General features: G+C 39.2%; 2 protein-coding genes, 1 long non-coding RNA gene, 1 other non-coding gene and 2 pseudogenes across 5 annotated transcripts; 3 read left to right on the forward strand and 3 right to left on the reverse strand.

Annotated features, from left to right (window-relative positions):
- Positions 1–8,636: 8,636 nt before the first annotated feature.
- LOC144336416 (uncharacterized) lies at positions 8,637–17,010 on the reverse strand. The gene is made up of 4 exons (XR_013408195.1): positions 16,807–17,010; positions 13,035–13,406; positions 11,011–11,100; positions 8,637–8,806 (listed from the first exon to the last, which is right to left on the reverse strand). It is a non-coding gene; the product is annotated as an uncharacterized LOC144336416 (long non-coding RNA).
- A 22,546-nt stretch (positions 17,011–39,556) lies between these two features.
- On the reverse strand, positions 39,557–71,734 carry METTL4 (methyltransferase 4, N6-adenosine). Its single transcript, XM_001087322.5, has 9 exons — positions 71,377–71,734; positions 67,059–67,882; positions 64,295–64,357; positions 57,246–57,615; positions 55,228–55,297; positions 50,305–50,479; positions 47,609–47,715; positions 47,152–47,243; positions 39,557–41,166 (listed from the first exon to the last, which is right to left on the reverse strand). Exons 2-9 carry the CDS (start codon positions 67,452–67,454, stop codon positions 41,021–41,023), a joined length of 1,419 nt encoding a protein of 472 aa, XP_001087322.3. The 5' UTR covers positions 67,455–67,882; positions 71,377–71,734; the 3' UTR covers positions 39,557–41,020.
- LOC114673911 (small nucleolar RNA U109) lies at positions 57,943–58,077 on the forward strand. Its single transcript, XR_003724757.1, has one exon. It is a non-coding gene; the product is annotated as a small nucleolar RNA U109 (small nucleolar RNA).
- On the forward strand, positions 69,040–69,528 carry LOC100430162 (ubiquitin-conjugating enzyme E2 variant 1 pseudogene; annotated as a pseudogene).
- A 30-nt stretch (positions 71,735–71,764) lies between the features above and the next one.
- NDC80 (NDC80 kinetochore complex component) lies at positions 71,765–117,644 on the forward strand. Of its 2 annotated transcripts, XM_077974545.1 has the most exons (18): positions 71,774–71,905; positions 73,190–73,299; positions 73,831–73,890; positions 75,205–75,282; positions 77,946–78,069; positions 78,169–78,341; positions 79,122–79,224; positions 86,109–86,198; positions 88,830–88,923; positions 90,202–90,308; positions 90,990–91,134; positions 96,659–96,864; positions 99,653–99,805; positions 102,033–102,122; positions 107,024–107,116; positions 109,909–110,039; positions 111,964–112,066; positions 117,446–117,644. In XM_077974545.1, exons 6-18 carry the CDS (start codon positions 78,205–78,207, stop codon positions 117,581–117,583), a joined length of 1,590 nt encoding a protein of 529 aa, XP_077830671.1. In that variant the 5' UTR covers positions 71,774–71,905; positions 73,190–73,299; positions 73,831–73,890; positions 75,205–75,282; positions 77,946–78,069; positions 78,169–78,204; the 3' UTR covers positions 117,584–117,644.
- Positions 94,941–96,113, reverse strand: LOC144336596 (KATNB1-like protein 1 pseudogene; annotated as a pseudogene).
- Positions 117,645–143,639: the final 25,995 nt, after the last annotated feature.

A 143,639-nucleotide genomic window follows, 5' to 3' on the forward strand; every position in this document is an offset into this window, starting at 1 on the left:
TTCCAGATTTTATGTGGAAAATACTGAAGAATCTAGGTCTGCCAGCCAGCTGGTGTGGGAATGAGAACTAGTCAACCAACATGCAGTATTACAAGGCCAAAGATTTAATTGCTTTTAACTAAAGAAACCATTTGAACCATATAATAATCATTTTATCTTTGGTCATCAAATAGACTGTTATGTCATTTCCACTTTCTATTTTTTCAAGAAGAGATCCTCAGTAGCTGGCAACAGGCACTAAATGGTAAATTAAAAAACACTTAATTTTCACATAAATGTTTGGGTTTCATCAGGCTTCAATTATATGAATGCATACATGTATATATGTATATAAACACTCAAAGGACATATTAAGGAAAGTTTTAATTACAGATATGTGAAACACAAAAGGGCAGGAATCTTGTCGCTTTTATGCCATTGACACAAATGTGGACTGAAATATGTTTTGCCTGTTAGCAAATGTCTCTCTTTGATGGTATGAAATCAAATCCTTTAGGATTTACCTAGTCTGTTATTTACTAACCACAAGTTTTTCTTGCTTATTTTGATCTTAAAATAGAAAGCAGTTATAGTTTGAGGCAGCTAAATATTGAAAAGGTGTAAAACCAATCAGTATCCATCTTTAAATGATGAGAGTTACATGTAATAACTGCTACATTACTAAAGGCAATCCTCTAACTTCTATCAATACGTGCTTCACATCCTAGAGTATTCACTTCCTCCACCAGCAAGCAACTTCACCATAACCATTCCTTTCTAGGGAGGGAAGAAGGCATCACCTGTGACTTCCGGGCAGTTTGTGATCAGGAAGATCTCACTGCTCAGAAAGGAGGCATCACAGTCACTGCCGGGGTTTTCTTTTTTTTTTTTTTTTTGAGACGGAGTCTTGCTCTGTCGCCCAGGCTGGAGTGCAGTGGCCGGATCTCAGCTCACTGCAAGCTCCGCCTCCCGGGTTCACGCCATTCTCCCGCCTCAGCCTCCCGAGTAGCTGGGACTACAGGCACCCGCCACCTCGCCCGGCTAGTTTTTTGTACTTCTTTTTAGTAGAGACGGGGTTTCACCGTGTTAGCCAGGATGGTCTCGATCTCCTGACCTCGTGATCCGCCTGTCTCGGCCTCCCAAAGTGCTGGGATTACAGGCGTGAGCCACCGCGCCCGGCCGGGGTTTTCATTGCTGGTAAATTACCAGGAAAAACAGACTATGCAGCTGCTATTTTTATTTTTTTTAGCCCTTCCTTCCTATTTAAAAAAGGTCCTTTTCCATACCTTGTTTGACGTTTGTCCAGGAGGATAACAAAGGAGACCAAATAGAAAATAAAAACTTACTGCAGAGAAAATGAGAGAGACGGTTTCAGTAGATTTCAGGCCGGGATAATCACACCCAGGATCATATCTTCTTATCTGTGCCAAGGGTGTGATTGCTTCCAACAAACCTGCCACTCTCTTCCCACCAGGTGTTCAAGGGGTGGCTCTCCAGAGATTTTAGACAGAACTGTGTGCTGCCTGAAGCAGAGCCCTGTCAGCAGTTAAAGGGGCTTTGCGTCCCATTCCAGTGTATTGTCCTTGTTACAGAAATGCTCTTACGTTGCTGATCCAAGCAAAAATACCACGGCATACCCAGCTAGAAAGACCTAATGCAGAATCCACCCTGAAGGAGGCTGTGTACCTGCGCTGCCAACCTTAGGTGAATCGACCCAATTCAGGTTTCTCTCCTGAATAATATCAGGAGGCTTGGGCATACTCATCTGACTGTTGGTTGGTTGGTTAATTGGTTGGCTGGCTTCAATCCTTAAGAATACAACTAAAAACAATGTTGAGAGTGACCGAACACACCTAATGAAGTGTGTAACAAAGAACCTAGGAATAGAGAGAAGGTCATTCATGCAACAGACACAGACCCCATGGCACAAATATAACTACAGAGGCATCCTGGTGTTGCCACCAACTTGTCCCTTTGAAGGCACCGACGAGACCCTTAGCAACAGAGCAGCTGAGGGAAACATGCCTATTCTGGTTCCGTACAGATCCTTTTTTCTTTTATTGTCCAATGTATATTATTTACTAATCCTCTTTTATAACTACACATAACTATATTGTAGCCATACTAGTCACTTCCTTTCTCAAAACAGATGAATTTTCTCTTGTCTAAAATTGCCCACAGTTCAGATTTATAAACTTTTCCACCGTCATAGCCTTTTTTCAACTGCCTGTAACAACATGGCTGTTTATTTCTTCCTCAGCTCTCATTGCAGTTTATCTTAAGGACCACCACACCTTCCACCCCCAGCAAGGAGGAAACAATGTCTTGGCTAAATGCTACCTCAAAGACCTTTCTCATTATTCCAAATAAAAATCGTTCAGGATTTCCTCCTCTATCAGCTCCCCCTCTCACCCTTCACGTTTGTGGTTGAACAATTTCAGGTCCACTAATGTATGCCAGCATTAAAAAATAGAGATATATATCCTACAAAAATCCATGAATTAGGAAAATCTTAGTTATTTTACAAAAGTGTTCATGTGAGATTCACTTAAAGAACGTGTTCTAGCCTCTAGTGAATTTTGAAATTGTTTACATGCCACATTTTAGGATCACACTTACTAAGCAATATTGGCTGCTATTCTTTCTAACACACAGTTTCATTCATTTATAAGCATACTTGCCATATAGAATCATTTCCAAATATGCATTGTCTATAGAGTTCTAGTACATTAAAAGCTAGAACAAAGCAGTGGTGCTCACTACTACAACCGACTCCTCCCACAACCCCTGACAGGGCAGTGAAGTGACTTGTGGGGAAAGAAAAAGAAAAGACTATCTCTAAGACAGACTCAAAAGCTCTAGATGGAGACTCCAAATCTAACAACGTAGCAGACCAGACAACCTGCAAGTCTCTGACGAATGTTAACTTCAATATAATCACACCCACTTAAATGGATTCCTAGAGAGTAAGAAGGTAAGGAAAATAATCTTCCAAGGCTAAGAAAAGAAATAAAAGCAGCTCAAGGGCACTCAAGTTTAAGCTACCATGAAGGAGAGTTGTGAGTATCTGTTTCAATAAATTAAGGTCATAAGGTTGTTTTTGTTTTTGCTTTTGTGAGACGGAGTTTCGTTCTTGTTGTCCGGGCTGAAGTACAATGGTGCGATCTTGGCTTATTGCAACCTCTGCCTTTCAACCGATTCTCCTGCCTCAGCCTCCCAAGTAGCTGGGGTTACCAGCACACGCCACCACAGCCAGCTAATTTTTTTGTATTTTTAGTAGAAACTGGGTTTCACCAACAGGTGCTGGAGAGGATGTGGAGAAATAGGAACACTTTTACACTGTTGGTGGGACTGTAAACTAGTTCAACCGTTGTGGAAAACAGTGTGGCGATTCCTCAAGGATCTAGAACTAGAAATACCATTTGACCCAGCCATCCCATTACTGGGTGTATACCCAAAGGATTATAAATCATGCTGCTATAAAGACACATGCACACGTATGTTTATTGCAGCACTATTCACAATAGCAAAGACTTGGAATCAACCCAAATGTCCATCAGTGACAGACTGGATTAAGAAAATGTGGCACATATACACCATGGGATACTATGCAGCCATAAAAAAGGATGAGTTCATGTCCTTTATAGGGACATAGATGAAGCTGGAAACCATCATTCTCAGTAAACTATCACAAGGACAAAAAAATCAAACACTGCATGTTCACACAGAGCCAGGCCTTGCTAGTTCCTGCCTGGCCATCAGAGCAGGCTCCACACACCTAAGGCACTACTACTATGCTAACAAGTGTGCCCTACCCACCCATGTGGGAGTAGGTGACTTCAGCTGGGCCAAGCACACTACCTGGTCTCCGTGACTGGTCTGAGGGCCTGTGGCCTAAGCAAAAATATTCTCACCTGGAATTTTTTTTTTTTTTCCGATACAGAGTCACCCTGTGGAGACTCTGTCACCCTGGCTGGAGTGCAGTGGTGCAATCTAGGCTCACTGCAACCTCCACCTCCTGGGTTCAAGCAATTCTCCTGCCTCTACCTCCTGAGTAGCTGGGACTACAGGTGGGCGACACCGTGTCTGGCTAATTTTTTTGTATTTTTAGTAGAGACAGGGTGTCACCATGTTGGCCAAGCTGGTCTCGAACTCCTGACTTCAGGTGAGCTTCCCGCCTTGGCCTCCCAAAGTGTTGGGATTACAGGCATGAATCACCGCGCCCGGCTTTTTTTTTTTTTTTTTTTTTTTTTTGGCACAGTTTCACTCTGTTGCCCAGGCTGGAGGGCAGTGGCACAGTCTCAGCCCACTGCAACATCTGCCTTCAGGGTTCAAGCGATCTCCTGCCTCAGCCTCTCGAGTATCTGGGACTACAGGTGCCTGCCACCACGCCCAGCTAATAGAGACGGGGTTTCACCTGGAATTTTCTAGCTGAATCCAGGATACCCTTTCCTCTTGTGAGCTATGATGCTAGAGGATCCAAGCCCAGTGTTGCCTAAGGCTAAGTGCCCTGATAGTGGAAAAAGCCCACATGAAGGAGGAGAAAGTGAAGCAAACAGGTAGAGAGGATCAAAACTCATGGATGGAAAGAGCACTTTGAAAACTTTGATTATCTTGTTCCAGTTGTCCTCGAGAAAGCTCTCCCCTACTCATCTCACTGTTGGTTCCATAAACCAATTCACTCCCCATTTTTGTTCAGGTTTGTTCAAGTTAACTTTCTGAAACTCAGAACAAAAGAGTCTAGACTAATGTTTTCTACTTTTTATGCAAAAAAGCCACAATCTTAAGTTTTTGTGTGTAAGATCATGGACTGATTTAATGCTGTTTTATTGAACTTTGCATTTGAAATGAAAATCTCACTATTTCCTTTTATCATTCTTAGTTGATGGTATATTGTTCTTTGCCTATCTTCTTCTCATCATGAATATATAGTATCACAATTTACTACTGTAATAGACAGAACAAGTGATTTTGGAAATAAAAATGCTCTATCTCTGTGATCTGAGTGGGGCTGAGGAGTGGGGACAGATCTCCATTTTGCCCTGTTCCTCCTGAAGCGGGAGGTGGGGACTGCGTCCTGAAGTCGGCAGCCCAGTGTTTTTATTTTTTATTTTTTAATTTTTTGAGACAGAGTTTCACTCTTGTTGCCCAGGCTGAAGTGCAATGGCTCAATCGTGGCTCACTGCAACCTCCACCTCCCAGGTTCAAGAGATTCTCCTGCCTCAGCCTCCCAAGTAGCTGGGTTACAGGCATGTGCCACCATGCCCGTGGCAGCCCATTGTTTAGGATTGCCCCATAAGGGTGTTCAGATGCACGAATGACTTGCAGTGCCTACGTTTGGATGTAGGGCTGGAGAAAGCTGAACTGATCTGTATGTCAAGGAGACAGGAATTGGGGGCAAAGAGGCAAGAGAACAAAGGAGAAGATGGGAGGAGAAAGGAAGTCACAGGCACACTCTGGGAGATGAGCCACATTGTCCTATAACTGAAGCCACTTTTTCCTGCCAGTGCATTTAACCTCAGGCAACACTGGGCTTGGATCCTTATAACATCTCAGCTCACAAGAGGAAAGATTATCTTCTATCCTGGATTCAGTTAGACAATCCCAGATGATGATAATGGGATCCTGGCTTAGGCCACATGTCCACTCCCTCAGACCAGTCACTGAGGCCAGGTAGTGTGGTTGGCCCATCTTAAGTCACCTGCTCCGCGGGGCTGAGAAGAGCATACTTGCTAGCGTAGTAATGGTGCCACAGGTAGTGTGGAGCCTGCTCTGACAACCATAAAGCTTTTCGAAAACAGGAAAGCCAAATAAATATTCAATTAGATAAGTTACTTCCTGTCTGAAGATGTAATATAACTAGAGCAACCATTTAATTTATGACCCAAACCTGCGCCCTTTAAGAGTAAAAGGCGACACTATTAATAATAATATCACGTATAAACCAGGGCTGTCCCAGGCAAGCCAGGCCTACGGTCCAATCAAGCATTACCTTCTTATTACTTTCTTTTTTTTTTTTTTTTTTTTTGAGACGGAGTCTCGCTCTGTCGCCCAGGCTGGAGTGCAGTGGCGCGATCTCGGCTCACTGCAAGCTCCGCCTCCCGGGTTCGTTCACGCCATTCTCCTGCCTCAGGCTCCTGAGTAGCTGGGACTACAGGCGCCCGCCACCGCGCCCGTCTAATTTTTTGTATTTTTAGTAGAGACGGGGTTTCACCGTGGTCTCGATCTCCTGACCCTGTGATCCGCCCGCCTCAGCCTCCCAAAGTGCTGGGATTACAGGCGTGAGCCACCGCGCCCAGCTACCTTCTTATTACTTTCATATCCAGTGAAGTGGGCCACACACAGATGCCTTGTAAAGTTTTTCAGAGGGAAATTTTTTAAAAAAGAAATGAAAAGAAAAAAGTCTGCTTCAGGTTTTCAATGGTGTGTGCTGGGCAGGAACAACTTTCACATGATTGCGACACTCCAGCCACTGTGTGGCTCCAGCAGGGAGGGGACGGGGTGCAGGTCACAGTGCCTAGGAGAGAGGCTGGGTGGGAACATGCAGCTCTCACCACGCTGGGTTTGGAATCAGCCGATCACCCGAATCTCAGCCAACAAATCGGCTCCACCACGTTCTACTCTTGCTGCACTTAATTGCTCTCCATTCATTAGATAGGAGGTATATGTAGTCTCACCCAGATAACATTGTTTTTTGTTTTTGTTTTTGTTTTTGAGACAGAGTTTCACTCTTGTTGCCCAGGCTGGAGTGCAGTGGCGCGACCTAGGTTCAGTGCAACCTCCACCTCTTGGGTTCAAGCGATTCTCCTGCCTCAGCCTCCTGAGTAGCTGGGATTGTAGGCTCACACCACGACGCCCGGCCAATTTTGGTATTTTTTTTTTAGTAGACACGGGTTTCACCATGTTGGCCAGGCTGGTCTCTAACTCCTGACCTGAAGTGATCTGCCTGCCTCAGCCTCCCAAAATGCCAGGATTACAGGCGTGAGCCACCATGCCTGGCCCCTTTAATTTTAAGATGTACCCTGCCTGTACTCCAGCACTTTGGGATGCCAAGGTGGGAGGATTGCTAGAGCGCAGGAGTTTGAGACCAGCCTGGGCAATGCAGTGAGACACTATCTCTAAAAAATAAAAATAAATTAAAATGTGCCCAGATGCCTTCTTCCCTGTGGCATCTCTGGCTAACTTCTATGGCTTCTCTCTTCACTTATCCAAGAAGGAAGAAGAAAATTTGGTGATGTTGCCAAACCCAGGTCTACCCAGGTGCCCACACAGCGTCCAGTGTGTTAGAATGTGGCGAGAGCATCACTTACGGCTGATGGGGAACATACCTCTAAACTTTAGTCTGTACAGAAGATACAAGGCAGAAAAAAAAAGGGCTCATCCTCACTCTCAAGCATGTGTGACAGAAAGAATCACGAGTTTCCATTCACAGACCCTAGTTTGAATCCTAGCTTCATCATTTACCACCAGCCTTGTAAATTAACCATCACATTAATTACCTTACCTGAATCTGTTTCTTAATCTTTTTTCATTTTTGATTTTTTAGCCACAGAGTCTCGCTCTGTCACCCAGGCTGGAGTGCAGTGGTACCATCATAGCTCACTGCAGCCTTGAACTCCTGGGCTTAAAATGATCCTCTCACCTCAGCCTCCAGAGTAGCTGGGTCTATAGGTGTACACCACCATGCCCAGCAAATTTTTTTAAATTTGTGTACAAGTGAAGTTTCACTATGTTGCCCAGGCTGGTCTCAACCTCCTGGCCTCAAGATATTCTTCCTCCACTCTGTAGCCCAGGCTGGAGTGTAGTGGCATGATCTCCACTCACCACAACCTCCACTTCCTGGGCTCAAGCAATTCTCATGCCTCAGCTTCCACAGTAGCTGGGACTACAGATGCCCACTACATCCAGCTGATTTTTGTATTTTTAGTAGAGACGGGTTTCATCATGTTGGCCAGGCTGGTCTTGAACTCCTGTCCTCAAGTGATCCACCTACCTCGCCCTCCCAAAATGCTGGGATTATAGGTGTGAGCCACTGTACCCAGCCTTATTTCTTCATCTTTTTTTTTTTTCTTGAGACGGAGTCTCGCTCTGTCACCCAGCTGGAGTGTAGCAGCACAGTCTCCACTCACTGCAACCTCCATCTCTCGGGTTCAAGTGATTCTCCTGCCTCAGCCTCTTGAGTAGCTAGGATTACAGGCGTGCACCACCACACGTGGCTAATTTTTCTATTTTTTGTAGAGACGGGGTTTCATCATGTTGCTCAGCCTGGTCTCAAACTGCTGGCCTCAAGTAATCCACCCACCTCAGCCTCCCAAAGTGCTGGGATTACAGGCGTGAGCCACTATGCCCAGACCCATTTCTTCATCTTTAAAATGGGGGTAACAGCACCTAACTCATAGGGATGTTATGAACGTTATATCAGTATATCAAACACCCACTGTGCCTTACCACATTCTCGTGGAACAACTATTTTACTCCAACTACTGTGTAATAACCAACTTCATGCAATATCATCTGACAGCCAGACAGCCAAATAATTTGGAAGGACCAGTGAAAAATAAAAATGCAAAGCCACTTGTTCCAAAAATTATTAAGAATATCAAGCCAACAACATGAGTGCATTAAACCAAACCCAGACCTTGTGCGGTTGTACAGGTTACATTACCTTGGCACAGGTAACATGCCCTTGGCACAGGTGCTGTTGACAGCTCCTCCCCTCTGATGTACCAGTTATCTCTCATTTTCTGCCCCGGTGCTTCTCTGACACCATGGCGTTCATATATGTGCAATCTGGAAGCCTGGACGAATTACGATCCATGAGGCAACACTGGAGCAATAGAGGATGGGGGCCACAAGATAAATACCACCCTCCTGTGACACTCAGGTGGACAATGCTGAGACGCATTCTACATCCTGATGAGGAACCTTGAATCAGCTCCCTCTCTTTCCCTTACCTGCCCACAAGTTCTTGTCTCAGACTCTGCTCTCAGGCTTAGACAAAGGCATACTTTTGATAAAACACTTTGCATAGATCTGTTTTATCAAAGTCTTCCCTTTTTCTATCTGAGGTGCAATAAACAGTGATCAATAAAAGAGATGTGAGGATTAAATCTAATGAAGAAGAAGAAGAGGAGGAGGAGGAAGGAAGGAAGGAAGGAAGGAAGGAAGGAAGGAAGGAAGGAAGGAAGGAAGGAGGGAGGGAGGGAGGGAGGGAGGGAGGGAGGAAGGAAGGAAGGAAGGAGAAGGGGAAGGGGAAGGAGGAGGAGGAGGAGGAGAAAAGAGAAGTTTGTATACATTTTGCTTTTTCATGTCGGTTCACCCTTCTCCTCACCCACCCACCCTTCTCTGCCTCAGCATCATATACTCATATTTTTTAAACCCTATCTGATCACCCCTTGCTATGAGATTCTACAAATTCCATTTATTGAAGTCTTATTTCTTTCTGACATTCATTTGACCTTGATCCTGTAACCGTCTCACTGGAAGACAAAACACGATCATGATTCAGGCTCTGAATGGGGAAGGAGAGGAAAATTCTACCGAAAATACAATAAACTAATTTAAAGGAAGTAAAGTAAAGACCACTTTTAAAGTGGTCTCAAGGCCGGGTGTGGTGGCTCATGCCTGTAATCCCCACACTTTGGGAGTCTGAGGTAGGCAGATCACGAGGTCAGGAAATCGAAACAATCCTGGCCAACATAGTGAAACCCCATATTTTAAAAAAAAATACAAAAAAATAGCCAGGCGTGGTGGCACGCACCTGTAGTCCCAGCTACTCCAGAGGCTGAGGCAGGAGAATCGCTTGAACCCAGGAGGTGGAGGCTGCACTGAGCCGAGATTGTGCCACTGTACTCCAGCCTGGACAACAGAGCAAGACTCTGTCTCCAAAAAAAATAATAAAATAAAATAAAATAATTAAGTGGTCCCAAAATACCACTTTAAAAGAAAAAAATGACAATTCGATTCTTGGCTAGCTAAAAATCACATTCTGATAACTATAAAAAATGTACATATTTCACTTGCTTTATATGTTATGTTACATATTGTACTTTACTCTCTCAAAATATTATCCTTTCTCTTGTCTCTTTTATTCATCAGCACAGTTACTCAGTAACCTCTCTAAGGAACCATATTAGAACAGGAAAACTGTATCGAACAGTACAGTGACCTTGCCTGACCAGCTTGACTCACCCAACAACGAGGGCTCTGCCACCTAACAGATGCTCACCATTTGGCAGATTTCATTAAAAGTTCAATAACCCAACAAGATCCAGACTGATTCTCTATAAGATTATAGGATTTTTCTATACTATTGGGTATTATACTATTAATACCACAAATACCAAAATATATCTCAATTTTCATCATCAATTCTGGAAGATAATATTTTGATATTTTATTACAAAAACATAATACACTGTAAATAGCCAGCACAGCAAAAAAGTATACTCTAGAAACCACTGACTACAATAGACTATCAATACATTAGTAAATCATACCTATAAATTTTACAAACAGTATTGATATTAGTTTGATTTTTTACAATGTACCTGCTAATACATTAGCAAATAATTCATTGCAGGAGATTAGAGTGCATAACATCCTCATTAAAAATATATTGATATAAACTTTTAAAAAACTATTATATCTATAACTTAAGCCATGGTTTCTTTTTTCACCAAAATTGTATCAGAGTATTTAGAGTAACTATAACTTAAATAAGTGTATTCGCACTTTTTTTATTCAACAAATATTTCTTGAAGCCTAGTTTGTACCTGGAGAAAAAATAATACACAAAAGAGAAATGGAGTCTAGCCCTGGGAATTTATAGTCCAGTAAGGCAGAGACAAGCAAGCAGACAGTTAGAATACAATGCAGAGCAGTGAGTGTCATGATGGGGAAGTCTGAGCTGTTCTGGTAGTGCTTAAGGAAGCCCTTAACCCATTCTTGAGAGGTCATGGAAGCTTCCAGAAGGAAGGGACAATTAATCTTGTAAAATTAACAATCTTGTAAAATTGAAGGGGCAATTACCTGTAAAATGAGGAGCAAGGGTTGACACAACAGAAGGAGAATGGCAGAGATGGTGAAGATTTATGGCAGGGAAACTGTACGTTCCAAAGCCTAGAAGTAAGAAACAAGGTACATTCTTTGAGGTCCTGCAATAGGTTTCCTATAGCCATATTATCCAAAGATTTAAAATGCTTTGTAGACTTCTATGTGAATAAAATTTACTTTACATAAATTAACTTAAAACTTCCTCTCATGCTGTGGCTGTTTTACTGATGGGGTGGTTGCACCTTTGATGCATAGATGCAGTGATGCCACAGCTGCACTGATGCATTGATGCCATTGGTGCATGGATACTATTGATGCCTTGATGCATAGATACCATTTGTGCATTGATACATTGCTGCCATTGATGCAGTCCCTCAGGGATCTTCAGCCATTTGTCAGTAAGAGCAACTCTTTCCTTCCCTCTCTAACAACATAATCATAATTGGTTAACTGATGTTATTTAGATAGGTTCTGTGCTTTTGCCTATATAGACTATTTTGTTGTTGTTTTGAGCCAGAGTCTCCCACTGTGGCCAGGCTGGAGTGCAGTGGCATGATCTCAGCTCACTGCAACTTCTGCCTCCTGGGTTCAAGTGATTCTCCTGCCTCAGCCTCCTGAGTAGCTGGGATTACAGGCGCGCGCCTCCACACTCAGCTAATTTTTGTATTTTTAGTAGAGACAGGGTTTCACCCTGTTGGCCAGGATTGTCTCGATCTCCTGATCTCATAATCTGCCCGCCTCGGCCTCCCAAAGTGCTGGGATTACAGGCGTGAGCCACCGCGCCTGGTCACCTATACAGTATTAACTACAGTTAATATGCCCTATTAACTAGAGCCAGATATACTACTTCAGGAACATAAGTCATCAGATTTTAGAATTAGTCCATCCTGGGAAACATGGCAAAACCCAGTCTCTACAAAAAGTACAAAAATTACCCAGGCATGGTGGCATGTGCCAATAGTCCCAGCTACTCAAGAGGCTGAGGTGGGAGGACTGGTTGAGGCTAGGAGGTCGAGGTTGCAGGAAGCCACGACTGTGCCACTGCACTCCAGCCTGGATGACAGGGCAAGACCTGTCTTTAAAAAATGTAAATAAATAAATAAAGTTTTTGAGTTATTTATTCAGTGCCAAATTTATTTACTCCTAGGCATTTTCCCCTTCTTCTTCACTCATATGCTGTGGTATTTGTAGATAATAGTTTGAATAATTTTTTATCAATACCTCTTGGACAATAATGAAAATTGATCTTTTGTCTCAATGTTGTATATTACAGATAACACTGTAATACCAAATTTAATTTCTTCCTCGTATATGCTTTTATTATTTTCCGTTTCTGTGGTCTCATCAGAAACTCTCCCTGCTGCTCTCATTCTGTCAGTTTACTGTGGAAATCCATGACCGCAGAGGACTTGAAGAGGTAAACAGCTAATATTAGGACTCTCTAGATTATTTTCAAATAAGGAAGTATTTTTGCAAAGCCTAAACCACTCAGATCTATACACTACAAAAGGATGCCTTTTCAATTTTTATTTTATTTTATTTATTTATTTTGAGACGGAGTCTCTGTCGCCCGGGCTGGAGTGCAGTGGCCAGATCTCAGCTCACTGCAAGCTCGGCCTCCCGGGTTCACGCCATTCTCCTGCCTCAGCCTCCCATGTAGCTGGGACTAACAGGCGCCCGCCACCACGCCGGGCTAGTTTTTTGTATTTTTTAGTAGAGACGGGGTTTCACCGTGTTAGCCAGGATGGTCTCGATCTCCTGACCTCGTGATCTACCCGTCTCGGCCTCCCAAAGTGCTGGGATTACAGGCTTGAGCCACCGCGCCCAGCCTCAATTTTTATTTTATTTAACCTCTTTAAGCCTAGTCCCGTGGGGAGAGGAATGCCTACCTCACATGCCTAATAAATGAAGACTGCCTAGTGTTAATAAGCGGAAGGTCCCTCTTTGAGTTAGATGGTAAGGATATAACACAGAACAAAGCCGAAACCAAATATGCTCACTTTTACCGAAACAATATAAATTCCCAAAACTAAATGCAAATGTGGGTGTTTAAGAAACTAGCAGTTTCCAGGGGGAAAGGAGTTGATTTTTCCAGGTTGCTGCAGATTTCTTAGCACTTCTGGGTTTCCATTTATTAAAACACAACTGAAGGCTTCTCCTGACATGGATCCACGGCAGCTTGGATCAGAAACGCATCTTACTGTAGTGTGTTGTTAGAAAGACTTCCTTCTGATGATTCCATAACTCCTCAGATGTAGTCAAGGAAGATTCTTCACCTCAACATATGTAAATATTCAAAACTGAGTTGCTACAATCACTCGCAATAGTGAGCAGCATGTCCTAGCCCAGTGCCGAGCACTTAGTGGGAATAGCTGGAAAAAAAAAAAAATGTTAAGTTCATTCATGAAGAATTTCCCAAACACTGATAAAGAAAAGACCAACAAACTAGTAGAAAAATGGCCAAACATATTGACATACAGTTCACAGAAAAGGAAAGACGAAATGGCTCTGGAGCATGTGAAATGATGTTCAAAATTTCTCAACATAAGAGAAGTGCAATTTAAGGCCAGGCGTGATGGCTCACACCTGTAATCCCAGCACTTTGGGAGGCCAAGGCAAGTGGATCACCTGAGATCAGGAGTTCCAGACCAGCCTGGCCAACATAGTGAAACCCCTACAAAATTAGCCAGGCGTGGTGGCGGGGCCTATAGTCCCAGCTACTTGGGAGGCTGAAGCAGGAGAATTGCTTGAACCCAGGAGGCAGAGGTTGCAGTGAGCTGATACTGTGCCACTGCACTCCAGCCTGGGCAACAAGAGCAAAACTCAGTCTCAAAAAAAAAGTGCAACTTAAAACAACACTCAGTCATCATTTTTCAATTTCTGAAAAATGTTGATAGGTAACATTTAATAACACTCTGTTGGTAAGAATATGGGAAAATAAGCAGTATAATTGCTTATGGCAAGAACATAAGTTGATTCAACCTTTCTGAAGTACAGTTTTGCAATATATATCAGATAATCTACTCATAAACACAGAAAATTCCTTTTCTAGAAATTACATAGATATATTCAAACAAGTACAAAACAACACATGTACAAGATATGCACTGCAGCGTTACTTGTTATAGCAAAAGACTAGAAACAACCTATAAGCCTGTCAACAGGTGACTGGCTAAATAAATTATGATATATCCACTCAATGAAATATCCTATGCCGGCAGGGTGCTGGAGCTCATGCCTGTAGTCCCAGCACTTTGGGAGGCCAAGCCGGGCAGGAGTTCGAGACCAGCTTGGCCAACATGGCAAAACCCCGTCTCTACTAAAAAAATACAAAGAATTAGCTGGGCATGGCGGCAGGTACCTGTAATCCCAGCTACTCGGGAGGCTGAGGCAGGAGAATCGCTTGAACCCAGGTGGAGGAGGCTAAAGTGAGCCAAGATCGTGCCATTGCACTCCAGCCTAGGCACCAAAAGTCAAAAAGAAAAAAAGAAAAGAAAAGAAAAAAGAAAAGAAAGAGGAAGGAAAGAAGGGAGGAAGGGAGGAAGGGAGGAAGGGAGGAAGGGAGGAAGGGAGGGAGGAAGGAAGGAAGGAAGGAAGGAAGGAAGGAAGGAAGGAAGGAAGGAAGGAAGGAAGGAAGGGAGGAAGGGAGGAAGGGAGGAAGGGAGGGAGGGAGGGGAAAGAAAGATCCTACAGCCATTAAAATTAATGAGGATGCTTTTTTTGTAACAATATAAAATAATTTCAAATGTTAAGTTAAAAAAACACAAAGTATAAAACCATGTGAAGAGTATGCTACCATTTTTATGAAAAGAGAGGGGGGACTGTCTGCTTACATGTTTGTTGGCATATACATAAAGTAGTTCTGGAAGCATGTTTACAAAACTCATAGCATTGTTTCCTTACAAAGAGAGAAGACTGCTTGGCTGATGAATGGGATGGAAGGGAAATTTATAAGCCTTATTGTAATTTTGAATCGTGACTATATTTCATATGCAAAAAATAAATTTAAAAATTGAAAATAAAAGGACACTTGAACTCTGATCACTGATTCTATCTCAGCCTCTGTGATCTTGAATCACTGCATTTCTCTGTAGCTCATTTTTTCCCTTCAAAAAATAAGAAAGTTAGACTGGCAAATCTGTCCGTTTCCCTCTAATTTTAGAGTTTTAGTTAGGCATATGTAAGAAATCATGGCTTCAGGGAAAAAAATAGAATAATACTTTTACACATTGTATATATAAAGTTTAACGGTGGCTCTGGCCCATGTGATTCTATTTCTTCATAGTCGTGTAGCAAAAGCCTGGATTCAATGCAAGCAGGCCTACCCCTCCTTCTTACAAACACATGACATCAACATGGTCTTTATGAAAATTGGAGGTGTCTATGTAGAGCCTCTGTAACCACATGCCAAGCAAGCAGGTACTTGTAATTCTCCAACTCAGGACTCCTGAAGACAAGTAGTTCTCACTTTTTAACACAGTCCACTTAAGGAAAGTCAAAGACCCCAAGACCTTCTCATCCCACCCATTCTCGCTGTGGTAAGAATCTGCTTCACTCAATACAGAAACATTCTGGTTTATACCTGTGCATACACACAACTTAGTGGTTTAGAAGTTGCCACACACAGCTAAAAATCTACTTTCGATGAAAAGTAGGGCCAAGAATACAGTTGTTGCAAATATGCAACGCTCTACACTGTAACCAAACAACTCCCAACACTAACTTAAAACTACAAAGCAAAAGAGCAGCAACTAAAAATAATACCATACTCAAAAAACCGGAATGATTTAAGGATAAGAATTTCTCTTTGATATTGTAGGAATTGCATTTGTCTAAATGTGAACAAGGGCAATAAGAGTTTTGCAAACTTGTCAAAACTACATGATAGCCAGATGCTTTAGCCAAAAGATACTGAATTAGAATCCCTAGTTACCTGCTAATTTTCATTTATGAAACCAAATTTTAGTCAACTTTAATAACTCATTCAAAAGATTATTGGAACTAATTCTTACTTATAATCTGAAAATGAGAGTCTATGGAACATGTAGTTTGCCTCCATATCCCTCATTTGTAAGAGAATATTTATTCCTACATTTTAAAGATCAAATGATCAAACAAGTTGTAACAATATTTTAAAAACTGCAAAGGGATTGATATATTTCACAAATGTAAATCATTATTAGCATTTGTTATCATTATTAAATCCTGAGGTGGCTCAGGCTATAATAGTCATGCAGCATTGAGCTGCTACGGATAATAACCACTGAGTTGTTAAAGATTTCGAAGGATTCTGGTAAGACTGAGCGATTTTGGCAAATGTTAATTTCTTTTTTTTTTTTTTCACATAATAGAGACCAGGTTTCACCATGTTGGCCAGGCTGGTCTCAAAACTCCTGACCTCAGGTGATCCGCCAGCCTCCACCTCCCAAAGTGCTGGGATTACAGGCATGAGCCACCACACCTGGCTGACAAATGCTAATATTTAATTGAGTTATTGAAATTAAAGTTATTCTAAAACATTGTTTAGAAAGTTGTATATTGGGAATGAACCAATAGATGATTATATAATATGCATATATTTGATTCATATAGACAAATTTCCTAACAAGTATGTTTTGCCAGGGCACCCAATCTTTAGTTTCTAATAAGCAACTGTTGAGGAAGTGAAATGCACCAAATTTTCACATTCTGCATTTGGGAAATATGCCCTGGAGATATTTAATAACACACTCTGCTTTTTTGCAATGATTATGTTAGTATATACAAACTTACCTTCAGGATCTGTTTTAATTACAAATGTGTCATGCATAAAACATGTGGAATCATTTCAATATGTTCATTATCCTTTGCTTCATTCTTCAATTCACAAGGCAACTTTAATTGTAGTATATTCATCAACTCTTCTTTAGTCTTAAGATTTCCACAGATATTAGTTCAGCTTAAATTTATAGAAAATAGTCCTCTGGCAGGTTGCCCCTGATTGGGTTCCACATGAGAGGACAGTATTAATCAATGTACTGGAAAACATGTAAGCGCCAAAGCCATATTAAATCTAGGCTCCATCCCATAGGACCCTGATTATGGAAATAGATTCACATATTTTAGTGTTAATGTTTGCAACCACAATTCTTTCTCAAATGAAACCCGAAGCACTCATGCAGATTAGCACTGGTCTAACATTTTAAAACTTGGCTTTTAATCGAACTTCAGAGAAAATGATTGCAGCCTCACTGCGTACTTATTCTCCCCACTTTGCCAGGGTAACATGAAGCTTAATTAGTCCTCTGTTGAGGCTATTTGCTCCTCTGAAGTTTAAGTTTCTATGAAGGTTGAATCATTAAATAATTGCAGTGGAAACATTTTTTACAATTCTTTCCCCAAATCAAAAGTAATTTGAAAAAGCCCAAGGTACCTAACATTGTAGGGATTGAAATGTAATTAGTTGGTAGATATACTAGAATTTATTTGAGACAGTGGACCAGAAGTTGATGCTCAGAGGAGGAATCAAAATAAAAAGCCACCGTGAACGAAAGCAAAGAGGCAACTATGTAAAGAAAGTCAGAGAATTTCAGGAGGAAAAAAAAAAAAAAAAAACAGCAAGAAGTCATTAAAAGTGGATGGCATCGTTAAACATCAAGGGCAGCTTAGGTGATTTTTTACAAGAGTTAGGTGCCCTGAGGAGAAAGGGCCTAATTGAACCAGCATTCAAGTGGCTGAAAGGAAAGCAATTTTGACCAGCCACCAAAAAGTAGATTTAAACCCAGACAAAAAAAATGGAGGGGAACTTTCTTTCCCAGTAAGTCTATGGAGAGAGAAATACCTCTATCTTTATGCTGGAGCAATTGTTTTGTACCTTTTGCCCACCAAGACACATGTGGCAAATAATGTTTCCATTTAGACACACCCTTACAAGCACAAAAAACCTAGCATATTAGATAGGTGCAACTGTTCACCACATTTCATTTCTTTCTCTTCCACTCTAGAATTGTCACATGTGACTGTCATCTGTGTGGGATAGGCACTGTAATGGGTGGGAAAAGTCAATCATTAATTATTCAGAATGATTGAGACACCTCTAGTTGCTACCACTCCCGAGCAGAGGTAAGATAAACTAGAAAGGGCAACTGGAAATGCCTAGGGAAGGCCAGAGTGTCTGACTACTTGTCAATAAGCTCATGAGAGCCCCCGGGTTAAAATAATTAGCCATTCCCCAAAGGCTTTGTGGATCTCAGCCCTGTCACTCACTAACAACCTTCTAGACCAACAGCCAAGATTTCTCTATGAGCTCGCACAACCTTCTACTGTAACAGAAGAAATAGGGATAAACAAAATTCAATCCAAATTTTTAAAACTATAACCTACATATTTTAAATTTTGGACATCTAGTGAAATAATGTCAGCTCACCCCTCAATATATAACTTTCTAAGCAATGTTCTAAAAAAGGTAGATTGTGAAAACAAAAAGTTGACTAACAAGGGAACTTGCTTCTGATTTGGATCTTGTCAAAAATATGAAACTAAAAACCCACCACAGGGAATTGAAGCCTACAGAGAAAATCCAAAAAGTCTTTCTCATTTCACATCTTTTAGGAAGCTTATTTTGTACACATCTCTTATCTGAGATACTGTACTTATTGTCATTACCATTCAGACTGACATTCAATCACCTACTTCCTGTAAGTTTATTTAATTTTTCTGTTATATCTTCTCATTCCAATTAGATTATAAATTCCAGATGATCAGCATTGTATTCCTCTCAGCCTGAAGGCCATGTGGGGCACAAAGAAGGCGTGCTGGATGTTTGTTTGTGACCAAGTCCCACGCTGTTGCCCAGGCTGGAGTGCAGTGGCGTGATCATAGCTCACTGCAGCCTCGAGCTCCTAGGCTTGAGTGATCCTCCTGCCCAACCTCCTGAGTTGCTGGGACTATAGGCACACACCACAACACCTGGCTAATTTTTAAATTTTTTTGTAGAGAGGGGGCTCTTCCTATGTTGCCCAGGCTAATTTTGACCTTCTGGCCTCAAGCAATCTTCCCACATGGGCCTCCCAAAGTGCTGGGATTACGGGCATGAGCCATTGCACCCTGCCAGCACGCTGTTAAATGCTTGTATGATTAATTAAGTAAATTTAATTAATTTCTACATTTCTCTATTGTTTTCTTTCTAGCCATCATTTTCTGTGGATTTATTTAAACACTATTGCAATTAGAGTAAACAAATATATGTATGTGTATGTGTCTGTGTATATATAATACCTAAAGGCAACTGGTAGCTGTCATAAACTGGGAATTAAGAAAAATGTATCTGCCTTTGGCAGGGTGCAGTGGCTCACGTCTGTAATCCCAGCCCTTTAGGGGACCAAGGCAGTATATCACTTGAGGCAAGAGTTCAAGACCATGGCCAACATGGTGAAACCCCATCTCTACTAAAAATAAAAAAATTAGCTGGGTGTGGTGCTGGGTGCCTGTAATCCCAGCCACTAGGGAGGCTGAGGCACGAGAATCACTTGAGCCTTGGTGGCAGAATGTTGCAGTGAGCCTAGACAGTGCCACTGCACTAGAGCCTGGGTGACAGTGAGACTCCGTTTCAAAAGAAAAAAAAAATATATATATATATATACACACACACACACACATACACACACATATACATATCTGTCTTTAATCAGATACATCATCAAAAACTGAAATGAATATACTTTTAACCTTGGACAGAAACTGCTTTTAATATGGAAATGTTGGTGAACTCTTAGGGAAAATAGACTAAAATGTACATCTGAATCTAAGGAACATTTTTGTCCACAGATTAAACACATAATTACATAAGTTGAGTTTATTTTAGTATCATTCTAATGGTTTTCTTTTGCATCAGTTTTATTCCTGAAAGTTATCTTCTCCTTACTTCTAGTGTCACTTTTTTAAAGAAAGCTGTTACCAAGATAAATCTCAGAAAATACAAATCTAAGCAAGACAATTTAGGGTAACTTAGTTTATAGAGATTTGCATTTATAGCCACATTATTACGTTAAGAAATAAAGGTTGGCGTGCCCCATCATATGTTCCTGGCCAGTTTTGCAGAAAGTAACGTCAACCTAGAAAACAACATGAAAGCCAGCAACTGAGTTTCTAATGTTATGCTCACTATGGGGAACATTACATTGAGCAAAGGAGGCCAACAAATGCCATGTGTGAGCAACCTGAACTCCTCAAAGGAAAGAGGAAAAATGTTATGTTAGATCAGTGGTTCTCAACCCTTGTTGAAAGTAGAAACCTGAGAAGCTTAAAAAAAAAAAAACAACAACAACAACAAAAAACCATTGCTTGTCTCCCATCCCTAGACATTCTATTTACTTTGTCTGGGAGAGTCACAGGCATTGCCGGGACAGTGGTGCACACTTAAAATACCAGCTACTCAGGAGGCTGAAACAGGAGGATCCCTTGAGCCCAAGAGTTGATAGATCAGCCTGGGCAACATATTGGGACATCCCTCTCAAAAAAAAAAAAAAAAAAAAATTATTAGATGCATATAATGTACAGCCAGAGTTGAGAACCATTAGGCTAAATGATATAAAATTACAAATAAGCTTTCTAAAAAGACACATTTTCCCTCTTTATACTTCCAGGGCTAATTCAGGCAAAGTCTGAGCTACTCTTTAGTACAGCCCTCTTTATGTAGACTTAAAAGTTAACACATACATATACACAAGCCTCTAGGTTTCCCATGAAAACCATCTGTCAAAATTATACTAGCTAGAACCAACATGTTAAAAACTACAGTTATAAAGAATGTTAATTCTTTGATTCTATTGAATTTCCACGGACTTTTTTGATCTCAAGTGATAAAAGCTAAATCATTCTAGCTGGAGTGAAAAGTGGAGGAATGGATTTAATCAGCAAATAGCTAGAAAGGACCAGAATAGGTCTCACATGAAGCACAATAGATCTAGGACCCAAATAAAGTCACCAAGACTTGGTTTCTTACTCTCATACTCCCTTGCACTAGTCCTTATCTCTGCTTCCCTCTAGACATGGATGTCATTCTTTCTGTCATGAGTACCCTACTCTGTGAGTTCCTACTCCAAGTGGTAGGAATCCCAGGTTCACATCTTTAAAATATGGCCTTTCCTGCTCCTTCAGGAGAAAAGTCCCAGATAATGCCTCTGCTGGCTCCAAGTTGGATCACAAGCCCATACTGAAAATCTCAAAAATATTACCTGCCTATAATATATCACTCAAAAATTAATTGAGTTTTAAAATGTTAATACGAGGACTGGGCACGGTGGCTCACGCCTGTTATTCCAACACTTTGGGAGGCCAAGGCGGTGGATCACTTGAGGTCAGGAGTTCAGGATCAGCCTAGCCAATATGGCAAAACTCCCTCTCTACCAAAAATACAAAAATTAGCCGGGTGTGGTGGCACATGCCTGTAATCCCAGCAACTCTGGAGGCTGAGGCATGAGAACTGCTTGAACCCGGGAGGCAGAGGTTGCAGTGAGCCGAGATCACACCACTGCACTCCAGACTGGGCAACAGGGCGAGACTCAAAAAAAAAAAACAAAAAACAAAATAAACTATTAATAGGAATAAACATAGAAAAGCAGCAAAGAGCGTAAACCACCACTTTGGAGAATTCTATATTTGTCTGGAACAAAATTCACCTAACAGGAAATACAGTAGTTGAATCATAAAAATAGTCAAAGGTCATATCAAGGTCAGACTTTTATTTAAAGGGATGAATTTTATTTTTATTCTGAGACCAAAGGGGGCCACAAAAGGATTTCAGGAAAAGAATGAGATGATCAGATTTGTTTTAGGAAGATTACTTTGGCATATGGGAATAGATTGAAGAGAATGCATTTTAAAAATAGACACAAGTTAGAAGGATATTACAGTTATCCACATGAAAAGAAATCTAAACTTGTACTAAGGCAATGGTTAAGACAAATAGAGACAAGAAATGGATTCGAGATTTTTAAGGATGTGGTATCTACAGTAACTAGATTGGGTATTAGATGCCCAGAAAGGAAGAGGATTCAGAATGACTCACTGTTTCCTGGCTTGGGAAACTTGGAGGATAGTCACACTGTTAACTAAGAATTCAGGAATAGAGGCAGGTTTGGAATGGATAGATGATAAATTCAGTTTAGTGTTAAAGTTGTCTATAGGATTGAAATGGAGGCCAACTCATACTGTAAAGCCAACTATAAGATCAACTTTAATTATAAAGTCAAATGTTAGATGATTAAGGCATAAATATATTAAAGTCACACTCAGGACAAAGATAGAACCAGAAAGGGGAGCTAGATGACATTTCTAATGAATGTGGAAGAGACAAATTAGTAAATAACCCCAACTACAATGGTATAAAGGACATTCTAGCCAGAGGGCATGAGCCTCCAGAAAGATCTAACATGAGGAGAAAACAAAGGTTTTGAAACAGAAGTAAGGACAAAATGAACGCTGACCTGACCCCTGTCCAGATCTGGTCATGGAGATTGGAGAGCAGCAGCAGTCACTTGGCCAGGATGTGAAGCGGGTGGGAGAACACTGGGTATCAGCAAGGGCAAACAAGCGCACTATGAAGTCTTCTGTTTTGACTCTCCAGCATCCAAACCCCCTTTCTACTGTGGGGGAAATCCCAGAGGAGGTGGGGGCAGGGCACACTTTTGGGAAGCCTTACAAAGAAGGCACTAGCACATGACTTAGGTTCTGCCATCTCCATGTCCCGCCCTGGACCTTGAGACAGTTGTGTAAGGGCACGGTGAACTTGAGAAATTTTTCACAGCACAAGCAGCAGTTCAACTGACGGTCCCATGACTCATTAGGACATGAGGCGTATTGTAACATTAAACATGCCATACCCAATATTGTTCGGTCTTCAGTAGGGCAAAGAAAGGACTTCCAATACTCACTTCCGCCCTAAAAGCACCACTTCCTGTCATGTGATATAGTCTATTGTCTGTTCTCATGTGATAATTTGGGGGAAGTGGGGAGAAGACAATTTGAAAACAGAGGTTAGTAGAATTTTTAATAATACAGTGTCATGGTAATTTTTAACTCTAAAATATTAATTTTTACATACATTTTATTATTAAACTACAGAACACAGATAGCCAAGGGCTCAGTGATGGCAGTGACAGAGGTGGTGACCCAGCAGCAGGCCCCACAACAAACTGACCCTGTGCCGGGCCCGGGCCGTGATTCCAGCTGCAGCTGCACAGCCTCACTTGTCTCCTGCCCATCTTCCGACCCTGATTCTCAAGCCTTCTCATTATTGGGTTTCTTGGCAATCAATTCCTTTTATGTTTAAGTTAACCAAAGTTGGTTTCTGTCATTTTCAACTGAGAACTCTAATAGCTATAGATGAAAAGCACTTCCAGAGGAGGAATGGAGGGTGCCGTATGCTGGAGTCCCTGGCTGTTTTAAGAAACCCAACATTGTAGTATTTGGAGTTTCACAGAGTTTCTGTGGAAGAGAAAAATGATCTGATAAAATGAAAATGTAAGTACGTGTATGTCAGAATGTACCATAACTACCACCCAGCCTGGATGCAGTGGCACGATCTCGGCTCACGGCAGCCTCCACCTCCCAGGTTCAAGCAATTCTCCTGCCTCAGCCTCCCCAGTAGCTGGGACTACAGGCAGGCTACCACACCCTGTTATCTTTTGTATTTTAGTAGAGGCGGGGTTTCACCATGTTGGCAGGCTGGTCTCCAACTCCTGACCTCAGGTGATCCACCCACCTTGGCCTCCCAAAGTGCTGGGATTACAGGTGTGAGCCATCGTGCCCGGTCCAGGAATACCTTCTTTCTCTGGCCACGATTTTGTGTCGGTTGTTTTGCTCCCAATGAAACAGAAATTATATAAGTGATCAAATTTGTCCAAAGACTTTAGTCTTTATATCCTACCAAATGCAGGGCCTAGTAGTTTCGCCTGTGCATTTCCTATACTTCCGCCTGAAAGGTGAGATTCTACAACCACCTACACGTCCCGGATTTGAGAGGCAGCGACACTCCCTCAGCAATGAGTTTCTTGGGTGAGTGATAGAGGGATGGTGCTTGACCTTGACAATTAAGCATCTGTATGTGTGACCAGACGGTCTCATGGAGGTAGGGCAGAGGTGGAAGTAGGGGTAGGAAGAGGAGAGTGTCCCCATCCCTTTAGCTGTTTCACTCAGCCAAGAAGTTAAGATTCCAACTGTAAGTCTACTTGTAATTTTCTCTTACCTTCCATGGGCTACTGAAGGAAACATATATAAAGCAAATAATCATGATTATGAAACGTAAGAGCTTTTAGTAGGAGATGAGTAGACCTTCCACATTTTCTCATGTTCCCACCTCTGGGAAGGGGCACAAAGGACCAAGTTTACATCACGTAAGCACTGCAGGTCATAGTCATCTCTAGGCATCCCATCTGCTTTCCATGAGAAGGAAACATTGTTTCCTGAGTGTCCAGTCCCACGCAGGAGATTTCCTCAAGGTCTATCTCCCTCATCTATATATAATCATTTTGCCTCTGCATCTGGCACTTCACATCTTGGTCTCAGCTTCACTTCCAGCAGCAGTAAACTTACATATGACTAATTATGAGAATTAATACATCGAACTCCAATGAGCTTGGTTTTGAACCTGGGGAATCCTTAGCCAGGATGAGCATCCCTGTTAATCTATAGAATGCATGCCTGTAGGAAGTCCAAAGCACACAGCAGAAGGCCTGGCAAAAATTTTGGACAATGAAGGGGATGGCTTGAGAAGGGGTTGCAGGCCTGAAGCCTTGCTGGAATAGCCTTGCCGGAAAGGACAGAGGCCTACAGAGACTGACACTTCAGGGGTGTGGAAGATGACAGGGCTAAGAGACAAAGTGAGATTATCTAGTCACAGCTGTGGCTGGAACACAGTCCAGGTGACTGTGCTGACACAGAGGAAAGTGTCGAGAGTTGCCCGGAACAGATTAGCCTTTGTCAGTGCAATCCAGTAAGAGCTCTCCAACCCGCAGAGGGCTGTCTGGGCTCTGACGGGAACATTGGCTTAAAGGTTTTATGCTTCAGCAAAATACAGGTGTTAGTGGACTGGGTTGCCAGGGGAGGGTGAGGCCTATATCAGAATGGAAGTAACCAACTTCCAGTGACCTTTTAAGGAGGCAGAGCAAAATGCCACCATGGCCATGCTGTCTGTCCTCACACTCAAACTCACACGACTCCTGTTGCACTTTTATCTTTTACACTTAAGTTTTCTATCATTTTGTTACTATTCTATACTCTGTAATCCAGCAATTATAAATTGTAAACCCAGGAGGCCAAGGACCATGTCTGTCTTGTTCCACACTACATCCCCTTGGACTACGTGCTAAGTAGATATATTTAAAATATTTGCTCAGCTACTGAAGAAACTAGATTGTTGACCCAAGTGCTACATACTTTATCATCATATCTTCCACTCTATCAAGATGCACTAAAAAGCTAAAAACTTCTAAAATATTCTCATGTCATATTTTGGTCCTTTTTCTTGGGTATGTACAAAACAATTATGTCATAGATTAAAAATTTAAAGTGGGCCAGGCGCGGTGGCTCACAGCTGTAATCCCAGCACTTTGGGAGGCCGAGGTAGGTGGATCATGAGGTCAGGAGTTCAAGACCAGCCTGACCAATATGGTGAAACCTCATCTCTATTAAAAATACAAAAATTAGCCAGGCGTGGTGGCACGCACCTGTAGTCCCAGCTACTCAGGAGGCTGAGGCAGGAGAATCGCTTGAACCCAGGAGGCAGAGATTGCAGTGAATCGAGATAGTGCCACTGCACTCCAGCCTGAGTGACAGAGCAAGACCCCAGCTCAAAAAAAAAAAAAAAAAAAAAAATTTAAGTGAACTCCAACATTTGAAATTACAAGTAGAATACTGAGAATATAGTAAAAATAAAGTCTATCAATACGCAAAATCCCCTGGGTCTCAGTAAGGTGGAGACAAGCTTCAGATATGCATCCCTGTGGGCACTACATTTCTATCATGTGAATGCACTCTTCACTGTATTTGTGCAGACATGGGATGGTATATGACTATCAGAACAATAGCAGTTGTATAATTTTTAACAAAATTGTCTTGGTACAGTTCGAGATCAGCCTGGGTAACATGGTGAGACTGATTCTCTACAAAAATACAAAAATTAGCCATGTGTGGTGTGTGGTGCCCTGCACCTGTAGCCCCAGCTACTTGGGAGACTGAGAGGTGGGAGGGTTCCTTAAGCCTGGGAGGTTGAGGCTGCAGTGAGCCATATCACCCCCAATGCACTCCCACTTGGGCAACAGAGCAAGACCCTGTCTCAAAAAAAAAAAAAATCGTCTTGATATTTATAGTAGTAAGTTTTCTAAAACATTTATTTCCACAGGTATTCCATCATTAAACTATGGAACACTGAAAAAAATGACATGAAAAGCCTGAATGATATAAGAAATTCAGTAAAATCCTAATTAAAATAAATGTTGCATAATAGCAATTCTTACCAATATATGTCTTTTATAAAATGCTTATGAATACTTTAGAGAATCAGGGCACAGATTTGTAGTCTTTAAACACTCCAGAAAATAATTATTTCTATGTGCAAAAGAATTGACAATGTTCTCTTAGTATTATAAGTTGTACCACTTTAGCAACTCTAAATTATTTGAAAACCATACATTTACAACTGAGCTAATATTATAGAATAGCTTGTGGAGTTATTAAAATCATTCACTTTCTCTAGTTAATAAATATGGAAGAAAATCATTCTACTTAAGAAAAGATTTCCCCCTATGAAGAAAGCATGAGTGTCTACTCTTTTAGGAACCAGCCTATCTTTAACTGTCTTCCAATCTTCCTTTTTTGTATTTTTTTTATTTTTTGAGATGGAGTCTCGCTCTGTCGCCAGGCTGGAGTGCAGTGGCATGATCTCGGCTCACTGCAACCTCTGCCTCCCGAGTTCAAGTGACTCTCCTGCCTCAGCCTCCCGAGTAGCTGGGACTACAGGCACGCACTACCACATCTGGCTAATTATTGTATTTTTAGTAGAGACAGGGTTTCAGCATGTTGGCCAAGATGGTCTCGATCTCCTGATCTCATGATCCGTCTGCCTTGGCCTCCAAAAGTGCTGGGATTACAGGCGTGAGCCACCGTGCCCGGCCAACTGTCTTCCAATCTTTCTATTCCACTGACATGCCTGTTTCTTAGGAAAGTTATGAACATTATTGCAATATTACATCTTCTTAAATATTTCTTTTTTTTTTTTTTTTTTTTTTTTTGAGACGGAGTCTCGCGCTGTATCACCCAGGCTGGAGTGCAGTGGCGCGATCTCGGCTCACTGCAAGCTCCGCCTCCCAGGTTCACGCCATTCTCCTGCCTCAGCCTCCGAGTAGCTGGGACTACAGGCGCCCGCCACCACGCCCGGCTAGTTTTTTGTATTTTTAGTAGAGACGGGGTTTCACCATGTTAGCCAGGATGGTCTCGATCTCCTGACCTCGTGATCCACCCGCCTCGGCCTCCCAAAGTGCTGGGATTACAAGCTTGAGCCACCGCGCCCGGCCTTCTTAAATATTTCTACAGGTCTGAATCCTCTATTAATCCCCACCTTCTGGAAAACTCTTACTTCCATTTGGGAGAAAGGAGAAGAGGGTTTGAGACCTGTCACTGTGGGTAAAACGGTAGACAAGTCACTTAACCTCTCCGGGCCTCATTTGTAAAAGAGGGATGTATAATAATGTAAATAATGTCTGCCCCACAGAGTTGTGAGGACAAATAAGATACTGCATGTAGCAGTCCTTTGTAAACTGCACAACTTTACAAACACACTAATGCATTATGTCTGGCAACGAAAATTTCCACTCACTCCATCAAAAACCTCCCTTCCCTACATTAACCTTCAACTTTAATACAAACATTTCCAATCCAGCATGAAACACATCTTTCTCAAGCTCCTACCATGCATAAAGCAAGGTGCTAGGAGCTAAAGATCCAAAAGGGAAGAGTCAGGGAGGAGGCTGAAAACTGCATGAGCTCAGCTATCCCATTGTGTGTAACAGAATAGAACAACCTTGAGACATGTTGTGTATAAGCATAATCAAAATGCTTGACTTTGAGAGTTTTTTCTCTATGTTCTTTTACTTAATAACTTTCAGAAATTTCAAGAGAGCAAACATATTTTCTGAAATTAAAAGCTTTTAGAGTACCAAGCTTACAATAGAACATGTGTCCTCAGAGACAATAAACCATCTGTCCTATCAATATGTTTAAAATCCTAGTGTGATATAATGCCAAATATAGTATATTTCTCAGTCTTAACATATGGAAAGGTTGACAGAGTCTCAAGGCCCTGATTCCTCCATGGACTGCCCACCTCCATCATAGGTCCAAGAGTGAGTTTTAGAACCTCATCTGTTGTAAGCTTGGACAGATCAAGTGTAATGCAAAGATCACTTTGTCTAGAGTTAGGCTTGGGCTGGACTGTCCATGTGTCCTCTGGGCCCTGCCATATTGCCTGCTGGGCTTTCCTAGGCACCCTCCCAAGTGAAAGAGGTACCCCTGGGCCCTTCTTTCCAGCCATTGGAGAGAAGAGACAAGAGGGGAACAGAAAGAAAGAGAAGGATAAAGAGAAAGGAAGAGATCCAAAAGTAAATGGTCACCCCCAAAAAGTAACATGTGAAGAAAAGCACTTTTAGCTTCTTCATACTTCCCCCTGAAACTTTCCCCTTTATGCCAGGCTCCACCCCATGGTCTGGATATATGGACCTGAGGATTTCATTCTAGATCAAGCTTCTTTTCTCCAGGAGGGAGGAAGGGGAAAGTATGAGTTCAGCTGGGCTCTTACTCCCGTGCCTTCTGCCATGAGAAAGTCATGTCCTATTCAAGGCTGTTCCTCTGGCCTGAGACACTGAATGAGAAGATGTACATAGTGTCTGAATCTGACCTGTGATCTGAAGCAGAACCATGCCAGCCAACCTGCAACTACAAACAAATAGAGTGAGAAATAAATCATGTTAATGTAAACCACTGAGATTTTGAAGTGGTTTACTGTTACACAGTATAACGCAGCAAACACTACCGAATTAATCTCCCAAAATAAGGCATGCAACAACTGTGTTTGCCCTATTACTCCTCAGCTGACACAATCGAGTCAATAACTTAATTGTAGCCTCTTCTGGCTTTCCATCTCCCAAAATCTTTTTAATGTCCCATAAAGCCGATTTGGACACCATTACTAATAGGTAAAAACCAATTTTACCTATTAGACGTTTACAGAACATTCCAACTAACAGCAGCAGAATACTATTTTTCTAAATACATATGAAATATTCACCAAAATAAACCATATGCTGGGTGATAAAATAAGTCTCAATGAATTTTAAAAGAGATTTAAATTTATGCTTGAAATTTAACCAAAATCTCAACTGTGGCCTTGGGCAGGTCATTTAATTTCTTGTTACCTCTGTAAAGCAGGCTAACAACATTGCTTCACAAATGTTACAAAGATTAAATTATTTCCTGAATAAAAGTTCTTAATCAGTGTGTGACACATGACAGCTGATAGTACTGACTTTGTCATTGTCATTATCCTTAACTTGCGTTAAAGACCTCCCAAACTCAGTCAAGAACTGCTTATCAGTAAATTCCAAAGAAAAGCCCTCACTGGAAGCCATTATCTTCAGCAAACCAGTGCAGGAACAGAAAAACAAACACCACATGTTCTCACTTATAAGTGGGAGCTGAACAATGAAAACACATGGACACAGGGAGGGGAACAACACACACTGGGACCTGCTATGGGAGGGAATGCAGGGGGAGAGAATTAGGGAAAAGAGCTAATGCATGCTGGGCTTCATACCTAGGTGATGGGTTAATAGGTACAGCAAACCACCATGGCACATGTTTACCTATGTGACAAACCTGGACATCCTGCACATGTACCCCAGAACTTAAAAAACTAAAATAAATATAAAAAACTAAAAAAAAAAAAAAAAGAAAGAATAGGCTTCAAATATATAGGCGTATAATCAATAATCCTGGTGATCTTAATCAAGTTGAAGACTGAAACACAGGAATTTTTTTTAATCTATCATCAATATTTTGGCCTCAAGACAATCAATTTCAATTCTCATATCAATGTAAAATTATTAATTTACATGTCATTGCAGATAATGCAAAAGCAAAGCTAATCCACTCAGGTGAATCAGAATCTCATTTTCAGCACTGAAGTTCCCTATGCTCATACGTCTGCTCCAATTTTTCAATTTAAAAGGTTTTCTTCAATTTAGAATATACTGTCTTTAAAGTTTCCATCAATCTAAGGCACTCAAAAAAGGAAAAGGTCATTGAGATGGTATGGCAAATGAGAAAGAACGAAGTGACGACAAAATGCAAGAGCTAAAGGACTCATAGAAAATAAGAAAATGAGGCTGGGCACGGTGGCTCACACCTGTAATCCCAGCACTTTGGGTGGCCAAGGCAGGCAGATCACCTGAGGTCGGGAGTTCGAGACCAGCCTTACCAACATGGAGAAACCTCATCTCTACTAAAAACACAAAATTAGCCAGGCATGGTGGTGCATGCCTGTAATCCAGCTACTCGGGAAGTTGAGGCAGGAGAATCGCTTGAACCTGGGAGGTGGAGGTTGTGGTGAGCTGAGATTGTGCCATTGCACTCCAGCCTGGGCTACAAGAGCGAAACTCCATCTCAAAACAAACAAACAAAAACAAGAAAACCTAGACTTAAACCTCACACCTCATACAAAAAAAATCAAAATTATTATGGACTTAAATACAAAACATGAAACGTTTTTATAAAATAGGAGAAAATATTCATGACCTAGGGATGGGCAAAGAGTTCTTAGACTTAACACCAAAAATATAATCAATAAAAGGAAAAATTTATGAATTGGACTTCATTGAAATTAAAATATTTATTCTGTGAATGGGTCGGGCACGGTGGTTCACGCCTGTGATCCCAGCACTGTGGGAGGCCGAGGCGGGCGGGTCACGACGTTGGGAGATGGAGACCATGCTGGCTAACATGGTGAAATCCCATCTCTACTAAAAATAATAATACAAAAAATTAGCTGGGCGCGGTGGCGAGCGCCTGTAGTCCCAGCTACTCAGGAGTCTGAGGCAGGACAATGGCCTGAACCCGGGAGGCGGAGCTTGCAGTGAGCCGAGATCGCGCCACTGCACTCCAGCCTGGGCGACAGAGCCAGCCTCCGTCCCCCATGTGACTGTACAACCCTTCGCTGACACCTTGGAAAACCAAAGGGTCAGAGTGTTCAGCCACACAGAATATCCTTCCAAGAGATTAAAAGTGTTCCTAATAAATCTGCTCAATCAATACAGAGCACCTATAGGAAATTTAAGAGCACTGGCCCTCAGCCATCTCAGCAGAAGCCCAAAGAACAGAGGGATTATCTTGAAAAGATCTGTGGATTCGGCTCTAGTCTGATTATGTGAATCCCAATGAATTCCAAGCAAGATCCACAAGGTCCTTGAGAATTGCAGAACAGCAGAAAACTTGGCCTAAAAGGGACAGAAAGTACAAGACGAAAAGAAGGCTGTCAGATCCCCAAAACTCTACATACAGGAAGCAGGTTGAAAAAAGAACTCAGATGCAAGCACGTGCTGTCTTTCATAGAAAAGGAAGGATATCTCAGAGGATGGAACCAAACATCCAGAGGGTTGAACCAAGAGTTCAAAAGATAAAGCCAAGAGACCAAAGGGCAGAACTAAGAGTCATGGATTATTGCCAGGCCTTGAAATCTAATCAAGGAATTCTGCCTGGAGTTACCTGGCTGGATTTAAAAATTGCTTCAAACCAGTGAGGCTTTTTTCATCCATTTTCTCTTTTTTAATTGGTATGGCTGTAATTTTTATCCTATGCCTATCCTACTATTGTTATTTTAGGAATGTTGGGGGCAGGTACCACTTGCAAATGGAGAGGAATTTTTCCCAGGAGCTATACTTAATGGATTACACCAGAACCCTCTGTTCTCACCTAACTTAGGTGATTTAGATGATGAGATTTGGGACTTTTGAGCTGATGAGATTCTGAATTTTGAACTGATGCTGTAATGGCAGGAATGATACCCTTGAGAACCTTGGGAAAACTGAATGTATTGCATGTGTGAGATGAACATGGATTACTGGCAGCCAGACATGAGGCAGTGGTAGGTAAAATTCTAAGAATGGCTCCCAGTGTCCTTCATGTTTGTATAATCCTCTCCCTGATAAATGTGTTTGGAACCTGTAAATATGATGAAATATCACTCCTGTGATTATGTTACATTATATTAGAAAAGAGCGATTATTCAGGTGGGCCCAATCTAATCACAAAACTCTAAAAGTAGAGAGTTTTCTCTAGATTGTTACATAAGGGGAAGTCAGAGAAATTCAAAGGATAAGGACTCGAGTAGTGCTATTGAGGCTGTGATGATGGAGAGCACCACGGGCAAGGACTGGAGAGCAGCCTCTAGGAGCTGAGAGTGACTCCCAGTCAACAGCCAGAAGGAACTGGGCACCTCAGTCCTGCGACCACACAGAACTGAATTCTGCTATCAATGTGAATGAGCATGAAAACAGATTCTTCCCCAGAGCCTCCACTTAAGAGCCCAGCCCACCCAATGCCTTACCTTTGGCCTTGTGAGATCCTAAGAAGTAAAACTCAGCCCAGACTGCCCAGGACTTCTGACCTAAAAACTGTGAGCTACTAATGGGTGCTGTTTTAAGCCATTATGATTGTGGTAACTTGTTATATCAGCAGTAGAAGAGTACTACATGAATAGATTAAATGTGACACATCCATACAATTGAATAGTACTCAGCAATAAAGAGGGATGAATTACTGATACATGAAACAGAAGATCTCAAAATAATTATGCTAATTGTAAGTTAGGCCCCAAAAAACAGTGCATGCCATATAATTTCATCTATGTAAAATCCTAGAAAATGCACAAAACTCTAGTACAGAAAGCAGATCAGTAATTTCCTAGAGATGGGATGGGGAAGGGCAATTAGGGAGAGATGGATTATAAAAGATCATCAGAAAATTTTGAGTGGTGATGTTTATTTTGTTTGTGATGGTGGTTTCACAAGGTATACACCTAAGTAAAAACTCATTGAACTGTACATTTTAAATATGTGCAACTTCTTATATATCAATTATACCTCTGTAAAAATAATAAAAAATAAGCCTCCTAGATGACTGTAGAGAAGAAACCCAAATATCAGTTTCATTCAAAAAGTGGAGAATGCAGACAAGCAGGTTAAAAAAAAAATCCTCACTTAATTTCATCCCTAGTTCTGTTATATTGACAAAATAAACTGTATGCATTAATACCTTCTAAATTTCCAGCAAACAATTTTTTTTTTTTGAGTTGGAGTCTCACTCTGTTACCCAGACTGGAGTGCAGTGGCACAGTCTCTGCTCGCTGCAACCTCCGCCTCCCAGATTCAAGCAATCCTCCTGCCTCAGCCCCCCTAGTAGCTGGGATTACAGGCACGCACCACCATGCCCAGCTAATTTTTGTATTTTTTTTAGTAGAGACAGTGTTGGCCGGGCTGGTCTCGAACTCCTGACCTCAGGTGATCCACCCACCTCGGCCTCCCAAAGTGCTGGGATTACAGGCGTGAGCCACCATGCCCAGCCAGGAAACAAATTTTTTACAGAACAAAATTCTTCCTTTGTAACTTTTCTGAACCAGCATATTTTAGCTGCCTACTGTCTAGTAACAACAATATGGCTACTACCTACAGTTAGGAAATAAACGAAAATTTAATCAGGACACAGTTCCCACTCTCCTTTTCTCATACTGCTTAACAATCTCTAAGTGATCTGCTTCTCTCTGTTTCACAACTCTTAGTGTTTGACTGTATTCCATGGCTTGTTACTTGTTTCTTACAGGAACCTTGTATATTCAATTAAATTCTAAGATACTTGAAGGCCAAGAATCAGTTCATTCATTGATTAAATATTGGCAGTTCCAGGTATGTTGGTGTAGGGCAGGAAAATGTAATTTTCCCTCAAACTTTCTAAGTTCTTGGCTGGGACCCCGTAACGAAAGACAAAAAACAAACAGAAGCTTATTAACATGTATATATCATATACATGGGAGATACCCAGGGAATTAGTAATCCTCAAAGAGGTGGCTTAGAACCCTGGCTTATACAGCATCTGTATTAGCCCATTCTCACACTGCTAGGAAGAAATACCTGAGACTGGGAAATTTATAAAGAAAAGAGGTTTAATTGACTCATAGTTCCACATGGCTGGGGAGGCCTCAGTACAATCATGGTGGACAGCACCTCTTCACAGGGCAGCAGGAGAGAGAATGAGTACAAGCAGGGGAAATGCCAGGCTTATAAAACCATCAGATCGCATGAGACTCGCTCATTATCATGAGAACAGCACGGGAGATACCACCCTCATGATTCAATTACCTCCACCTGGTCCCACCCTTGACCTATGGGGATTATGGGGTTTACAATTCAAGGTGAGATTTGGATGAGGACACAGAGCCAAACCATATCAGCATCTTCAACAAAGAATAATACATTTTTAGACAAGTGAAAAGACAAAGGAAAAGGACCTTGAGACTCACAAGGCAGGAAACTTGAAAGGCAAATAAATGGGAAACTAATGGTAAAGGCAGAATGGTTAAATCTAGCTAATTTTACAAAATGCAGTACCTCATATAGTTATCATTTTTATGGCAAAAGGATAAAAATGTACAATGTTATCTGTCAATTTAAAAAAAGAAAATTATAAAAATAACCAGCTAGTTAGTAAAGTTTATCATAGAGATTCCTCTGTGCTGTCTCTGGGCTAAGGGTCTACAGTCTGGTGATTCACATTTGTCCTTCCTTGTAGAGAGGGAAGGGACACCCTTGTCAATTTTTGTCTTGCTTTTAGGCAAATGGGTGGTGGGGGGACAGAGAGATTTTCTTATATCTACTTCTTCTCAATTGCCTTTAGTTCAAAATAATCCTCACACCAAAGTGGCACATTTTGGGGTGCATATTCTGCTACTCTTTGTTGGAATAAAGAAAAAATAATAATTAGTCCTACCTCCAATAATTTATTAAGGGAGGAAAAAGGGAAAAAAGAAAGAAGGGAGGGATGGAGCAAGGGAGGGAGGGAGGGAAGAAGGGGGGAGAGGAGGGAGGAGAGGGAAATGAAGAGAGAGGTATAGATATAGATATCAATGATATAGATACAAATTTGTTCTACGTGTTCTAAAAGAAGCATGCAAAATGCTCACTTCGATAATAATTACCTCTGACTATAAAATAGGAGGTTTCACAGAGGTTACAGAGGTGAAAAATAATTTAGAAACGCTTTGGTACTTTTGCATATTTTCCATAAGCCTAAAACTAGTCCAAAATTTTTTTAAGTGGGTCATGAAATTAGAGGTGTTGCCAGGAAGACTGTAATTTTTTTTCAAATGAGCAAATACAGAATACCTGCTAGGTTATTAGGTCCTATGCTAATCACGTTCAGTTATTTCATTTCATCCTCAAAATAATTCTATAAGGCCCAAAGATTAGCCTTCTTATTCCTTAGAAAAAGGAAGTTCAAGATAATATAGTTTAATTGCTGAAAGTCACTCAGAAGCTAAATACATCAAGACTGAACATGTAGATCTAGCTGATCTTAAAGTCTAGCTAGTTTTTTCCTGGCAGAGAAAGTACCATAAGCAAAAGCAGAAGCCTCAATCAGGTAACAGCATATAGTCCAGTCTGATTAACATTCAGGGTACATGTGGACAGTGTTGGGAGAAGCAATTTAAAAGCAGGTGGGGAACCATGTTTTTCTTTAATGATATTGACTAAAAACAGTTTTAATACTGCAACCACTCTGTTTGCCTAACCCATCGTCCAAAAGTTTCCCATTGTCAGCTACCTGACAACCAGGCCAACATTTCATCTGAGAAAATAAATTAGTTTCCCTGATGCTCTCCACTACTAGGTATCAATGTGTTTGTATATGGCTCCAGGGACTTGGATGGATACTGAAAAATCTAAGAGGTCCCAGTCAAGTTCACAGAAGTCCCAGGAGGTCTAGGTTAACCCCCTAGGAATATTTAGGGGGAAAAAGTTGGTTGTGAAGTTATCATGGTAGTTCTGACTTACTTTCAACCTGGTGCAGACTGGTCAATAGAGCTGTGAGTTTAATCAAGATCCCGTCTGGAGTTATGAGTTGGCCCATATATCCAAACACTGGTATCAGATCACCATAAATTATCTGCACTTGTACTTGCGTTACATATTCCCTTTTCTAACTACCCATACAGCCTCAAATCCAGTTGAATATTTTGCAGAAGAGCTTCCTTAAAATGTGAGCTTAAAATGGCTCATCTGATTGAGCTGTTAAAATACAATGGCATGGTTAAAATGCTTATGGCTTATGTCAAAGGGTTATGTCAGATTCTGAGTGATTCTGAGTTGACTGAGGCTGTCAGTTCAACCAATGTCACTAAAATCTCTAACAAAAAATACTATGTTAATAACACAAGAATGATGATGTGGTATATTGAGAAAGGTATGTTTGGGTGATTACATATGAACCATTCTACATTTGCCCCAGGCCATACAATGAACCTCTGATTAGTAGTTGATGGACCTACTATTAAGATCTGAAGTTCAGGCCGGGCGCGGTGGCTCAAGCCTGTAATCCCAGCACTTTGGGAGGCCAAGACGGGCGGATCACGAGGTCAGGAGATCGAGACCATCCTGGCTAACACGGTGAAACCCCGTCTCTACAAAAAAATACAAAAAAAAAAAAACTAGCCAGGCGAGATTGCGGGCGCCTGTAGTCCCAGCTACTCGGGAGGCTGAGGCAGGAGAATGGCGTAAACCCGGGAGGCGGAGCTTGCAGTGAGCTGAGGTCCAGCCTGGGCGACAGAGCGAGACTCCGTCTCAAAAAAAAAAAAAATCTGAAGTTCATTAGCAAACATGATGCAACAAAAAGTCCCTTAGTTTAGGAACCAGAATAGAATTCAAGTCTTGGTTATTAACCTTATGAGTAGCCTCTACGAACCTATTCCCTCATTATACCTATACCTTCGTAAGATTGTTTGGAAGATAAAGTGAAACAATTGAAGCAAAAGAACTCTAATAACCACAGAACAGTGCCAACAGTGCTGTGGTGCTTACCAAGGTATGGTAGGCCAATGGTGCAAGACATGAATCCAATGAGGTAAATCGGACAGCATCTTCAGGGAAGGGAAGGTCCTCTGAAGTGATTATAATCCTCTCAATCATATCAGGAGAAAAGCCAGCATCTGCCTGAAGCTGAATACATAAAAATGCTCAAAAGATATGTGTCTCTTGGGTAGTAAGTCTGAGACGGTAAGATTTGGGAGCCAATGATTCTCTTGTGAGAATGAGTTTGCATCATAGTATTTAGAGGACTAGAACAGGACAAGGTAAAGAGAGCCTCCTGCAAGGACAGAGCAAAGGCAGAACTAAAGCTATACCCAGATCTAGATCCAGACCTATATCCCCAGTGTCATGGACTAGGCTTAAGGCCACTAGCCCATGGTGATGTTGGCCTCTCAAAGGTTGGCATTCAAGAGAAGAAACCTATCCCATTGGTGCCTTTCAGGCCATCTGCAGAAATACGCCTTCTTTACTTGGTCTGTGCCTTATCAACTGGAAAATTCCCTGGGTGGCACATAAAGATCAACTTCCTAACACCTGCAGCAAAGCGTAACACATCTATTTTGAACCAAATTTATGTGGCATGGGCCCAAAGTCTCTGAACATGGAAGAAACATCGTCGCTAAAAGGCGACCTATTTAGCACCTGTGGAATTCAACAAAGAGCAATGTAGAGTAGCCACACAGCTTAGTCAGCATGGCAGGAGGCAATCAAAACACGAAGCCCAAAGCCACATGTGGCCCTTGTTTTAATTTGTTTCTCAGGCAGGACCACAATGGGAGAGGAGATTTCACAGCTACCTCATGTATGAAATCAGGTGCAGGTTACAAACAAGAAACAGAGTAAGAAAAAAAGGATGTTTAGACAGAAAAACTGTATGGGCAGTTTAATATGCTCGGGCAAAGGGATGGAATTAACATTTAATTTCCAGTGTGTTCCCTGAATGACAGTCCAGACTGTGATAAGAACTTTTTGACCTGAAATTTTAAAAAAAAAGTGTCACATTTTTGGAGTGCTTAAAATATTCCAAGCACTATTACAAGTGCCTTGCATGTATTAACTCATTTAATCCTCATAACTCTATGAGGTAGTATTATTATTGCCTATATGCATGAATGGACACCAAGGCCTAAAGATTTAATTAACTTGCTCAAAGTCAAAAGTCAGTTGGGTTCAAACCTACACAAGTTGGCTTTAGATGACACTGACTGTGCCACACTGAACTTACTGATTTAGGTACAAAAAAGACCCTGTGTCTACAGCGGCCAAGAGAAAAGAAAAACTGGGTCATACTTTGACTAGAGGACACAAATAAAGGCTGAGGAAGAAAGGAGGACAAATGATAAAAAGGATCAAGTTTTTTAAAGAGAATCTGTTTCCAAGAGTAGTTGTGCTTTTGTGTGTTTTGTGTTGTGATTTTACTCTACTGGATCTCATGTAGAAGGGTGAAAGAGTGTCAGAGAAAGGCCAAGAATTCCAAGGATATGACGTTATGAGGCACAATTCCCCCAGTTTCTTGAGTGGCATTAGCAGTTAAGCACGTAAAGGCAAAAGAGCTCGATGGGGAAAGCTAGAGTGTAATCCTATCACTTGAGAGATCCTTAGTCATTTGCTCTGTTTTCCATGTTTTTACATAAAATACAGCATGGGCTATGGAGTCAGGAAACTGCATCCTAGTTTCGAAACTTGTGTGTTTACAGACAAAATAGTCCCCTGGGCTTCAGCTTTCTCAACTATTAAATGAAGGTTGTATCTATCTCTCAGGGTTATGCAAGGGTTAAATGCAGTAAGTAAAAAGCATAGCACAGAGTAACATATACTACTCAACAAATGTTAGCTGCACCGCTTTGCCTAAGCATTATTACCGAGAGTCCTAAAAGACTTTAAGCCTATGAAAAGAATGTGATAGAAAAAAAAACCCACAAAATTCTTACAAGTTATAAAAATAATATAGGAAGCTCTGAATGAAAATGCTCTAAAATATGTAAGTCCAACAGGTCAGCTGGCTAAACCAACTGTAGTAATGAAGTCAAAGTTTGATGTTCATACTCCTTCATTTTTGTTCTCACAAGGTGTGTTATTGTTAAAATTTGCAGACTCATCCTTTGTTTAAAAAGGAGTCCAATAATTAAACTGGTGTTAAAACAAGGTCCAAAGGTTTTACAGCTTTGGAGCAGAGCTAAAACTATAGCTCTTGCAACGTGAATAACAGACTATTGAATTAAGACTCTCTCTTTTTCCTTTCAGTACCAGTATTTATGACGCAAAAATGAAAGTCCAAAAACTTGGTGAGGATAAAATGTTCCCACAAAGTATATGAAATCTATAAATACTAAAAGAAGCTGGAAAGAATTCAAATGAGATCGTGAGAAGTTTGCTTCACGTTTAATACCTTTTTCCTTCTAAATAACAAGTTAGAATAGCTCCATAAACACAAAATTAAGCCTCTGATACTACACTCACACGCTCAAAGGATGAACAAACTTCAAAAAAAACATATTTTTCTTTGACAAAATCAGTAAAATTGGCAAGCTTGTCAAAGAATCATTTCAGTCTAACATTTTACTTGTGGATAAATATTTGTCGACAATCTGTAAATAGTATAAATGCTTTTCTCAAAATGCTAAGTGAAAGAAGTCAGGCACAATAGATGACACATTGCAGGATGATTCCATTTATATGAAATTCTCAAACAGCAGAACTAATGATAGAAAGCAAACCACTGTTTGCTGGGGTCAAGGATAGGAGCAGGGGATTGACTGCAAAAGAAAAAATGAGACGTTTTCAGGGTGAAGAAAGTGTTCTGTATTACGATCACTGTGGCAGACACACAATTATATATATTGTTTTCAAAATTCACTGAATTCGACGCTGAAAATTGGAGAATTTTGTGAAAATTATACCTCAATTTTTTAAAATACGCATGAATCAATATGCATTTCAAAGAATAATTTCAGTCAAAATATTTTACTTGGTAGACAAATATTAATTTGTAGAAAATCTATAAATAATATTTTTTTCACAATCACAATGTTTACTTGCCGCCATGTTTATTATAAGGAATAGCTTTTCATTTTCTTCTAGAAAAGCAAAACCAAGAAGCGCTTAGAAAGTGACCTTGAATACAACTGAAAACCCTACAAAAATGCTGTATAAACTCAGAATACTAATGCAGTACTTGGCAGGTCTTTGAATATTTTTTCCAGGACGTAATAGTATACCGAGGTTGCAAATTCAGGTCATACAAGGGCCAAGTGGATGACATAAGTGAGCAGTACGGCGGCAGTGGTACTGTGGCAAAGTGGAGAGCACAAGGCTCCTTCCAAGTGAGCCACCACCACTAGGTCCTGTAGACTGATGCCAGGAAAGAAGAGAGGCCTCGGTGTAGCCAGAGTCTCTGATGTTTAAAAAAGAAGCAGAAATCTGAACTTTAATGTGAAATATCCCCATTTTTTAGAATAATGGTTCTAAATGTTTTTTACAACACTACATGGGCCACACAAAACACATTCATAGATAGGATTATGACCTCTGGTCCACGGTGTATGTTTTCTGAACTTTTTCAATAGCATGGTCTTGCCATCTTTGTAGCTGCTTACCACTTAATTTGTATAGTCTAGAATAACATAGAATGTTAGTGCATCTCAAGTAAAATTCATCTCAAAATTGCATGAAGGCTAGTCACTTCTGGTCACTTACTGAAAAAAACAAGTCCTGTTAATATTCTAAGAATATGGGTTAGTAACAAAATTTTAAAAGTGAGTTAGAATGAAGGGAAAAGTGGTGAGGAAACAATGAAGAAACCACTACTTTAATCAAGATCATAGTCAGCTTCCAGACTCCAGAGCAATAAAATAATCCACATGCTGAAATTTGAGAACTTCATTGCCCCAACTAGTCCAACCTGGCTGTAAATTTCGAGCAAACAATTCCAAATATTCCCCATCTGGCTTGATGTAGTCTTTTAAAACCTCTGTTTAAAAAAGAGAAAAAACACAAAAATTATTATTGAGGAAGGAATCCATTTCCTTTTAGCAGTTAAGAGTAGAAAGGGAGAAATGTTTCATTTTGTTCTTAAAAGACAGCAAATTAATTTCAAGGATTTCATCACAGGCTTTACTATTTATAGTTAGCCATTTAAAATAAGTACCCTTGAGAATGGGAAAAATATCATCGGAACTTCCATAGTCCTAATTTACTGGTTTTCATTTGTCAATGAGAAATGAGGACCTTAACACCTACATAGGTGACTTTTCAGTTTTCCAATACTGCTGATATATCTCCTGAGTACTAACTTTATTTATTTATTTAATTTTTATTTTTCTGAGACAGAGTCTCACACTGTCACCCAGGCTGGAGTGCAATGGTGCAATCTCAGCTCACTGCAACCTCCACCTCCCCAGTTCAAGCAATTCTCCTATCTCAGCCTCCCAAGTAGCTGAGATTACAGGCACACGTCGCCACTCTTGGCTAATTTTTTGTATTTTAGTAGAGATGGGGTTTCACCGTGTTCCCCAGGCTGGTCTCGAACTCCTGAGCTCAGGCAATCCACTCACCTCGGCCTCCTAAAGTGCTAGGATTACAGGCGGGAGCCACCGCACCCAGCCAATTTATTTTTAATAAATATAATCCATACATGAAAAAGAGCTCTACAAAAATTCAAAAACAACCCATTTTTAAAAAATAAGATAAAATAAAACTCTCTCTGCAACATAAATTTCAATAAAATAATAATAAATGAAGAGCTGGATATAAACAGAAATACTGAGAACAAATAACTAACATTTAAATAACTAGCCCCCTCAGCAATAAGTTGGTAGCACTAAGAACATTTCTTCATTTTCAAATTATAGATCCTTCTTTACCTAAAATTTCATCATGGTATTTCCACAGTTAAGTATTCCTTGTATTATTCAATGTATTAATAACTACTGAACATTGTATTTTCTTGGGGAAAGAGCTGTAGGCTAAGGAGCTGTTGTCTACACTAAAGAGAGAAAAGAAGGACACAGAAACTTTTGAAAAGCACATGTTCACTCAATTGGATGACAAATACTTAAATCAATGTAATCTTGATCATGCTGCTGGTTAGCTATGCTAACCACCTAATACGAATTTGGTATAAAATTCAGATAAGAAAAATCACTAGAAAAGGTAAAATATGGTTCATAATTGCTACGTAAGATTGAGCTTGGAAGATATCTATCAAATTTCCTTTAGGAATGGTAAGGGTTCTTTAGGAATACTAAAGATAGGTAAGGTTTAAAAGAGAATATATTATTTTAGGTTTCATCATGTTCTTTAGTTGCTCCCCACAGCAAAACACTTGTTCATCTGTCAGAAAGTACTGGTCCTCTTTAGCAAAAATCAAAGAAGTAGTAAAAGGTTCACTGTCTATAATTCAAGTGAACTCAAATTTGGGCTTTCATGGGTTCTAGGAGATGCTGGCATGAAGGCTTCTAACCCTTTCATAAGTACATAAATTAAATGCTACTAACCTTGAAAGAGAAAGATTTCCCTAGAGTCTTAGAGGACAATAACCCTACATCACTTTTCCATTTTCTTCCCATGAATTTAATGCCTTACCAGCCTCAATTCCCTTTTAATGTGCTCTAAGGTTACAATGAAGAAAGGTTTTGTTTGTTTTTGTTTCATTTGTTCAGATTTTTGGTACGAAGAGGTTAGCAACACTATTTTAAAAATGTAAACTGGAGTCAGCCAGTCAAAAATGTTTCCTTTTTTGAGCACCCACTATAATCAGTTTTATAAAACTTAACAAAAGAAGGCCGGGCGTGGTGGCTCAAGCCTGTAATCCCAGCACTTTGGGAGGCCGAGACGGGCGGATCACGAGGTCAGGAGATCGAGACCATCCTGGCTAACATGGTGAAACCCCGTCTCTACTAAAAAATACAAAAAACTAGCCGGGCAAGGTGGCGGGCGCCTGTAGTCCCAGCTACTTGGGAGGCTGAGGCAGGGGAATGGCGTGAACCCAGGAGGCGGAGCTTGCAGTAAGCTGAGATCCGGCCACTGTACTCCAGCCTGGGCGACAGAGCGAGACTCCATCTCAAAAAAAAAACTTAACAAAAGAAGCAGAATATCCATGTTTTATGAGCATTTACAATGTAATAGAAAATGATGGTCAGGTACTTGGATGGAGTAGAAAAATATATACAACCTAAACCCATTTACTACCATCCTATTTTCTCAATGTAATAAATTTTTGCATGGTTCTTCTCCTTTCTAGTTAAACCAGAATATTGTGTTTTTATAATGTTAACTACAATTATTTTATTTCAAAATAAGGTAGAAGAAATAAAGGCAAATTAATGAAAATGTATTATTCCGGTTTTTAAATATTAATTTAAAAATAAATGTGAATGTATAAATTTAAACATGAGTATGACACATAAACTTCGACAATTACATAACATCTGGAGTTAGTAAAACACACTTTAACCAATGGAGGGGATGCAATCCGTGCACAGCTAGTCATTTCCTTTTTGTTCTGAAAGCATGGGGCAGGAGTAAGAGAGAAGTGGCCCAAACATCAGTGCATATAATCCCGTCAACTAAACTTCACTCTTCAGATGGAAACTGTTAGTGTGTAAAGCAGTAAAAAGAAATGGAAATTCCTCTAAGGTAAAACATGAAAGCTAAAATTTTGATTTAAATACTTCATTTCATGATTTTCCTACCTTAAATCTTCAAACAATATCACTTTATAATGTTAGGTTGTAAACCATAGCTATTGATAGCTTATCTTTCAATCTATCGGATAAAATTTCAAAACTTATGCAAATGTATCATTTTGAAATGCCATATGCTACCAATGTGGTCTCCTACATTTTGCAGCAGAAATAACCAATTAAACTTTAGAAAAAAAAATCGGGGTGTTTCTAGATACCAAAGAGAAAACATTTCATTTTATGAATTTGCATAAAACAGTTTAAGAACATTTAAATGTAAAAGTTGTAAGCATTATATACAGAATATATAACATCCCAAACTCCTAGAGTTATGATTTCAGGGTAAAATATACTGCAGAAATCTGAGAGATGCTTTCTGAAATATATAGAAAGGTGAACTATACTAAATATACATACAGTAACATGAACTCAAAAATAAAATATTACAATATTTCGTATCACTACTTAACCAAAACATAAGATTTTATATATATGGAGTTATTCAGATGTTTCCTCCAGAATCTAACTTCTGTTTTTAAATGTTTTCAATCCTAAAAATGTGTTTGTGCTGCTCTCTACAGGGAATGAGGAAGAACTGCATCTCAAAGATACAAGCTGTAATGCTTTTAGGGCAAGACTCATTTTTATTCACTATTTTAAAACCTGTCTCCTGAGGCTCATCTTTAAATATAACTTTATTTTATTTTAAAGGAATTGATACATAGTTTACTATCATTTCAGAATGAGAAGTTTACGGTCTTAGCTTTTGAATTTTTAAAAGAAAAAAATAAGGCTTGAGATAAACACTAACTTAAGCTTTGTTACCAAATGAGAAATAAAATTCAAATGAGAGGAATACATATACATATATAATCAGGTATTACTAGTGCCAAGTGTAATTTTTTTTCACAAGGAACAATGTAATCTCACTTTCCATTTGAGTTATATATTAAAGCATTAAAAGTCTATGACAGTCCAAAATGTTAGGCAATCGATTATTCACTGAGGATCCTTCTTAGTCAAAGAACAGATTATCAGGTAGACATCTGTATATGTCTCAAATGAAGTAATACTATAAACACCCTTCTAGAGGCTGGGCGCAGTGGCTCATGCCTGTAATCCCAGCACTTTGGGAGGCTGAGGCAGGTGAATCACTTGAGGTCAGGAGTTCGAGACCAGCGTGGTGAACATGGCGAAACCTCGTCTCTACTAAAAATACAAAAATCAGCCAGGCATAGTGGCACATGTCTGCAGGCCCAGCCACTCAGGAGGCTGAGGCAGGAGAATCACTTGAACCCAGGAGGCAGAGGCTGCAGTGACCCAAGATCAGGCCACTGTTTGTGACAGAGTGAGACTCTGTCTCAAAAAAAAAAAACATTAAAAGACGACCCTACTGCATAAGCCATTTAAGATAACAGAAATCCTAAGTGCTAGCAACAAAAATTCTCTGGGAATTTGTGTTCACTTTCTACACATCCCAGTTCATGAACTGCCTCATATTCTGCAAGGTAACATAAGCTCCCTGTAGCTTTCCTGAGTGGCAACTTATAGGAGTTTTGTAGTTGTTGTTGGTGGTAGAAATTACCAAACTAACAAAATATGTATTCCTGAAGAAATTCTTTGTGTTTTTTTTTGTTTGTTTGTTTCTTTTTTTTATTTTTATTTTTTTTTTTATTATACTTTAAGTTCTAGGGTACATGTGCACAATGTGCAGGTTTGTTACATATGTATACATGTGCCATGTTGGTGTGCTGCACCCATTAACTCATCATTTACATTAGGTATATCTCCTAATGCTATCCCTCCTCCCTCCCCCGACCCCACAACAGGCACCGGTGTGTGATGTTCCCCTTCCTGTGTCCGAGTGTTCTCACTGTTCAATTCCCACCTATGAGTGAGAAGATGTGGTGTTTGGTTTCCTGTCCTTGTGATAGTTTGCTGAGAATAATGGTTTCCAGCTTCATCCATGTCCCTACAAAGGACATGAACTCATCCTTTTTTATGGCTGCATAGTATCCCATGGTATATATGTGACACATTTTCTTAATCCAGTCTGTCATTGATGGACATTTGGGTTGGTTCCAAGTCTTTGCTATTGTGAATAGTGCTGCAATAAACAAATGTGTGCATGTGTCTTTATAACAGCATGATTTATAATCCTTTGGGTATATACCCAGTAATGGGATGCCTGGGTCAAATGGTATTTCTAGTTCTGGATCCTTGAGGAATCACCACACTGTCTTCCACAATGGTTGAACTAGTTTAGAGTCCCACCAACAGTTTGAAAGTGTTCCTGTGTCTCCACATCCTCTCCAGCACCTGTTGCTTCCTGACTTTTTAACGATCGCCATTCTAACTGATGTGAGATGGTATCTCATTGTGGTTTTGATTTGCATTTCTTAGTGATGATGAGCATTTTTTCATGTGTCTGTTGGCTGCATAAATGTCTTCTTTTGAGAAGTATCTGTTCACATAAACTTTGAATATTAAATTCAGTATCTCTCAAGGACTTTACATTTTGATGTTTTTAAACTCCGACTTGAAAAATTTAGCATTCATTGAGCTTCTACCACATGCTACAGAACTTTCAATATAACTAATTCTCACAACTCTAGAAGACTAAATATCACTGTTCCCTCTTTAAATGAGGACTTTGATATAGAAAAATATCTGAGTGACTTGCCCAACTCGCAGAGCCAGGATTCAAACTCATGTTAGTCCATTTCTAAAGCCAAATTCCCCATTATTCCCTGCTGCTTAGTTTCATTGAATGATAAACATTATACTAAAGTATTAAGACTAGTGAGAATTTGCAGGCTGCAGCAATTACTGTCAATGTTCCAGAAAAGCAACACTACCTTTTAAAAAAAACGTAAAAGTGAGAGCCACTAACCAAATATCAAGGGACTTCTATCTCTCTGACTACTATTCTGAGTTCCTGGTTTTAGGACAAGCAAGAGATAGAGCCCCGGTAGTAAAATAAAGGGTCTATCTGAACTACATTCTCAGATGCCCATCAGCATTCATTGTGTCAGCCCAGTGATGGGAAGCAACTGATAGCAAGGGGAATCTGAAAAATGGTATAACTGGAAAAGCTGAGTAACACAAAACTAATCTATTCTCTATTTTATAGAGATAGAGAAATAGTTTTAGAATATTCATTAACCCACATCTGACTTAATTTCCGAATCTGTAGGCCATTTAAATACTAAATGTATTCTTTTTTTCAAATTTGACAAAAGTGGTAACAATTCTATTTTATAAAAACATACCAGCAAGCGGTGGCTTATGTGAGTGAAGAGTACAGGGCACGCTGACAATTAATTTGTGGTCTGGAATGGGGAGCACGTTTACATCTGCATTCCTAATTAAACAGAACAAGAAAGTAAACTATATTTTTTAAAACAATTTTTTATATAGAAGTCACATCTGCATTGATTTTTGTTCTCTTTCTGTATCTGATTTTAAAACAAATTTTACAATCAATGAAAGAAATTAACAATTTAAGTATTGAGACATTCCTATCATTTCATTTTCCATAATAATGACAAGTACACACTAGATAAAATATAAAGTTTCCTGTGCCATACCACCCATTCTTTTCTACACTGGGCCATTTTCAGATTTTCAAAAACATAAAAATTTCAAAAAGTCAATGATTACTAAGATAATCATTTAAAGCGTAAAAATTAATACATGTATACAATTTTGAAAAATCGCCTTTCCTACCTCAATGGTAGAGCAGTTTTTTCTTGAACTCTCCCCAGTATAAGACCTTCATAAGGCTTTTTGTGTGGAGAATCTAATGGGAACACGAACTCTCCTGAATTGGTGATCTGATAGGAAGGAGCCAACAAAAGAGGGTTATTTTTTCCCATCACTATAGAGCTTCCACACACACACCAAAGAAATTAAACCTCCAGGCTAGTGCTGTTCAGTACAAATATTATGTGAGCCACATTTATCATTTTAAATTTTCTAACAGGAACACCTAAAGAAGTAAAAAAAATGCAATGAAATCAATTTTAATTACATATTTAATTCAATCTAACATACCTGAAATACTATCATTTCAATATGTAATCAATTCAGAAAACTTATTGAGATATGTTACATTCTTTCTTTTGTACTATGCCTGAAATCCAAAGTATAGTTTATACTTAACAGTACATTTCAGTTTGGATTAGCCACATTTCAAGTGCTGAAGTGTCACATGTGTTAGTGGCTATCATATTAGACATTGCTTCTATAAGAGATTTTTTAAAATATCATATAAATATTTCAAATATAACTTCATTATCATCTTGCACGTAAAACAATCTCTACTCTTAACTAAAATTGATTCCTAGAAACCACGACATCAGTAATTTATTAGTTCATGCAAATGAACTAATAAATGAATTACTAATGAATGAACTAATAAATGAATTAGCAATATGACTAAGTAGATCATAATACACAGCTCCCTTTAGTTATAGGAAATAGTATCATTAAACATTGTCAAAGCCAAAATTAGTAAGGATAGAAACTGGGTGGCTGATAGACAATACCTAGTCCAGAGACTGGCCCTAGGCATTATAAATTCAGAAATTCAATTTCATCATTTCACCCTGGGATGATCATACTCTCAAAGATTCATTTAAGCTAATCAAACTCAAAAATAATTTAAAATATCAATTCATTAATTTACCATGGGAATATATATTTTCACTGTCAGAACACTGCTATCTGTGAAACCCTTTATCCTATATCAATGTACCTAAACAACCAAATCAGTAATCAAAAGTCTTTTATCTCCTCTAGGGCCAATCAGACACAGCATCTCCTACAAAAAGTGCTGTATAAATACTGGCACGTTGGGTAGCCTTTATATTCAATGCACATTACTCCTCCTATCATAACAATATGTATAATTACCTAATAAATGCTTCATATAACATAATAGATGATATTTATGTTTTGAATTATACCATCTCTTAGAACTGATTACTACTACAGATTAATAATCTTATTTTTATGTATTAACATTTTACTGGGTTTGATTTCAAAAGATGACCTCCTCCTGACTGTGGTCCCAGTTTCTGACTATAAAAGAACTATCATAATAGGCAAGATGGAATGGGGTAGTATACTCCTATCATGGTCCTATACCAAATTAACCAACACTAAGACCAAAGTACAGCATGAAAACAAAGATACAACTGTAAGTCTTTGTCAAGTCCCATAACATAGGTATAAATAAACAATATATACTTGTCCCTGCTTATCCACAGTTTCACTTTCCAGGGTTTCAGGTACTCATGGTCAACTGTAGCCCAGAGATAGGTAAATACAGTACAGTAAGATATTTATTTTGAGACAGAGAGAGACCACATTTATATAACATGTACAGTATATTGCTATAATACTCTATTTTATTATTAGTTATTATTGTTTATCTCTCTATTTATAAATAAACTTTCTCATAGGTATGTATTATAGAAAAAAAATCATATATGGGGTTCAGTACCATCTATGGTTTCAGGCATCCATTGGGGTCCTGGAATGTATCCCCCAAGGATAAGGAGGAACGACTGTACACAGCTTTTAGAAGATATTCCAGTAGATGAAAAAGTATACACAAAGCCATAAAAAGTACAACTCCACTGTGTTAAAAATGAATATGCTTGCAATATAAATATCAAACACTAAAATAATAGCTTGGCTTATCTTTTCAAAATTTAGGAAGGCTTTTATAGATCATCTAAATAGTCAATGTATCTTTAAAAGGAAGCCTGATGAACTCTAAATTGATGCCTTATTTTTCTGTATTTTTTTGGTAATCTTGTAGCATGCAGAGATATTAAAGATCATTCAACTAATTCTAGAGTTTGAATCATTTCTTTCAAAAATATGCACAGCAGCACAAAAGGCACTGAGGACATAAGTTAACAAGATTTAGAGCATAAAAGGTTCTTGGTTCTGGCATCTTCCCATCCCCTCTACAATGGGTTACTTTGCTATTCCTTGCCCTCATCCCCCACGAAATAAGAAAAAGAAATCACAAAGGGTGGTTGAAATTGTGAGTATATAAAGGGGAAGAAGAGGAAGGGTAAGACTATTTCTGTGTTTGGTGATATATAACCTCCCTAAGTTTTTGCTGTTTTTTAAACAAGACATAATCAGAGCTTTTAAAATTTTCATCCTGATATCTTCCTGACTGATTTCCCAAAGCCAGCAGTTTGAGGCCCCATTACAAAAAGACAAACAAAAAAAAAATAGCCTTGAGAATAAAAATATAAAAGTGCTAAGCAGCAAAGCAAAAGTCTGATTTAGCCCATGTTGAAGGAGTAGAGCAGTGACATGTTGAGCATTACAAAGTAGATGCTACCTTTACGTGACTTCTATCAAGCTGTATTAACAAACAAGCTAACTTCTGAACTTACTTTTACCCAGTGCCACTCAGCAACTACCTCCACAGACCAAGAGGGATAAAGTTCTTCCTTTATAAAACGTAGGTGTTTCTGTCTATTGGTCACCCAAGTAACAAGAAGACAGTTTGGAGCAGCCAATTTAGGGATAGGTATTTGCTTTATTTGCAGGGGTGACAAATAACTGTACCTAAAAATAAACAGAAAAAAGGATGAGCAAAATTCACTGCAAAAAAAAGAAAAATAAGCAGGGAGAAGACATGCATAACACTAACTCCACAAATGCAAAGCTCTTACTGCTAGTTATTTGTGTAGCAAAATATAAAGCCACAGTGCCACCCAGTGGACCCATTATTACACACAAGTCAAAAATCACCTTTTTTTTTTTTACTAGTTTAAAAACGTCAGGCTGTATTTTTCTTTTTTTAGTCACTTCTAAATGCATTACATTTCAGTAATTTTACTATTTACAATACTTTTTCTCCAATTCAAAATTAAGCAAATATTGTTGTTTAGATCTCATAGTCTGTGTTACACAGGAGCCCCATCACAGTGAGTCTTGAAACTAGTCTCTCAATAACCTAAGTCAAACCCTACAAGCCTTACCTGGCACCAAATCAGTGTTGCAAAATTGGTAATGCTAAAGCCAATCTATTCCAATGAAGCTTCTCCTAGCCCTAGAATCCTCAAACCCTGCACAAAATGCTGACTCCCTGTGTCATCTATCATCTCACCCATCCTCATCTCCATCCCACTGCATTTACAACCCCCAATCTATCATCTCGCTTTCTGCCTTCCCAGTCAATTCCACTGGGTTCTCTGAAGCCCTCATGTTTTCACTGTATAAAACAAAATCTATAATCTTGTACCTCCTGGCCATAGAGTATAATGTCTAGTTTGTCCTGCAAAAATACTACTTGCTCTACAATATTCCATCAAATGAATATGGCCCTTTCTCCAACATTCAGAGGGAGGGGAGAAGTCATTATTCTCCTGGCTCCCCCATTGCTGTTTCTAGGGTATAACTCATCCACCTTTGCAAAAAACCCTTTCTCTTTGAGAGGTATGCTATCCAGCTATGTTAGCCTCTACTGTTGCTTATTGAATCCATTTCATCCTCAACATATTCAATAAGGACTTAAGCTCTGAGATCCCTCTACCTCAACAACACAAAACTGGCCATTATTCTGAACAATTTCAAAGCACAATTCATATAATGTACATTCTTCAACTATTTTTCACCTAAACAAATACAACTGCCTTCATCCCACTTCCATAATCCACTCTAATGCCATAACCTGGACCCTGTCATCACTCACACTTGCTCCCTCTCTGAAACCATAAACATCAATCTCTGGCAATAACTTCCTATGCCTCACCTACTCTTTGACCTTATCTAGCAGTTTATTCCTGACCACACTTACTCTTCGTGCCTGTGGACCACCAATCGCTTCATTGCCTTCTCACTAGCACTCTCAGTTCCCATCCTCCCTTTACCCTTCAACCTCACAGTTTCCGCAAACCTCCAATCTTAAATCAATATCACAGTTTTATTCAATTTGTTTGTACAGGGAAAATCAGGTGAAGAAAATGCAGACAAACTGGATATTAAAAGTTCATTAAATCCACTCTCAGGATCTCAAACTACTCAGCAATTCCTTTACTTATCCTTGGTCAAGTACCACAAACCCTCACCCCGTTCAGATCCCTTACCCAAACTCTCTCATACATCAGCACAACAAGGCCACCAACCTCCTTCAAATACCCAATCCTAACCCCTCTCCTTTATATACCTTTACTTATCTATTTCCATACATTTCCTCTTAAAGGAAATGGCATGATTTCACCTATTAAAGCTTATCCCTCCAGTTGTATTCTCTTATTCCCATATACTAGTATCTTGTAATACCAATTATCCTCTCCTTCTGTATTTTCAACTTCTCTAGTAGTTCTTTACCATCAACCTATGATTATCCTATCTCATTTGAAAAGAAGATGAGAAAAGGAGAACAGAGAAAAGGAGAAGAGAGAGTAAGGAGAGGAAAAGGTACGGAGGGGAGGAGAGGAGAAAGAAGGGGACAGAGTATACAGAAGAGAAATTCCCTCAATTCTGTCTCCTTCCATCTACAACTAAGCTAATGACTTGCATGTAAATCCTTCTACTTTCTCTCCTTTATTTTATTCCTTAGTTGACTCCAATGAGACTTTTACCATTATGCCTACCCTGAAAAACGTAAATGACTTCCCAATGGCCAAATGCAACAAACATTGGAATCCAGCTCTAGCATGTGACAACTGTACGTCAGGAATAATCAATAAATACTTCTTAAAACAAATAGAGTAGGGCGTGGTAGCTCACGCCTGTAATCTTAACACTTTGGGAGGCCAAGGCAGGTGGATCACCTGAGATCAGAAGTTTGAGATTAGCCTGGCCAACATGGTGAAACCCCATCTCTACTAAAAAAAAGACAAAAATTAGCCGGGTGTGGTGGTGGACACCTGTAATCCCAGCTACTCAGGAGGCTAAGGCAGGAGAATCACCTGAACCCAGGAGGTGGAGGTTGCAATGAGCTGAGATCAAACCATTGCACTCCAGCCTGGGTGACAAGAGCGAAACTCTGTCTCAAAAAAAAAAAAGAGCAAAAGAATTCAGATCTCAAGCACCCACGTTTCCTGCCATCTAAACAAGTACTCTTCATAATCAAAGTGATGAAAGAACTAATTTTGCTACAGTATGAAGAATGTCAGGTCAAACATCTGAAGTTACATGGTTTCAATAACTGCAGATTCCTTGATTGCCTTAATTTAACTGGGTTGATTTGTGTGGAGAAAGAGGCAATATTCATATCGCCTCTTCTAGCTCTAATTTCATGGAAATCACTGAGCAAATTCTAAAACATGCATATTAATGTGATGCAATGGAAAGTATGCAAAAAACAAAAAGAAAATGGTGAGAATGTAGAAAAACTAGACCCCTCATTGCTGGTGGGAATAAAAAATGCTGCAGGCACTGTAGAAAATAGTTTGATAGCTCCTCAAAAACTTAAAGATAGAATTACATGGTGCAGTAATTCTACTCCTAGGTACACATCCAAGAGAACTATTAATAAAAATGTATTGCCCAGAGTTAGCCAAACTGCAAAGTTTGAAGGCCCAGTCCTCAAGACACCTCACTTCAAAAACCAACTACAAGTTAAGGTAGTTTCCAAAGCAACCCACAGAATCAAAAATTTGCTAAACAAACAAAACTTACTGAAAGCTTTTATATTCAGTTACAATTTCTCAAGGGTAAGGATACAAATTAAAATCAGCCAAAGAAAGAGAGTTAAAAGATACTAAAGAAATATGACAACTGAACATGTATAATCCAGAATTTTATTTGCTACAAAGAACATTCCTGGGACAATCAGTGTAACCTGAAAAATATCTGTACATAATATTTATCAGTGTTGATTACCTATTTTGATAATTACGTTATGTAAGACAATTATCTTTGTTTTTAGGAAATACATACTGAAATATTCAAGGGTACCTTTCCCTTTCTCTTAATCCATTCTCAAGTAACTCACAAAAAAATTATATAAAGATATAGATATCTACACACACAGAAAAGAGATACATGAATTCTTTGTATGATTCTTGCAACTTTAAAAGAAACAAATCTGGCCAGGCATGATGGCTCACATGTGTAGTCTCAGCACTATGGGAGGCTGAGGCAGGAGGATCATTTGAGACTAGGAGTTCAAGACCAACCTGGGCAACATAGCAAGACACTGTCTTTACAAAAAAAATGTTTTAAATAGCCGAGTGTAGTGGCATGCACCTGCAGTCCCAACTACTCAGGAGGCTGAGGCAGCAGGCACATTTGAACCAGAAGTTTGAGGCTGTAGTGAGCTGTGATTGCATCACTGCATTCCAGCATGGGCAACAGAGTGAGGCCCTATCTCAAAAAAAAAAAAAAAAAAGAAGAAGAAGAAGAAAAAGAAAACAAAAGAAACAAATCCTACTGGCACAGTTCATAAGATGCATAAGAAAGGTGAGGATCACTGTGGAGAAGAAGAAATTTCATATGAAGTTTAAGTCAAGGAAATTGGAATTTTTCAGTCTAGAAAACTGAAAAGTGAGAGAAAATGTAACTGAAGACATTTATTAAAATTGAAAGGAAAAGGCCAGGCGCGGTAGCTCATGCCTGTAATCCCAGTCACTTTGGGAGGCTGAGGCAGACAGGTCATGAGGTCAAGAGTTCGAGACCAGCCTGGCCAATATGGTGAAACCCCATATCTACTGAAAAAACAAAAATTAGCCAGGCATGGTGGTATGCGCCTGTAGTCCCAGCTACTCGGGAGGCTGACGCAGAAGAATGGCTTGAACTTAGGAGGTGGTGGTTCCAGTAAGCCGAGATTACACCACTGCACTCCAGCCTGGCGACAGAGTGAGACTCCATCTCAAAAAAAAAAGAATTGAAAGGAAAAAAACGTTTAATGCTATTGAAAGGAAATATCATCTTAGTAACTAATTGAACATATCACCCTAAGATGTAACATAAACTAAAAAATTAAAAATAAAAACAAATTTAAGAATGAATTAGATAAATTCATTCATAACACATTATTAAGGAAAACTAGAAATATTTTGGCACATATTTCTAAACTTTAGAATTTGATACCAAAGAAGACAGATATGTTGCAGAAACAGCCCTGAACTGCTTATGGTGATTAATAAATGCACTACTTTTGACATTGTTACACTTATATATAGTTACAGTTCAAGAGAATTAACTAGTTAAGGAAATTAAACTGTTAAAACTATTGAAAGCATTTTAGGAGTTTCAGATAACCTATATCATGAAGTAATACCAATAGTATATTAAACTATCACGTACAAAGCACTACAGGCTTTTTAGAAAGCATTTCTAACAGTTAATTCATTTCCACTTACCTATTACTTCTTTTAACTGATTTGTTCTGCCATGGCGGATCTATCACAATTACATCAAATGTTTTCCTATCTGAAAACAAAGATACAATTTCAGAAAATACCTTCTCTATGTGATCACTTTAAAAACTAAACATGTTCTTCAAAACTCAAGTGATTTAACTATGGAATATAATGGAATGCACTGAAAGGATCTGTATACATCGCATTTATTCAAACAGAGTAATTTATCATTAAATATTAGATGTTTCCCTTACCTCTAGCATTGTATCATAATTTTCACCTACTGCAATTTTTACAGAGACTACCTGCAGATGACCATAGCTCAGTAAGCTGAACCTAATGATCTGTGAATTACCTATGCATCTTGGCAGCCATATTAATATAGTCCCAAGAAATCTAGGTCATTTTTTTTACTTTTTATTTTAAAACAATTTCACCCTTTATAACTGACATATTGACCATAATAAAACTTCCCCAATTATTTACTAATGTACTTTTTCAGACTCAGGATCAAAGCCAGGATCAAACATTGCATTTAGCTGCCATCCCTCCTAACTCTACTCCAACCTGAAAAAGTTCCTCGGTCTTCATCTTTCATGATTTTGAAACTTTTAAATGCTACCAATTATTTTATAGGATATCCCTCAATCTGGGTCTAGTATTTTCTCATGATTAAATGTAGGTTATTTGTTTTTGGCAAGAGAACCACCAAAGTAATGCCTGCCATGCCCCTATCAGTGCAACATATCAGGAGGTAAAGGATGTTAAAAAGTCTTTGGTTAAAGTGTTATCTGCTGAGTTTCACCAGTTTTTCCCTTGTAATTAATAAGAATCTTGGGAGGAGATACTTTAAGACCATGAAAATAGCCTGTCTCATCTTTTCACCCACTATTTTGACATCCAATTTTTATGGTGTTTGTCAAATGGAAATTCTCTAGATCCATCATTCCTTTAATTTATTCATTGGAATCAATAATTCCAATTATGTAAGGAATAATTCCAATACTGTAAGGAAGAGCTGTCCCTTCTCCCCCTTTTATAAACATAGGTATGTTTTTATAAATGTGTGCAATCTCATAAGGAATCAAAAGAATGCAAATTAAAATAAAGAAGTGACATTTTGTAAGCTATTAGAGTAACAAAGATCAAAAAGAAGAGAAAAAATGTTCATGCATAGCATGGTTTTCTCATTAATTTGTTATCCTGTCATTTACTCTGAAGAATTTATGGCACTGCTACACGGATAACCACTCATGTGTAAGAAGGCTTGATAGCAATTAAAAGAAGCTTTTCATTAGTAAGTTGTGTTGTAGTTGCCGAATAACTTAAAATTTTGCTAAAAAAGTCCCAATAACAATAAACAGGAAATTCAATTCAATTTGACCAATCTACCTCAATTTGATCAATATACCTCAAAATGACCCTAAGAAGCAGGTATTATCAGGTCCATTTTATAGATTAGGAGACTAGGGCTCAGTTTTGTGAAATGAATACCCCTAAGACTCACAGTTAAATAAGTTTCAGGATCTAAAGCCAAATACAGGTCTGTGTGACTGTGGACTTCAATATGTAAATTTTTTAACTTTGTACAGGAAAATGTTTCAAGAAATTTTAGACAATGAGCTTGAACACTAGCTTAAAATGTATCCTTTATACAAGGCTAGGAATGATTCGGGAATCGATATTCATAACTGAAGCGTTTCTACTTTGCTATGAAGAAGTTAAAAAAAAGTGATTTGGTTAAACACAACTGCATACTGAATTCCTAAGTACAGAGAAATAACCATATTTGTTCTCTTCGAAATAAGCTTTTGACTCTTTATTCATAATAAAAATTTATTTTTTTAAAAAAAGGAAAAGTCAGCACCTTAAAATTAAACCTAAGAGAGAAATAACACGAGGAAAAGTGTTTACCCTATCCTCATAAATGCTGACCCATATTCAAATTTCAGACTAGCTCTTAACTTTCAGCCCACAGAAAAATTATATTTGTCTAACAACAAACAAGAATTACTTACAGTTCAGAAGTGGTTGCATACAAGAAATGTCAGATAAAAGAAAACTGCTTTTCGGTGGTAGCAGGTATTTTTGTCCCATTAAAGTAATCACTTTTGTAAAGCTAGAGTTGTTTTCAACAACTCGCAAAAATAAATCCTGTTCTGTAACAGATGTATCCTCTTCCACCAATTGCAATGTCTGATGTTCCATTTCATTCAGAGAAGGCAAATGCTTTGCCATTTCACATAATTCTGGCAAATTGCAGGTGTCAAGTGGTAAAGTAATGGGCTTACTACACTTGTCCTGTTTTTCAAAAAGTGGATAAAGAAAACCACTTTTGAGACCTTCCTGGATCAATTGTAAAGATCCATCCAAAATCAGCTCCCTGATCTGAAAGAGAATTTTAAGTACATTAAAAGAACATTGACATTAAAAAAGAACATTGACTGCGCTTTGAATATCTGAGTTTATAAATTGAAATCAATATCCTTAACGCTTACAGTAAAATAATTCTGTATTACAATGAAAAGATAAGAATGTGTGAGCACACCTTTGAACTGCTGTTTTCCAACTGTAGAGTGAAACAACCCTCACAAATTCACTGACAACTAAATAACCAAACAATATATATAAGAAAATATATCCTCAAACATGTATAAGGTAAATTTGATAATTTGAATGTTTCTAGAAGAAAATGGGATTTCTAATCTATAGGGATTGCATGAGGAAGTATCTGCTCTTCATTCCTTTGGGGGCAGAAATACATCTATCACATGCTAAATTACAAAAGGAGGTCTCAGGGCCGCCAACGTTTCAATAGAGGTTGAGTGGTAGTATATTACTCCTATATAAGAAAAAAAATAATAATAATAATCTATAGAGAGAAGTTTAAATCACACATTTAATCTTAGATTTTTCTGGCTATCTAATTTTAAAATAAACATATCTTTTCTTTCATAAAACATAGCTTGAATTATAAAGAAAAACATAACTTTGTAAAATAAACATATAACAAAGGTTTGTAAAAATACAACTAAAATAATTATAAAAAATAAAACCCAAGTTACCCTTCTGGACAAGAAGGAGTATCATGGATCAGATTTACCCTTTCAACTGAAATTACTTTTTTTAAAGGCACAAGATATGTTTGTTTGTTTGGTTGGTTGGTTTAAAAAAAAAAAAAAAAAGGCTTTCAGACTTCGGATGCCATGCAGTGTAGAACAGTGGTCCCTACACAGCAAAAACAAAGGACTGCTCCAGCTTACTGCCTTCAGAAAGTTCCCAGGCACAGGGAAGACACATGCAGAGTCCAACAGTCTCTCTGAGTTGAGGAGATGGAGCTTGGAGTCTAGAAAGGCCAAGGAAGGTGTCAGAGAGGAGAGAGCACAGACAGAGCTCCTAAGAGCTGCAGGCGATCTGCCCAAAATTCCAGCCCACTCACGATCCACACATGCATGGGATGAAACTACCAAGCACCAAGGAAGGAAGAACCAGAAGAAATGACTAGAGGAAACAATGCCCAGGGCTCATCCAGGGCTGAGAATAGTTAGTGCTCCTCAACGTCAAAATGGAAAACCTCATAACAAACAGAACATCAGGCAGACAATTCACAAGGGTATTGCCTTGGCAATTCGAAGAAAAAAAAAATAGCTCTAGACCAAAGTCTGCTCTGATCATAACTAAATAAATAAGCTCACAGAGAGTCTCAGAAAGATCACCCAGTTGCAAAGAAACGTTTTCTGAGAACAAAGCTGAAGAATATTTACAGGAATACAAAAATATGAACTACCCAAAAAGCTAAAGTAGAAATATCTTACAAAAAAATTAAAATTACCAGGAATGTAAAGAAGCAGAAAAATTTATTATAAACGGAAAAAAATCACCAAATGGAAACACATAGGAATGACACAGATGATAAAATTAGTAGAAAAGTTCAGGTAGGTTTACTTGCAATCCAAATAAATATATTGGGAATAAAAGTAGAAAAGGATATTAAAGTATTTATATTATATTCATATGTACAAAGATGTAAAGGAAAAAATGAGCATAGAAAGAAGTGACATAGAGACATAAAAAAAAGGACCAAATGTGTCCAAAATGAAGACAGAAAAACTGTTTGAGGAAATAATGGCTGAAAATTTCCAAATTTGCTGAAGAAGAAGAGGAGGAGGTGGCGGTAAGGGGAGGAGGAAGGAGAAAAGGAGGAGGAGGAATCTGCACTATGTAACATCCTAATCAAATTGCTAAAAGAAACAGTGATAAAGAGAAATGTTGCCAGAGACTTCCACTGGCTGGAATAACAAAGAGAAACAGTAACAAGAGCTTTCAAAACATTAGGTAAGGAAGGGCAGTAGCCCTAAGCGATGGGAAAGAAATCGATAGCCCTAGCAAATTGCCTGGAGAGAGCATCCAGGCCACAGAAAGGAAGAATCTGAGCAGAGTCTGGAAGAATCCCTCAGCTGAGGAGATGGAAATGAGAGTACAGTTACTAGTGTACAGGACAGACTATCAGAGAGGAAAGAGCTCCACAGAGAGAGAACTCGAGATCTGCAGGTAGGCACACTAGAGAAATTCACCTATGTACTGATCAGTACAAGTGTGTGAAGGAACTATCAGAAGCTGGGAAAAGGAGTACCCCAAAAATTTTAAAAATACTAACACGGTGAAACCCCGTCTCTACTAAAAAATACAAAAAACTAGCCGGGCGAGGTGGCGGGCGCCTGTAGTCCCAGCTACTCGGGAGGCTGAGGCAGGAGAATGGCGTAAACCCGGGAGGCGGAGCTTGCAGTGAGCTGAGATCCGGCCACTGCACTCCAGCCTGGACGAGAGAGCCAGACTCCGTCTCAAAAAAAAAAAAAAAAAAAAAAAATGTTTTTTAAAGTGTCTGATGCTCCCTAGGGCCAACAATAGTGCCCGTTTCTACCACTCAGATGGGAACACCTCATGATTCACAGGGCAATTGGGAGACAATTCATCCTGAATCTCTGAGCAGAGGCACTGACAGCTTTTGTTACAGAAAAAATTTCCAAGGATATGTATACAACATGGAAGATGGAGCAGTGTCTCCCCAAGGCAGAGGACAGACTTGTATGCTGTCCAGGTGAATAAAGTCTCCCTCTGGGGCAAAAAGTCGGACAGGTTTGTTCACAACCCACTTAAAAGACGAGAGTTCCTTAAGCTTGGGATCCCTTAGCTGTGAATCAAAGAATCGCTGCATGCATAGCAAACCAACTGCATGCACAGCATGCAACTAGGTTGACTGCCATCGTCCTCATGGGATATGGGGCGCAAAGGGAGCCTGTGAGCATAAAGCACATGCTGTGCCAGAAGCAATAAAGTCCTTTGTCCCCGACCTAGGAGTCTCCTATCTTCTGCTAGATTCCATGAAACTAAGGCAAGCTAACTTGTTAGCTTCCAAATAGGGTAAAATTTCAGACACTTCACAGTTCTTGACAGAGGTATTAGGTAATTAGATGGATCTTGCATCTGTATAGGGGCATAATTAGCCTTAAATACTATTCTAAACCAACCTTAAAAAGCTACCCAGCAAGTGAGAGATTAATTAATGCAAAAATCTCTAAAGACCCAGAAGTCCTGAAAAACACTATCAACTAACTTTATCTGACATTCATAGAACAATGCATTTAACACTGCATCTGACATTCATAGAACACTGCATCTAACAATTTTTGGAAAGAATATGTATAGACAATACATATTCTTCCCAAAAGCATATAATACAGGCACAAAGATAACTCATATGCTGGGCCATAAAACGAGGTTCGATAAATGTAAAAGGACTGAAATCCTAAAAGTATGCTCTATGCCCCATTGGATTTAAATTAGAAATCAAGAACAAGAAGACACTGAGATAAACTCATTATCTGGAAATGAAATGGAACAATTCTAAATAATTCATATAGGTCAAAGATAAAATAATAAGGACAATCAGAAAATACTTTTTATTGAATCAAAGTGAAAATACAAAATATCAAAATAGGTGGAAGGCAACCAAAGCAGTGATTTAGAGGAAAACTTACAGCTTCAAGTGCTTAAGTTAGAAAACAAAAAAATATATAAGTTAACTGACATATTCCACTTTAAGAAAATACCCAAGAAAATTAAAAATTAAAAAAGTTAGAAAAAGAAGAGCAAAGTAAACCAAAAGAAATAATTAAAAAACAGAAATCAATAAAATGGAAAACACAGAGATAGTAAGGAAAATTAACTAAATTAAAAGCTGGTTCTTTCAATATTTGTAAATCATATATCTGATACAGGGTTAACATCCAGAATATATAAAGAACTTCTAAAATTCAACAAGAAAAAAACCAAACAGCCCAATTGTAAAATGAACAAAGGATATGAACAGACATTTCTCTCAAGAAAATATACAAATGGCCAACAAGCACATAAAAAGATGCTCAACATTACTAACCATTAGGTAAATACAAATCAAAACCACAATGAAATACTACTCCACACCTACTAGAATAGCTATTCAGTGTTGGCAGGGATGTGGAGAAACTGGAGCCCTTGAGTATTGCTAGTAGGAATGTGAAATGATAGATCCACTGTGGAAGGCTGTGTGGTGGTTCCTCCAAAACTGAATCACAGAATTACGATAAAATCCAGCAATTCCACTTCTGGGTATATATCCAAAAGAATTAAAAGCAAGAACTGGAATAGATATCTGTACACCTATTTTCAGAGAAGCATTATTCACAATAGCCAAAGGGAGAAACTACCCAAAAGTCCATCAACAAATGGATAAACAAAATGTAATATTTACATAAAATGGAATATTTTTCAGCCTTAAAAAGGAAGGAAATTCTGATATATGCTACATGGACAAACCTTGAAGACACAGCGAAATCAGTCAGATGCAAAAGGACAAGTATTATGTGATTTCACTTATATGAGGTGCAGGCAAATTCACAGAGACAGAAAGTAGAATACTAGCTACTAGGCAGCAAAGGAAGGGGGAGTGGGGAGTTACTATTTAATGTATAGTTTCAGTTTGGAATGATGAACACGTTGTGAAGATGGATGTGGTAATGATGGCATGACACTCTGAATGTACTTAGTACCACTAAATTGTACATCTAAAAATGGTTAAAACAGTAAATTTTGTATGTATATTTTACCTATTTAAAAAAAACACAGATTACCAATAAAAGCAATGAAAAAGTTATTATCACCACAGATCCTACAGACACTAAAAGCAAGCATAAGATAACACGACTTCATGCTAACAAATTTGACAACTAGGATGAAATGAGCACATTTCTGTTTTTTGTTTTTTATTTTTTTGAGAGGGAGTCTCTCTGTCAGCCAGGCTAGAATGGAGTGGCACTATCTCGGCTCACTGCAATCTCCGTCTCCCAGGTTCCAACAATTCTCCTCCCTCAGCCTCCCGAGTAGCTGGGATTATAGGAGCCCACCAATGCACCTGGCTAATTTTTTTATATTTTTAGTAGAGATGGGATTTCACCATGTTGTTCAGACTGGTCTCCAATTCCTAACATCAAGTGATCCGCCTGCCTTGGCCTCCCAAAGTGCTGCGATTACAGGCATGAACCACCATGTCTGGCCTGAAATGGACGCACTTCTTAGAAAATAAAACTTGTGAAAACTGACATCAACAGAAACAAAAAACCTGAAAATCCTGTTCTCTATTTAAAAACCTGATTTTGTTACTAAAAACCTTCCCGCATGACAATTAAAACACAACACATCAGAACTTCCAGAATGTTGCTAAAGCAGTGCCCAGAGAAAAAGCCTCCCCATTAAATTCTTCTATCAATAAATAAAGAAAAAAGAAAAGAGAAAAAAAGGAAAGCTGCCAAAAAAGTATCCACCACAAAAAGCAACACACTGAGATGGTTACAAAGCGGGGTTCTATCAAACTTTATCAAACTTTTAAAGAATAAATTATCCCAATTCTTTTTCTATTGCTCCAGAAAATTGGAAAGTAAAAAGAAGGAAAACTTCTAGCTTTCAACACGAGAGGGCTAATAAGTTCTCCAGTGTGCAAACATCCTACATATTTACATATATAATTATATATAAGACCAAAGAAGTAAATATATCAGACCAATCTCTCTTATGACTGTCCCAAATAAAATATTAGCAAATAAAATCCAGTAGAGGCCGGGCACAATGGCTCATGCCTGTAATCCTAGCACTTTGGGAGGCCGAGGTGGGTGGATCATGAGGCCAGCAGTTCCAGACCAGCCTGGTGCCCCACGGGAAAAAAAAAAAAAAATTAAGCTTAAAATATTTGTGTTCATTCTGTTTCTTCTCATTTCTTTAACTATCTGATCTCATTTATCGCTAAGTTCTAGAAACATATCCTTCACATTACTCATGCTCTCTTCTGCCACTATCTTAATATATGGTTTTATTATATTGTTTATATTAAATTGTTTTATTACATTGTCTATATGTTGTTTATATTATAGACAATAGGATTTTATAATATCTAAAATCTCTAAACTTAACCAATATAGCATAAGTTTACTTTGTTAAATATTTAAACTAATAGAAGTACATGAAGTTTCAATAAAAACTGGTGTAGGCTAGACACAGTCGCTCACTCCTGTAAAATCCTAGCACTTTGGGAGGCTGAGGCTGGCAGACTGCCTGAGCTCAGGAGTTCGAGACCAGCCTGGCCAACACAGTGAAACACCATCTCCACTAAAAATACAAAAAATTAGCAGGGCATGGTGGCACATGCCTATAATCCCAGCTACTCAGGAGGCCAAGGCATGAGACTGCTTGATCCCGGGAGGAGGAGGCTACAGTGAGCTGAGATTGCACCACGACCACTCCACCCCAGCCTGGGCAACAGAATGAGACTGTCCCAAAAAAAAAAAAAAAAAAAAAAAACAGACAAAACTGGTTTAAACTGTTCATCACTATAAAATTAACAATAAATATATTAAGTGCCAAGCCTGATCAAAATGATTGCTTGATTTTGAAAAAAAATCCTTATTTATATTGTTCATTTATTCTCTACTACTTCATATTAATCTTCCAATGTGATCAACGAACATTTTACACTTACCTTTGTATGGTATTCCATCGCATCCAATTCACCTTGATTGAAAATAACACATCTTTTACGCTTCTAAAGGGTAGATCAATTATAGAGGAAAAGTTATGGTGCCGTTAATATTTTGCTTTATCATTATAACATTATTTATGTCTTATATCTCAGTCTAATAATAATTAATAATAGTAATAATTGTCTACTGAGGTCAAAATCAATGCAAAGGGTATAGACTGAGGGGGTAAGTTTTCCCAAAGTAAATTAAAAACAACGACATAAACAAAATGGATTGTAAAATGTCACCTCAGCTTTATCTGCTATTAATAAGTAGTAGTTCCGGCCAGGCGCGGTGTCTCACACCTGTAATCCCAGCATTTTGGGAGGCCGAGGCGGGCGGATCACAAGGTCAGGAGATCAATACCATCCCAGCTAACATGGTGAAACCCCGTCTCTACTAAAAATACAAAAAAAAAATTAGCCAGGCATGGTGTTAGGCGCCTGTAGTCCCAGCTACTTGGGAGGCTAAGGCAGGAGAATAGCGTGTGAGACTCCGTCTCAAAAAAAAAAGAACTAGTTCCACATGATAAAGTGTAGCATCAGCGCCCATGAAATACAAGGAAACTATGACACTGTATGAAGTTACTAGTGCTATCTATGACTTTATATATGGTATAATTATTCTCAATTTCCTTCATTTCTGAGGAGAGGAACTAGCCAGATGCTATCATCAAAAGAAATTCCAATGCACCTTATGACTGATCTGAGGGTTAGGTATGAATCAGATTTATATTAACACTGTTCTATATCTAACAATTCCATAGAAAAGAACACATAAGGCCATGTAATATAGAGTAAGGACTTTGTACTTTTTACTGCTGAAACCCCAGTGTTTACCTTGTGTCAAACTCTTAGCAAGCTAACAATAAATGTTGGTTGGCTACATAAATAAATTGAGTTAGTATTGTATAATTTGCTTTAGCATATCAGACAGTGTCATCAAGATTACATTTATTACATAGGCTCATCTATTCTTTTTCCATGTTATGAGAAATTTACCCAGCCTAAGAGATTAAACATTAAAAATTAATGCCCATACCCTGCAAACTATAAAGTCCTTTACAAAGGCTTGTTATTATCTGAATTACTTATATTACAACATACTATTTTACTAAGACCTCAGCCAACACTAAATATTTTCTTTTCTGTGCATGACACACAGTAGATGACCAATAAATATTTGATGGAAGAAAAAAGGGGGCTGGGCCTGGTGGCTCATGCCTATAATCTCAGCACTTTGGGAGGCCAAGGCAGGTGGATCACCAGAGATCAAGAGTTCAAGACCAGCCTGGCCAACAAGGTGTCTACTAAAAATACAAAAAATTGGCCAGGTATGGTGGTGGACGCATGTAATCCCAGCTACTCGGGAGGCTGAGAGAGGAGAATTGCTTGAACCTGGTAGGCAGAGGTTTCAGTGAACCAAGATCACACCACTGCACTCCAGCCTGGGAGCAAGACTCCATCTCAAAAAAAAAAGGGGGATCAACACATGAACACATAGAGGGGAACAACAGACACTGGGGCCTACTGGAGGGTGAAGGTCAGAGGATGGGAGGAGGGGAAGGATCAGGACAAATAACTAATGGGTACTAGGCTTAATACCTGGGTGATGAAATAATTTGTACAACAAACCCCCATGACACAAGTTTATCTATATAACAACCCTATACATGTACCTGTGAACTTAAAAGTTAAAAATTAAAATTAAAATTAAAAAAAGAAAAATATGCACAAAAGTCACAACATTAAAAAGTTCTACTTCAGAAAACGTATTTTCCTTATTACTTCCCTTATTCTAATTCTCAACAAACTTTCATATTTAATATCTTTCTTCTCCACCTATTTATAAGATCCATGAGGGAGGGATTATGTTTATCTTGTTTCATCACTCTGCATACAATGGCACATAGAAAGAGCTCAAATGTTTCGTCCGTGAGTAATGAATGTTAATCCTATCACTAAAAAAGAAAATGCACATGTACCCTAGAACATAAAGTATAATAATAAAAATTTAAAAAAAGAAAATCCTGATTATCATCTACCTAAAACGGACTTTGTAAAATCACCTCTAAACTCCTGAAAGATATAAAAAGTATTAAAGCATAATTAATTTGATCCTGTATGGCATTCTCAAAACTCTACTAAAAGACTACACCAGTGTGAATATACAAATACATACACTTTACAAACGGGTATATTTACCACAGGAGCTTTCTACTTGTATCACTAGAAACTTTTAAAACAATCACCCTTCTTACAAACTTTTATTACATTATCTCCAAGGGATAGCTCTCTAAAAACCTCCAAAAAACCACTTACGGCTTAGAAATTTTGCAGAAAAACTTTTTTTTTAAAGCAAAAACAGTTGTGAACATATTCATTAATACAAATGCCTAATCAAGAAAAGGATTTTTTGGGAGTTTTTTGTTTGGTTTTTTTTTTTTTTTTTTTTTTTCTGTCTGGGTTTATTTTCTTTGCTTAATTTACAGAGAATTCACTTCCCAGCCAACTTTGCTTATTTTTGAAATGCTATGCAATTTGGTCCTCTAAGAATAGTTGAAGCTAGAAAAAAGCTACAAATTATTTTGGATATGCTAAAGCCTTCTTGGGTTTTATTGATTCTTCTTCATACTTAATGAATCATCAGATATTTAAGACATTTAGATGATAAATCTCAATTACGTTTTCTGCAGAAAAATAAGTATTTCTTTAAACTTTCTACCTTCCCAATAATAGAAATGGAGATTTCTTTTTTAACACCATTCATCAGATCTTCCTTTTCATTACTTTGCTGGCATTCTTTGTGAACAGCTGGAGTTATATAAGGTTTGGTGACATCAAACAGTTCAGGTCGAAAAACAAATTTTTGTGTGAACATTTCATAATTTCCTCCATCATCATTCTCTGGCTTAGTGGTAGGGTCAGAAGCAATAAATGCAGCACAGGCTCCAGAAGAGGACACAGAATCCATTTGAAGAGACTCAAAGTGAACAGAAGTACTGAACTCATTTTTACTGCAACAAGGTTCATGATGCTGGTGAAGTTGATAGTTTATCTTGTTGATAAAAGAAAGATGATCCAGTAACCACCCAGCTGACAACTGGTGAACCACAGACATTCCCTTCCTTTAAAAAAGCCTCTGGGAATTAGGAACTAGAAGTAAAATCCAACTTCCCAGATCAGCTTCTTAAATGTCTTGTATTTCAATAAACATACACTTCATACACACAGATGTGATGTACAAGTACATAAACCTGACATGCACATTGAAGAGAATTTAGCATTCATGATATGTTAATATATACAGAAATTCTAAGGAAAATTGCAATGTTTTAATATAAACTTTCTTTTTAACTTCAGAGTTGATAATTCAACATTTTCAGCCTAAATTTGGCCAAAAGGGGTTAAAACCTGATCTTATGTCTGGAATCTCAATGTGATCCTCCTGTCTTTCTGGGCCCCCCACGACTTCTTGCTTTGGTCCTTGGGTCTAGCCACTATCCTCCAAGTCACGAAGTCACTGAATCCTTAAAAGGACAAAGTATCCTGTAAAAGCAAAGAACACTATATTAGCTACCTGAATTCACCCGTTTTAATGAGATAAACCTATCTAGAGAGGGGCACAGAATTTCAGAAGGTGCTGTTAGCAGGTAATCCCTCGTTTTTTCAAACTACACTTGTCATAATAAGTCAGCCCATTCTCCAGTATCAGCTGCCCTGCTTAATCACTACTACCGATGGAGTAATAAGGTTAAAAGAAAAAATTGTTCTAGTCAGAGAAAATGCAATTTTAACAGCACATCAGAAGCATTAAACCCTACCAAAACTGCAAGGTTAAGAGTCTAGATCTGTAATAGGTTCTGAGCAATACCATTTGGGTAACTAGGTTTCTCAGAACCAACTTTTGTTCAAAAGATGGATTAGAATTCTAAATATTGCTTTCTAAATCCAGTGTGGTGGAGAACTTTAAGAGGGGACAGAATAATAAATAAATGAGTGACTAATGGCACTAATAATCATAGCATTTAGATTCAAATTTCTAACTCCATAAGTGATATTATGATGTACATTGGTATTCATCCACAGTTCCTGGCTCACAGCCCCTGCAGCCTTACCGAGTGCAGGGATGAAGGCTGAGTTGATCACCACTGACCAATGATGTAATTACTCATGTCTATACAATGAATCTGGGAGATGTGACACTATCTCGAGATATAAATAGTGTCAGAAATGAATTAGAGGGAAGAAAGGGCCAGCCTAAGAGTGACAGTGACACATGATGGCAGCCACCACAGGCTCAGGAGTAGGAGTAACTCTCAATTTCCAACTGTTGGAAGAACCTGAAGAAGGTTAGAAAGGGGTGGCCAGGCATGGTGGCTCACACCTGTAATCCCAGCACTTTGGGAGGCCGGGGCAGGCGGATGGCCTGAAGCTGGGAGTTTGAGACCAGCCTGGCCAACATGGTGAAACCCCGTCTCTACTAACAGTACAAAAATTAGCTAGGCGTGGTGGCATGCACCTGTAATCCCAGCTACTCGGGAGGCTGAGGCATGAGAATCACTTGAACCCAGGAGAGAGAGGTTGCAGTGAGCCGAGATTGTACCACTGCACTCCAGCCAGGGCAACAAGAGTGAAACTACATCTCAAAAAAAAAAAAAAGAAAAAAGAAAGGAGTATGAGATGGCACAGTTAGCTAGAGTCTTGAAGATGATAAAGACATGACCCTTACCAAATGGACAGGGATGATAATTGGGCCTCCAAGAACAATTTACGAAAACGGAATATACAGCCTTAAAATAGAATGTGGACCTAAATACCCAGCAGCACTCCCCTCTGTAAGATGTGTAACAAAAATTAATATGGAATTAGCTGTTCTAAAGGAGTGGTGGACTCAAGAGCCATTTCAGTGCCAGCAAAATAGCAGAATTCACATAGCATCAAAGTTGTCTTACAAGAGGTTGGACACCTAATGACATCTAAAGAAAACATGAAACTCCCTCAGCAGCCTGAAAGACAGTGTTACAGCAATCAATCAAAAAGAAAAACCACAGTCCCTTTTCCCCACTCCCATTGAATTTAAGCAGTCTTCATTTTCAACAGTAAATTTTCTAGATACATCTTGTAGACCTCGAAGTACTAGAAAGGCTGCTCCTATTCAAAAGAAATGTATCTTAAGAATCTGTGAATGATACTTTTTTGTCCATTTGAAATATGTAAGTTGTGCTATAACAAATCATCCTGTCAAGCGACAGGATCAAGAAAGTATATTTAAATTGATCCCCTTCATAACTGGTGAGGTACATCTAATTCAACTGTGGAAAGACATCACACAATCACCTTGCTGCTCTTACATGTCCTGGGGTCTCTGCCTTCTCCCCCTACCACTCTCCCTGCCTCCCACCCCCACCCCCTGCAACAGCCCTCTAGCCTGGGAGGCTCGCTAGAGTAGATGCCAAGTTCACAGCCTGTGGGACCACTGCTGAGTGTGTGGGCACTCAGTTTAAGTATTCAATGATGCTCCTTCCAAACCACTGTCCTGTCCCCACCTCTTCCACTCCCACCTTGGCCAAAGCACAGATCATAAGCCCTCCACTCTGCTCCCCTCTGAGACTTGCCTTCCATGAGGAATTCAGGGCTTTCCCCATATCTTCTCTTCCCCACCTTTATCAAGAGATGCTGCTCCCTCCCCGTCAAGTCTCTTTTTGCACTGTCACCACCCAACACTTCCTTGCTTTGACCAGAAGCCATAAGGTAAGGTTGGAAGCACATTTATTCACTCTCCACCAGCCTAGGGAATGAATATTGGGTCCTCAGCCCTGCCACCTTCTGCTGTTATCATCAGGCTTTTAACTCAGGTTTTGATATGGTGAAAAGAAGAGTCACCAGGGTTATTCAGACACCCCGGCTCTCAGGGTCTTTGGTAGTTAAACCTGGGAAAAGGCCACATGAAGACAACTGTAAGCACACATGATCCCTCTGAATTGTTTTCTTTTCCTGCAATTGTGCTTGCTCTTAAAAATTGAAGTTTTAAACAGGGCTCTCATTTGATCATCCTTGCAATCTATTGGAGTCTAGCTTGAAATGTGACAACTGGAACCAAAAGAACCTTGAATTTGGTGCCTACTTTGGTTTTGGTGCTGCTGCTTCTCAAGATCCTCAGCAGGGATTAAGAACTTGGGGTGCACAGCAGGAGTATCAGGAAATTGTCAGGCTTGACTTCCTGGCAAATTGCTGCCAGTACCACTAAATGCTGAACTGTGGATGTATACCGAAATACAAGCAATTCTTTCTGTACTAAAGTTTTTTTAAATTTCATATTTGTGTAAAACCACCTTTTGAAGCAACAACTATCTAGTCTGAAAAGCAAACGATGTTTCCATTAATATTTTCTGGGGAAAACATTAGTGCTAAGGATTTAACAATCTGTAGGTAAAGTTTAAGCTAACAGTATTCCACAAGGAGACTTTCTATTATCGGGCTGTTGTCTAATTTTAATACAATTTTTATATTAATATAATCCTTGGTTCCTCCCCATCCCCTTCATAGGCCACAGCTGAGGTCAAATGGTCCTGGAATGGCTAGTGAAAGCTAGAAATTCAGAAGGGAAAATTGAAACTCAGAGCAGAAAGGCAACCTGCCCAAAAATAACAACGCTAGTTAATGGCACAATTGCTACCAGACCCAAGTATCCAGACTTCCTGGAGCTGTGAGATCTTTCATCACCACCACTCTCCAGGTACCAGGCAGTGCCTGTTTCTGGGTTCAAACTCACAGCAGTGAGGAAATCCTATTTTAGCAAAGTGATTTACTGTTACCGTTCTTAGTGTACCCCTCTCCTGCGTCTCTGCTTCACATCCACTCTCTCGCCGCCCGCCCCCAACCACTCGGATTCTTCCTAGCCTCTCACAGGTCAGCCACCACTAGAGGACTGTGAGACACCGGCAAGTGATCAAATACTGACCCCGAATTTCGGCGGCAGCCGTACCAACGCAATCCTTGGAGCCCACCGCCCCCACTCCGCAGCCCCTCTCCCACCTCACCTCTTCCCTTGTCAGAGAAGCGGACGCCGCCTTCCCAGACTCTCCTATGAAAACAGCACCCATCTAAATACTGATCATGAAAAACGCCCCTTTCAGTCCACAGAAAAAAAAGCTTTCTTCTTTACTAAGAGTCCACGGGCGCCGCCATGTTGCTGTACGGAAAAACGTTTCCAGGGCTAGTTGGAGCGCTCAGGCTGCCCACGGGTCTTCAGACCTAACTTTAGGGGTCGTGCCCTAAAGACGGGGTCCGACCTCGAAGGGACGCTTACACTGTCCCACAGACACCAGTTTTGGGTGAGGCGGCTGGGCGCGACCAGCACACATACTTCCAGAGACCAGGCGGTCGCAGGAAAGTTACGGAGCGCGTCGTGCGTAATGACGTCAGCGCCGGCGGAGAATTTCAAATTCGAACGGCCTTGGCGGGCTGAGGAAGGAGCTGGTGTTTTGATGACTGCTGTCCTATCTAGCGGATACTTGCACGGTTTACAGAAATTTGGTCCCTGAGTCGTGTCAGGAAACTGGATAAAAGGTGACTGATGACATTGGATTAACTTTGTTTCTGCAGAACTGTTCTGGATGAAGAAAGTAATGGCGCAAATGACTTCAATTTAGAGGTCCTAAGGCAATGTTTTGGTGTGTGTGTGCTGTTGAGAGAAGCCTCGAGGCCAAAACTGTGCGAGGCGCTGGTTTCATGGGGTCCATTAAATTTCTAGTGGCAACGATTTCCCAAGGAGGAAAGAGAAGGGCCTGGGGAACACTGATGAGGAGTGGAGGCTCGGGAGAGGAAACGGGGAAGGATTGAAGGGGGCGGAAAGAGATGGACAAGAGAGGATGCGTTGGGTGGGTTGCGTCCAAATACTAGTGTAGCTTCTTAGTGGCCGTGTAGGACTGCGTAGAAGTCTTCATCTTAAATCATGAGAGTACACTGTAAGTGGAGATTAAACGTGGACACACAGGTGTGGGTGGAAAAGTTGAATAGATGAACAAGCGCACATCGAAGAAGAAATAGGCGGCCAAAACCAAGAAGAGTGTAATCAGTGTAAAAAATTAAGGAGTACCCAGAGAAGTAAAAGGATTGTCACCTTCCTGAAAGCCAGGGCAGGACCTGAGAAGTCTGGGTGCAGAGATGAGACTGGATCAAAAGTTTTGTCAATCATGTGTATCCTAGGAGACAACCTGTTTAGCAGATGTGAAGGGAGTGACCTGTTATTGTGGCTTGTAAAAGGAGGCAGCCTATAGACCATTTTATGGACCAGGTGATTTATCCTTGTTGAAGGGGAGATTGATGCCAAAAGGGCAGTAATTGAGAAACAATGGGTTAAGGATAGAGCAGGAGAGATTGACATTAGGAAAACAGAATAGTTCCATTCTCTGAAACAAAAGAAAAGGAAACATTTTGAGATGAATAAGAGAATTTGAGGTAATTTTTTTGTCTTCCTATTGAAGTACGCACAGCCAACAGCAGTGATGTGGTCTGGGTAATAGACAGGGCTTTAGCTACCACGGATACCTTTGTGAAGGCAAAAACCGTAACTTACTCATCTTTGCATCTCCTGCATTGCCTAGCACACTCCCTTATACATAGTGGGCAGTTAATAAATGTTTATGTTGAATATTTTTAAATGGAATTAAATAGATGTTCCCTGCAAATGAGAACTTCAGTGCACATTAACAAATACAGATACCCCAGGGGAAAGATGATCCTGAAGAAACGATGAAACTTGACTGCCTTTCTGTTTAAGGATAAATAGTTGCTTAATGTACCATCTCTGTCTGGAAAGGTTTTTTTTTAATACTGAATTCGTGAATGTAGGTCATCAGCATGAAGCGCAGTTCAGTTTCCACCGGTGGTGCTGGCCGCCTCTCCATGCAGGAGCTAAGATCCCAGGATGTAAATAAACAAGGCCTCTATACCCCTCAAACGTGAGTATTTCCCTTGTGGTTCCAGCTTGCATGCCTTACCATCTTAAGCCAAGCAATCATCAAAATAGTTAATACAAATATGTAATATGAGTGATGTCTTGGTGAATCTTGTCTGTTCCCAGGGGTACCTAATTTTAGATCAATGAAATCTAAAAGTGGACATGATACTCTGCTAGGTGTTGTGTGTCTCATTTATTTCTTAAATTCGCAAAGCCAAATGCTTTACCAGGCACCCCCTAAAAAGACTGTTAATTCTTCTTCAGTACTCTGTTATTTTCCCCTTTTATGCTAGAGCTACTTGTTTAAGCGGACTCTGTGCTGTAACTTACAGTTCACTGAGGTATCTCCAATTAGCAAAGCTTCAGTCAAATCAGAGCAAAATTATTTGCTCTCATAATAAGGTATAATATAGTAACAGCCTACAAAACACCACTCCCCCAAACTCATTCCTCAAGATCTGCTGGAAAAAATATCTGAAAGAACTTGCTATCATAAAACTATAGTTTTTCATTATGAGTGATTATCTTCCAGATAAGAGAAGGCGATCTGTAAGCCATTGTAGAGCTGTGTAAATTCTTCTCTAGGACCGAGGTACGAATTACTTGCTGTTTTTAAATTAGTTGGATTTACATAGCATGAGCCTATGCTACTTTTAGAAATCTGAAATATTTATATATTTTTCCTTTTGAATACTGTAAACCAGGAAAATTTTTGTGCTGTTATACATTACTTATGCCAAAAAGACGTTATGCCTTTAATTGTATTAGAAGCTAAAAGGTCACCATTGTTTTTTGCCTGCAGTTTAGATAATGTAATAAGTGCAGCTACATTCTGATACAGAGTAGGTTCTAAAAGAAAAAAAAAATGTAAATGTGGTTAAGATAATGGAAATCATAATGTAGATAGGATTTTTGTTCAGGAGAGAAGCCAAAGATTTAAATCTGCATAACAAGCCTTACCTTCGACCATTTTGTCTTAACTGGACTTCCTACCTACACTTTTCTTTGTCTTGGCAAATAAGTGAAATAAGCCGGGAATAGACAATTAAACAGCACATGTTCTCATAGGTGAAAGCTGAAAAAAGTTTATCTCATAGAAGTAAAAAATAAAATGGATGCTACAGGCTGGGAAGGGTAAAGAGAAGAGGGAAATAGGGAGAGATCTGTGAAAGGACACAAAATTATAGCTAAATAGGAGGAATAAGTTCTGTTGTTCTATAGCACTGTATAACGACTATAGTTAACAATAACATATTGTATAGTTTTAAATAGCTAGGAGAATATTGACTGTTCCCAACACAAAGAAATGATAAATATTTGAGATGATGGATATGGTAATTACCCTGATCTGATCACTGTACATTATATGTATCACAGCATCACTATCTACCCCATAAATTGGTATAATTATGTGTCAATTTTTAGTTTTTTCTGTTAATTTAAAATTAGAAAGTAATAATAATAATGATATTTAGGCCTGAAAGTATGTTCTGTGTCTTTGAGTTACAAATTTTCTATCTTGTTCTTTACCTTCAGGGGTGTTTTTCACCTTGTTTTTACCCTTTGGAAATGCAAATTTAGGGTAGAAAATGTTTAGATAGTTATTAAAAATGAGATGAGTAAAACAGACCATGCTGAGGTTAAAACAAAGACTAAATCTACCACAGGGTACATATGCCAGAGGGACCTCTGCTGGTCCCCCAACATTACAAGCATTATAACTTATAGTACCGTGTGTAGCCCATCCTGTTTGTGACAGCTTTCATGACTGCTAAACATTTTTATGATTTTTGAATTATTTTTATATGTAGTGGGGAAGAGTTGTTGGTTCTAACATATTTCTAAAAGTTTCTCAGGCTAATTTTTATTTTTATTTTAAAGAGTTGTTTTCTATTTTTCTTTAAAGCAAAGAGAGACCAACCTTTGGAAAGTTGAGTATAAACAAACCAACATCTGAAAGAAAAGTCTCACTATTTGGCAAAAGGTAATTATATTTTTTATTAGCTCTAATAAAGGGATTCTTATAGCCATACATTGTTGCCCTCAGAGAACAAATACATTAAATGACGTGGTTCCTTTCGAGAGAAAAGTTATAATCTAGTTTTCCTCTGATTTTAAATGGTTAAAATTTTAGGTTATATCTGCTTTAGACACTATAGCTAACACATTCAGACCACTTTCATTGTTACAAGTAAATAGTTGATCGAAAATTCTATACCTAGCTTTCAGACACAGTGGAGTCATCACATTTTAAAATAAGGAGTGGCCAGGCATGGTGGCATACCTGTAATCCCAGCACTGTGGGAGGCTGAGATGGGAGGATTGCTTGAGTCCAGGAGTCCAAGACCAGCCTGGGCAACACGACAAGACTCTGACTCTACATTTTTTTAATTAGCCAGGCAGGCATGTAGACCAGGTGCAGTGGCTCACACCTGTAATCCCAGCACTTTAGGAGGCTGAGATGGGGGGGCTGAGATGATCTTGAGTCCAAGAGTTCAAGACCACCCTGGGCAACATTGCAAGACCCTGTCTTTACAAAAAAAAAATTGTTTTTAATTAGCCAGGTGTGGTGGCTCACACCTGTAATCCCAACACTTTGGGAGGCCAAGGCGGGCAGATCACTTGAGTTCAGGAGTTCAAGACCCAGCTAGGCAACATGGTGCAACCCCGTCTCTACAAAAAATACAATTATTAGCCGGGGGCAGTGGCACATGCCTGTAATCCCATTTACTTGGGAGGCTGAGGCAAGAGGATCACGTCAACCCAGGAGGTGGAGGGTGCAGTGAGTTGAGATCGTACCAGTGAACTCCACCCTGGGTGACAGTGAAACTGTGTCTCAAAAAAAAACTTTTTTTAATTTAAAAATTAGCCAAGCATCATGGTGCACGCCTATAATCCTAGCTACTCAAGAGGCTTAGGCAGGTTTGCTTGAGCCCAGAAGGTCGAGGCTCCAGTGAGCCTTGTTAGTGCCACTGCACTCCAGCCTAGGCAACAGAGAAACACCCTGTCTCAAAAAAATAAATGTAAAATGAAAAAACATCATCTAGTCCAACATTTTAGTCTTTTTTTACAGTCTAAAAGGTTAATGAGAACTCCACAGTGCTTTTGTTTTATGGGCTATATCTGTCTAAATTAACTGTAGTAGAAAGTAAAACTGAGAAAAATTTAAAATATATATTCAATTTAAAATAACAATCCATTACATGGTAACATAAATAACATGTTTTCAACTTTTAAAAAACATATTTTCAAAAATATAACAATTTCAGTAAGAAGAGTGACATTGTTATACGTTTTTGCAAATCTCTTACGGCTTAATAGCAGACAGCTAGATTCTAATACTTGCTTCTGCATTTAATCAGTTACAGTATCATACATCATGTTACCAGCCTTTGGAAAACTCCACTGTACACTCATGAGAGATTGAAAATGAAAAGAGCAAATAACATCTTAGTTTTATCATAAAACTAGTTTTGACTTCTCAGTGATCCCTAGACAACACTTTGAGAGCAACCCTCTATCTGGAGTAGGTCAGTGGTTGTCTAGGCTGCAGGTTGCAGAAGGATTGACTGTTAATGGGCATAAGGAGACTTTGGGGGATGATAGAAATGGTCATATTTTGATTGGCAGAGGTGACACAAATGCGTATATTGTCAAACTTCATCAAACTGTATGCTTTAAACAGGTGCATTTTATTATCAACAAATTATGTCAATAAAATTGTTTTTTTTTAAAGTGTTCAACCCCAAAATTAAGATGATAAATTATGTTGTTGTCTCGCCAAAACAAAACTTTCAGACAAACCTGTTTCTTCCATTGTTTTGAAAATATTTAGAGATGAAGTACTTGTCACCTTTTAAAAAATCTCTGCCGTGAAACCAATTTGGTTTTATTGGTTTAAACTTCCATTTTTGGTATTTATTTCAGTTGATAAAAAATCTTAAGGTATTTTTGTAATGTAACTCATCTCAGAGCTAAACTTTAGAGGTGATAGTAATGAAATCTAATATTTGTGGAGCATTCCTATAGGCCAGACATTAAGTGTTTTATCTATATTAAATCTTTCAATCAATCCTCACAACTGCCCTATGAGAAGATAGTGATATTGTCTGCTTTTTTTTTTTTTTTTTTTTGAGATGGAGTCTCGCTCTGTCACCCAGGCTGGAATGCAGTGGCGCGATTTCGGCTCACTGCAACCTCCGCCTCCCCGCTTCAAGCAACTCTCCTGCCTCAACCTCCCAAGTAGCTAGGATTACAGGCACCTGCCAACACATCCAGCTAATTTTTTTGTATTTTTAGTAGAGACGAGGTTTCACCATCTTGGCCAGACTGGTCTTAAACTCCTGACCTCATGATCCACCCACGTCGGCCTCCCAAAGTGCTGGGATTACAGGCATGAGTCACTGTGCCCGGCCAAGTGTGTGTTTCTTCTTGCCTTGTTTTACATCCTTATGTTTAACTGCTGTAACCTCATATTTTACTCTTCATTATTTGCTCGTTTTCTCTGCTTTAAATGAGATAAATCTGTTTAGTTATAAGAATGTAATGTTTGATGTTGATATTAAATTGCAAAACTGCCTTGAAATAATTTAGTCTTGATCACAGAAGGAAATAGTTTTAACTGGCTTTTTAAAAATATATTTCCAGAACTAGTGGACATGGATCCCGGAATAGTCAACTTGGTATATTTTCCAGTTCTGAGAAAATCAAGGACCCGAGACCACTTAATGACAAAGCATTCATTCAGCAATGTATTCGACAACTCTGTGAGGTACTTTAGGATTTTAATCTCAACTGTGATTGTTGTCATAGGTATTTTCCAATAATTTCGCATTACAAAATGTTTGGTGTTTCATAAAAATTATTGTAGTTTCTTACAGAAAATGGTTATGCACATAATGTGTCCATGAAATCTCTACAAGCTCCCTCTGTTAAAGACTTCCTGAAGATCTTCACATTTCTTTATGGCTTCCTGTGTCCCTCATATGAACTTCCTGACACAAAGTTTGAAGAAGAGGTTCCAAGAATCTTTAAAGACCTTGGGTATGTGTATTTCTCATTAGTTAGAGATGTGACTGGCACACAGAGACAAAACAAATTACATCAATTTGTAAAAAGTTTGAGTTACAGAAATAATATGTTTTAGGATGACCACTGGGAAAAATATATGTAGGATAAATTGAAGAGAAAAAAAGCAACTGCTTACAAAAAACAAATAAAAAGTGCTGGTGGTAGAAGCAGGAAGGATTAACAAATTGTTAGTAACTGATGAAGTTTGATGATGGATACAGACGGATTAAATACACTTTCTTTGTTAAGAAAAAACTACCCATAGGTTATTACAGAGCAACAGAAGATAGAATATAAAGCCCTGAACTGCTGAGGTGACAAGAGAGTAGAAAAGACAGGCTGGATACCACAGATTTTACAGAAGCCAAAAAAAAAAAACCAGGGTTCACGCCTGGTGAAAACAGAGTGTGATGAAATTGAAAGGGGGAAGAATGGACTTGGAGGTATACATACTTGTTGTTTATTGAGGGTATATTGAATTTGAGGGAACAAAAATCCTTTGGGAGAGTAGTCCAGCGTTTTGGTTGTATAGATCAAGTTCTGCAGCTTGAGGGATAGATGTACAAAATAATCTACAGAGAAATACACAGAGATTAAGATGACTAAGGATAGAATCCCAACATATCTTACCTCTACACAAGTCAAGACTGGGTGTATATGTGGAATTATTTAAATGTAGCTTCTTGATTAACCATTATGTTTAGTAGATTATAGTAACATCAAATTAGCTTATGTTTTTCTGATTTCTCATAGGTATCCTTTTGCACTATCCAAAAGCTCCATGTATACAGTAGGGGCTCCTCATACGTGGCCTCACATTGTGGCAGCCTTAGTTTGGCTAATAGACTGCATCAAGGTATTTGATTTGTTCTTTTGAAATATATACATGGGAAAGGGTTTTTTTCCTCAAAAAGATATTTTTCTCTCCCAGTCTTTTGACAGTATTCTCAAAGTCTGCTTCAAAGTTTTCATTTTTCAAAGCACATTTAATTTTATGTTTTTCAAACTATTATCACGAGGTAAAAGGAAGAAAGTACCAAATTGACAAGGAGATTATTTATTATCATGAGGCTTTACAACTCAAAAAATGAATCAATAGGAAATTCATTTTTTATTTTCTCTCATGAAATTCATTTTCACCCCCTTTTTTTTTTTTTTTTTTGAGACAGAGTCTTGCTCTGCCGCCCAGGCTGGAGTGCAGTGGCGCGATCTTGGCTCACTGCAACCTCCGCCTCCCGGGTTCACGCCATTCTCCTGCCTCAGCCTCCCGAGTAGCTGGGACTACAGGCGCCCGCCACCACACCCGGCTAATTTTTTTTTTTTGTATTTTTTAGTAGAGACGGGGTTTCACCGTGTTAGCCAGGATGGTCTCAATTTCCTGACCTCGTGATCCGCCCGTCTCGGCCTCCCAAAGTGCTGGGGTTACAAGCGTGAACCACCGTGCCCGGCCCATTTTCACCCTTTTTAATTAAAATCCATATTCACTGCAAGAAGTTTGGAGAATGCAGTGATATACCCATAATCTCCAAACTCAGTGACAATAACATAAAACATTTCCTTGTGATAGTTTGTTTTTGTTTTGTTTTGTTTTGTTTTGTTTTTGAGATGGAGTCTCGCTGTGTTGCCCAGGCTGGAGGGCAGTGGCATGATTTCAGCTCACTGCAACCTCCGCCTCCCAAGTTCAAGAAATTCTCCTGCCTCAGCCTCCTGAGTAACTGGGATTACAGGCATGCACCACCACACCCGGCTAATTTTGTATTTTTAGTGAAGACAGGGTTCCACCTCGTTAGCCAGGCTGGTCTCAAACTCCTGACCTCAGGTGATCTGCCCGCCTCAGCTTCCCAAAGTGCTGGGATTACAGGCGTGAGCCACCATGACCAGCCCCTTGTGATACAGTTTTAAAAGTGTGTGTTGCTGTGCAAAGTACTATATGTATATTTTTTAAACTTTTGATACATACCGAGAAATTTTTCTCTAGAAAACTTGTACCAATTAAAAGCTCAACAATGTTTGAGCACAGCCATTTTTCCAAACCGTAATCATTGTTGTTTTCAATCTTTATCAATTTAGGAGGTGACAGATCGCTGTTTATATAGAAATGTATATGTATATGTATATATATGTGTGCGTGTATACATATATTTAAACAATTTATGTTGTTACCGTTATTTTTCTTTTAACTTGCTTGTACATGGTTTTTTAGGCACGTTTATATTTTACCATTTGCTTTTTGCTATGAATTTGAATCTGTATTAAACTTACTGATAGTTTTAATAGTTGGCAACACAACAAGCAAAAAAAATTGATAGCTAATTTTTTCTTATTTACATTTTTTGTTTTTAAAGGTGAACTTTTTTACATTTATTATAATATCTACTCTCTTGATATTTTTCTTTTTTTGTATTGATTTGCAAGAATGCCATTTTGTTAAGTCAAAAATGGTTGAGTCAGAGAAATTAGCTCCCGTCTCTATGGTGCAAGTAATTTTTTTCTCCCTTTCTTTGTTTTTTAATTTCATGTGCTGTTTTGTCTGTTCAGAAATGTGAGTTTTTATCTAATTTAATGCAGTCTCTCCTGTTGTAGCTTCTGAGTTTCCTGTCCTACTTAGTGCTAGAATTCCTAAAGCTAATACTGTTCCTCTGACATTGTCTTGGCCATCAGCAAGCCTTTAACTAAATGAAGTCAGGCACTGGGTATATGGATTTTGACCCAGGAGCCATGCTGATACATATAGTACCACCCATTGTCAAGAGAGCAGAATTCCAATGCCATAGCCCACTAATAAAAATCCAAGTTTCATTGGACTTTATAAAGAACATTCATGCATTCAACTTGTTTCTCTCCAGTGATGCCCATGGACATTTGATATCTACTTTTTTGCTCTCACCATCAGATATCCCCATTGTCACTAGAACACTTAACCCTTGTTTGCCTAAGCAGCTTATGATATTGTGTGGTTGGGAGATAGCATGTGGAGCTTGTGGATTACTTACAGTAGCTTCACTTGGGGAGGGGCCTCTTGCGATACCTCCAAGCCCCTCTTTTTTTTCCTTTTTCCTTTTTTTTTTTTTTTTTTTTTTTTGAGACGAGTCTCACTTTTTTGCCCGGGCTGGAGTGCAGTGGTGCAATCTCAGCTCACGGCAACCTTCACCTCCCAGGTTCAAGCAATTCTCTGCCTCAGCCTCTTGAGTAGCAGGGATTATAGGCACCCGCCATCACATCCAGCTAATTTTTTGTGTTTTTAGTAGAGATGGGGTTTCACCATGTTAGCCAGGCTGGTCTCTATCTCCTGACCTCGTGATCCACCCACCTCAGCCTCCCAAAGTGCTGGGATTACAGGCGTGAGTCACCGCGCCCGGCCCTCCAAGCCCATTATTTAAGTTGGAATCCCCTCCTTTTTATATTGCTTTGCATGATGTGATGTATTAATCCATGAGAGACTGCAGGTTTCTTTTTCTAATTTTCTCTCTCACTTAACATAAGCCTAGAAATGTAGCCACATTTAGGAAGGCTTGTTTTCCTCCCCAGTGTTTTTTAAAAAACAATTTTTCAAATTTTCTCCTAGTATTTTTATGTGTATTTAAATTTTTGTGCTGTGTTTAAATCTTAATTCATCTCCAGTTTATGTTAGTAAAAGAAAGACAAGGTCTTCTTTTTTAAATGATTCACTCATGTGTCTCAGTCCCATTTATGGAATAACTGATGTTGGCCGGGTGCTGTGGCTCATGCCTGTAATCCCAGCACTTTGGGAGACTGAGGCAGGTAGATCACCTGAGGTCAGGAGTTAGAGACCAGCCTGGTCAACATGAGAAAACCCCGTCTCCACTAAAAATACAAAATTATTAGCCGGGTGTGATGGTGCATGCCTGAAGTCCCGGCTACTTGGGAAGCTGAGGCACGAGAATCATTTGAACCCAGGAGGTGGAGGTTGCAGTGAGCCAATATCACACCACTGCACTGCAGCCTAGGCAACAGAGCAAAACTCCATCTCAAAAATAAATAGCTGATATTTTCCCCACAGTTTGAACTGTCACCAGTATGTTCTTAATTAAACCTATTTCTCTGCTCTTTTTTTTCTATCCCTGCTTCATGACCATACTAATTCCTGTCACTTTCTAATATATTTTATGTAGAGGAGGAACTTCTTTTTACAATGTTAGCTATTGTCATATCCTCACTCTCTAAATTATTTTTTCAGATTTTAACAAAATCTTGTGATTTTGTTATTATTGATATAACATTGAATTCACGATATATAAGGGGAAATTTCCATCCTGTCAATGTTTAATCTTGTCATTTGGGAACGTGTTAAATCTCATTTATTCATCTCTTTTGTTCCTTCAGTAACATTTTGTTTTTGTTTTTTGTTTTTTCGTTTTATGGGGTTTTTTTGTTTGTTTTTGTTTGTTTGTTTGTTTGTTTTGAGAGAGAGTCTTGCTTTGTTGCCCAGGCGGGAATGCAGTGGCGTGATCTCAGCTCACTGCAACCTCCACCTCCCAGGTTCAAGCAATTCTCATGCCTCAGCCTCCCAAGTAGCTAGGATTACAGGTGCCCACCACAACGCCTGGCTAATTTTTGTGTTTTCAGTAGAGACAGGGTGTCACCATGTTGGCCAGGCTGGTCTTGAACTCCTGACGTAAGGTGATCCACCTGCCACAGCCTCCCAAAGTGCTGGGATTACAGGCATGAGCCACCATACCTGGCCATGTAGTTTTCTTAATATCAAACAACATATTTTTTATCAATGCCATGTGTTTTGTTACTATGATGAACAGGTTTTCTCTTTTTTTAATTCTATTTCTATGGTGATTATTACTAAAAGAGTTTTTTGTGTTTACTACCCTTATCGAATTGCTTTATTACAACTACTGTTCTCAGTTGATTTCTATTACTAACCACTGTTTTTAAATTAAATATTTTTCATTTTATCATTTAGTATGATGTATTCAATAGAAGATAATGTTTTTCATGTTGAAGTTTATTCACTTTTATCAAGAATGATCTTTGAAGGTTATCCTATGCTTTTGCAGGATGTATTGAAATTATTGTTGTTGTCTTGACCTATTGATCTAATATGTTGATTTCCTAATGACCTCTATTTGTTCATTGTTTATTATTCATTATGCTCCTGAATTGTTTGTTCATGCTTTATAAATAAACTGTAGGCCGGGCGCGGTGGCTCAAGCCTGTAATCCCAGCACTTTGGGAGGCCGAGACGGGCGGATCACAAGGTCAGGAGATCGAGACCATCCTGGCTAACACGGCGAAACCCCGTCTCTACTAAAAACACAAAAAATTAGCCGGGCGAGGTGGCGGCGCCTGTGGTCCCAGCTACTCGGGAGGCTGAGGCAGGAGAATGGCGGGAACCCGGGAGGCGGAGCTTGCAGTGAGCTGAGATCTGGCCACTGCACTCCAGCCTGGGCAACAGAGCGAGACTCCGTCTCAAAAAATAAATAAATAAATAAATAAATAAACTTTGATTTCCTATCTCACTATGCCTCCTTGCACAGAACTTGGCAGATAATCAGTCCTTATTATGGTGTCTAAGTGATAATAATTTAGCCAAAGTTACCATGTCTTCTCTACTAAGGACCATAAATAGGAGGGTTGCATACACTTCAGGAGCATCTTGTTAGCCTTTTGGTTAGTGATCAAAGTGAACTTGGGCCTGACTTATCCCAGATCCCTCTGTGTCCTTTTCCTCCTCTGATGTCTCACAATATTAAGAAGTGGTGTTATAGTAGAAAATGCCACCTGTAGATGAAAACATGATCCAAATCTATACTTTTTATATCTACAATTACAGGTTGATACTATTTCAACCAGTCTTCCTAGTTCGTAATTCTTCAGTCCTTTCAGTAGTCTTTTCTATAGCTCTTGGGGATCTGTATGTCCCTGTGTAAGGCTCTCCTTGAATCTTGCAAAGTAGCAAGAGTTTTCATAAGGACCTTGACAAGGTGACAGAAACTGTCTTTACCCTGCTGACAAGATATAAGATTCTGTTCCTTATCTTGGGTTCTGCCCTACATGTCTTTCAGACTTTATTAAATCTATGTGTTGGCCGGGCACGGTGGCTCATGCCTGTAATCCCAGCACTTTGGGAGGCCGAGGTGGGTGGATCACCTGAGGTCAGGAGTTTGAGACTAGCCTGGCCAATATAGTGAAATGCTGTCTCTACTAAAAATGCAAAAATTAGGCATGGGGACAGGCACCTGTAATCCCAGCTACTCAGGAGGCTGAGGCAAGAGAATCGCTTGAACCCAGAAGGCGGAGGTTGCAGTGAGCCAAGATCTCAGCCACTGCACTCCAGCGTGGGCGACAAAGGGAGACTCCGTCTCAAAAAAAAAAAAATCTATCTGCCACCTGAGGCCTTGTCAAAAAAAAGACAAGATAAAAGACCCAGTTGTTAGAGCTCTTCTGCGTCCTCCTTAGATAAACAAAGAATCTTCTGAGTGCCTTTAGAATAGGAAAGGGGTAGCAGGGCAAACAACTCTAGGGTAAGGACATTGTCTCCCTGAGAAATCCTGTATGTGAATTCCAAGATGACAAAACTTAATTGTTTTTCGAAACCCCATTCTTCTTTTATGTACTCCTAATGCATAATCCTTTTCCTAGAAGTTAGTATTCTTATACTTAGTGTTCATTATACTATTAGATACATATTTATATCTTGGCCAGGTGCAGTGTTATTCCCTGTTATTGTTATTGTTGTTATTCCCTGCACTTTGGGAAGCCAAGGCGGTTGGATCACCTGAGGTCAGGAGTTCAAGACCAGCCTGGCCAACGTGGTGAAACCCCGTCTCTACTGAAAATATAAAAATGAATCAGGCATGGTGGCTCATGCCTGTAATCCCAGCTACTCCGGAGGCTGAGACAGGAGAATCACCTGAACTTGGGAGGCAGAGGTTGCAGTGAGCCGAGATTGCACTACCACACTCCATCCTGGGTGACAAAGTGAGACTCCGTCTCAAAAAAAAAAAATACATATTTATATCTAGATATCTATATATTAAGATAATAATAGATATTAATAGATATATTTATATCTAGTATATCTGTGTTTATATCTACATTTATGTATATTTATAGCAATTTCATTTAAATTTTCTATTTTTTCATGTTTTAAATGTTATATTTTTAAAAGAAGATATAAAAACAGGCATTCCAAAATAGAATTTCTATGCCTTAAAAACCTTTAACTATTTTCCTTTTAGCTTGTCAATTTTAAACATCTGAATGTTTTGCTATAATTTATGTTACACTTTCAATTGAAACTATTGTATTTCTAAAGATTTTCTATTGTAAAATTTCGTCTAAAGTTCATATTGTACATACTGAAAAATTATTATTGACTCACCTTTTATGTGGCAATTCTGTTTTGGATTCTTAAAGTTGCATTAAAATGTGTATATTTCCTCTCAGTGGGTTAATAACAGCATAAAGGTCAACATTTTTCCCTGTAGGACGGAAGTAAATATAGAGTCCGTCCTTTCTAGATCCTGAAGAGTTTAGTTACTAAACGAAAGGGTTTTGAAATTATCAAAAGGATACCTTCAAATTGTTTTATTCAAAAGAAAGTCAAAAGTGTTAATGTGTTCAATGTAATGACCTATGAAAAGAGACTTTTAGTTACACAATAATGTAAATGCTTCTAAAATTGACACTAAAAACAGAATTTGCCAAAATATGAAAGTTGCATTTTTCAAATCAACTTGCTTTTCTTGCTTGTGTACTAATTAGATACATACTGCCATGAAAGAAAGTTCACCTTTATTTGATGATGGGCAGCCTTGGGGAGAAGAAACTGAAGATGGAATTATGCATAATAAGGTACCATGTATTATCATAAACTGTAATGATGAATTGCCTTGGTATTATTGTGTCACTATTGGATTTAATACAGATGCCCCTCGACTTATGATAGAGTAATAAACCGACTCTAAGGTGAAAATATCGTGTCAAAAATGCACTTAATACACCTAACCTGCCAAACGTCATAGTTTAGCCTAGCCTACCTTAAACATTCTCAGAACAATTAAACTAGCTTACAGTTGGGCAAAATTATCTAACACAAAGCGTATTTTTATAATAAAGTATTGAATAGCTCTTGTAATTTATTGAATACTATACTAACAGTGAAAAGGAAAAAGGTTGTATGGATACTTAAAGGATGGTTGCTACTCCATTGCTTTCGAACCATCAGAAAGCTGAAAAATCTGAAGTCTAACCATCGTTAAGTCAGGGATTGTCTGTATATTCTTTTGTAGAGTTGTCTTTTTGCTTCCTGAAAACATTCTAAATTTGATTTTTTAAATATTAATGGATCTGTTTGAATCACATTATAATTTCTTAGAATTAACTAGTCACAAAAATTTGAAAATGTTAACTAAGTAAAAAATGGAAGGAGATTGAATTAAATCGTAACACGTTATATGTTATAGATGTAATGTTTATTTTCCTCCTTTCTGTTGTAGACTGAAGATATCAATATTGGCAACATTATTTTAATATAATTCTTTGTCAATACAAAACATAATAGGTTGAGTCTTAAGATATTGCATGTGGGTGGGTTGTTTATTTTGTTTTGACCTTTTTCATTAGTCATATTGCCACTTAGCTCAGAGTCACCACTTCCAAAAGTGGTTGGGATAAAAGAAACATTAAGATTATACATTAATATTTCCTAACATACATAAAAAACCAGTCATCACACAGGCCACTTAGAAGAAAAACTATTCTCTGTTCTAATTCTAACCTTCATTCTTTGAAACTTTTGTCACAAAAGAAAAGTGGGAATAATTTCAGTCCCATCTTTTATGACTGCCTGGGATGTAGTTCAAAGATACATCAACCGACTAGTGTTGGCATCATTGCCTTTTTCTTTTTAACAAAAAATAAACACACACCTTTACTACTTCAACAATGATCCCAGCTAGAAAGGGTCCTAGAAAACCTTTGATCCTCCCCTTGAGAAAATTATCCTCACACATTGCAATATGTATATTGGGCTGCCTCTAATTGCACCTCAGTTTTCACCCAAGTACATTACAACATCTATTAAATATTAAATGTCTTACCAGACACAGTGGCTCACACCTGTAATTCTAGCACTTTGGGAGGCCGAGGTGGGCAGATTGCTTGAGCTCCGGAGTTCAAGACCAGCCTAGGCAACATGGCGAAACCCCATCTCTACAAAAAGTACAAAAATTAACTGGGTATAGTGGTGAATGCCTGTGGTCCCAGCTACTCGGGAGACTGAGGCTACAGGATCACTTGAGCCCAGGAGGTCAAGGCTACAGTGAGCCAAGATCATGTCACTGTACTCCAGCCTGAGGGACAAAGTGAGACCCTATCTCAAAAAAAAAAAAAAAAAGTGTTAAATGTCTTGACATCCATCCTAAAGGTTAAAAATTATTCTTGCTATCTGAGCTATTATAGCTATTATTTCAAATGACAATATATAAAGAAGCACATGGGAAACTATAAAGTACTGTTTGTAATTAAAGTTGTCAGAATATCTGTCTTCACAAGATTCTGATACTCAGTTTTGTGAGTCCACAAACTCAATATTTTTAAACCTATAAGATCAAAATTGACCAAGCTTAAGGAAACTGATTCAGTCTTACCAAATTCACAGCAACTGATTTGAAGGAGAATGAAAATGTATTAATTTACCATCAGTGATACATTTTTCCAGTTACAGGAATATTCAGACTACCTATTCAGAGTACTCACTTCAAAGTCACCTTAATAAGCAACAAATTAGCACAAAGGGAATTGGTCTGTCTTGAGGGATATTTACTTCATCTAGGCTATGGAAAATGCTGATCATCCATTCTTGCCTTCTCATAAAATCTACATTCTCAGTGACCAAAACATCTCATGAATGCAAAATATAGTGTTATTTTCTCTTGGATAAATGTTAAGAATTCTAGTATTGTGCTGTTTGGATTGCTACTCATCATGCAACTCATTTTGTAGACTGAAGTTACAATGTAATTGTAGCCTTCATTAATTACATTTGGGTTTTTGCAATTAGACCTTCTCAATTCAATTGGACTTAGATGATCAGCAGTTTATTTAAATTTTTCATCACGTGCTTTATTCCTAAAGATGATTAAGTTTGTATATTTCATGTTGAATTACATGTATTAATAAGCTTCCTTGTTTGTTTGACCTTCTCAAAATTCTGAAGGTATGGCTTACTGTTTTTAAATATTGCCTTTATCCAAATTTAAGTGTTATTTTATCCTCATTATTCATATTTAGAAGTATCAGACTAAATACATCTGTATAGCATAATTATATAGCCTAGGTTTTTGTCTCTTACTTATAGGTTCATCTGACTACTTAGTGTTTCTGACTATTTTTTAAATTCAAATTTAAATTTCCACCTAGAAAAGTGAAACAAACCAAATAGAGAATCATGACTTTGTTTTTATAATCTGCTTAACCCCATAGTTGTTTTTGGACTACACCATAAAATGCTATGAGAGTTTTATGAGTGGTGCCGACAGCTTTGATGAGATGAATGCAGAGTTGCAGTCAAAACTGAGTAAGTGATCTCGTTCTTAGGGTGCTTGCTTTTGGTCATTTAACTCAGCTCATGGAGTGGTAATTTATGTACCATATCCAATGTTCATATGAGTTACTTACTTTAAATGTATCTGGATGCCTACTGATTTTTATCTTTGTGGTTTCTTTGGTGTAGAGTAGTTAAGCTAAAAGAATACTAGTGTTGGAGCCAGACCTGTGGCAGAACCTCTTACAGTCTGTGAGGCCTTAATAAAATGTTTGACCTATCTGACAAAGTTTAACAGCAGTAGATGTCAGTGTAATAAAGTACCAAACATGCTACCAGAAGCACAGACAATGATTAGCAAATGTTATTCCTCTTGGGGAATAATATCCCTATGTTGTCCTTGCTTACTATTTGAGAAATTAAAGCACCAATTAGTCAAAAGACCTAAGATGTCTTTCAAAATTTGTGGCAAAAGTTAACAAGACATTATACTTCCAAATATGTAAGGAAAATCTTTTCTTTTTTTTTTTTTTTACTCTTTTACAACCTAGTGACATACAGTATTTACTAGCTGACTCTAAAACATTCCAGAGGTATTATTTTACATTTTCGTTCTTTCTATTGAAATAGTCTTGTATATAAAATGCCAAAATGGAAGGTAAAGTAGATAAATGGAGGTGAAGCTATTCCTCCGAAGACAATGGAATCAATCACCTTGCACAGTATTAGCACAAAAGGTGAAAGCATTCCCTTATAGTCCTCTGGATCTGTATCTTCCTAAAGAGTAAACAGGACAATTTCAGCTTGTTCACATGGGAAAGGGAGCAAAATAAATGGCTTTAAGAGAGGAAAATTTAGAGTGATCCAAGCATCTAGTGAGTAATTTGATAGCTCTATATATAATTAACCAAGCATAAAAACTGCATTCATTCATTCAAATAAATATTTATTGTATACCTACTATGCGCCAGCCACCATGTAGGCACTAAGGATACAGTAATGAATAGGATAAAAACCTCTGCCCTTATGAGCTTACGTTTTAGTAGACAGAAAGAGAAAAACAATGAAGTGAGCAACTTTAAGTCAAATGGTGATAAGTGCTTTGGAGAAAAATCAAGCAGGACAAGCAGAGTCGAAGTACAGTGGAGTAATGGAAAGCGTTTGCTATTTTACAAGGATGGGATGTACTTCACTAATAGTGTTTTGTGCAGAGACCAGAAGGAAGTGAGGGAGGGACTAATGGTGAAAACTTGGGACAGAATGTTCTAGGCAAATTTGAGGTCTTAAAAAGCTTTTGGATTTTGTCTCCAGAGGATTTATTTAACGTGGATGCTTTTAAGCTGGAATCATTAGAAGCAAAAAACAGAGCATTGAATGAACAGATTGCAAGATTGGAACAAGAAAGAGAAAAAGAACCGGTTAGTAAACATGTTTACACACTTACTTGAGAACTCCTTTAGACTTTTGGGTGTCCTTGGATATTAGCTGTCTTTATCAAAATTTTTTACAAATAGATTAACAAATTAAGCCTCTTAAAAGTTAAATTTTCACATAGTGAACTCCCAATGAAAACATGTTTGGTATCTGTGGAGCCTTGTTTTCCCTTGTGGTCTATCAGTCTTAGACTAATGGTGCTCTGAATATGATGAAAGATTCTTACCTGCTTACATAAGACCAAAAGTACTTTTGAATAAAGGCCCTGTATTATATACCTCTAGGGAGCATTAGTCACAAGAAGCCCTGAGTTTTGGAGATAGTGCAAAAGGAATGGTTAATAAATGGGTTTATATAGTATATTGTATCCTGAGTTTTTCAGATATCTAACTTTATTTTCTGCATTATTAGTGAAGCACTCAAACTGTTGTTGTAAAATACCAGATGTTAAATGTTTGTGCTTTTTCAACTCTAGCCATTGTTTTTTTTCCTATTTCAAACTGACAGTGTAGTCCCCTTTTAGTTATTTTGACTCCCTCTAAAAGTGAAAGGAAAACTCAGATCTACCTTTCTCTAAAATAATTTTAAATAATATTGCTTTACTTTAAAATAAAATATGGAATGATTATTGAAAATAACTGAAGTCATATTCTTTTCTCTTAAAGAATCGTCTAGAGTCGTTGAGAAAACTGAAGGCTTCCTTACAAGGAGATGTTCAAAAGTATCAGGCATACATGAGCAATTTGGAGTCTCATTCAGCCATTCTTGACCAGAAATTAAATGGTCTCAATGAGGAAATTGCTAGAGTAGGTAAGCAGAGCTAATGCTGAAAGACTGGGATGCGAACCCATGTGGGATTTATCACGTGTCAAAACAGCTTTGTTATCCATATCTTTTGTTCTTCTGTGATACATGCCTAGAGCAGGCTACCAAGTTTTCAGTGTGTTTCGTATTTGTTTCCTAAGGCTGCTGTAACAAATGACCACAAGTTTGGATGGCTTAAAACCACAGAAATGGGCCGGGCGCGGTGGCTCACGCTTGTAATCCCAGCACTTTGGGAGGCCGAGACGGGCGGATCACGAGGTCAGGAGATCGAGACCATCCTGGCTAACACGGTGAAACCCCGTCTCTACTAAAAATGCAAAAAAATTAGCCGGGCGCCGTGGCGGGCGCCTGTAGTCCCAGCTACTCGGGAGGCTGAGGCAGGAGAATGGCGTGAACTCGGGAGGCGGAGCTTGCAGTGAGCTGAGATCGCGCCACCGCACTCCAGCCTGGGCGACTGAGCAAGACTCCGTCTCAAAAAAAAAAAAAAAAAAAAAAACCCCACAGAAATGTATTCTCGCAGAGTTCTAGAGGCTATTCCAGCAGATCTGCATCCCTCCAATGACTCAGGATCTATTCCTTGCCTCTTGCAGCTTTTAGTGGCTGACAGCATTACTGGGTTATGTTCACATCACTCCGATCTCTGCCTCCATCTTCACATTGCCTTCTCCTCTGTGTGTTTGTATTCTACTCCCTGTGTGAAATATCTACCTCTGCCTCTGTCTTATAAGGACATTTAGGATGAGATTCAGGGCCCACCTGGATAATAATACAGGGCTATCTCTTTATCTCAAGATACTTAATCACATCTGCAAAGACCCTTTTCCCAAATAAGGTAATTTCACAGTTGCCAGAAACAGAATTTTATATATTTAGGTGGCCATTGTTCAGCCTACTACTCCTTACATGTTTTCAAGCATTTGGCTTTTTGAAGCCAAGAAGGGCCTAACCTAAGAAAACATGCTGCCTGAATATAGAAATATATAAAATATTCTATACAAATATGTACTCTATTCCACTTTGTAATTAATAAACCAGATAAACCAGATTCTTTTGTTTTTTTGAGATGAAGTCTTGTTATTTTGCCTAGGCTGATCTTGAACTCCTGGGTTCAAATAATCTCCCCACTTCAGCCTCCTACATAGCTGGGACTATAGGTGGGCTCCACCGTGCTTGGCTCTAATAAGCCAGATTCTTGATCTCTGCCTGTCTCAGTCGGCTGTAACTGGCTATCCTCCATCACTACCGCCTAAGCAGCTGGGCAGCTGAAACTGATTTAAAGCTGCAAGTACTGCAGTTCTTGGGGAAAAGAGCAACTATAGAAAGCTCTTTTATGTCTTGTAAGCTTACTTTCATAAACACAGCAATCTTAATCATAAAATTCTGTAAAACACTGTGGCACATGCAGTTGTTTGATTCTTCTGCAGTGCCTGAAGGAGAGTAAAGAAAGGTATCTATAAGTCACAGAGCCACTGGGCTATAGTTTTAAAAATAAATTTATTGACAACTGTACGATTCTCCCAGGACTTTGCCTACTTCTGTATGTTTCTTTTGGGATTTTGCAGGCTGTGTCTATCTCATGAGGAAGTTGTATACATGGCCCTTAGGATATTTGATTTAACTGTTAGTCTATGGAGTATTGATTGTCAACTCAAGACTAGTAATTACCAGGGTTATTTGCTGAATCTGTTTTTTTTTTTTTTTCCCAAATAACTCTGATTTTTATATATATATATATAGGATTTGCTCTAAACCAACTCTTTAAATATATTAACTACTTTACACTTCACCCCTAATCATGTCCTTTGTTTATTCTCCATGATGACAAAGAAACTTGGACTAAATTATTATTATAACAATTTTTATAATGCAATTAATCAATACTTTTTCTTTTTTTTTTTTTTTGAGATGTAGTCATGCTCTGCCACCCAGGCTGCAGTACAGTGGCACCATCTCGGCTCACTGTAACCTCTGCCTCCCGGGTTCAAATAATTCTCATGCCTCAGTCTCCCAAGTAGCTGGGATTACAGGCACGTGCCACCATGCCCAGCTAATTTTTTGTATTTTTAGTAGAGACGGTGTTTCACCATGCTGACCAGGCTGGTCTCAAACTCCTGACCTCGTGATCCGCCCGCCTCAGCCTCCCAAAGTGCTGGGATTGCAGGCGTGAGCCACAGCACCTGGCCTTTAATCAATACTTTCTAATGCTAATACTTTATCTTTCTTGTCAGCGTATGATCAAGAGAACTGTCATACATCCTTCTTGTTCTTGTGAGAACTTTTTCTGACAGCTGCACACTCAGTAGGTGAGAGAGAAACAATCATTTGCCATTCCAGAGTGATTTAGTTTGAGACATTAATTTTATAACTGTTAATCTAAGATGTTTTTATCCTATGAGTGTTTTAACTTTTTTGATTATGTAAAGCCATTCATGGCTTGAGTGAATGCGACGTATTTAAATTTTATTTTGTTTTTGTTTTGTTTTGTTTGAGAGACAGAGTGTCACTTTGTCACCCAGGCTGGAGTAGAGTGGCTCAATCTTGGCCCACTGCAACCCCTGCCTCCTGGGTTCAAGCGAGTCTCCCCCCTCAATTTCCCAGGTAGCTGGGACTACAGGCATGCACCACCAGGCCCAGCTAATTTTCATCTTTTTTAGTAGAGACAGGGTTTCACTATATGTTGACCAAGCTGGTCTCAAACTCCTGATTTCAGGTGATCCGCCCGCCTCAGCCTCCCAAAGTGCTGGGGTTACAGGCATGAGCCACTATGCCCAACCATAAATTTTATAGATATTATACGTTGTGGATTTTTTTGTGCGGATGCCGGTGATAAATGCATAAAGTTTGACTTTAACCATGAATTTGCTTTAAGCTCACTGTGCTGCAAATAGGTTGTAACAAACCAATATACCAAAATACCAATCCTCTCCACCTTCAGGATGACTTTCTTGACCCCTTGGTCATCTTCATCCTTTCGTCCCAGCCTGCTATAAAAATGCTATCATATTCTATATAGGTCATGAGTCACAGAAGGTTGGAAAACACTATTGGTAAACAGAGAAAGCAAAAACCTAACCAGTTTGGTATAGTTATCACTGAAAATGTCAGTAAAATATGAATAAACTCTGGTGTGTGTGTGTGTGTGTGTGTGTTTTTGAGCTGGAGTCTCACTCTGTCACCCAGCCTGGAGTGCAATGGCACCATCTCAGCTCACTGCAACCTCTGTCTCCTGGGTTCAAGCAATTCTCCTGCTTCAGCCTCCCAAGTAGCTGGGACCACAGATATGTGCCACCATACCTGGCTAATTTTGTATTTTTAGTAGAGACAGGGTTTCATCATGTTGGCCAGACTGGTCTCGAACTCCTGACCTCAGGTGATCCACCTGCCTCGGCCATAATAAGTCTTATCTCATTTTTTCACATAGTATAAATCATATTCTTATGCAGGACGACATTAAGACCCAGTAGTTCTTAAACAATGTTACCAAATAACCACATGTCCCAAAGGCAGACAGTCTTCACAGTACACTTTTATCTCATTGAAGTTGAAGCTGTTCCTTTACTATATTTTTCCACTTCAATGTGAAGTAGACTGTTAAGGTTTCATTAGGGGTTTAATTATGTGTCCTTTTAAAGAAAAAATGGTTTTGACAATTCTTCTACAATTCACAGTTCTCAGACAGTAACCTTTTTTGTAAATCATATAGTCCAACTACGTTTTGAATAACCAGATGCTCTTTAGTAGATGAAATCTCTCAATGTGACTGTAATAAATAAGCATCTGTATCCTGATTCTTATTTATGGCGTCTCATCATATACATATATCCTGGAACCAAAGTAAGATGATTTTCCTATGGATTTCCTACAATCCACTTAATTGTTTTAAAATCAGAACATTTCTGTCATTTATAATTTCTGTTCGGATGATAATTCTGACCACCACCTTTTTATGACTGCTTGAAGCTAGTTTATTTTATTTTATTTTACTTTATTTTCCCAAGACAGAGTCTCACTCTGTCCCCCAGGCTGGTGTGCAGTGGCGCGATCTCGGCTCACAGCAGCCTCCGCCTCCCAGATTCAAGTGATTCACGTGCCTCAACCACCCGAGTAGCTGGGATTTCAGGCATGCGCCACCATGCCCAGCTGATTTAGTAGAGACAGGGTTTCGCCATGTTGGCCAGGCTGGTCTCGAACTCCTGACCTCAGGTGATCCAACTGCCTCGGGGCTTCCCAAAGCACTGGGATTACTGGCGTGAGCCACCGCACCTGGCCACTGAAGCCAGTTTAATCTACTATTACAAACTTTTCAAATTTGCTTTAAAGCAGTGACTTAACTAGAAATAACAAATGTACTGGCTTTCTTCTGTAAACTGTTGGTAAGCCCAGGAAGGCAATCCACTACAACTCCAAGCTCTTCACTTATACTTTTCTTTCTCCAGAAAGTTAAAACTACATTCAATGAGCCTTTTCAAAAAAAATCAAAAGTTTTCCTGCTGAACAAAATTTTGGCCATTGTTTCATGGTCCTGAGAAACCTTAGAAAAAAAAAACACTATATTTTGATGATGGGTTTTCTGTTTGGGAAGAACCAGAATCACTGGGATTAACCAAATATGTGTGACTCAACTGTCATGGCTTAGTTTTTCAGGCAGGTAGCCTGCGCAAGTCACTTCATTTATTATTTGCCATGGCACAATCCCCACTTCTAGGGGACTGCTTTTTCTGTAACAGGAATTTAGAAAGCGATGTTTAACTTTCTGAAATAGACTGCCTTATGTGGTTTAATCTGGGCTTTTCACCTTGTCCAACTGTTTTCTTTATGTAAGCAGCCAGCTGTTTTGGATATTTCTTAACCTTCTTCATGTTTTGTTAGTGAAATTAGAGATCCTTTTTCTAGGAAGGTCAATGGAGTGATCCTCGATATTACAAAAGTTTCATTTTGTTCACATTGTGAGTTTTAAGTGTCATATTCTCTTAAATATTGACACCTTGTGGTATCATGGAGCCTCAGCCTAGAATGTCCTTTGGTCCCATGCAGAGCCATTCAAATGTAGATGCATGCATGAACCCAGAATTCTTAATGACAGTCATTATTTATGAAGCCACATTTTTTTTCATGTAGTACTTTTTGAAAACCATTGCAAGCTAATAGGGAAATAAGTTTCTTAACATAAAACTTTAATTTTACTATCTTCCAGAATGTTATAAACAAATAACATTTGTTTATAACAAATCTTTTATGAAATATTTTATGAAAGATCAAAAAGAATTATCCCAAAAAAAGAGAATATACATATATATGTATATATATGACTTGGAAATTTATATATATATATGTAAATGAGACTTGGAAATTTATATATATATGAAGTATATATAAAAACATATGTATATTATATATACACACATATATATGATTTGGAAATTTAGCTATCTTAGCTCTATTACATGATGGCATCTGTTTCTTTGTAGTAATTGAAGATACATTAAAAATTTGTTTTTTTCCAACACAGAACTAGAATGTGAAACAATAAAACAGGAGAACACTCGACTACAGAATATTATTGACAACCAGAAGTACTCAGTTGCAGACATTGAGCGAATAAATCATGAAAGAAATGAATTGCAGCAGACTATTAATAAATTAACTAAGGACCTGGAAGCTGAACAACAGAAGTTGTGGAATGAGGAGTTAAAATATGCCAGAGGCAAAGAAGCGGTATGTCATTACCATTTCCAAAGTGGCAAGTCATCATAGCTGACCTTTCTAAAGGTCTGTCCCAATTAAGAAGAAGTCAGTGGGTAAATTGGCTTAAGAGGTAAAACATTAGCATTGGCATTTTAATGAAACACTCATCCCTTTATGTCAATTCAGTAACGTCTCAATTTCTCTCAAATTTAAGATAACTTATATTTCATAACTCAACCAAAAAGTAAGCAAAAAAGTCTAAAACTATGAAAATAATGTTCTTAGGTCCCGCTCCTTTTCCTCTGTAGAAGAGGAAATGAGTCCTTCATTCACTACTTAAACATTAAGATTGCACATCTGCTGTGTGTCACGTACACTGGGCATAGAGGAAATAAAGATAAAACATTGGCTTTCCCCTCAAAAACTTCCAGCTGAGTTTGCATTTACTCCCATGAAATGAGACCTTTAATAGATGTTTGGTGCACAGGGTACCAAATTTAGTGTACATGGTGTGGGGAGATGGCTGAGAGGTTTTTAGAAGAGAATTTCTTAAAGAGGGAAAAACAACTGAATTGGGAAGTATAGGGAAGGGTTAGCATGGCACAGGTAGGGGATTTGCCAAAGAACTGTGTATGGGAAAGTTCAGAGATAAAACAGTCTGATGTATAAGTTTTTCATACAGCTGGAGCTTCATAGCAAGTGGGACAGAGCAAGAGATGAGAATCAAGAGATAAGAATAGACCAGAGGATGAGGAGTCTTTTCTTGTTTAGAAGATTGGACTTTATCCAGAAAGCTCTAAGAAGGCCTTAACATTTTTAAACAGATGTGGTTACGTCTTAGAAAGATCTTATTTCTGATAATGTGAAAATCTGTGGCAGCAATCTAATAAGAAATTACTATCATTCTCTAAAAGATAGTAAGGATCCGGGCTGGGTGCAGTGGCACACGCCTGTAATCCCAGCACTTTAGGAGGCCGAGGCAGGTGGATTATCAGAAGTTATGAGTTCGAGACCAGCCTGGCCAACATGGCAAAGCCCCATCTTTACTAAAAATACAAAAAGAAACCAGGTGTGGTGGCACGTGCCTGTAATCCCAGCTACTTGGGAGGCTGAGGCAGAGAATCACTTGAACCCAGGAGGTGGAAGTTGCAGTGAGCCAAGATCGTACTATTGCACTCCAGCCTGGGCAAAAATAGCAAAACTCTGTCTCAAAAAAAAAAAAAAAGTTAAAGATAGTAAAAATTCAAAGAAGTAAGTAGATTCTGACAACTTAGGAGGTGGAGTGAATGAGACTTGATGAAAGAGGGAGGAAGTGGTTGCCCTGTCTGGCTTGGGTAATTGGGCAGGTGCCACTCACTCGGGGAGAGAAGAGAAGGAAGAAGTTGTGAGACAGGAACGGAGATGGATGTATTATATCCATGTCTAAGTGAAAATAGGTAATAGGCTGTTATATATTTGGATCTGGGCCTTGGCATGAGAGAAGCCAATTATTCAACTTAATTTCAATGTTATGGGTAATACATTACCAATTTGGCCAACATTTAATGTATAAGTAATAAGCCCAAATTTTAATGTATAAGTAATATTGCTTTTGAGATCTAATGCATTTTTGGAAACTGCAAATTGGTTAAGCAAGTTCCAATGTGTCCTCTTACCGTTGCATTCCTTCACTCAAATTGATTTTTATGGATGAGTAATAACAATGAGAAACGAAGTATGCGTTTAATGGAGGAAGCAGATTAAAAACAAATTGCCTAGACTCTGCAAATTCATTTATTCAATCAAATATTAAGTATCTACTATATGCCAAGCACTGTTCTAGGTGCTGAGGATAGAGCTGCTTTCATGGAACTTATATTCAGGAAGTGGAGATGAACCAATATATGTCAGGTAGTGATGATTGCTATGAAGAAAAATAGAACAAAATAAGCATTTAGAAGAATTAGGGGGCTATATTAGGAGACAGCCTTTCTGATGACCTTATTTGAACAGAGCCCTGAAGGAAGAAGGAAGGAGAGCAGGAAATGTGAAATATGTTACTAAAATATTTTTATCAATAGAGTTAAAATAACATTTTCAGACATAAATGATTACCTTCTACTTATTTTGGATACATGAAATGTTTTAATTTGTACATTGACAAAACTAAGGTTGTTTGTTTTACATGTTTCATAATTTCTTTATCTGGCACTTCAAAAAGTAAATTTTAGTTAATACCTAAATATGGACTCTTATTCCAAGCTGTCAGGTAAATGGAAGATACTAGTACATTACACATCAATTGATAGTCTTAATTATTCTGTAAATTTAAGTGTTACTAAAACCTTATCTTCTTTGTATATTTTAAAACTGCTAGTTTTACTACTAAAGATTACTGAATTACTAAACTACTAAAAATAGGTGTAATATGTTTTGTATAAAATTGCAGAAATGCCAATTGAGGCCAGGCGCGGTGGCTCAAGCCTGTAATCCCAGCACTTTGGGAGGCTGAGGCAGGCGGATCACGAGGTCAGGAGATGGAGACCATCCTGGCTAACCTGGTGAAACCCCGTCTCTACTAAAAAATACAAAAAAAAACTAGCCAAGCGAGGTGGCGGGCACCTGTAGTCCCAGCTACTCGAGAGGCTGAGGCAGAGAATGGCCTAAACCCGGGAGGCGGAGCTTGCAGTGAGCTGAGATCCGGCCACTGCTCTCCAGCCTAGGCGACAGAGCGAGACTCCGTCTCAAAAAAAAAAAAAAAAATTGCAGAAATGCCAACTGAAAAAAACATATGGAATGGGGCTGCTTTAACATTTCTTTTTGTGTTCTCTTCTTACAGATTGAAACACAATTAGCAGAGTATCACAAATTGGCTAGAAAATTAAAACTTATTCCTAAAGGTGCTGAGAATTCCAAAGGTTATGATTTTGAAATTAAGTTTAATCCCGAGGCTGGTGCCAACTGCCTTGTCAAATACAGGGCTCAAGTTTATGTAAGTAATGATGACTACTTTTAAGATTTTTTAATTCTATGATTGATATCTCTAGAGTTTGAACTTTGGCATGTTCATAACCCAGTGCTAAACAAAGGAATAAAACACTGAAGCTGTATCTTCTTTCTTCTTGATCATAGAAATCTTCAACTATCCAGTAAAAATAATTGATTACATGTAAAATAGATACCAGTACTATAAAGACAGAGGGCCTAACCCTTATTGTCAAGTTGCTAATGATTCCCCCAGAGGAGAAAGACGTCAAATGCTATATATGTGCTTCATTAGAAATCTTTACAAGTGGTAACGAAAAGATCAGTTCTTCCCATGTAGCAAAAAAGACTTTGGAGATGGTAACCGTGGAATGAAATCTTGAAAGATGAGACATTTATGGGAATAGTCTGTAGAAAGAATTCCAGGCACAAGGGCACACATGAAGGCATAAAATGTGTTAGAGTACTAAGAACACTGGTAATCGACAAGGAGAAATTCGTGCCTAATTTTAAAATATGGCCAAGGCAGTAATTTGGGGAAGAAAATTTTTAAATAGCTCTATTGTAACTTGTCAGTTATTTATAGATTTTAGTATTTGAGTTGCCCCTAAAAATGCCAATTTTCAAAATACTTCAGTTTTTAATAGAAGAATATTAAAGTCAAAAGCTATACATTTTTCCCTTGAGAATTATTCATTTAACAAGTATTTATTAAGTGCATAATATGTTCCAGACCAGGTACGTGTTAGAGATAAACTATCAAGAAACATACATCCCTCCTTTCCCAGAGATAACAATTTGTGAATGGACAGACACTGATTAAATCAAGCTATATTCATTTTCAATAGAAAAAATACATCCAGTAAACATTTAGTCTATTAGTAATCTATCTATAGATAGGCAGGCATAGTTTGCTCAACACTGTTTTGAGTAGTTTGACATGGCTGATGCAAGAAAATAATTACATGAATCACATTCTTGTAGAAAAGATTACACAATGCAAAAAGAAGAATGAATATGCTCAAGGAGAAATTTTGCTTTCATCTCTAGAAATAGTTTTACATAATAATAGAAAAATAAAATAGAATCAATAAGGTACAAAGCCAAGTGTTATAAGTAGTATTTGGTGAAAAGTTCTTTAACAGATTAAAGAGGCCAGGCACGGTGGCTCAGGCCTATAATCCCAGCACTTTAGGAGGCCAAGGTGGGCAGATCATGAGGTCAGGAGTTCAAGAGCAGCCTGGCCAATATGGTGAAACCCCATCTCTACTAAAAATACAAAAATTAGCCATGCGTGGTGGCACGCACGTGTAGTCCCAGCTACTTGGGAGGCTGAGGCAGAGGAATCGCTTGAACTCGAAGGCAGAGGTTACAGTGAGCCAAGATCGCGCCACTACACTCCAGCCCGGGCAGCAGAGTGAGATTCCATCTCAAAAAAAAAAAAAACAGAGAGAAAGAGAGAGATTAAAGAGGCCATTGCATCTTTTGAAAGGAGCAGGCCAAAATTAAAACTCAGCAGTAACTTCAAAAGACCTACTTAAAACATAATGGTATATGGGATTTTCTTTCAGCATAATGAAATGTTTTGGAACTAGAGGTGATGTGATGGTTACTGTATTAAATGCCACTGAATTACACACTATAATTTTATGTTAAACATTATGTTTATTTTATGTTGTATGTTTAATTTTATGTTAACATCATTTTAACCTAAATATTTCAGTTTAACCATTTTAAAGTGTGAATTTCACCTCAATTTTAAAAAATGACAAGCAATGAAGTGCTGTGTTAAAGTCAGTAGAACAGAATAAACATAAGAAATACAAGCAGAGAATCCTAAAACTAAACAGTTGAAAAGGATTAAGAGAAATTGATACTTCTGGATAACATAGCATAAAAATACAACCTACATATAAATTCTTTTCAAAAAAAATACTGCAGTAAACTAAGTGTACTTGTAAAATGTTTAAATAATAGCAATGAATTTCCAGGATAGATGAGCAAATCTTGAATTTTGCAAGTATTCAAAACAAAAGCAGGTTATAGTCTACACTTAACAGAAATTTGATTAAAAACTAGCTTTGTTTTCTATTTGACAGTATATTAGATTTTAAATGTTATAGCTTCACTTTTTCTCCAAAAGTGACTCCTCCTATCACAGTGTGTGGATGCCTCAGGACAGATATTTTGTAATTAAATGTTATATGTCACCCACATTCCTATGTATTTTATAGGTACCTCTTAAGGAACTCCTGAACGAAACTGAAGAAGAAATTAATAAAGCTCGAAATAAAAAAATGGGTTTGGAGGATACTTTAGAACAAGTAAGTAATAAAATATAAAAAGTCATAAAAAGCAAAAATTAGATTTTAAAACCTAAAATTAAATGTTATTTGTGGTTTCTGATTGCTAAGGAAGTAATTTTTTTAATAAAACTATGAAAAAATGAGAATTGGGTATACCCTCGACAGAAATATTTGAAGTAATTTATTAAGACATTTAAACATCCTAGCCTTCACATATCACATATGACGGAGTGAGATGGAACTAAGTAAATTTTCCTTTTTTTAATAGAGAAGTGCCTCTAACTTGAGATAATTTAGTATTTTTATACTAAAAGAGGTTTCAGGTGGCTACCTTGAAAGTAGGCAAGTATAATTACGGGGTTAGAGGCTAATTAGCTGTGATAGATTAAGAGGTTTCTTTTTACCAAGTTTTTGCATTCTGGATCATGGAATTTCAGGAGAACTCAAATTCCTTTCGCAGTCTATTTCCAAAAGTGAATTTCAGGTAGTCTCTGCTTCTGAGATCCTGAATATCACCTATGTCCCTGAAAAGGAAAATTCTATTATTGTATTTAGTAACCTTTAAAGTAAACATTGTTAGTTAAGAAAATTTAAGCTACTTCTCAAATGCACACACAAAGGGTTTCATTTATAAGACACCAAGCAGTTAAAGGAAACCCCTTGTTAATTCAGCTCTTCAGGAACTACTATGATCTGGCTAATAGACTTCAAGATATAAAATGAAATTTTACGTTTTCTCAGAAGAGAAGTTTATTTTTTCTCATCTGGAAACAAAACCTATAGCATTTCACAAATAATTATGCTGGTAACTCACAGAAAGACATTTTTCCAATGTTAATAAATTCTATCAAGACTTCGTTTGTATTAGAATTTTTACATCTCAGAAAAATAGAAAAATTTGTAACATTAGGTAAGTGAAGAGTTTCATCACCTCATACTATGACTGTAATTTGAGGTTTCTAAAATATCTATGGAGAAAAGATGAGGAATTTGGACTGCTCCCTGGGAATGATGATGATTTGCAGTGAAGTCTTCCTTTAGCCTGCTTCATTTTGATTTCTGGTTTTTGTTGGAATGGGTGCTAAAACCTGGAGATTCTCAAAAGGTATGAATTCCAAACAACAGGAACTTCATGTCCAAAACATCTTTCAGACTGACTTGAAGTTTTTAAAGGCTATAGATAGGGGAAAGTTATAAAATGCCTACTATAGACTAGGCCCCATGTTAGTGTCCTAAAGATAAATACATCCTTCAGGCACTCCCATTTAGAGAAAAAGGCTGACATAGGTACAGTTATGCTCATCCGATTTTTAGGTTTACAAAACCCTTTGGGCTACAGGAAAACATAGCTTAGAGGGGATGCACATACCCATCTGCCAAAGATAAGACACCTGGGCGTTCTTGATTTCTTTCCTGAAAATGTTGGGAGACTTAAACCAATGTATAGTAGAACTAGAGGGAAGGAAACAGGTTTAGGAAATGTTAAGGAGGTAGAACCCAAGGATTTCGTGGCTGAATGTGCAAGCTTGAGGAGAAAGAAATATCAACATGACTTCCATATTTTTGATGTGGGCAACTGAGTGGATCATAGTGCTATTAACCTAGAGGAGGAAAACTGAGAGCAGGGTGTGGTGGAGACAGTGTTGGAGATGTTGAGCTTGCTGTCTGTGGGATATCCAGGAGGAAGCAGAAGCTATAGATACAGAGTGTAAGAAGGAGATCAGGGCTGAAAATACAGATTTGAGGGTCATTAGAGCATATGTAATAGTTGAAGCCATATATGTGGATGAATGTGGAGGGGAAAGTGACAGAGGATTGAATCCTAAACAGTAACAACATTTAAGAGACTGGCAAAGGAAGGAAATTCTGGGAAAAACTCTTAGAAAAAGTAGACAAAGTTAGTTGGAAAACAACAGAAGAGAATACGCTTATATGTATATGTAATATATATAAGCCAAAGTAGGGAAAACATTTCAAGAAGGGAGAGATCAGTAATGTCATACAGAGACTAACAACTAAAATTGTTTTTCCTATTGGACAAATAGTTTAACTAAGTTAAGGTGGGATGGGGTAAAACGCAACTGGAAATAATAAAGGTTATAGAGAAATTAATAAATTAGAGTAACAAAACATTTAACCTGAAAAGTATTTTAAAATAATTACCAAAACCATTTAAGAAAAAGCAGGAAAATATAAAATGAGAAATGGCTTATAGCAATGGTGGAAATCTATTTGAATTATGAAGTAATATAGTATAAACAGAAATTTATATTTAAAATTTTTTGATGAAATGGATTATAACCTGAACAATAGAAATCCCAAGAAAGTCAAAATATGTAAGTAACCAGAAACTAAAGTAAAAAAAATAAAAATTTGCTCTTCAAAAGACTCCAATAATGGATAATTTCACAGGTCAGTGTTTTCAAATACTGAAGACTGGATGATTTCTGTGACATGTAAATTATCATAGAGCATAAAGAGACCGAATTCATGTAGGCCTCATGCCACAACATGACAAAGATATCACAAAAAGAAGAAATTAATCTAATCACACTTGTGAATATGAATGTAAATAAAGGTTAAAGTTAAATATTTGAAACTGAAATTTATGCAGCAAATATTTTTTGAGTGCTTATGTGCCTAGTACCGTAATAGATGGTGATACTAGTACAGTGTGGCATCTGCCTTTGTGAACTTCATTTTAAGTGGGAAGATGGGCATGAAAACAATTTCTTCTCTCATAACTTTTTGTAATGTGAATACAGCGCACTATGGATTCTCATAATATACTTAAGTACAGGCTCCTTCTGAGCGAAGTGATAGCTGAGCTGAGTTGTGAATAAAAGTAGGAGTTGGCCAATGGATACACCAAAGGATGCTCGTGCTTATCCACATGCATGCACACACACATTCTACAGCATGGACCGGGCGTGGTGGCTCACGTCTGTAATCCTAGCACTTTGGGAGGCCAAGGTGGGTGGATTGCTTGAGCTCAGGAGGTCAAGACCAGCCGGGCAACATGGCAAAACCCAGCCGCTACAAAAAAATATAAAAATTAACTGGGTGTAGTGGCGTGCACCTGTAGTCCCAACTACTCTGGAGGCTGAGGTGGGAGGATTGCCTGAGCCCTGGAGGTGGAGGCTGCAGTGAGCTGAGATTGTGCCACTGCACTCCAGCCTAGGTGACAAAGTGAGACCCCTTCTCCAAACAGAAAAAACAAAGAGCACAGCATATTAATAAATTACCATGAGTGTAAGTGAGATAAGGGAGAAGCCTGGAGAGACAAGAACCTAATTATGAAGGGGCTTGCTTACTGGTTGAATTTTTTTTATTCTATAGGCAGTAGAGATCATTGAAGATTTTTAAGTAAGGAAATAACAATAATTATTGTTATTTTAGTAATTTCACACTGTTGGCCTTTTGAAGAATAGATTAGAGGTGCATGAGACTAGACCATGCAATTAAGAGACCTATCAATATCCTGTACAGTGAATAATAAATGGTAGGGACCCAAAGCAAGGCTATTACAGTGAAGATGGAGAAAGGAGATTTAAAGATGGAAACAACAGTTTGGTTGTCCATTTGTATGTGAAGGTCAAGAAAGAAATTGAGAATGCCCAGGTGTCTTATCTTTGGCAAATGGGTATGTGGTGATTGATAAAGAATGTAAAAGAGAAGGGTATAGAAGAGAGAATTGTAGGTTGGCATATGCTGAGTTTCAGGTCTCTGGGGCATCAAAGTGGAGAATGTCCAGTAGGTAACTGGAGCTGGGCTGTGTGTGTGTGTGTGTGTGTGTGTGTGTGTGTGTACGTGTGTGTGTGTGTGTGTATATATATATATATGAAATGTGTACTTTGGGAATCAGAAAAACAGGTTTAAGTAATTGATGCAGCTTTAGTACTGCTGACATGGAAAGTGGAAGCTGCTCAGAGATGAGTAAACATGGTTTTGACCAACCATGAGGATCAGTGGAAGTTCTGGTTGCTTGAGTATCTGTTGGTGTTATTACAGGTGAATTTAAAACAACTTGTTTAACTTGTTAGTTACTGCAGATAAAACATACCTTTAGAAAAAGTTCTTGGTGTTAGATCTGGTTTTGAGTTCTGGGCGTATGCTAGTTGTATGTGTCACTAACCTGTGTTTTAGCAAATAACAATAGCTTCACTAAATTTTAACCCCTAGATTTTTTTTTAATTTCATATGTGTGTAGAATTATCCTTTTTTTAAAAAGTCAGCTATTATACATTTTACTATTTTATGTTTCCTGCAGGAAACAGTTTCCTCTTGGTATAGCTGAAGAACATTCTCTATTAATTGCTGACATCAACTGGTATCAGCACTTGCCAACAGGAAATGAACTTGAAAAACACTTTTTTCTTTCAGTTTTGGTTTCAACTGATCTTAAAGTTCAAGCTTTAACAAGATTAAATGTGGTTACCTTATTACTTTTTGAAGGAAAGCATGACTATAACTAATAGCAAACATCTAATAAAATTAATACAAACAATTCTTTTTTAACATTTTAGAAAATGAACATAAAAATGAAAAGCTAAATAACTATAGTAGATGTAGTCTAAATAAAGCTAGATTTCAAATCCAGAGGCAAAAATTATTTATATATGAATAAAGTAATATGGCAATATTAATAATATATGTAATATATATGAGAGCTTAAAAAGCACTCACACAACAACTAGTGGAAAAACAGATATTAACCTCCTTAACTTTGAGGTTTCTTTGAAATTAATTTCTCTTTGGAGAATAATAAAATTTTTGGACAAATGATAAGTGAGAGTCCAAAAGGACTAGAAGAAATAACATTGTTCGGTTAGTTGATGGATAATATAAAAACTCTATAACTTGTTAAAATAACTTTGATGTATAGTTATGATTTCTCAACCAAGGTTTTATTTCCCCAGTTGAATGCAATGATAACAGAAAGTAAGAGAAGTGTGAGAACTCTGAAAGAAGAAGTTCAAAAGCTGGATGATCTTTACCAACAAAAAATTAAGGTAAGAACTTTGCTACTGTTTGTGTAGGTTATCCAAAGCTATGTCATGATTGCTTGATGAGTCATATATTCTGACATCAAAACCAAAATCTTTAAGCTATATACATCCTATAACTTGTATCTTAGGTTAGTTTTCTCTGCCAAAGTTTATGGTAAGGAGTCGTTTTATTTTGTTCTTTAAAGGACATTTTTCTGGATTAGAGCTATTTTACCATAGAACACATTTACTGTTCCTTTATCTGATATTTTATACTTGCATATGTGACTCAATATCCTTGCAAAACTAAACAGAATCTCTCCTACCTTTTTATAGAGATTTAGTGTTATGTACTGCTAAAGCCTGAACCCCAATAAGGTCTTTTGAATATGTAGTTGCCTGCCAAGAGTTATTGTAAATTGACTATCCTGGTCACATTCCAAAGACCGTTTACATGCAGTCTAGAAGGTAGGTAAAATAAAAAGACTGACTCTCCACCATTCTACTGTCTGACCAGCATTTTAAAATATTCACATGACTCTATTTATTACCACTTACACAATTCATGTGAAAATTTTAACTATGCCAATATTTTTTACTTATGTCAACGAAGTATTAGGAACTGAAAACTTTTCTCTTGGCTTGTATTATATTTAGGACCTATTTGTTTTCTTAAACAGTGTGAAATGTTTAGAAAATACGCCACATAATATGATCTAAATGTGAAATGTAAGACATTGGTGGGCCGGGCGCGGTGGCTCAAGCCTGTAATCCCAGCACTTTGGGAGGCCGAGACGGGCGGATCACGAGGTCAGGAGATGGAGACCATCCTGGCTAACACAATGAAACCCCGTCTCTACTAAAAATACAAAAAAAAAATTAGCCGGGCGAGGTGGCGGGCGCCTGTAGTCCCAGCTACTCGGGAGGCTGAGGCAGGAGAATGGCGTAAACCCGGGAGGCGGAGCTTGCAGTGAGCCGAGATAGCGCCACTGCACTCCAGCCTGGGCGACAGAGCGAGACTCCATCTCAAAAAAAAAAAAAAAAAAAAAAAAGACATTGGTAATCATTTTTATTTTTTCACACATCCTCTATGACAATGCTTGAGTTTACTCTCTGATGCACTTAAATGAAAGGCTTTATGTTACTTCATCTTCACAAACCTTAGAAATGATGAATTTGGGCTACTTTGCCTATGCATAGTTAATACATCTGTGAAATAAGGACCTACATAAGGCCTCCTTGAAGCTCCTGAGAAAAAATCTTAATTAAAATATTATAAAATTTCCTGTTGTTCAAACTGGAAAATACTGCTGAATGAATCCTATGCAAGCTTTTTGAAAAGGTCACATTTGGTAAATACTTCCAACTCACCAAAAAACTAAAAAACTTCACTTCCTAAATTCTAGCCAGTTGACCTTGGCACCCTAAAAACTGAACCAATTTTATTTAGTTTCTGCATCTTTGAGAATAAAATGACTTTTAATTTTTTAAAGGAAAAAGTATTTTTTGTTCATAATATAAATGCTCATTACAAACAATAGAGACTCAAGAGAGAAAAGTATAAAATGGGAACTGAAATGTACCTTATAGTCTACCATAATGCCATCACTAGAAACAATGGTTAAAGTTTAGGGAATGTCTTCGAGATATACAAACATATATTTTTTTAATGGTACCAAATTATGCAGTTTTTCATAATCTGTCTTTCTCAGGAAAAGATATCATGGATATCTTTTCATATAAACGTAGAGAGAGCAATCCTTCTATTGTGTTTTTATTTTACATATATACATAAGTATGTATATAACTTATTTAGCTAGCCTCTTATTAATTTTTTCCCTAAATTTTCAACTGACAAATAATGTTGCTGTGAATATCTTTGTATATCTTTACGTATTTTTCCATTCCTTCCCTTTGATAAATTTCTGAAGCAGAACCATTGAATTAAAGGTTTTATATATATTTTAAATTTTAATAAATATTTTCAAATTAAAAAATAATAAAATCACTTTTTTTTTTTTTTTTTTTTTTTTGAGACAGTGTCTCTCTCTGTCGCCCAGGCTGGAATGCAGTGGCACAGTCTGAGCTCACTGCAACCTCCATCTCCTGGGTTCAAGCGATTCTCATGCCTCAGCTTCCTGATTAACTAGGATTACAGGCGCATGCCACCATGCCCAACTAATTTTTGTATTTTTAGTAGAGATGGCGTCTCACCCTGCTGGCCAGGCTGGTCTCAAACTCTTTTTTTTTTTTTTTTTTTTTTTTGAGACGGAGTCTCACGCTGTTGCCCAGGCTGGAGTGCAGTGGCGCGATCTCGGCTCACTGCAAGCTCCGCCTCCTGGGTTCACGCCATTCTCCTGCCTCAGCCTCCTGAGTAGCTAGGACTACAGGTGCCCGCCACCGCGCCCGGCTAATTTTTTTGTATTTTTAGTAGAGACGGAGTTTCACTGTGGTCTCGATCTCCTGACCTTGTGATCCGCCCGCCTCGGCCTCCCAAAGTGCTGGGATTACAGGCTTGAGCCACCGCGCCCGGCCTGGTCTCAAACTCTTGACCTCAAGTGGTCTTCCCACCTCAACCTCCCAAAGTGCTGGGATGACAGGCATGAGCCACCACGCCCAGCCGCATTTGTTTTTATAATACAGAATTCCCAAAGGAGCGCTTTAAAGTCTCTTGCATGTAAAATAGTAAGCATCTTGAGAATACAAATGATGCAACCTGATTTTACTTAAGTGCTTTTTATAATTGTTTTAAATCCACCTAGAGTATACAGAATGTGAATATCAAGAAACCCATAACCATGACTTTATCCTGATAGGAAGCAGAGGAAGAGGATGAAAAATGTGCCAGTGAGCTTGAGTCCTTGGAGAAACACAAGCACCTGCTAGAAAGTACTGTTAACCAGGGGCTCAGTGAAGCTATGAATGAATTAGATGCTGTTCAGCGGGAGTAAGTTTATATCACCAAGATTTATACGTTTCTTTTCAGATTATTAATTTAACAGTTCTGTAAAATTCGATCTATTTTTATTTGCTTTAATTTATAGTATACACGTATTTAGGATGGAAAGAATGGTATGTAGAACTTAAGTACAACTTCTTATAACCTGAGAACTTTCCCTATCAACAGATACATTCTGTTAGTATTACAGTTACTGTCTACCAAGAAATCATTAATCTTTAGATCTAGTTAATACATGGCTTTTAATCCCTGAAAACAACATAAAAAATTTTAAATCAATTCAAATAAATTTGGCTATTTGTTAGTGAATTTTAATAAAATTCCACTAAGCTTTAATAAACTCCACTGAGCTCATGTTTTTATTTCCTAGAAATTATGTATATTATATAATAAAATGTAATTATACTATAAATTATAGTCAGTCTACTATAACACAACATATGCCTTCTAAATAGTTACCATGCTATGCAAAATCATGCCATAAAAATCACAGGATCTATGGGAAAACTGATATTGAGGCACAGCATTAAAAAATTTCATCAGTAGTCAGGCTCAGTGGCACACACCTGTAGTCCCAGCTACTCGTGAGACCGAGACAGGAGAATCACTTGAGCATAGAAGTTCAAGGCCATCCTGGGCAACAGAGCAAGACTCCATCTCTAAAAAAAATTAAAAACCCCATCAGTGATACATGTAAACAAAAGATAAGAATCAAACAAAAATGTTAGCACAATGATACACATATTTAATGGTTAGGAAATACATAATGCTACGATCAATATGGGACCCTTCGTATTAAAAAGACCTCTAGTTTGATTTGAGAAACGGGCATTCAGAAGGCGACAGACTGAGTTACTGTAAAGGGTAGAAAGTGGGTTATCTGAAGTGGGATGGAAATTGCACCATCAGTAGTGGATGCATGTGGCTCATTACATATGCAGTGCCCTGAGTGGCTAGTGTACATTTGATGTGTGTGCTTACGTTTGTGTATTCCTTTGCATCCGGATTCAGCTGGGTGCAGTTTTCTGCATTCACCAAGTATTTCTCAGGGAAGAAATTGGCATAAGCAAACACGAAATTTGCCAGATTATGCTCATATTTCCAAAAACATAACAGAACTGCCTACCTATATATTTTGTTGTATTTCTTAGAAGTATTTTATAATCAAATTGTACATTGTCAGGATCTCCTCCTTCTCAGTTTCCCTTACAATTTTTAAAACTTACATAGGAAAAATTTTAGCCACACTATATAACTACAACTACAAACAGTGGCATCCTTTCTTTAAATAATATTCTGTCTCTATGTATATAATGCTCTTGTGCAACTTATATAAAATCAATATACTGAACAGTTAATCCATAGGCTTTGTGTACATTTATGTAAAATATACATTTTTTAAGTCTTAAGTTGCCCTCAAATAACTGAAAAATTTCCTACTTTGAGACTGCAAGTACAAGCCTTGTGAAAGTCATTTCTCTTCACTTCTTTATTTGTAGGCCAAGGGTGGAAAACTCAGTTGAGGTTTATTTGGCCTGCAATTTTATTGGTTTGAATTTGAATTTGAATTCCTACAAGTGAGACTTCCAGTCCCCCATTTGCAAATTTTTGTCTTGCTCAGAAAGCATTTGAGTTTACAGTCCCTTTGGAGACTCACTTGCAAAGCTTTAGACGCTAAAACATAAAGTTTTGGCACTCTTTTGTTTTGTTGCTTGCAAAGAATCTTTGAAAATGTCTATATTTCTCTTTTAATGATTGATAGTAGGACCTCTACAGATTATACATATAGCATGCAGCACACAAATCCATCACAGTTTGGTTTTATTGAATGTGGAAATGGGAAGTGAGCTAACTAGAACTGATGTATTCATTTTTTTCCTGGACAACTTAAACAAGAGTTTTTGTTCTGCAGATACCAACTAGTTGTGCAAACCACGACTGAAGAAAGACGAAAAGTGGGAAATAACTTACAACGTCTGTTAGAGATGGTTGCTACACATGTCGGGTCTGTAGAGGTAAGTGTGTGATGGTCTTTCCTACATTCCAAGAAAGGTTTTTAAAAGTTTGATATATTTCTGCTTTCTTCCATAGAAATTGAATGATGAATTTTATTTCTATTTAAAGTATGATCTAGCAAAAATTTATCAGAATAATCTTGTCTAGTAGTATGGCAACATGATGCAGGGGAACATTTGTGCATTTTATTTTATTTATTTTTTAATTTATTTTATTTATTTTTTGAGACAGAGTTTCACTCTCGTCTCCCAGGCTAGAGTCCGATGGCATGGTCTTGACTCACTCCAACCTCCACCTCCCAGGTTCAAGTGATTCTCCTGTCTCAGCCTCCCAAGTAGCTGGGATTACAGGATCCCGTCACCACGCCCAGCTAAGTTTTGTATTTTTAGTAGAGACAGGGTTTCACCATCTTGGCCAGGCTGGTCTCAAATTCCTGACCTCAGGCAATTCACCCTTCTCCGCCTCCCAAAGTGCTAGGATTACAGACTTGAGCCACTGCGCCCAGCCCACTTGTGCATTTTATAAAGTAATCTATTGTATTTGCATAAACAACATATCATGTTATGTATTATATCGACAATGTATGATGATGCTATGCCAGGCCATGTTCTACATACTGGAAACATATTAGTACATTTACATTCATACATTTAGGATTTCATTAAGTTTAAGATGAAAGGGCATATCTTATGATGATTGTTATTCCTTTCTGTGATTTTTTATAAGCACAAAGCAAAGTGTTTCAGAAGGATGAGGTTTATTTACCTTATCCCCACTCTTCACACAGCTAAAGTTCACCGATAAAACTATCCCTCCAACCTGCTGCACGGAGCCCCAGAAGCTAAGATAAATTTCTGAGCTATAAAATTCCTGGTTAATGTATTAGATGATAATATATTTCCAGTTTAAGAAAAAAATTTGCTTTGTCATATTAATAGACTTCCATTTATTGAAAACATGAGCATGTGATACGCTACTACCCATCCTCTCTCCTGAAAGACATTGAACTGCTGCTTTCTTCGTGTCAATGGTCTTCACTTTTTAGTGTGAAGAACTAAGAAAAGCATCCTAGATACTATGTCAGAAAATGTGGGTTCTACCCACTTTCTAATTCAAGCACTTAGTGGTTCTATAACTTTGCCTGATCCTTTTCAACCAGTGTTATTCATCTGAACCATATGACAAAAAATTATCTGAGTGTGTTTTCATTTTCCCAAGGATAGTATACAATAATTCTATTCTAGATGCATAAGAGAAAAGTTTATTCATAGCATACAATTGATGGCTTAGGTTGACAGAGCCTGTTTGTATATATCATTTTACATCTTTGGGTCTTTAGTTTCTTCATCTGTAAAAATGAAGCATTTGTGCTAAACAGTTGTGAACATCCTTAGCACCTCTGACTTTCTTTTCTTTCTTTCTTTTTTTTTTTTTTTGAGACAGAGCCTCATTCTGTCGCCTAGGTAGGAGTGCAATGGCGCTATCTCGGCTCACTGCAACTTCGCCTCCCAGGTTCAAGGGATTCTCCTGCCTCAACCTCCCAAGTAGCTGGGATTACAGGCATGCGCCACCATGCCCAGCTAATATTTGTATTTTTAGTGGAGACAGGGTTTCACCATGTTGGCCAGGCTGGTCTCAAACTCCTGACCTCAAGTGATCTGCCTGCCTTGACCTCCCAAAGTGCTGGGATTGCAGACGTGAGCCACTGCGCTGGGCCGTGATTTTCTGTTATCTGCAGCTCTACTGTCTGTCCTCTGTGTTAATTCAGTAGTAACTTATCACTAGGGATTTGTGTAAAGTAATCACAGTTATCAATGTTTTAATCAGTTAAAGTTAGAATTGAAAACCTAACGGTAAGTTACTATTATTTTTTAGTTTCTGTACAGTTTGGTGTTATTGGAAAAATTAGACCAAATTCAGCAAACACTAAGCACTTACTTTGCACTATGCAAAATTTATGATTAATCAGTATAAATTCTTAATAGCTTTTGTAAAATATGGAAGAACCATAGAAAGTCAAACCACACTAGTTTGGTTGTCCAGTGAACAATACTGGTTGAACAAGATCAGGCACAATGAGGAAATTCTACAGTGAGTAATGAAGTTGGACTAAAGAAAACAGAGGGGTTTAGATCTAAAGGTACCTTTAGATGGAATATTGTTCTTGTGGGACAAAGTGTTTATTTGAGCAGTTCCTGGTTGGAGCCCCATAAAGGTCTCACGTGTGGCTTGATGTTCTAGAACAGGGGTCAGCAAACTGCAACCTGCAGGCCCAATTGGGCCTACAGCCTGCTTTTGTAAATAAAGTTTTATTGCAACACAGCCACCTCATTTGTTTTAGTATATCTTTGGCTGGTTTTGCGCTACAATGGCAGGATTGAGCAATTATTAAGAAAACCATCTGGACTGCCAAGGCTAAAGTAGTTATTATTTGGTTCTTTACAGAAAAACTTTGCTTTTCCTGCGGGACACAAAATCACCTTTTTTTTTGTCGGGGGGAAGGGGTCTGTTTAGGCATACCAAGAATTATTATAAAGCTGTAGTAACTAGCACATTGTAGTATTGATGCAGAAAGACCAGTCTCTGTGATTAAGAATGCAGACATAGATGCATGAGCATAGACAGGAAATACATGTCTATGAGAGAGGCAGTATTTCAGAATAGTCGGATAAAATGAATTGTTCAATTAATGAAGTTGGAACCCTACCTTAAACTCTACAAAGAAATCAGTTCCAGTTTTTTAAGTGACTTAAAAAAGTCACTTTTTTAACTTTTACAAGAATTATAAGAGACTATCTTTATGCTTTAGGGGTTGTAAATGAGTTCTTAAATAGACACAAAAAGTATAAACCACAAAAGAAAATTATTTACAAATTTACCTTTATTAAAATTAAAATCTTCTCTACATCAAAGTACATGGAAAGAGAGTGGAAAGACAAGCCACAAACTGATATAAGATGTTTTTTAAAACACAACTGGTAAAGGATTACCATCCAGATATACAATGGCCTCTGAAAAATAAATAAATGGACCAAAGATTTGAAGGGGCCCCGAAAATATGTATATCTAATATGTATCAATAAAAGTAATTTTTCTACTTGAATGAGAATTTATCACAGAAGAACCAAGGTGGCCAATAAACATATGAAAGTATACGTCATATTCCACACTTAAGAAATTGGCAAAAATTTAGTTTGATCATTACTAAATGCCAGCAAGGATGTGGAGAAATGGGAGTTCTAATTTACTGTTAGCAATTATGTAAATTGATAAAATAATTTTAGAAAATAATTTGGCGGCCAGGCACGGTGGGTCATGTCTAATCCTAGCACTTTGGGAGGCCAAGGCAGGCAGATCACAAGGTCAGGAGATCGAGACTATCCTGGCCAACATGGTGAAACCTCATCTCTACTAAAAATACAAAAATTAGCTGGGTGTGGTGGCACGTGCCTGTAATCCCAGCTAGTCAGGAGGCTGAGGCACGAGAATCGCTTGAACCCAGGGGGCGGAGCTTGCAGTGAGCTGAGATCACGCCACTGCACTCCAGCCTGGTGACAGAGCAAGACTCTGTCTCAAAAAAAAAAAAGAAAAGAAAGAAAGAAATTTGTCAATCCCCAAAGCCAACTTTCACTCTAGGTATATTTGCCCTAAAAAAATATTTACACTGTATGCTAGAGGGCTGTACTAGGTTGAATAGTGACCCCTGCAAAAGTCACATCTATCCTAAATCACAGAAACTGACCTTATTTGGAAGTAGGATCTTTGCAAATGTAATTGGTTAAGATGAGGTCATACTGGATTAGGGTAGGCCCTAAATCCAGTGACTGGTATCCTTATATGAAGGTCATGTGAAGACAGAGGCAGATATTGGAGTGAAGCAGCCATGCTAAGGAACACCAAGGACTGCCAGGAGCCACCAGAAGCTGGGAAGAGGCAAAGAAGGATTCTTCCCTAGAGCCTTCAGAGAGACCATGGCCCTGCTGACATCTTGATTTCAAACTTCTCGCCTCTAGAACTAAAAGATTACATTTCTGTTGTTTTAAGCAACCTAGTTTGTGGTAATTTGTAACAGTATCAGTATTTGAAATAGCAAAAAATAAATAAATAAATAATGTGGCATGTTAGTTTCCCATTGCTAATGTAACAAATTACCACCAACCTAATGGCTTAAAAGCAACACAAATTTATCATCTTAGAGTTATTAAGGTTAGTCTAAAATGGGTCCAAAGGGCTATAATATTTCTGGGGCCTTTGCCAGCTTCTAAAGGCCACCTACAGTCCTTGGCTTGTAGCTCCTTCCTTTATCATTAAAGCCAGTGCATGGCATCTTCTCTCCTCTCTGCCCTCTGCCGCTGTCCTTAAAGTCCTTCTCTGACTCTGACACTGGTGATTTCCTCTTCTAAGGACCCACCTGGATACTGCAGAATAATCTCCTTTTCTCAAGATCCTTAACTTAGTTACATCTACAGTTTATTTTGCTATGTAAGCTAACAGTCACAGGTTCCTTTCTGGAATTAGGTCATGGACATTTTTGGAAAGGCTGTTACTCAGCCTACCACACCTGGGAACAAACAAAACTTCATTACCAGCAAAATAAGTAAATGTTGATATATTCATTCTAGAATACTATGCAGCAGTACATTGAATAAACTGCAGCCATATGTAGTAACATGAATGAATTTTAAAATACTGGATGAAAAAGTCATAGAACATTATATTTAATATCATTTGATAAATATGAAGGTTAAAACCAGGTACTATTAAATCAATATATTATTTAGAGATACATTCATCTGTGTGTGTGTGTGTGTGTGTGTGTGTGTGTGTGTGTGTAATAAAGGTATAAGGTAAAGAAAAGCAAAACACCATTCAGGCAAGAGGTTATATCTTGGGGAGAAAAAAGAAGACAATTAGGAAAGGGCACAAAAAGAGCCTACATGGTGAATACAAATATATTCTTTTTACTTTTTTTTTTTTTTTTTTTTGCTAGCATCTTGGTCTGTGACCCAGGTTGGAGTGCAGTGGTCCAATCTTGACCCACTGCAACCTTCACCTCCCAATCTCAGGTGATCCTCCTGTCTCAGCTTCTTGCAGAGTTGGAATTACAGGCACACACCACCACACCTGGCTAATTTTTTTATTTTTAGTAGAGAGTGTGTTTCACCATGTTGGTCAGGCTGGTCTCAAACTCCTGACCTCAAGTGATCCGCCCACCTCAGCCTCATAAAGTGTTGGGGTTACAGGAGTGAACCACCACGCCGAGCCCTTTTTATTCTTAACTTTAAAATGTTATCCTCTTGTTTGTAAATTTTACAATTAAACATTTTTAAAGAAATTAATATTTTTTTACTTTGACAATTGTTAATTATCTTCACTAGAAACATCTTGAGGAGCAGATTGCTAAAGCTGATAGAGAATATGAAGAATGCATGTCAGAAGATCTCTCAGAAAATATTAAAGAGATTAGAGATAAGTATGAGAAGAAAGCTGCTCTAATTAAGTCTTCTGAAGAATGAAGATAAAATGTTGATCATGTATATATATCCATAGTGAATAAAATTGTCTCAGTAAAGTGTATTTTTCTCTCTCATTTCTTAATAACTTCAAATGGTGAGAAGACAAGGTAGTATGATTTAAACTAGAAGTTGGCAAAATACAGGTTGAGGATCCCTTGCCCAAAATGCTTGGGCCCAGAATTGTTTTGGAATTGGATTTTTGGGGGTTGGGTGCTTTGTTTTGTTTTCAGATTTTCAAATTTTTGTGATATCTTGAGGACAGGACTCTTGTCTAAACATGAGATTTATTTATACACCTTATACACATAGGCTGAAGGTTATTTTATACAATATTGTTAATAAATTTGTGCATGAAACAATTTTGACTACAATCCTTCATGGGGTCAAGTGTGGCATTTTCCAATTGGCATTATGTCAGAGCTCAAAAAGTTCAGATTTTAGACTGTTTGCAGTGGCTCATGCATGTAATCCAAGCACTTTGGGAGGCCAAGGTGTGAGACCCCACAAAAAGTTTAAAAATAAGCCAGGCGTGGTGGCACACACCTGCAGTCCCAGCTCCTCAAGAGACTGAGGTAGGAGTCTACCTTGAGCCCAGGAGGTTGGGGCTGCGGTGAACTGTGATCATGCCACAGTTCTGCACACCAGCCTGGGTGGCAGAGCAAGACCGTATCTCCAAAAAAGAAAAAAGTTTCAGATTTTGAAACATTTTGGATTAGAGATGTTCTCAACCTACATTGTGTGGGCCAAATCCAGTTGCACCCATTTATCTTCGTATTGTCTATGACTGCTTTCTTACTACAATGGCAGAGTTGAGTATATTCCAGAGACTGTGTGGCCTGCAAAGCCAGAAATGTTTAGAAATGTTTACTGTCTGACCTTTTACAGAAAGTTTGCTGATCGCTTGTACAAATTATACAAAGGTTGGTACTAACTAAACTTTTCAATGACTCTAGGCGTATAGTACAACCCGCTTCTAATCCAGAGCCCTAAGGTTTTCCAAGAAGATACAGTTCTTTCTGGCTTCATGCCGTCTTTACCCTGAAACAGAAGAATATAGAATGTGAGAAACATAAGAAATAATAAAAGAGTTCAACCCCCTCATTTTAGAGATGGGAGTTTATTTCTAGAGCAGCTCTGATTTCCCTCAGATTACACCTCTTAGTAGTGCTGGAAGCCACAATGGAACTTACTCAAGCTGGTGCACAATCCTGGGTACAGCCGCAGGAGCCATGACAAATGAATATTCAGGATGTTAGAATGTGAGGTTTAAATTTCTGTTCTTTCAAATGTGAGTCAGAATGAAGAACATAAAAAGAAATGTAAGTAATATATGATAAAAACTTGGAATGGAATTACAGCAAGGCTTTATGAAGAGAAGAGCATTTAGAGTGGAATGAAAAGAGGTTACAGTTTAGGGATAACTAATAATGATAAGAATAGGCCGGGCACGGTGGCTCACGCCTGTAATCCCAACACTTTGGGAGGCCAAGGCGAGTGGATCACGAGATCAGGAGATCGAGACCATCCTGGCTAACACGCTGAAACCCCATCTTCACTAAAAAATACAAAAAAAAAAAAAATTAGCCGGGCATGGTGGCAGGCTCCTGTAGTCCCAGCTACTCAGGAGGCTGAGGCAGGAGGATGGCATGAATCTTGGGAGGCAAGATTGCGACACTGCACTCCAGCCTGGGTGACAGAGCAAGACTCAGTCTCAAAAAAAAAAAAAAAAGACAAGATTAATAGTTACCAATGTATTGAAAAATCTTGACTTCTGACATCTAATAAAACTTTCTTCGATAGAAATGTTCTATCTGCACTATCCAGTGTGGTACCAGCCACATGTAGTTACTGTGCACTCAAGTGACACATGAAGAAAGAGACTCAAAGATCTGAATGGACATTTCTCAAAATCAAACATACAAATGACCAATGGGTATGTGAAAAAATGCTGAACATCACTATTCAGAGAAATGCAAATCAAAACCACAGTGACATACCTCACACCAGTTAAAATGGCTTTTATCAAAAAGGGAATAGGGTTCCTGGCAAGGATGTGGACAAAAGGGAACCCTCCTCCACTGTTGATGGGAATGTAAATTAGTGCAGCCACTGTGGAAAACTGGAGGTTCCTGAAAAAATTAAAAATAGAACTATCATATGATCCAGCAATCCCACTGCTGGGTATATATCCAAAAGAAAAGAAATCAATATATTGAAGAGATATCTGCACTTCCATGTTTATTGCTGCACTGCTCACAATAGCCAAAATATGGAATCAACCCAAGTGCCCATCAGTGGATAAGTGGATAAAGAAAATGTGATATAGGCCCGGCGCGGTGGCTCAAGCCTGTAATCCCAGCACTTTGGGAGGCCGAGGCGGGTGGATCACGAGGTCAGGAGATCAAGACCATCCTGGCTAACATGGTGAAACCCCGTCTCTACTAAAAATACAAAAAACTAGCCGGGCGTGGTGGCGGGCGCCTGTAGTCCCAGCTACTCGGAGGCTGAGGCAGGAGAATGGCGTGAACCTGGGAGGCGGAGCTTGCAGTGAGCCGAGATCGTGCCATTGCACTCCAGCCTGGATGACACAGCGCGAGACTCCGTCTCAAAAAAAAAAAAAAAAAAAGAAAATGTGATATATATACTCAATGGACTATTCCATCATTTAAAAAAATGAAATCCTATCATTTGCAGCAACATGGATGGAACTGAAGGTCACTGTTAAGTGAAATAAGCCAAGCACAGAAACACAGATATCACATGTCCTCGCTCATAAGTAGGAGTTATGAATGTGGATCTCATACAGATTTGTGGTTACCAGAGGCAGGGATGGGTAGGGGCAGGGAGGGATGAAGAGAGGTCAATAAATGGGTACAAAAAATACAGGTAGATAGAAAAATAGACCTAGTGTTCGATAAGTCAGTAGAGTGGCCATAGTAAACAAACATCTATTGTATGTTTCAAAATAGTTGAGAATAATTCAAATGTTTCCAGCATAAAGAAAAGATAAATGTTTAAGGTGGTGGATGTTCCATTTACCCTGATTTGGTTATTATACATTATATTAATATATTAACATCAAAATATCACATGTACTCCAGAAATAATGCACATCTATTATGTATCAATAAAAAATAAAACTGCCACAGTCATAAATGAAATCATATCCTTTGCAACAATATTGATAGAGCTGGAGGCCATTATCCTAAGTTAACTGACTCAGAAATAAGAAACCACATACCATATTTTCTCATTTATAATTGGGAGTTAAACATGCAAGTGAATTGACTCAGAAATAAGAAACCACACAGCATATTTCTCATTTATAACTGGGAGTTAAATGTACACATGGACATAAAGATGGAAATAATAGACACTGGGGACTCTAAAAGTGGGGGAGGGTGGAAAGGAGCCTAGGGTTGGAAAATTACCTATTTTACCTAGAAGCCCCACCAATATGCAATATACCTATGTAACATACAAGTAACCCTTGAATCTAAAATAAAATTGTTTAAAAAATAAAAAGACTCAAGATCTTTGCCACTCAAAACCTGCTACGGAAACAGCAGCATCGCCATCACCTGTGAGCTTGTTAGAAATGCAGACTCTGTTTTAAGAGACAGAGTCTCGCTCTGTAGCCCAGTCTGGAGGGCAGTGGTGTGATCATAGCTCAATACAGTTTCAAACTCCTGGTCTCAAGCAATTCCACCATCTTAGCCTCCCAAGTAGCTAGGACCACAGGCTCATGCCACCACTTCTAATTTGGTTGTGTTTTTTGTTTGTTTTTGTTTTTGTTTTTGTTTTGACACAGAGTCTCGCTCTATCACCCAGGCTAGAGTGCAGTGGTACCATATTGGCTCACCTTAACCTCTGCCTCCCAGGTTCAAGCAATTCTCATGCCTCAGCCTCCCAAGTAGCTGGAATTACAGGCACACGCCACCATGCCCAGCTAATTTGTGTATTTTAGTAGAGATGGGATTTCACCATGTTGGCTAGGTTGGTTTCGAACTCCTGACCCGAAGTGATCTGCCCACCTCAGCCACCTAAAGTGCTGGGATTACAGGCATGAGCCACCACACACCTGGCCTAATTTTTTATTTTTTTTTTTTTATTTTTAGAGACAGGGTCTCATTATGTTGTCCAGGTTGGTCTCAAACTCCTGGAGTCAAGCAATCCTCCCAGCTTGGCCTCCCAAACTCTAGGACTGCAGGTGTGAGCCACTGTGCCTGGTCCAGAAATGCATACTCTTGATCCCACCGCAAACCTACTGAATCAGAATCCAGACTTTTTATAGTATATTAACATAAACTACATATTTAAAGTTTTCGTAAGTGTTGACATCTATATCTGTAAAACTATCATCACAATCAAGCTAATGAATATATCCATCACCACCAAGAGCTGCCTTATAGCCCTTTGCCATCCATTCTCTCACCCCCCACATCACACCAATCTCCAGGAAAGCACTGATCAGTCACCTTTCTGTTACTACAGACCAATTAGTAAATTGGTAACAGAAACAGTAAGTTGATAACAAAGAAATTTACAATTTTCTAGAATTTTACATAAATATATGATGTAGTATACTTCTGCATGGCTTCTTTCACTCAGAATAATTCTTTTGAGACTCACACATGTTCTGTGTATCAATAGTTTATTCCTTTTTATTGTCAAGTAATATTCCATTATGTGAACACGCTGAGTGTGTTCATTCACCTGTTGATGATCATTGGGTTGTTTATAGTTTTTGACTATTCCAAATAAAAAGCAATTATTAATATTCATGAATAAATGTTCATATGGACACATGCTTTTTCATTACTCTTAGTTAGAAAGCTTGGAGTGGAATAGCTAGTCCATATAGCATAGACGCAAATTTAACTTTTAAGAAACTCACTGGTGGCTGGGCGTGGTGGCTCACGCCTGTACGTAATTCCAGCACTTTGGGAGGCCGAGGTCGGTAGATCATCTGAGGTAAGGAGTTCAAGACCAGCCTGGCCAGCATGGTGAAACCCTGTCTTTACAGAAAAACAAAAATTAGCCAGGCATGATGGTGGGTGCCTGTAATCCCAGCCACTGGGAGGGTGAGGCGGGAAAGTCGCTTGAACCCAGGAGATAGAGGTTGCAGTGAGCCAAGATCACACCATTACACTCCAGCCTGTGTGACAGAGTGAGACTCCATCTCAAAAAAAAAAAAAAAAAAAAAAACACCGGCTTGTCCAAAGGTAGTACGTTACCTCAATTGATTGTTCATATTCAGTTACAGATCAAACTCCTTGTTCTAGTCTTTCCCTCTTCTCACTACTACACTTGACTAGTCTTAAAAAAAAGAAAAAGAAGATAAGAAACAAAAAAGAAAGAAAGAGAAGGAAAGAAAGGAAGGAAGGAAGGAAGGAAGGAAGGAAGGAAGGAAGGAAGGAAGGAAGGAAGGAAGGAAGGAAGGAAGGAAGAGAAGACAACTCACAAAATATTTGTTTTCTAAATAGTTATACTATATTAAGTTCCTGCCCGCAGTGAGGGTTCCAGCTGGTCCAAATCCTGACTGATGCTTGGTATGACAGGACTTCTTCCAAACTGCTCATCACTTTAAAACATTTGATGTTTGAGCATGCTGCTTGTCATCAAGTTCGGTCTTCTCCTGGACCAAAATCTGTCTCTTTGTAACTTCTCTAGTTCCATGTTTTTACCACTGAGTAGTTGGGTTATCAGAGTTTCTAATTCCATTGAGGAACATCAATTATCTTTATTTTTTATTATCCATCTTATGTTTGATTAAATCAATTTTTTCCCAATTGTTTCCATCTCTTTGTCGTTTTTCCTCACTTTCAGTGTTGTTATTTAAGTCTTTCTTCTACGGGAAGTGTTTTTTTAAAATTTTATTTAATTTTAAATTTTGGAAGAATTTGACTTTTTAAAAAGATTGCAAGAGTAATTCAAATAGTCCCCCTCATACAAATGCCTTAGCTAATATTTCACTACAAACATTTATTTATCACTCTCGCTCCTCTCCTTTCTATTTATTTATTAATATGTTTCAGAGATAGGGTCTTGCTCTATCGCCCTGGCTGGAATGCAATGGTGTGATCGTGGCTCACTGCAGCCTCAAACTCCTGGGCTCATGTAGTCCTCCTGCCTCAGCCTTTTGGGTAGCTGGAACTAGAGGTGTACACCACCACATGCAGCTAATTTTTGTATTATTTTTTGCAGAGGCAGAGTCTAGCTATGCTGCCTGGGCTGGTCTCAAACTCCTAGACTCAAGTGATCCTTCAGCCTTGACCTCTCAAAGAGATAGGATTAAAGGCATCATCACTGCGCGTAGCCTTTTTTCTTATCTTGACTCACCTGTAAGTTGCAGACATGATACCTTTTTAACTTTAAATAATTCAGTATATATTTCCTTAAAACAATGTCAGTCTCATATAATCATAAGACAATTATCGAAATCAGGAAATTAATTTTGGTACATTACTACTTAACCTACAGAAAGCACTCAAATGTTGCCAGTTGACCCGAAAATGTTCTTTATTAGGATTTTTTTTTTCCTGGCGCAGGATCCAACCCAGTACACACATTGCATTTAGTTGTCAAATCTTTTCTTTTATTTATTTATTCATTTATTTATTTATTGGAGATGGTCTCACTTTCACCCAGGCTGGAGTGCAATGGCGCAATCTCGGCTCACTGCAACCTCCGCCTCCTGGGTTCAAGCAATTCTCCTGCCTCAGCCTCCCAAGTAGTGGGGATTACAGATGCATGCCATGACACCTGACTGATTTTTGTGTTTTTAATAGAGATGGGGCTTCACCATGTTGGCCAGGCTGGTCTTGAATTTCTGCCCTCAAGTGACCCACCCACCTCAGCCTCCCAAAGTGCTGGGATTACAGTCATGAGCCACTGCACCTGGCCCAAATCTATTTAATCTCCTTTACATTGGATGAATTTCTTATTCTGACTTTGACTTTTATGACCTTGGTATTTTTGAATAGTAATTTATAGAGTATTTCTCCATTTTTGCCTAATGGATCTCATGATTCGATAGGATATCCACAGAAGTCGTGTCACATTCTTTTCAGTGCATCCTACCAGAAGGTACATGGTGTTGTTAATTTTAATCAGCTGATTGTGGTGGTGTCTGTAAGGTTAATATCTTCACCTTTGTAATTAATAAGTATCTCACAGGGAGGATACTTTGAGACCATGTAAATATAATATTTCTCATCAAGCTTTTACTTAACATCTGTGTCTCTTGAATGAATTATTACTGCGTTGGTTGCCAAAAAACGATTTTTTTAATTCCTATATTCTTTCTATAATTCTTTCTATTAGTTGGCATTCTACTTAAGGGAGAACTTTCCCTTCCCCACCATTTATTCATTTATGTCAGTATGGACCCATGGATTCTTATTTCAATCAATGGGTTGTAATCTGTAACTATTACTATTTATTTTTATGTTTAAATCGTCCCAGATTTGGCCAGCGGGAGCCCATCAGGCTGGCTCTTGTGTCCTTTTCTGACATTTTGCCATCATTCTTTGAGCATTTCCTTACTTTCTGACACAATATGATGTTCCAGTCCCATCCTGTACTGTCCATGACCAACCCCTGGAATCAGCCAATCCTCCAACAATCCCTGGTTCCTTTCAGCGGACAATAATGTTTAGAAACCAAAATTTGGATCAAGCAGAGTGGCTCATGCCTGTAATCCCAGCATTTTGGGAGGCTGAGGCAGGAGAACTGCCTGAGCCCAGGAGTTCGAGAGTAGCCCGGGCAACAGAGACCTCATCTGTACTTAAAAAAAGGAGGAAAGAAAGAAAGAAAGAAAGAAAGAAAGAAAGAAAGAAAGAAAGAAAGAAAGAGAGAGAGAGAGAGAGAGAGAGAGAGAAAGAAAGAAAGAGAAAGAAGGAAAGAAAGAAAGAAGAAAGAAAGGAGGGAGGGAGGGAGGGAAGGAAGGAAGGAAGGAAGGAGAAAGAAAGAAAGGAAGAGAAAGAAAGAAAGAGAAAGAAAGAGAGAAAGAGAAAGAGAGAGAGAGAGAAAGAGAAAGAGAGAGAGAGAGAAAGAGGGAGGGAGGGAGGAAGGAAGGAAGGAAGGAAGGAAGGAAGGAAGGAAGGAAGGAAGGAAGGAAGGAAAGAAGGAAGAAAGGAAGGAAAGGAAAGGAAGGAAGGAGAGAGAGAGAGAAGAGGAGAGGAGAGGAGAGGGGAGGGGAGGGAAGGGAAGGGAAGGGAAGGGAAAGGAAGGGAAGGGAAGGGAAGGGAAGGAAGAAGGAATATCTGGGGTAGAGCCATGTGGATGAACACATGGGAGTGGGCACAAAGTGTGAAGAATTTTGTATCACCTGTTAGCACCCACCAGAAAACATCTACAATGGAAGAGGCACTGACAAAAACACTCAGCAGTTGACATGGATAGAACTGACAGGCACCTGGGCGGAATGGCTATGCTACCAGAGATGGAAGCCATGTGTAGGTCCTGTAGCAAGAACTTCCACACACCAAAACTGATCTAGTTACTGCTACTTGTAAATGTCCATATTCCCCAGCAGTAGGGACCAACACTGAACCCCAGACACAGCACTGTCCTTTGAGGAAACCAACTGGCTGTTGGTGGCAGGTTGACTCATGAGGCCTCTTCCACTCTCGAAGGAGCAGCACTTCATCCTCACAAGGATAGATTCCTATTCTGAGTAAGGGTTTGCCTTTTCTGTCTGTAGAGCCCCAACCCTCACCATTACCTGGGGTTCATGGTATGCCTGGTCCACAAACATGGAATTCCATACACATAGCATCTGATTAGTGAAAGAAATACAGGAGTGGACCTATGACCATGGGCTCTACTGGTCACATCATGTACTTGCCTTCTAGAATGTTGGAACAGACATCCGAAGGTGCCACTGAAATGCCAGCTTCCAGGAAACTCTCTGAAGGAATCATTCCGTAGGCTGCCACACATTTATTAAATCAGAGACTCTTTACGGAGCTGTGTCCCCAGTAGGAAGGATATTTGGGAATGGGAATTGAGGAGGAGAACCAAAGTGGCTCCATTAGCATCACTCTGAATGACCCCCTGGGGATTTTGTGCTTCCCATCCCCAAACATTGCCTTTTTTTTGGCTGGGCACGGTGGCTTACACCTGTAATCCCAGCGCTTTGGGAGGCCGAGGTGGGAGGATCGTTTGAGCCCAGGAGTTCAGGACCAACCTGGGCAACATAGTGATATCTTGTCTCTACAAAAAATTTTTTAAAAATTATCACACCTGTAATCCCAGCACTTTGGGAGGCTGAGGCGGGAGGATCACAAGGTCGGGAGATCAAGACCATCCTGGCCAACGTGGTGAAACCCCGTCTCTACTAAAATTACAAAAATTACTTGGGCATGGTGGTGCGCACCTATAGTCCCAGCTATTCGGGAGGCTGAGGCAGGAGAATGGCTTGAATCTGGGAGGCAGAGGTTACAGTGACCCAAGATCGCACCACTGCACTCCAGCCTGGTGACAGAGCACGACTCTGTCTCAAAATAAATACATAAATAAATAAAAATTAGCCAGGCATGATGGCACATGCCTAAGGTCTCATCTACTCCAGAGGATGAGGTGGGAGGATCGCTTGAGCCCAGGAGATTGAGGCTTTGAGGCTGCAGTGAGCCATGATCACACCACTGCACTCCAGCCTGGGTGACACAGTGAGACCCTGTCTCAAAAAAAAAAAATTGTTTTAACTTAACGCTTCTGTCTTTCTGTTCTCTAACTTATAAATTTTTGCTTTTTTCTTTACTAACCTATTCCTTCTGCTTTGCTTCCATTTATTTTGTTATTTTTTTCTCCTAAATTTTTATTAGATTCTTAATTCTTTTTAAAAAAATAAGTATTTAAACCTATAAATTTTCCTCTGGTTTCTACCGTAGTAGTATATCACTTTTTTATGTGTTGTGTATTCATTTTCTACAGTTTCAGTTAGTGGTTTCTCTTTGCTGTAAGAACTGTTTAAAATAGTTTTGAATTTCCACATAGAAGGAATTCCCACCCCCCACAACCTCCAAACTTTATGAATTCCTAGTTGTATTGCATTGTAATCACAGAATGCTGTCTTCACTATTCTTCTGTTTGGACCTGGTTAAAGTTTTTCTTTATGGCCTAATAGTTTTAGTGAGTGTTTGTGGGCAATGGAAAGGAAAGTATATTCACTTTTTTTTTTTTTTTTTTTTTTTGAGACGGGGTCTCGCTCTGTCACCCAGGCTGGAGTGCAGTGGCCGGATCTCAGCTCACTGCAAGCTCCGCCTCCCGGGTTCACGCCATTCTCCTGCCTCAGCCTCCCGAGTAGCTGGGACTACAGGCGCCCGCCACCTCGCCCGGCTAGTTTTTTTTTTGTATTTTTTAGTAGAGACGGGGTTTCACCGTGTTAGCCAGGATGGTCTCGATCTCCTGACCTTGTGATCCACCCGTCTCGGCCTCCCAAAGTGCTGGGATTACAGGCTTGAGCCACCGCGCCCGGCAGTATATTCACTTTTAACGAGGTATACATTGGCATGTTATCAACCAGCTCTATCTTATCAATTACTAAGTTCTTCTGTGATTTATTTATTTTTTATCTACTTGATCACTGATAGTCTGAGAAACAGAAAGGTTAAATATATCTACCCAGTTCTCTTAGCAAATGGCAAACTTCTCTAGTAAATGGCAAAATCCGAATTCAGGCAATCTGACTTCAGTTCTTAACTATTACACCACGCTAGCTTTCGTGGGTATTTGTTAGATTTTTCTTCATATGTTGTCACTTGGGGTCAAACCATTCAAGAGAAAGAGAGATCTCCCAGGGAAATAACTTGAAATCAATAAAAGGGATTGTGAGGGCATAGGAGTTAGCAGGATAGTCAGGAAGTCAGTGATATGGTTTGGCTGTGTCCCCACTCGAATCTCAACTTGAATTGTGTCTCCCAGAATTCCCATGTGTTGTGGGAGGGACCCAGGGGGAGGTTAATTGAATCATGGGGGCGGGTCTTTCCCATGCTATTCTCCTGATAGTTAATAAGTCTCACGAGATCTGATGGGTTTATCAGGTGGTTCTGCTTTTGCTTGTTCCTCATTTTCTCTTGCCACCACCATGTAAGAAGTGCTTTTCACCTCCCGCCATGATCCTGAGGCCTCCCCAGTCAAGTGGAAATGTAAGTCCAATTAAACCTCTTTTTCTTCCCAGTCTCTGGTATGTCTTTATCAGCAGCATGAAAATGGACTATTATAGTAAATTGGTAACAATGGAGTAGGCCAGTACTGAAAAGATACCCCAAAATGTGGAAGCAACTTTGGAACTGGGTAACAGACAGAAGTTGGAATCATTTGGAGGGCTCAGAAGAAGACAGAAAAATGTGGGAAAGTTTGGAACCTCCTAGAGACTTGTTGAATGGCTTTGGCCAAAATGCTGACAGCGATATGGACAATAAGGTCCAGGCTGAGGTAGTCTCAGGTGGAGATGAGGAACTTGTTCAGAAGTGGAGTAAAGGTGACTCTTGTTATGTTTTAGCAAAGAGACTGGCAGCATTTTGCCCCTGCCCCAGAGATTTGTGGAACTTTGAACTTAAGAAAGATGATTTATGGTATCTGGCCGAAGAAATTTCTAAGCAGCAAAGCATTCAAGAGGTGATTTGGGTTCTGTTAAAGGCATTAAGTTTTATAAGGGAAGCAGAGCATAAAAGTTGGGAAAATTTGCAGCCTGACTATGCAATAGAAAAGCAAAACCCATTTTCTGGGGAAAAATGCAAGCCGGCTGCAGAAATATGCACAGTAGTAAGGAGCCTAATGTTAATCCCCAAGACCAGGCGGAAAATATCTCCAGGCCATGTCAGAGACCTTCATGGCAGCCTCTCCCATCACAGTCCCAGAGGCCCAAGAGGAAAAAGTGGTTTCATGGGCTGGACCCAGGGCCCACCTGCAGTGTGCAGTCCAGGGACTTGGTGCCCTGTCCCCAGCCACTCTGGCCATGGCTGAAAGGGGCCAATGTACAGCTTGGGCTGTGGCTTCAGAGGGCAGAAGCCCCACACCTTGGCAGCTTCTGCATGGTGTTGAGCCTGTGGGTACTCGGAAGTCAGGAATTGAGATTTGGGAACCTCTGCCTAGATTATAGAAGATTTATGGAAATGCCTGGATGCCCAGGCAGAAGTTTGCTACAGGGGTGGGGCCTTCATGGAGAACCTCTGCTAGGGCAGTGCAGAAGGGAAATGTGGGGTTGGAGCCCCACACAGAGTCCCTACTGGGGAACTGCCTAGTGGAGCCGTGAGAAGAGGGCCACCGTCCTCCAGACCCAGAATGGTAGATCCACTGACAGCTTACACCATGCACCTGGAAAAGCCATAGGCACTCAACACCAGCCCACGAAAGCAGGTGGAAGGGAGGCTGCACCCTGCAAAGCCACAGGGGCAGAGCTGCCTAAGAGCGTGGGAACCCACCTCTTGCATCTGGATATGAGACCTGGAGTCAAAGGAGATCATTTTGGAGCTTTAAAATTTGACTGCCCCCTGGATTTTGGACTTGCATGGGCCCTGTAACCCCTTTGTTTTGGCCAATTTCTTCCATTTGGAATGCCTGTATTTACCCAATGCCTGTATCCCCATTGTATCTAGAAAGTAACTAGCTTGCTTTTCATTTTACAGGCTCATAGGCAGAAGGGACTTGCCTTGTCTTAGATGAGACTCTCGACTGTGGACTTCTGGGTTAATGCTGAAATTAGTTAAGACTGTGGGGGACTCTTGGAAAGGAATGATTGTTTTTGAAATGGGAGAACATGAGATTTGGAACGGCCAGGGGCAAATGATATGGTTTGTCTGTGTCCCCACCCAAATCTCAACTTGAATTTTATCTCTCAGAATCCCCATGTGTTGTGGGAGGGACCCAGGGGGAGGTGATTGAATCATGGGGAGGGGGTCTTTCCCATGCTATTCTTCTGATAGTTAATAAGTCCCACGAGATCTGATGGGTTTATCAAGGGTTTCTGCTTTTACTTCTTCCTCATTTTCTCTTGCCACTGCCATGTAAGAAGTGCCTTTCTCCTCCTGCCATGATTCTGAGGCCTCCCCAGCCGTGTGGGACTGTAAGTTCAACTAAACCTCTTTTTTTCCCAGTCTTAGATATGTCTTTATCAGCAGTGTGAAAATGGACTAATGCAGTCAGGCAATTCTCTGAGAAGCTGAGGAATGATGCAAAAGGTAACGTGACTAGAGCAAAAGGAGCTGCAAACTACATGGAATTTTGGTCAGTGAAGTTGCCAAAGGTTGGTACAGTAAGTAAGGGTGTGGTGTGGTGGGGCAGGGGATATGTGGGTAAAGGTGGGATGGTAAAATGCCTCATATCAAGCAACTGAGTGAGTGGGGGACCAGTCCCATCAACATTCTCTAAGAGGGTTATGATAGTGGAATCATTTCTCCTCTGCAGACCTTGAGACCTCTGACTTGGGAGAAAGATATCATCTGTTCTGAAGCAGGAGACTCCACCCACCAGAAACTTATAGGTTTAAGAAACAAATGGGGATGGCCCCTGAGTTATTTGCCTATTAAGGGGAGGTGACACCTCCTTTGTGGAGGAGGGGAGGGTAATGAGTAGCTCTCCATCGACAAATCTTTCCACTCCTAAGAAATGGGGAAAACATCAGCGCTGAAGAAGCCAGTCTGTTTGCTGGAAGATGTGGGTCCACCCTAGGGAACTCGAAGAGGAAACAAACTAGGCCAGTGTCCCAGCACAGGGATGGAATGGTGGGGAAAACTACTCCCTGTTTATCTTTCGGCCTTAGAAGTGGGAAGAGGATCTTCGCTCTACAGATTAAAGGCTAAGTTAGTTGCCCAGGCACTTAAAAGACGTATATTGTTCACAAAGATAAAGAATGCAAAATTCCACCAATATGCTGAGAGACAAATGGAATGGTTGTAAAACGGATTCCCTAGGTATCTGACAGCTTTGGAGTAGGGAAGATGAGAGTAGGTCTATTGGAGAGAGTTGATTTTCTAGGCACCAGGAGGATCAAGGGCCAAGTTATTTGGATCCTTGAAAAGGAGTTTTAGATCTTCTCTCACACCCACGTATTCATGCCTCACATACTGGAAGAGGGATGCGGAGAAGTGAAACAGTTGGTTACTCAAAATTGTCCATTTTCAGGAGAGGGAGGAGAGATGTGGAATTAAGTCAGGCTAGAAACAGAACTGGCTGTATAGGCCTGGGAAGGGCTGGGAAAGGCTTGACACTTCCAGCAAAAACCCCTGAAGGAGGGTGATGAGCAGGACAAAAAAGTTGCCTGATGGTGGATGCTGTCAATCCGTGCTCGGAAAGAGAGGAGTAACTGGGTAACCGGGAGACAAGAACACCATTATCTTGATGTCTTTCCTTAAGGCAACCTCTATCCTGGGGTAAAGAAAAGGAACTTGGGGAATTCCATCAAGTAGGTATAGTAAGCAAGGGTATGGTGTGGTGGGGCAGTGGATGCTATACTATAGTACAGCATTAATTATGTTTAGTTAGAAACGTTGTTCTGTTGGCCTTTCTGTGTCCTATTGAAAACATTGTTTATCACAGCCTGACTGCTGGCAGAGTTTCTCAAGCCCTGATTAGAATGTGGCTTTTAGGGGAAGGGACGGTTAGGAGACTTCAATTCTGTGGGACAACCGAGAATTGAAAATGCCACCCAGAGCTAATAAAAGTCAGTTAAAGCTCACCAACCAAAGAAAAGACCTCAGGCCTCACCTACAGAAAACAGTTGTGTGATTGTGCTTGCTGGGGTGAGGAGGAACTGGTCATGGCATATCTCAGAAACATGGAGCAAGGAGCGGCTTTTTATTTTTTTATTTTTTATTTTTTATTTATTTATTTTTTCCCCCAGACGGAGTCACTGTGTCGCCCAGGCTGGAGTGCAGTGGCACAATCTCAGTTCACTGCAACCTCCACCTCCCAGGTTCAAGCCATTCTCCTGCCTCAGCCTCCCGAGTAGCTGGGATTACAGGTGCCTGCCACCACGCCCAGCTAATGTTTGTATTTTTATTAGTGACTGGATTTCACCATGGTGGTCAGGCTGGTCTCAAACTCCTGACCTCAAGGGATCTGCCCGCCTTGGCCTCCCAAAGTGCTGAGATTACAGGCGTGAGCCACTGTGCCCAGCCGGGGAGGGGCTTTTTATAGGGGTTGGCCTTTGTTCGGTGATTCTAAGAAGGAATGGTTAGTCTTTTTTTTTTTTTTTTTTTCCAACTACAGTATAGCATTCATTATGTTTGGTTAGAAACATTGTTCTGTTGGCCTTTCTGCGTCCTGTTGAGAACATTGTTTATCACAGCCTGACTGCCGGCAGAGTTTCTCAAGCTCTGATTAGAATTAACAGTCCTGTTTGGGGAAAGTAACTTGTCTACGTAGAAGGCCACAGGAAAGGCTCAGTAGGACTGTAGCTCCAGAGGAGCACTCCGAGAAAATTGCAACCACAGCAGAGGAAAATGGGGACTTGAATTTGTATGGAGATAGGAGCTGCTCGGCCACTGTGAAAAATCTAAGGGGAGCCCTACCTCGGATATCCAGAAGCTGTTTCCTGCATTTCCAAGGATGCTCTACCCTGTAAGAAGATTTAAAGATGTGTGAGAGACGTAGGGACATGAGGAGAGAACAGCAAAATTATATGAAGTATTAGATAATGTGTACTTCCCCTTCCTGTTGCGGTTGGCTTTGAGCTAGAACACCTTGAGGATCTGGCTTTGAGTTACAAGCAGTTTTTCTCTTAGGCTAGCAAAGTTGGAGACAATACACAAGTGTATACTTCCTTTTCTTCTGAAAAAGCAACAAAGTTGGACAGGTTTAGTTTTGCACATGTAAGGCAAAAACATTCTCTAAAATGAAAAGTGTTGACATAACGGGGAATCTAAAATGTTCAGTGTGTGTGTGTGTGTGTGTGTGTTTACTTCTTTATTCTTTTTTAAGAAGCCTTTTTTTTTTTTTTGGTTTACATCACCGGAATAGGAGGAGGGACACACCCAACAGCTGTAGAAGCAGGAAACATCTAATACAAAACTAAAGTACAAAAACCTGAAAACAGAGTCTTTGAGCATATTTTGTTCCTGCTAACCGCCTTGAAAAAGCCTACACTTCCTATGTATATGATTGGGAATAGGGAGGGCTTGTTTCTCTTTGTGCGGTGTATTCAGCATGATTCAGGCAGTTTTATCTCTGCAAATTTATTGTTTCCTTTGGAGAAGTATTCGTTTTCTAAATCACATCTCAGAAGTATCAGGAGTTATGTCCCACAGGACAGCACGGGGCAATTATAGGAGTCAGATTCACATCAAGCCAGAGTACAGTCTGTGAGGAGGAACTGACCCAGGCTTGGCAAATGTCAGCTTGAATTAACGGGTTTTTTTTTTGGGTTTTTTTTTTTTGGTTTTTTTGTCTCACTCTGTCACCCCGGCTGGAGTGTAATGGCACAATCTCAGCTCACTGCAACCTCCACTTCCCGGGTCCAAGTGATTCTCCTGCCTCAGCCTCCCAAGTAGCTGGCATTACAGGTGTGTACCACCACACCCAGCTAATTTTTGTATTTTTAGTTGAAACGGGGTTTCACCATGTTGGCCATACTGGTCTCAAATTCCTGACCTCAAGTGATCTGCCCGCCTCAGCCTCCCAAAGTGCTGAGATTACAGGCGTGAGCCATCGTGCCCGGACTTAAATTAACTATTAATAGCGATATTTAGAACTGAAAAATATACATTTTGAGGAATGTGACAAATAAAAAGTGTCCTTATTTTTCATAATTTATATGGTTGTGGATGGCTAATGACCTGTGTGCTATATGATCTGTGTATCTTGTGTGGGGATGCTGCATTCTAACTCCAGAACAGGCCAACTTCCTTGTAAGGGGAGGATGAGTAATACACAGTTTTAGAGAAGAGATTTTTTTCTCTCTAAAGAAAGTGAAACTTAGATAAGAAATGTAAATTTAGGCCGGGCGCGGTGGCTCATGCCTGTAATACCAGCACTTTGGGAGGCCGAGGCGGGCGGATCACGAGATCAGGAGATCGAGACCATCCTGGCTAACATGGTGAAACCCCGCCGGGCGTGGTGGCGGCGCCTGTAGTCCCAGCTACTCGGGAGCCTGAGGCAGGAGAATGGCGTGAACCCGGGAGGCGGAGCTTGCAGTGAGCTGTGATCGTGCCACTGCACTCCAGCCTGGGTGACAGAACGAGGCTCGTCTCAAAAAAAAAAAAAAAAAAAGAGAGAGAGAGATGGAAATTTAGTCCATAGGAAGAACTTCTGTTTCTCTCTGGGCTCTGTCTTGGGACCATATTTGAAATAAAGTGGAGACATTTGAGGGTACTAGTCACTGTTAGGGAAGGTGATCTCTGCCCACCCAACAAGGACTACGACATACAAACAAGTCCGATCTGTGTTGTAAATCAGACCATCTATATATTTTCTTTACAAAAGGAGACTGTGGGCCAGACACAGTGGCTCATGCCTAACACTTTGGGAGGCCGAGGTGGGCGGATCACTTGAGGTCAGGAGTTCGAAACTAGCCTGGCCAACAGAGTGAAACCCCGTCTCTACCAATAATACAAAAAATTTGCTGGGCACAGTAGCGTGTGCCTGTAATCCCAGCTACTCTGGAGGCTGAGGCAGGAGACTCACAGGAGATTCCGGAGGCAGAGGTTGCAGTGAGCCAAGATCGCACCACTGCACTCCAGCCTGGACGACAGAAGGAGACTCTGTCTCAAAAACAAACAAAGGCCGGGCGTGGTGGCTCACGCCTGTAATCCCAGCACTTTGGGAGGCCGAGGCTGGCGGATCATGAGATCAGGAGATGGAGACCATCCTGGCTAACACGGTGAAACCCCGCCTCTACTAAAAATACAAAAAAAAAAATTAGCCGGGCGAGGTGGCGGGCGCCTGTAGTCCCAGCTACTCAGGAGACTGAGGCAGGAGAATGGCGTGAACCCGGGAGGGCGGCGGAGCTTGCAGTGAGCTGAGATTGCGCCACACCACAGTACTCCAGCCTGGGCCACAAAGGGAGACTCCCTCTCAAAAAAAAAAAAAAAAGGAGAGAGAGAGAGATAGACTATGTTTTTAGAACAGTTTTAGGTTCACAGCAAAATGGAAAGAAAGGTACCTCCTGCCCCCACACGTGCCAGCTCCCTGGTTTTCAACATAGCCCACCAGAGCAGTGCATGTGTTACAATGAGGGAATCTGTGCAGATACATCACAACCACCGGATGTCCGGATGTCTGTAGTTTACATAAGGGTTCACTCTTCATGTTGCACATTCTGTGGGTTTGGACAAACGTATAAGTGACATGTATTCACCACTATGGTATCAGACAGAATAATTTCACTGCCCTAAAAATCCTCTGTGCTTTGCCTGCTCATCCCTCCCTCTTCACAGCCGTTGGCAACCACTGATCATTTTCCTGTCTCCATAGTCTTGCTTTTTCCAGAAATGTCATATACTTGACATCATTCAGTATGTAGCCTTTTCAGATTGACTTCAATGTATTCTTTTCTATATCCATCATCTTTTTTGTCCCATTTGGTTCAGTGTTTCTCAAAATGTGGTGTTTGAACTATCTCTGTTAGAACCACATGGAAGCTGTTAAACATATACATTCTCAGTCTCATATTTGACTGATTCAAAATATTACTATCTAGGTGTGGAACCTAGGAATTTGTATTTGAAACACACAGTACGGGTTATTCTTACACATACCATAGTCTGAACACCCAGAAAGTCTCAATTATGCTGCCAGGAATTAAGGTGGGAACTTGTGTTCATAAAAGGTGATAATGGCTGGGCTCAGTGGCTCACACCTGTAATCCCAGCACTTTGGGAGGCTGAGGCGAGTGCATCGCCTGAGGTCAGGAATTCAAGACTAGCCTGGGCAACATGGCAAAACCCCGTCTCTACAAAAAATACAAAAATTAGCCAGGCATAGTGGCGGACACCTGTAGTTCCATCTACTAGGGAGGCTGAGGTGAGAGGCTCTCCTGAGCCCAGGGAGGTCGAGGCTGCAGTGAGCTGTGATTACACCATTGAACTCCAGCCTGGGTGACAGAGTGAGATCCTCTCCCCACCACAAAAAAAAAAAAAAAAAAGTAGTAGAATTTACAAAAAGGAAGTGGCAGTGATAGCAATACAAAGGGACCCCAAAGGGAAGATTGGGGCTTCAAAGTCTAGCTATTCTACAGAGCCCATGTGTAAATTCCCTATCTCTTGCCAATTGTGGGGTTTTAATTTGATTGATATTGCAGGAGCTAGTGATTTCCTGCAGACTTTGACTCTTTCTCTCTGGAGAAGCCCAGAAATACCTTATGTATTATTTGCCAACACATGAAGCCTGAGGTTTTCAACTTGGACTACTGTTAAATCCTTTCAAAAGTGATCTTCTTTGAACTAGACAATACCTTCTGTAACCATTTTAGTAGGATCTCCCTTCAGTTTCAGTTCTACCTTCTCCAAGTACTACAAAGACTCCTCATCACTATTTGATCTGGAGCCCAAATGAAAGGTTGGAAATTATTGATCAGTCAGCTGCGTGGCCTAATGAGGCCTGGACACCTGAGTGATGACACAGACTCACAGGAGCCCCAATAATAGTTTATATTGCTCTTTGTCACACATGCGTGCCATGCACACCAACTCTATGTCTCTGTGTGGTCAGCCCCTCCTTCTCGCTCTCCTTTCCTCCCCTCCACATGCCCTATGCCATGCTAATCTCCTATAGAAGCAAAACTCACGCTTTGTTCTGCTTCCAGTGTGGTTAAGCACATCACATACTATAGATAGGAACAAAATCAAACCACTTCACACTCTTAAGAAAAACTTAAAAAATAGGGTCATCCTGACTGGTTCTGGTCTCCAAAATAATAAACTCTAAAAAATTTGCAGTGAGCCTGGATTCTCTAAATAATGCTGTCCCTGACTTTTGCTATGCTGATGTCTAAAGACATGAATGATCTTTTTCTTTTTTTTTGTTTTAATTTTTTGGAGACAGGATCTCACTCTGTCACTCAGGCTGGAGTGTGGTGGCACAATCATGGCTCACTGTAGCCTCGACATCCTAGGCTCAAGCGATCCTCCCACCTCAGTAACTGAGACTACAGGTGTGTGCCACCATACCTCGCTAATGTTTGTATTTTGTTATAGAGATGGAGTTTTGCCATGTTGCCCAGGCTGGTCTCGAACTCCTAGGCTCAAGCGATCCACCCACTTTAGACTTCCAAAGTGCCAGGATTATAGTTGTGAGCCACTGTGTCTGGCCAACATGAATGATTTTTGCATATATGATACCTGTATGAGTAAGTGGCTTTTTTCCCCACCTTCAACAGGCTGATACAAACTTAGTGTCCTGATAATTTTGTCTTTCTTTCCCTTTAAATACTTGTGTTTTGAATTTGCTGAGCCACTCTTTCTGGCTTTCTCAGAAAGAAGTCTGACACCCTTATACTGACAGCAGGTAAAGTTTCTCTTTCCTTGTCTCTTTTTCTTCTGTTTTTAATTTTCAGAGTGGAATTAGGCTTTTTAAAATAATACATATTTTTAAACTGAGAAATAAAAATTGTACATAGTTATTGTGTACAATAGAATGTTTCAAAATACATATACATACCATACTGGAGTGGGTAAATCAAGCTAATTACTATATGCATTACCTTATATACTTACTATTTTCATTATGAGAATCTCTTTCCTCTTCTAAATGCAGAAGCCTCCTGAGGATCCCTGTGACACTCTCTTCCCTCCCTTTGTACTGTGCTCTTGGGAACCCCTTCTATTGCAGTCATAGCACTTCTCTCCCCCAGGTCAATGAAAGCATCATCATCTACCCAGTGGCCTAAATCCTAAACTTGGGAGTCATCTGTGATTCCTACCTCTCCTCACCTTTTTTATTTTTAGACAGAGTCTTGTTTTGTTGCCCAGGCTGGAGTGCAGTAGCACGATCTCAGCTCACTGCAACCTCCATCTCCCGGGTTCAAACAATTCTCTGCCTTAGCCACCCAAGTAGCTGAGATTACAGGCACCCGCCACCATGCCCGGCTAATTTTTGTATTCTTAGTAGAGATGGGGTTTCACCATCTTGGCCAGCCTGATCTTGGACTCCAGACCTTGTGATCCACCTGCCTCGGCCTCCCAAAGTGCTAGGATTACAGGCGTGAGCCACCGTGCCCAGCCCTCTCCTCACTTTTTTATCCAGGATCTGTCAATTTCATTTCCTAAAAGTCTTTCACATCTGTCCATAATACAGTCATAACCCCTCCTATTTTTTATGCTATTATTTTTATTTTCTATTATTTTTACTTAAAATATATTTTGTATTTATAATATTTTCTTTTCTTGTTACTTTAAGTGACAAATAAAAATTGTACATATTTATTGTATACAACTTAAATATATATAATTGTAAACATTCAGTGTATAACATGTTGTTTTGAAGTATATATACATTATGGAATGGCTAAGTCAAGCTAATAAATTATCATATGTATTACCTCACATACTCTCATTTTTTGTGGTGAGAACACTTAAAATCTATTCTCTTAGCAATTTTCAAGAATACGATACATTGTTATTAACTATAGTCACCGTGTTGTACGATAAATCTCTCTTTTTTTAGAAACAGGGTCTCACTCTGTCTCCCAGGCTGCGGTGCAGTGACGTGATCACAGCTCACTACAGCCTCAATCTCCTGGACTCAAGCAATCCTTCTGCCTCAGCCTCTTGAGTTCCAACAAAGTACAAAATCTTTAAGATGACTCCAGGGCCTTCAGAGATCTGTCTCCTTAGTTCAGAGATAAATGGAATTTTAGAATCAGGGCTCTTGATCTGGGGATCATGGGACTTCAGGGACTTCAGAAAATCAATGCAAACTATGAATGTGGATGCAAAAGTTGATAGGTACACAGATATGTCCCATAAAGATGATAAATTACATTAGATTATCCGGGTTTAGAATATCTGGAGAGCAGGCTATATATAGTTTTACTGATTTTATACTTTTTTTTTTTTGATACAGAGTCTTGCTCCATTGCCCAGGCTAGAGTGTATAGGCACGATCTTGGCTCACTGCAACTTCCACCTACCAGGCTCAAGTGATTTTCCTGCCTCAGCCTCCCGAGCAGCTGAGATTACAGGCACATGCCACCATGCCTGGCTAAGTTTTGTATTTTTAGTAGAGATGGAGTTTCATTATGTTGGCCGGGCTGGTCTTGGACTCCTGACCTCAAGTGATTCTCCCACCTCAGCCTCCCAAAGTGCTGGGATTACACAGGCGTGAGCCACCACACCCAGCCTATTTTACACTTTTGTATTGTTTTTATGTTTACTTTATTTACAGAATGGGGAACACTATACCATTTTTAGGGTCTGAGGCTTCTGAAGATCATTCTGGCCCAGAGGTGTGGGTGAAGATAGGGTGGAGAAGGCAGTGTAGGACAGGAAGGTCTTATGTGGGGAAATAATGTTTAAATTGAGCCAGTTACTCTAAAGGTGTAGGGAGGTGGTTGGCAGAGGAGGAAAGAGCTGGACAGGGCCAAAGGAAGGGGAGATGGAATCCTGTTGAAGGGAGGTGACGACGTCAGCCCTGCAGGGAGGCTGAAGACCAGAGCAGAGTCTCCAGTCATTATTCCCTGGGCAGTTTGCTCTTTGGTGGGGGCCCCTTTTTCTTGTTCATCTTTGAAGCCCCAGTGCCTGGCTCACAATAAGTTTTTGACTGACAAGTGCTGAATTAGTTAACAAATAAATAAATGCTTTTTTTTTTTTTTTTTTTTTTTGAGACGGAGTCCTGCTCTGTCACCCAGGCTGAAGTGCAGTGGCGTGATCTTGGCTCCCGGGTTCAAGCAATTCTCTGCTTCAGCCTCCTGAGTAGCTGGGATTATAGGTGCCTGCCACCACACCTGGCTAATTTTTGTATTTTTAGTAGAGACGGGGTTTCACCATGTTGGCCAGGCTGGTCTTGAACTCCTGACCTCGTGATCCACCCACCTCAGCCTCCCAAAGTGCTGGGATTACAGGCGTGAGCCCCCACGCCCGGCCAGTGAATGAATACTTGCAATAAAGTGTCACAGTTTTTTCTGTTTTTGTGCCTGTTTTCTTTTGTTTGTTTTAATCTGTCTTTCTAATCTTGTGTTCAGTGCTCATTGAATTGCCCTTTGTTGCATAGCTAGCTAGAAAGAGAGTAGGTTTGGCACCTGGGAGCACATGTCCTCACTCCCAGCTCAATTTACTTGTCCCTAACACCATGTTGCCTCTTTAATGCTGTGCAAATAAAAATATTATAACGCACCCCTCCTGTGAGTACTTCTTCTCTAGGCTCACAAACCACAGTTTCAGTTTCTTTTCTGATAATCAGTTTCATTTCTTCATAGTCATACCTCTTGTTGGCAAGCACCATGTTATTTTCCAGCAGCGTGTTTCAAATATTGAAATCCCTCATCCTTGGGGAACTATAGCTGTTTAATTATTTAAAATAGCATAAGTTTCAATCAACCACAGTATTTAATGTTTCTGGTAATTGATACCATCTGAGAAGGAGCTCAGTGTATTTATTGATAAAGCACTTTGCCTCCAACTTCTAATTGACCAAAACAAGGTCTTTTAAAAGTGAAACTCAGAAAAAACTTAACTAATTTTGCCCAAATTTCAAACAATACTAACAAACATTAGAATTTATTTTGAACTTGATTTATGACCCTCACCAGACTATCATAATGTTTTCAAAACAATGATACATCTTAATATTTCAGCATTAAATCCTATACATAGTTTCAGAGGATTTAAAGGAAAGTTGAGAATTTGTTGTGAATACATATATAAGTCCTGGAGAAAGCTGAATTAATGTAAAAATGGCTCAGTTCATATTTTATGAACCTCAAATGAGGTTATTTGTAGTGTCCAGGTTTTGGAGCCAAATAAGCTTAGATTTTTTTTTTTTTTTTTTTTTTTTTTGAGATGGAGTCTCGCTCTGTCACCCAGGCTGGAGTGCGGTGGCGCGATCCCAGCTCACTGCAACCTCCATCTCCCAGGCTCAAGTGATGCTCCTGCCTCAGCCCCCAAAGTAGATGGGGTTACAGGCATGCACCACCATGCCCAGCTAATTTTTGTATTTTTAGTAGAGATGAGATTTTGCCATGTTGGCCAGGCTGGTCTCGAACTCCTGAGATTAAGTGATCTGCCCACCTCAGCTTCCAAAGTGCTGGGATTCTAGGCATGAACCGCTGTGCCTGGCCTGATGGTTTGTCCTTTACATCTCAGCATCCTCACTTCTCAAACAGGAATATCCATCTAACAGAATTCATTGAAATAAGTGCCTCGCTCACTCAATGAATGACAGTTATTATTATGACAATATTCACAGTAGAATATCAGTTCTTGGTGGATAAATCAGGGTTTTCAGTTACACGGAAAAGAAACCACCTCTGATTCATTTAAAAGTAGAAATATTATTTGTGGCTAGGAAATTGGGTAGCTTGTGGCTTTGCTGGGAGTTTGGCCAATCTGACTTGAAAGCTACATAGTCAGAAGCATAGCTAAAATCATGAACTGGTTCCATGAAGATACCACTGCTACCTGTCCCTTGCACAGCTAACATTATTCCACCCTAAGGTATGCATGCCTCTGTTGCCTCCACAAACTGGATACTGGTGCGGCTGCCCCATTAATCTCTAATAGACTGAGGCCTATTCATGTGCTTACATCTCGGCTGCAGAGGAGACTGGAAAAAGGAGCATCTGGCCTCTTTCAGTGGGAGGTGGGCTCTGTCTGTCCCTTAGATTTATATGATGGGGAATCCCCCAAACATTGGCAGGGACTGAGATGCTGGATAGCCAAAAATATGCAAGTATGCACGATACTTTCCCGGGAGCCAGAGATTTTGGAGATTGACTTAACCACTCTCTTTTTCATATACCCCGCATTTGATCTCTGAGTGCATCTGTCAGTTGCCCCTTAAAAATGTGACCCCTTCTGCTCAGCTCCACCACTGCCAGCCCAGCTCATGTCCTCACTATCTTGTACCCGGATTATTGAATCATCTTCTGAACAGGTAGGCTGGCTTCTGCATTTGGCCCCTGGCAGTGTATCTTCAACAGAGCAGTCAGAGTAGTTCTCTGTAAAAATATGTCAGACCATACCACACCTCTACATCAAGTCTTCCAACACATCCTATGTCATTCGAGGTGAATGCCAAAATTATCACAATGGCCTCCGAGGCTCTGCATGATCTTTTCTTCACATAATTCCCGCTCTTCCCCATTGATCTCTCTGATTGTCTGCTCTGTAACTGTATCACACCATCCTGCCAAAACTCTGATCTTTGCACTGGTTTTCCCCCTGCCAGGAACACCTGTCTCCTAGATTGTTACACAACTTGCTCCTTTACTTCCTTTAGCTTTCTGCTCAACTTAAGAAAGGTGTCTTAACAATGCCACCTTATCAGAGAGATCTTCTCTGACTTTATATCAAAGTGTGACCATCCAGTTCCTAGCACTCTGCATCCTTTCTTTTTCTCCACAGCATGTTGATCTCCACCTGACATTCTGTATATTTGTTAATTCTTTCTCTCTCCCCCTATAGAATGCGAGCAGCATGAAGACGGACTTTGATTTGTTATCTCACTTTCCACACAATATGTGTTTGCTGAATGGATGAATGATGATAGATCTTTAATAACTGTCACTTTATCATCTAACTAAGGTTTAAAGCATGCACAAAATGGTGTCCCTCCTTTCCACTCTTGCCAGAGTTTTATTTTTAGGATAGATCTTATTATGCCATACCCACTTTAAAAAATTTTTTATTGTTTCTGACTGCCAAGAGCCATGCTTCTCAATTTGGGATACAAGGGGGTGAGGAAGTCACAGGATAAAGCCATACATTATTCTAGTCCAGAGGGTCAATTTTACTTTTAGAATTTGGGGCCAGGGGAGAAGTTCCCTATTTTATTTGTCTTGAAAATTTCTGCCACGTGTGTATATATGCAAGTGAAATTAGCAGAATCATGTTTTCCTATTTAATTCAGTTGGGTGAAACCCATGAAAAGCCAAGAAGGAGAAAATTTCATACAAGCA

Source organism: Macaca mulatta, chromosome 18, assembly GCF_049350105.2.
Source record: "Macaca mulatta isolate MMU2019108-1 chromosome 18, T2T-MMU8v2.0, whole genome shotgun sequence".
NCBI lineage: Eukaryota > Metazoa > Chordata > Mammalia > Primates > Cercopithecidae > Macaca > Macaca mulatta.

Coding starts and splice junctions, on each gene's coding strand:
- METTL4 (XM_001087322.5), bottom strand. CDS start 67,454: ATGTCTGTGGTTCACCAGTTGTCAGCTGGGTGGTTACTGGATCATCTT. Junction 50,480..55,227: donor TCAGTTAAAAGAAGTAATAG/GTAAGTGGAAAT, acceptor GTTTATTTTTAG/GTACAGTTATTTGTCACCCC. Junction 41,167..47,151: donor ACATAAGCCACCGCTTGCTG/GTATGTTTTTAT, acceptor TTTTTTAAACAG/AGGTTTTAAAAGACTACATC.
- NDC80 (XM_077974545.1), top strand. CDS start 78,205: ATGAAATCTCTACAAGCTCCCTCTGTTAAAGACTTCCTGAAGATCTTC. Junction 79,225..86,108: donor GGCTAATAGACTGCATCAAG/GTATTTGATTTG, acceptor TGTACTAATTAG/ATACATACTGCCATGAAAGA. Junction 102,123..107,023: donor TGGAGGATACTTTAGAACAA/GTAAGTAATAAA, acceptor TTATTTCCCCAG/TTGAATGCAATGATAACAGA.